Source organism: Macrosteles quadrilineatus, unplaced genomic scaffold (assembly GCF_028750875.1).
Source record: "Macrosteles quadrilineatus isolate MER2022 unplaced genomic scaffold, UCM_ALF_1.0 Scaffold_3__2_contigs__length_128488019, whole genome shotgun sequence".
NCBI classification, from domain to species: Eukaryota; Metazoa; Arthropoda; class Insecta; order Hemiptera; family Cicadellidae; genus Macrosteles; species Macrosteles quadrilineatus.
In genome coordinates, this window is record NW_026542596.1 from 44,208,235 (window position 1) to 44,352,413 (window position 144,179).

A 144,179-nucleotide genomic window follows, 5' to 3' on the forward strand; every position below is an offset into this window, starting at 1 on the left:
TTTCAATTAAACAAGTTGGTTCTTTTCTATGATGTTCAATAGCATTAAAGTTACAAGGATTTACCAACAGGGTGCAGCACTATTATTTCTTTTACATTTATGACAACAGCTAATTTGCAACCAAAAGGTGAGTGAGCGTAGCGAACGAACTTCAACCTGGAGGCGAGTTAGCGTAGCGAACGAGCTAACCTGAAGGCAAGTGAGCGTAGCGAACGAGCTAACGTCAAGGCAAGTGAGCGCAGCGAACGAGCTCCAACCTAAAGGTGAGTGAGCGTAGCGAACGAGCTCCAACCTAAAGGTGAGTGAGCGTAGCGAACGAACTTCAACCAGGACGTGATTGACCCATGCGAAAGAGATCATCTTGAAAATTAAGAAGTTAAACGGGGCAAAGCCCGCGGGTTACAGCTAGTAAATTTATATATGTATGTTTAATATTACGTACAGTTAGGTACTTCACATAATTCATCACAAATTAACGACTACCATATACTTATTTGTTATAAATCTAGCCTGACTATATATCATACATCAAATTCAAGATTATGTATACCAGAATTCAACCAGATTATGTTTTTTTTTTCATTTTATTTATCCTATATAACGATGATTACTTAATCGTCGCCGCTTATCTAGCTACATATCTACTAGTCCCTACTAGTAGTTATTTAACTAGTTTAGTTTTTGCTAGTCAGCATTTTTTCAGTAGGGTTCTTACATAGATGCGTTTGAAATAATCTATCCGTAAATGTTCATAATTTCATAATTAAATGACATTTTAATACCTTTAACATTGGTCTTATGGAAAACTAGGTAGTCAAGACAGCTTTACGAAAATGTAAATAAACGAATTGTTATAACATTATGCTTAATCATCTACTCAGTACAGTGGCAAATCATTAAACACGGTACAGAAAAAAAGTAATACACTTAAGGTGTGTTTTTAGGCAATGGAATAGTTAGGAATTTTCAACACAGTACAATATTTTACCGCAAAAGATCATAAACTACTGCTAAACTAAATACCCCCGCCGCAGCAAACCTGCAGACTAAGCGAATTTCCATTTGCCTGATTGGATTTACACTAAAATGTCTCCTTATAAATATTACATTTATTCCCTATTTAAATAGCATTAGTTTAACGAGTACTTAGGTTTGCTCCAACAGGGAGGGTGGTAAAAAAGTGTTTTTTTGTACAATGTTAATAGTTTAGTATGAAATGAATGCATTTTCCAAATTTGATCAAAATATGCTCATAAACAAGCAAACTACAACAGTTTACAATTTTCTCCATAAGAATAACCTGGGAATTTTAAATTTTCAATTTTTTTGAATTTTCTCCGTAGCCATTAGGCGCATAATAACGCTTCAATATATTAAATTATTTGTTTTTTTAAGCTCTACAAAATTGGAAAGAAGTTGCAAAATTCTATGTTTTTAGAGTCAAAAATGGGAAAACCAATTTTTACCCCATAAAACCCCCCATAAACCCCTCTTCCCATAGTCCGATCATGCTGGTTCGTGAACTCGTTCGAATAAACGTAGGTTTACACATTTGTACCAAATTTCATAAAAATCGGATGACTTTTGCTCGAGTTATCGCGCTAACGGACACATATATAAATATATATATATATATTTACTTTTATATATATATTTGAACGGATGGTGTTTTTGGCCTCTAGGGATCTCAAAACGAAAAAGTAAATTGTTCCCGGGTCCAGGTCTTACTATGAGTATTACGGTAATAGCTTATTCCCTATAGGGGAAATTCGCTAAAAGTATTGAGGAAACCCCAAGGACGTTCTGTAGTTTCCGACGATGCGCCACCGGAATGGGCGCGTTGTTTGACGATCTCACTGATTGTAAATTAGGAACTGTATGGATTATAAACAAACAAGTTACCCGAAAATAAACATGTTTATATTATTATTTCAATGCAACTGTAAGAAAACGTCCAAAACACATGTAGAGATTATAAGTATTATATTCCATCCAGTGACGTCATTCTTTATGTTTTTGATCCATACCGTTTCTGTTCTTACCCGTGAACGATCCCCTTGTTGCGACGTTCCGCGATCCAATGATAACATGTCGCAACCAGAGAACGCATAATATTCACAGCTCGCAACAATGCTCTTCAACGGCTGAAATATTATCAAGAATTTGTTATTGAACTTTACTGTGGATATTTTCAATATAGATTGTTCGTCTATGGAAATGATTGTTTATTAGATCAAGAATGAAGAGGGAACGTTTACCGAAGGGAAATTGGCTTTACAACTTAATTAAACGTGACAAAATTCAAAATGAAAATGATTTACACGTAAAAACAATAAGCTTTGTGTTTTAATAGGTTAACTAGGATCCCATATTAGTAGTTTAATTTTAACATCATTGTTTTATTTTGGCTTATTCTAAATGCAATTTAAAACTAGCCTCTTCACACTTGTATAAATATGCTCTAGACTCAAGAGCCTAAGTAAAGGCTATGACAGTTTTTGTTTCGCAAACCCTAAATTCAGCCTTTTATAGCGTGCATTATGCAACAACATACATGCGTAACAAACATTACAGAGATGTTATTATTTCAGCTATGAAATGTGTGTCTATGGTTTTTAATAAAAATGTTTGTCGTAAATTATAAAATGTTTGTTTACAATATTATTTTATTTTAACTTTTTAACCCAATAAACTACAACCTAGCAAGGCTCGGGCCCCCGGTACTAATCTTTAAAAGTTAAAAGGGCGTCGTATTATTTGTTTACCCTCAGTAAGAGGTATTAATTTCTATTTAAATGCTCAATTGGAGTTCGGGTCCCCTCGGCTCTTTTAAACTTCAACCTTATCCGGGTAAATACCCTCGCTCTCAAATAAATCGTGTTTGCGATCAATGTTTGATCTTAACAAGCCTCCGATTAAATCAAAGAGAGACTTTCTAGCACTGAGAGTTGAATTTAATTTATTAATATCTCCTGCAAATACAGTTGTATTTACTATCCTTTTAAAAGTCATGGCGGGGAATGGATGTATGTAATGCGCAAATGTTTTGATCTTTAGTACCAGCCGATTGTTTAAATAGTTGTACTGGTTGTATTTTAATTGGCGTTTACAGGATTCATTTCCCTATAAAATTTGTGTTTCCCTTAAAACAGTAAGTTTTAAAATAATTTTAAACACTTCAAAGATAAAGAACAATGGGGTTTAAGGACCTATAATAGCAATTGTCTATGAAAGCATAAACTTTATGGTCTATGACAACTGTTTTTTAAATAAATAATTAAATCAAACAAAAATCAGAGCATGTTTCATAAAAACCTCTTGATAAATGTTGTTTGTTTTTAATTTGTTCTTGGTATTTCTAACCTTTCTTGCTTTTAAATATTTATTTAAAGAATTACATGTCTTACTCTAAAATATTATTTATACTTAACATAAGGTAAGCCCTTGTTCACATCAAACATCACGATGTGAAAATGAGTAAAATGTAAATTAACCTTAGTTTTGTCTGAAAAATAATTTTATTTAATTTCAATTTTTCATTTAAACTAGAGGATAACATTAGGTCTTATTTTTGGCACATTCACAATAAAGTGCATTATTACCTGCGTGGTTTAAACAAAACCTTTTAGTCATAACGCATTTATTACAAGCAATTTATCGGTCGTTATTTATCAATCGCTATTGTAAAACGTTTATTAGATATAGAGTTTATGCGATATTTTAAGAAATTAGACTAGCGTGTATTACGTATATTAGTATACAAAAAAATCTTTACGTTACAGCACATATCTCCAAAACAATAAATTTTACATCTATTAATAAAAACTCTCAGGTCGGTAAAATCTGTAATTATCTAATTGCTGACAGAAGTTTTACATTTTTTTGCAATTCTGTACCGAAAAAAGTAACCGAGACTGGTAAGTCTGTACCGAGTTTTAGTAATCAAAGTAATCATTTTGAAAACTACTTTTTTTGGGTTCAGGGAAACCCAAAACGCATATTTCCACTAAAAACTCAATATCAAAACTTACGAAAACAAACTGTCTCCACTTACTAGGGATGAAGTCCAACAAACTTTAGTGTTACATGCTATTTTACGTTTCAATGGTGTGTTAGGAAACAGTGACAACCAACATAGTGCATTGAAACATTTCGTGTAAGGCTGTAAAGACCTAGTTTTTAAACTATATGCTCTTATAGGTTTCTGGCATTGCTGCCTTTGGCGACTGTCTGAAAATTAGATACCGTAAGTTACAACTTTAGAGTCAAAGGGTCAAAGGATCAAGGTACAAGGGACTAACATCTTTGTTACGATTTCCAATACTATTCTAGTGGACTTGGCTTAGACCTTGTGTGTTAAATAGTTGCCCGTGCTATATTCACAAGATCACCTTTTAGGAATACTCATATCCCTTTGGTGTCATTATATTCCAATATTAATTTAGCATTCGTTACTAAATTTGGGGCTTATCGTTATATTGTAAATACAGTAATGGAATTTCAGTTTATTGTGTAGTTAATGTCGCTTAAATTTGATGTATTTTTGTTATTAAATATATATATATATTTTTTTTTTTCAGAAAAAGTGTTAAAGTAACTACCTACATAATTTTGAAATATTTTTTTTATCCCCAAATATTTAATTTATTTAAAAGTATTATTTATTTTTTATATTCACCTAAATTACTATGTATTCTACATATTTAATTTCCAAAAAAACCATATGACTAAATAAACTTGTATCATGTGTAAGTATTTGTATACAAATTACCCATCTTTTATATTTTATTTCCGACTTCACGGATCTACTTCTGAAACGAAATTGAAACAATTAAGTTAGACCACATGAATTTACGACAAAGGATGAAATCCAGTGCATTTTACAATGACATTTTGTCATCATTTTACAAGGAGAAGGGGAACAATGATCAAAAAGTTTGTTTTTGGTCGGGAAAGAAGAGACAATTATTGACTGGAGGACATTCGAGAATGGAATGTGAAAACAGAAGAGAAATCACACAAGTTGGACCCGGTAGCTACAACGTTGAGAAATACACAGCGATCACTCAAACGGCAAAAAAATTAGGAAGCACAGCAGGATATGGAGGTCTTGCTAGTAAAACTCCCAGGTTTGTGTATCCAAAAGACAAGTCACCAAAGGTGCATAAACTTTCAAAAAAGAAACTAACTTTGAAGGAACTTTTTAGAAAACCTCCTCCACCATTTGGATCTGACGTCCCAAGGTTTGGCGTTTCGAAAAAGGTCGAAGAAACCCCAGGCTTCCACTACGACATATCCAGAGCGTTTCGCAAGAGAGAAATACAGTTTGACCACTGTTTCGGCGGTCGTCCTCGCTTGCGACCATGTGTCTTATGGAAGTGTTCTCCGGAGTTTGATGTTTGTGGCAAGTGTGATAAGACTCCTCCAGGGGACTATTACATCAGCGGTGCCAACGTTCTTTGTTTGCAGTGCTTTGACTCCGAGTGGAGTAAACCCAGTAGATACAGCCGTAGGGAATTGGGTGACTTCCAGACCATCCGCGACTGTCGCGACATCCACGATCACGGAGGTACGACAGCAGCTGTTCCTCTGGTCAGCAACAATATCATCAGGAAGCAGAGGTTCTTAGAGAGCTACTTCGCTAGTTTCGCCTCTCCTCGGAAAATTGTGCGGAAGTTGAAGAAGTCGGAAACCAAATGTCAGTTCGCGAAGAGCGATAAGAAACTAACTGTACTCTACGATAAAAATAGTGGTCTTAAAAATACATAATGTTTTTACGTTCGGTTTTAAATTTTGCCCGACTTAATTCTTCAAAGTTTTTCAAATATTTGTTTTAATATAATGTCCACTATTTCAAAAGAAAATTGTATTTGTTGCGAAATCTCTTGTGGGTACTGGTTTGTAACTTAATATGTTATCGACCTTAATGTTACAGTAGAACCTTGATAGCAAGATTCTCATGGGGATTTTTAAATAACACTTGTTATCAAGGTTGACTTCTTATCGAGGTTTGTAATAGCATGTGATTAGAGGTAAACATTTTCTTTAGGGGATTTAAAAAGGATACTTTTTATCAAAGGCGACTTGTTATCGAGGGTCTTCTTATCAAGGTTCTACTGTATTTTCAATAACCTTTTTAGCAAATTTAATAAGTTATACGGGTATGTATGTGTGTGTCTTTGTTTTAGAACTTATTTAGTTGTTGAATATGGATCTTTCCGAGTATGGTGTGTGAAATTTAAAATAATAATTGTAATCTTAGGTTAAAGTTTTTATGGTCAATTCATATCTGATATCAGTGTTGACAAAGAAGTAAGGTTACTTTTCTGCTACACCGAATACACCGGTTTAGTTTTTATTTTCCTATAACGCTAGTTTACAGACCCAGTATTGCTTTTCACATTACTTCAGGGTAGACCTAGGCGTTGCGGCATTATCACTTAGATAAAATCCATTGGTTTTTGGAGGGATTTGAACCCAGGACTTCAGGAACTGAAGTACCGCGCTCTATAACCACAAAACCAGCTCGCCCCCCACACCAGGTTAGGTTAGGCTTAGCAATCATTTCAATTGAAAGTAAATGTATTTTTATATACAACCTAGCCTGATTTGATTGATACAAAAGGAAATTATCGAATTAAATTACCTATAGTTAAAAAATACTGGATTAATTGATTGATAATTGTAAAATTTATTGCGAAAACGTTCTATTTTGATGATACCAAAGTCATTTTCATTTAATTGTTGCTTTACTGTCTCAATGTTATGAATGTTAAAACTGACCGATACAATACATCATTTTTAGCGAATTTCCCTATAGGGAAGTAGCTATTACCGTAGGTCTCATGGTAAGACTTAGGCCCGGGACCGATTTACTTTTTCATTTTAATGTCCCCAGAGGCCAAAAACACCATTCGTTCAAATTTTTATATATGTATATATATATATATATATAGGTATATAGATTTATATATATATATGTGTCCGTGAACACGATAACTTGAGTAATTTTTATCCGATTTTGATGAAATTTGGTTTGAAGGTGTAAGGCGGGATAAACTTGAATGAGTTCGCGATCCAGCATGATCGGACCATGGGAAAAGGGTTTTATGGGGGGTTTTATGGGGTAAAAATTGGTTTTTCTCACTTTTTACCCTCAAAACACAAAATTTCCCAATTTTTATATAAACCTTCTTAAAGAGCTTAAAAAAACAAACAATTCAGTATATCAAAGTGTTTTTGTACGGTTATTGGTTACGGATAAAACTAAAAAAATTGTAAATTTAAAATTCCCATGTTATTCTTATAGAGAATATTGTAAAATGTTGTAGTTTGCTTGTTTATGGATATATTTTGATCAAACTTGGCAAATTTATTTATTTTATAGTAAGCTATCAATATTTTACTAAAAACACACTACTTATTTATTAGTTTCATGTAGCAGCAAACCTAGGTACTCGTTAAACCTAATGTTATTTAAATAGATCAATTGAAAATCAATTCGGCCAAATGGAAATTCGCTTAGACGGCAGGTTTGCTGCGGCGGGGGTATTTTCCTTCCACCGTTGGATACATTATAGAGACTCTCTGTTTGGTCATATAAGAGCTGGATTTCATAAAATACATGTATAAAGTTATTTCATCGCATCGATTAAGGAAAGATCTTGATAGCAAACTTGTTAAGATTGGTGATTGCATTTTGGAAGCATGCGTGTGCAGAAAAATATACGTCCAGTCATAAACCATGCCTCAGTAGATTGAGATATGTTAGTTATTAACAACAGAAACTCTGTAATTGTGCGTGTCGACTGTGGCGAATAAATTTAGATTGTTTCTCGTGTTAAACTTACTTATATTGTATTCGTCATTATCTTTTAGTATGAAACATACAGAGGAAACAAATTAACTTATATCAGTAAAGATTGTAAATGTTACTCAAGAACGTACGTAATCATTGTACCCCAAGATAACAGAAATGTTTTCACTCAAAAATAACAACAGCCAACGTCCACAGGCTCCAGATGTGATGTTGCTAGAAAATTGGTCCCATTTCATTGCTAATGTCACACTTTTCCCGCTCCCAACACGCATTTGTCTTCTTTACGTACCTATTTGTATTTGACCTCTATCCTATCCTAAAGTTAAAATGGCAAATTTCAAATCATGAATAGTGTACGGGTTAGTTTTCATTTGACTCAATCTCTCCAGAAAAGCGAATTGGAAATAAAATTTGACAACCTTGGAAGGATTCTGATACTACCATTATACTATTACCAATTGAGATGGGGACGCCAATTTGACCCAAACATGAACGAAAAGTGAATGAAGTTAACTGCCTTGTGAACCTTTTGTACTGACTGAGACCAGCTGTTTCATTTATTAAGCTAGTAAAATCTATTAAAAGCGCAATGTTGGCATACTACTATTTACTTTAGAAACTTTTTACTGCAACGTCTATATAAATAAAATTAGAGTTTTGTCTGTACATTGCTTAGAATAATGAACTTTTTGGTTATTTTTACATTTCATAGGTCAGAGAAACCGAATCAAACCTTATCTCAATTTCTGTCTGTCTGTCTGTCTGTCTGTCTGTCTGTCTATCTGTCATTCTCTTGGTAACGCTAAAATACGCACTTTATTACAACTACTCCTCAATAACTATAGCACTGTCCCGCCTGAAACTTATTTTCCAAATACTATACATATATGAGATGGTTTTAGACGTATTTCATCGAATATGAGACAGTTAGATATTTAACAGTAAACCCTTGAAAATCAAGTTTTTGTCGATTTTTGACGTGGAATTTCTGGAAGCCCATGTTAACCTTATGAGAAATGAAATTATTGAATCTTAACAGCTGTTTCAATTAAACAAGTTGGTTCTGTTCTGTGATGTTCAATAGCATTAAAGTTACAAGGATTACCAACAGGGTGCAGCACTAGCACTATTATTTCTTTTACATTTATGACAACAGCTAATTTGCAACCTGGAGGCGAGTGAGCGTAGCGAACGAGCTAACCTGAAGGCAAGTGAGCGTAGCGAACGAGCTAACCTGAAGGAAAGTGAGCGCAGCGAACGAGCTCCAACATACAGGTGAGTGAGCGTAGCGAACGAACTTCAACCAGGACGTGATTGAGCCATGCAAACGAGATCAGATAGTAAAAATAAAAGTAAGCCTACCGTTATAGGATCGACCGGCAGACACAGAGGTAATTTAACCTTTTATTGATTGTCATACCGATCCGGAACAACAAAAAACAACATAAAATGAAGCTATGTATAATAGTTTGGCCAGCATATCTTAAAATATGCAAACCAACTGCTGTTCTTTATATAAGAAGGTTTCAACTGAATATTATAAGATCCCCGTGCGTAGAACGGGTACACAGCTAGTTATTACATAAAATGACTACATTTGATCTATAGCTATCGAAATTACTCTCCATTTTTATTTAGTTCTAGTTGCATTGAATAATAATAACCTATTCTGAGCTCATGTTCCGTTTAGTGAGACTTGGCATGAATGGGTAAAGCTACTAGTTGCTTTTTAATATGTATTTCATTTTTTAACAGTAGACTAAAAGCATACCCACACACTGTATGCATTACTTATTCTGTGTAGAACTTGGTTTTATATCAAATCAAGTTCAAGTAGAACTAAGGGAAGGTACGGATTTATGTTTTCCCTGAGGAATGAAACGAATGTTTTTGGCACACAACAGAGTCGTAGCAGGAAACACGTTCCATTTCCAGGTCTTTTGTCCATTACGTTGTATTATTTTATTCATACGCATCCCAAATGCACCCTGCAACACTCAGTGCTCCGGAGCGAGTTTAAAACCAGTTTTACTGTCGTTTTTCATTATTTAACGGTTGTACGAGGAACGTATCTATCCTAGGAACCGAATGGTGTTAAATTGTCAAAGGAAAAGGTAAAATTATTTTGATTTTTAATGGTGATCATCCCATAAAACACATAAAGTTACGGAGCGTACCTTCCCAAGAACGGTAAAATCAATTTTTATTAATATTTAGTATATTATGGTCCTTTTAACTTCATAGAAAATTGTACAATCCCTGAATGGTGTAAAAATTATGGAAAACGGTAAAATCTATTTTTATTAATATTTAGTATGTTATGGTCCGTTTTAACTTCAAACAAAATTGTACAACCCCTGAATAGGTAAAAATTACGGTCCAAAGATTGTTGCAGCTTATGAGATTTTCTCCATAGATTATCATAGTTGTTACTCTCTCCATTAGCCCATGGATTGTTGACAAGCTAATGGGAGAAAGTATATGTTAAATTGCTGATACCATTTATTATTAGAGTTTTAGACTAGTTTTTGATTAGGCTACCTTAAGGAGTTATTTTAAAATATCATGTGTGAACGATTAAACAATCTAAGAAGCTAATTCACTTCCAATAAAATATGAATACTTACTTACTCCCAGGGCCATCTATGTCGCAGGTGATAATTAGCCTCAAACAAATCCTCTCCGTTTCGACCTGTCCTCTGTACCCTGAGTTGTGACTCAAACTCTATGCATATCTGACTAGACCTGGTCCCACCATCTGTTTTTCGGTCTACCAAGAGGTCGTCTTCGTTCAGGATTATTTCTACTTAAAATCTTAAGTTGAGACGTTTCTTCCCTTCTCATCATAACATCTTAGTCTTCTACACTTTATCTTACTCACAATGGCTGCACTGTTATAACAGTCTCCAATTTCCCTATTGTGTTTCTTCGTCTACTCTCCTTGGTCATACGTGGGCCCATACATCTTCCACAAGACTTGTTTTCGATGACAAACATTTGTTCTTTCTTATTTAATAAAGAAAATACCCCCGCCGCAGCAAACCTGCAGACTAAGCGAATTTCCATTTGACTGATTGGATTTACACTGAAATGTCTACTTAAAAATATAACATTTATTCCCGATTTAAATAGAATTAGTTTAACAAGTACTTAGGTTTGCTGCATCAGGGAGGGTAAAACTGTTTTTTTTTTTTTTTTTTGTAAAATGTTAATAGTTAGTAAGAAATAAAAACATTTTCCAAATTTGATCAAAATATGTTTATAAACAAGCAAACTACAACAGTTTACTTATTCTCCATAAGAATAACATGGAAATTTTAAATTTACAATTTTTTGGAATTTTCTCCGTAACCATTAGGTGCATAATAACACTTCAATATACTAAATTATTTGTTTTTTTAAGCTCTACAAAATGGTTTGGAAAGAAATTGCTAAATTTTATGTTTTTTGGGTCAAAAATGGGAAAAACCTATTTTTACCCCATAAAACCCCCCATAAACCCCCGTTCCCATGGTTCGATCATGCTGGATCGCGAACTCGTTTGAATAAACGTAGGTTTACACGTTTGTACCAAATTTCATTAAAATCGGATCATTTTTGCTTGAGTTATTGTGCTAACGGACACATATATATATATATAAATATATATATATATATATATATATATATATATATATATATGAATTTGAACGGATGGTGTTTTTGGCCTCTAGGGATCTCAAAACAAAACAAAAAATTGGTCCCGCGTCCAGGTCTTACCATGAGTACTACGGTAATAGCTTATTCCCTATATGGTAAATTCGCTAAAAAATAAAGAAAATTTATTGTCAAATACAGATTGACAATATTTGCAAACACAAAACAAACAAAACCAATTTCAAACATGTTGTTTGTCAAACACTTTTGGGATAAACTCGATGTCAATCTCACCGTGTCGGAAGTATTAAGAATGTTTGTTCATATTGATGCGCTTAAATTTAATTTCAATATGACCAAATCTTTAAGTTATGTTGATAATATCCCCAACAAATATATTAGAAGAAACAGATTGCCTCAGGGACTTTTAGCTGGTGAGTCCTTCTACAAATCTTGGTGGGGGAGGGGTTGGGAAAAGCTAATTGGGTTTTAAGCTTAGGTTTAGGGTTTGTTCTTAATGGAGGGTAGAAATTCTTCCCGTCTTCCTTTTCTGTGCGTGTGTATTTAGGCATGAGTAGGGAACGCATTAAACATAATAAATTGGTACGAACCAGGGAAAACGTATTGTATACTACGAACAGCAGTGAGATGTGATTTGAAGAAACCATTAGTATGTGATCCGTACTAGTTTATTGTATTGTAGGCCTTATGTACACATAAAAAAGGTAAAATGCGTTTAATATTTGGTTTAAACTAGAATCCGTTAAATGTCTATACAATTTAAATATGATAATTTCTTATATAGACTTATGCATTGGCTTGTGATAGTATAACAACGACACATAAGCAGTATACGCCCAATTCTTGGATTTGCAAGTCAAATCAAATTCAAGTTTTGTCATAATGAACATTCAGATACCATTAGGTTCTATGAACAGTGATCCAACCCGAAAAAGTTCATCCTAGTGAAAACTGCGGCATTTATTACAAAGAATAGCAGTTTATCCTTGTTGAACAAGATGAAGCACGTAATTTTAAACCTCGACCGTTTTGGCCAGGATGGAACCCTTTGGTTTGCACAACTGTGTTTGCCCAATATAAAATAAAAGAGACCATTGATGCTGAGACATTGTAGGCCTTTCAACTCAATTTATTCTGTCATTTATGCTTCCTTCCGACCGGTTTAGTGTTATGGAAAAATCATATTTGAATCGAAAAGTAAATCTTAAGATATAGTTCTTATTTGCAATGCTTTGTTGCATTGTATGCACTTTTTCAAAAAATAAAATTCCGTTCACGGCATGTAGGAGGTGTACTAACTTATGTTATCTATATTAAGTCAATGATACCCTTGAATGCAAGATATCAAAAATTCATGTACAAAATTAAATTTCCCTCACATAAGCTAAATATTATATTTTCACAAGGTTACGCACGAACAATTATATACTAAACAACGCCAATTGGTTGGATATCATTTAAGTCAAAGTACAAAGCTGTGGCCAGCTTTACAATAAGACTTAACACAATGGGATTTAATTGCTCTCAAACTCCTACCAAACTGTGGTCGGTATCCGTTTGTGCGTGAAAACGTAATTTCTTGTTAACTTCCTTCGACTCTTCCTTCAATCATTTAATTTTGACTCATTCGACGTTAATTTTTTATAATCTTGAATAATTTAACAACAATTGATTTTTTTGTCATAATGTTTTAATTATACTGTACAACAAAAATTAAATATTGACACATCTTACAATATTTCCTTTATAAAAATGTTAAACGCTCTAGACAAGTATTTGTAATAAACCTATGAAACCAGCATACTTTATAAGTAGAGTAAAAGTGGATGTAACATACCCAAAAGTTCAGAGGTTTTAATGTAACCATTTTAGTAGTGTAAAACGACCATTGAACGCGAGCAATACATGACGTAGCCGTCGTTCTATCCAATTACCAAAATGTTCACATTCATAATAATACAAATTCAAAGAAGCGTGTATTTGGATTAAATAGAGGTCGCCCCATGGTCGAGAACTCGACTAAAAATATGTAATGTACTAACAGACCTCTCTATTTTCACCCCACACTATAGAAAATAAAACATGTGATTGGAATTTCTTCAATTTGTTTTGATTTTCTGTTGTTTTTGTTTATATTATGTCGTTATTTCGTCACCAACATGGCAACCCATAAGACCCATGTTAATTTTTAGAAATTTGATATTCATTTTTAGCGAATTTCCCTATAGGGAATAAGCTATTACCGTAGGTCTCATGGTAAGACTTAGTCCCGGGACCGATTTACTTTTTCATTTTGATGTCCCTAGAAGCCAAAAACACCATCCGTTCAAATTCATATATATATATATATATATATATTTATATATATATGTGTGTGTCCGTCAGCACGATAACTCAAGCAAAAATTATCCGATTTCGATGAAATTTGGTACAAACGTGTAAACCTACGTTTATTCGAACGAGTTCGCGAACCAGCATGATCGGACCATAGGAACGGGGTTTTATGGGGGGATGTATGGGGTGAAAATTGGTTTTTCTCATTTTTGACCCTCAAAACATAAAATTTCCCAAATTTCCTCTAAACCATTTTGAAGAGGTTAAAAAAAACAAATAATTCAGTATATTGAAGTGTTTTTGTATGGTTATTGGTTACGGAGAAAATTGTAAATTAAAAATTCCCATGTTATTAGCGAATTTCCCTATAGGGAATAAGCTATTACCGTAGGTCTCATGGTAAGACTTAGTCCCGGGACCGATTTACTTTTTCATTTTGATGTCCCTAGAAGCCAAAAACACCATCCGTTCAAATTCATATATATATATATATATATATATATGTGTGTGTGTCCGTCAGCACGATAACTCAAGCAAAAATTATCCGATTTCGATGAAATTTGGTACAAACGTGTAAACCTACGTTTATTCGAACGAGTTCGCGAACCAGCATGATCGGACCATGGGAACGGGATTTTATGGGGGGATGTATGGGGTAAAAATTGGGTTTTCTCATTTTTGACCCTCAAAACATAAAATTTACCAAATTTCCTCTAAACCATTTTGAAGAGGTTAAAAAAACAAATAATTCAGTATATTGAAGTGTTTTTGTATGGTTATTGGTTACGGAGAAAATTGTAAATTAAAAATTCCCATGTTATTCTTATGGAGAATAAGTAAACTGTTGTAGTTTGCTTGTTTATGCATATATTTGGATCAACTTGCCCAATCTATTTATTTTATACTAAGCTATTAATATTTTACTAAAAAACACACTTTATTACCCTGTAGGCAGCAAACCTAGGTGCTCGATAAACCTAATGTTATTTGAATAGATTTATTTGAAAATCAAATCAGGCAAACGGAAATTCGCTTAGTCTGCAGGTTTGCTGCGGCAGGGGTATTGTGCTTATTTTTGAGCCTATTTTAATTTATAAAGAGGTTCTGCACATCCACAGGATAAATATCTTTTTAACAGTATTCGTATATTTTCCCTGCGATGAACACGAGCTGAGATAAATGGTTTTTAAGAAACATGCTTGCTTATTAATTTAAAGATGTCAAAATAATTCTTGTATTTCAGAACGTGGACTAAAATTAAGAAATAAAGCTACTTATAAATTTTCATTCTTCCCTATAAACTACTATTTCAGTGTAAAAAATATACTACTGTAAAATGCAAAAATATGATTTGCGATACGTAAACTTGAACAATCACGCTGTTAAAACGTGGGCGGAAATATAGATACAGATTGTAAATTGCAGCGATATTTATATTTCTGCAGGCTTTATCATTATACCGAGGCTGACATGTGGTAAATAAACATTGAAACTAAGCTAGCAGCACTGCGGATGTTTATTAGAGATACAAAAAAGCTATGTAAATGTAAGCTCTGTATTTCATGTGTCTTATGTACAAAATTTGACATTCTGAGCAATGTTCTTGAAATTCAATTTAAGTTAATTTAATTCATGGTTGTTTCCTGCGAGTGTATAATTATTATTCCTACTCAAAATATTTATTGTTGTATTATTTGATAATTTGATTTGTTAGGTTAGTAATGTAAATTAAAAACGCTGAGGTTTGAGAACAAAGCTCAACAGTAAATAAAATAATATGAAGTCACATGCAGTTACTTAATTGCCACTGTTCCAATGCATTGGTCCATAATTTACTAGACAATCAACCATGCATAAGCCATTTTTAGGATAGGAATGCGGACATATTGTCTGATAGATGAAGGTGTATTGAAATTCCATAAGGCTTTATATTATATGAAGACATTATGATTATTTTAAACTGAGCGTTTATAGTAAACTAGCTATTCAGTTCAGTATTTTACATGTTTCATGCAAAATTAAATAAAGCTTAGTTAAAGATTTATACAATTAAAAACTTACAGCGGAGATTTACCGTTTTAAGCTATATAAAGGTTAAACTTTTAAAAACTACAAAATTAGTGTAACTGATTTTCAATTAATAACTTAATAACTAAGCTCATGAAGTTTTAAAGTGAAAAATATTAAGAAAGAGTGGGGAGGAATTATTGTGATTTGTACGTATTATTAACTGACAAGTTTCACAGCCTTCAGAGTGGACTGATAGATAGCTGATGGAAATTAACGAGGCTTTGATCAAGTTATGGTTTACAAACCCGTTCGATCATACAATTCTAAGACTGAATGACATTTTTTACGTTGTTCAGGGCTGTCTATTTTTATACAGATTTTAAGTAACGTAACCAGTACTATTAAAAGATACAATTTTAACGATTTTATATAATAATAAGCTATCAGTTCAGTGGTTTCCAACAATTGTCTTCCTTTTCGCATAATCCAAGCTTACATGTAGATATAGCCTAAACTGGGACTAACTTGCGTGGACAATATTCTATAAAGTTAGTAAACGCCACAAACACCTGGTATAGCCATTCCACCATGGTATAGCAATAACAACCACATCTACATAATAATTTTACATGCAGTGATATGTATATGATGGCTATCAATTAATCCAACAGACGCTACATATTCAACGCTCAAGTCATTCCATAGACATTTATTTCCTCATTTAAGTGAATCTCACGTATAGGGAATAATTACCGTGGGTTTCATGGCAAGACCCGGGACCGACTTACTTTATTGTTTTGATTTCCCCAGAGGCCAAAAACATCATCCACAACATATAATGCTTCCTACAGTTAGCCTACCTGACAAAGTGGGCTTCCTTGCACTGATTATAGTACACCAAATGCCAAGTAGCTAATTGATGCATTAACTTACTTTTGTCGCACTCATTTTACTTTTTTAGTGTATTGAAGTGTTCTTCATCGGTTATTGGTAGCGGGGAAAATTCAAAAAATTTTACATTAAAAATTGCCTTGTGATTCAAACGGAGAATAAATAAACTGTTATAGTTTGCTTGTTTATCGATGTATTGTGAACAAACTTGGCAAATTTATCTTATTTTTTACTAAGCTGGTAATATTTGACAAAAAAACTCACTTTATTACCCCAGAAGCAGCAAACCTAGGCTCTCATTAAGGCCAATGTTATTTAAATAGATTTAAGTGAAAATAAAATTGGGCAAATGGAAATTCACTTAGTCTGCAGGTTTGCAGCAGCAGGGGGTATAAAATTAATGTAAACATTTGAACGTATAAGTCTTTAAAATACTTCAATAATAAACAAACAAATATATTCTACATTTATCAAGGGTTCACATAGATTCACAGCTAAAGATACACGGCAAAAGTGTAGGATTTCCAATGTAAATAACCATCTCAGCAGTGTTGGGGAAGCTACTTTTAAAATGTAGCTAGCTACAACTACTGCTACATTTCCAAAAAAGTAGCTTAGCTACAGCTACAGCTACAGTTCCGAAAAAGTAGCTAGCTACAACTACAGCTACAATGAAATGTAGCTACAGCTACAATTTTAGCTACTTTTCCAAAGACGTTACTTTTTATTCCACGCACATTACATAGGTAAATGTAAAATTAATTGCAACTAAATTTTTATTGAACAAACAAAAAATGTCAGTAGGCTTATTGTATCTAACATTACTTGGAAAACAAATTATTCCTAGATTGTATTTAATTTGTTGGCATTATAAACCTAACATTACAACAACAGAACCAAATACTGTAGTTGGGTGTCGCATCATATTTAGTACTTATTTTTAAATATTGCATTATTTTTAAGCATCTTAATTGTAAATTTCATTAAGTTCAAAGGACATACAACCAAACTATATTTTAAAAGCTCATTTTATTTCTTTAATATAGATTCATTTATAGATGTCTTATATCAACAATAATTAAGACCAATAAAACTGTAAAACGATTATTTAAAAATACTTTTTTGTGTTACAGAGCCTAGCCTACTGAAATTGGAGTTTATTGCCTTTCTTTACTTTGAATGTTAAAAACGATCATTGCTATAACTTTTAAAGTGATAAGTTACTTGTTCTATGAATAACACTTTTCAATGTCAAGAAATCGTCCTTTATTGTCATTATGCATAAGTAGGGCAAATTGTGCTTCAACCTAGTTGGTACAGAAAACAGTATTCAGCAACTTATCCTGAAATCGGCTTTTAATTTAAACATGTTGAAATTTGTAAAGTAAAAATAACATGTAGGCCTACTTAGCTATGTAACAAGTTGGCTATAGTAGGCTTGTTCTTGCAAGGACTAAACAGATATATTCCTAGTAATTGAACTTGGAACTTGGTATTTGTCTTAAACCATAGCATAGCCTAGGAATAGTCCTATACAAGAGCTGTTAGCAGGAGCAAACTATGCTATTTTTTCAATGTAAGTTTCATGTTATATGAGATTTTTTCGTTACAATTATCATTTAGTCTAGGCATATCTTAAATCACATCAGGTCCTATTTGTTAATTTAGTAAACCTTTGAAAAATCTTCGTAATCTAACCAAGGAAGGGCTTGTGATGATGAACCACAATCAACAGCTGAAGCAAAGGTTGATAGACCAGCTTTCTCATTATTTTAAGGTTTAGTGTTGGTGTCCATTAAAACCCAAGTTGAAACACTATCGATATAATAAAGAAACTAAATTGATTACTAATTTCCCTGTCAATCACTTGCAAGCATTCAATAGCTTCTCTTGTCACCGGTAACGTTTAAACGTTGTCTGCATCTAGCGATTTTATTTTATCTGACAGTAATCATAGAGTAGTAAATAAAGGAAATGAGAGCCAAAAATGTGGATAACACTCATGTAATGGCCTCCATGTCCACACAACATTGTAATAGGGAATGGAACGGCTGCAACCAGCTGTATGAAGCCAAGAAAGTAGGCCTAATTTTTTTGAAAATCTCAGTTTGAAAGAGGTTGTTTCACGTAAGGTTGAGGTTATGATAAAAATCACTATCTGAAACAATGTTGATGTAGCGAGAAAAGTAGCTAAAGTTCCGCTACAGCTACTTTAAAAATGTAGCTAGCTACAGCTAAAGCTACAAAATCTTAAAAGTAGCGTAGCTACAGCTAACGCTACAAAAAAAGTAGCGTGCTACTGTAGCGTCGCTACTTGTAGCGCGCTACTTCCCAACACTGCATCTCAGCGACGGAATATCAAATAATCAGATGTAGAAACAGCTTCACTCGAGATATTTGTGGTTTAAGTCAGCTTGTGTTCACTGCTGCATGTATAACTGTGTGCTTGAGCCACTTTTCATTCAAACTGCACCAAATAAATAAATAACAAAGATAAAATTTAATTTGAAATAAAATGTGTAAAGCCGTGTAACCGTTGATAATACCAAAAAAAATTTCATCTAACCTTGCTTGTATCATCATGATGTAGGCAGTACACCGGTTTAAATAAAATATTTTTACAAAATATCTTGCTTCAAAACTCTTTTTAAAATAGTTTTCATGATAAATGACATCCGTCTAAAATACAATGCATTGATTTAAGTATCACTGTTATGACTGCCAACAACGTTGTTAAGCTAATTGTTGTTGATGTACAGAAAATTACATAAAGTTTATGTTGTAATGACAAATTTGAGATGCCCTTTATACAACGAAAGTACAGTTGTATTTTGAAATACATATATGCTTGCGCGATCTTGTAATCTTGTTAGTGACTAAGGCCGATATATTCCTTAGACATATCACGACATATTGTAGACACAGCTGTTAATTATAGCCCATACAGCTAATAAGGGACCTACAGTTTATAGTAAAATCCGGACCACATTTTTGCCTTGGTATGTACGAATTGGTCTAATTATCAGGATAGTACTGTGGATAGTCGTAATAATCACTCGCGCGAACGATAATCCACACCAGCGAGTATCGCATCCACAGTGTATGCCTATAAATATCCACAATTCGTGACCTCCTAGTAGCTGGATTACAGGACGACGCCACCCGTCCCAGTCGATGGATAAATGGATAATTTTAACAGGGATCGATTGTAATTTTTATTACTATATATTTATTTAACTATATTTTTATAACTATGTTTATTAACTACATGTTGTTAACTTTACATGAATGTAACATTGTTCCTGACGGTCCTGCCATGTAATAATTCAGGGCCAGAACAGTTTCCCTCCTTTGACAAGGCCCCCTTGTTGTTGGGTAAATTATTCACAATGTTACTTTTGTGTTTCATGTTTTCTTTTGTAACCCAAACTGCTTACCAAGTCTGCATTATGTTAATATTTCCAAGGGTACTTAAAATTAAAGTAGTACAGTATATTATCTTAACTGAAAAGTATAATATATATATAAATAATTATTGATTCGCAAACACGTTTTGTAAAATATTATTGATTCTAAGCATTGACAGACCTAAGAAAACAATAAAGTTCATGCTAAAAATATTTGGTAGGTAGACATTTTGTATATTTTCTATTAACAGGAAAAAATATTGTCTTCATAGTTGTGCAAATAACAACAATAAGCATGGCACTGGTTGTCGTGTGTTTTTTCCAACTAACATCTTACAATAAACTATTAAATACTACGGATTTTCTGAAATAAGAATAAGATAAATTACATTGTGAGTAGAACAGACAGTAAAGGTATGTGTGAATTATTTAGCTTATCTAAATAATAATAACCTTTTTCTACACTTTCAAGAAACATATATATTTAAGTTTGTGGCAATGTTTCTGTTTCTACAAATCCAATAAATGGATGATGATATTAATATAATCTTTGCAGTAATCCCGATACTGTAACCATCTGTTAAGACAATTTCAATTTATGAAACGTTCCAATGATTAATAATATTGTGACAAACCTTTAATATATATTCACAAAAACGCAGGGGAACCGGTAGTGAAATATTGTAATTTATTGTATTATTATTGTAATTGTAAACACTGTCTCAAACTGTACATTTTTCATATTTATGTTGTAAATACAAAAACGTTTATTGTGTTTATTTTACAACCCCTATTTTATATAGAAAAATATTTTAAAATTGTTATTTATAAATTTGATTCATTTATTTGAGTTTAACTGGACCATAAAGTTTAGCTCTGCGGTGAACCTACACCAAACTACCAAAACCAAAACACCCTTCATTTTCAGGATTAATTCCATTTCTGGAAGGTTTAGTATTGTTTTGCTTAGCAGGAACCACAAACACAACTAATCCCATAATTATAGAAATTGCCTTATTAGTGTACTACAGGATGTTAGTGTTTTATAATAAAGGCCGAAAGTGAAATAATATGAGTTTGCTAGCGAGAATTGATGGATGGAAAGAGCTATTTTACTATTGTGTAGTTTTTATCTATGGTAGTATATAGTAGTGTGTAGTACAGGATGTTGGTGTTTTATATAAATGCCGAGAGTGAAATCATAGCTGTACCATACCGAAGCAAATAAACATGACCTAAATGATATTTGATATTTACAACTAAAAATTTGATTTATCCAACTAAAAAGTTAATCAGTATGTAATGTTAAGTTAATTATGGTGGTAGGAGAAATCTTGTATTCTTGTGTGTATTACGAGCTCAAATAGTCATTGCCGTTCTCTATGTACTTAGCTTAAAGCTTTGTGCGGTCACATTTCTTGAGTGGCAATCACGTACTTTGCGCTCTATCTTAATATACAAATATATATTTCAGCCGTTAAATGTACTGCCCATGTGAGTAATCATTATTATGAGTAAATGCAATTTTAAAATTTTAGAGGCCCGTAGAAAAATTAATAATAAACACATACAAGTTATTAAGTTTATTTAAATAGATAAATTACATTATTTATTAAATTTAATCATTACAGCATTTAAAAGGAAAGTATGTTTTAGTTAAAGGACAAAAATTAGCTTAACAGAAGGAAGTGCAGATTAGTTTGAGTTGTTGCGATGATTGCAATGGGTCTCTAGTTCAATTGATTGAACCTATGAAACATCGCACGAATCGTCCAACGTAAAATATGAAAGACACTTAGCACCATCCACAGCTGTGCCTCTTAAGAGGTCCCTTTGGAGTTCCAGAATTGACTGCCTCCAATTCATAATAATTTTAATAGCTGGTCTTCAAACTTGTACGTTTGTATGTACCAATAATTAATTTTAATAGATCATACCCAAATTCTTTATTGTACAATGTAAAACTAAACGCTTATTGTAAGGTAAAAATATAGAATTTTATAGAATCTCTAACAGTTGAATGTGCCCAACTAAATATCAACAAACCCAGCAAGGATACACAAGTCAATTAGTTAGCTTTTTTGACTACGACGTATTATAGGCCTACCGCAGGATATTTGTTTTATCTTTGACTATCGATACAACTATACATTCTATCCCAAGTATAGGGGGATGGTATTAGCACAACCTCAGAGTAATTACTCTGAGGCACAACTAACCAGCACAAGTAGACTTCTCACCCCATTGTAAATTTTGAAGCTTGATTTTTGTGTCTCGTTCATGTTAGTGTATAATAACTTATGTTTCTATTAGTTAGGGTTATTTTCATGAGTTATGTTTTACTGTTTGGTTAGACAACAAGAAGACCAATTATTGTTTATGGTTAGAACGCTTTTTTTTTGTTTGTTTTTTTTTGTCAAACAAAGGTTTAAATTACTGAAATAACAAGAAACAAATTCTAAACAAAACACAACCTCTACAGTGCACCGGACAGAACTAAAAATATAATTGGCTCCAGCTATTCAATAAGGATGAGAAATCTACTAAGGAAAGGGCGTGTGTTTTATCTATGACTAGCTGGCCCGACAGACGTCGTCCTGTCCTAATGTGGTTTTATGTCAAATGCTCGTTCATTTTCAAGATGAGCTCGTTCTCATGGCTCAATCACGTACTGGTTGAAGTTCGTTCGCTACGCTCACTCACCTTTAGTTTGGAGCTCGTTCGCTGCGCTCACTTGCCTTCAGCTTAGCTCCTTCATTACGCTAACTCGCCTCCAGGTTGAAGTTTGTTCGCTACGCTGACTCACCGTTTGGTTGCAAATGAGCTGTTCTCATAAATTACAACAAATAATAGTGCTGCACCCTGTTAGTAAGCCTATTAACTTTTTAATGCTATTGAACATTGCAGAATCAAATTGTTTATTTGAACCAGCTGTTAAGATTCTTTAATTTCACTTAAATATGAGTACCGTACTCATAAGGTTAACATGGGAAACTACAGAGCCACTGGGGCGGAGCCCTTTTGAAGGATCTGCACCAAACTTCACACAAACCATCCTTGAATAATGCTTAATAATGCCTGAAAGTTTCATTACAATCTGTTGAGCAGTTTCGGAGTCCATAAAGGACGAACAAACAAACATTGGATTTTAGCGGTCTCATGGTAAGACCTAGGCCCAGGACCGATTTATTTTTTCATTTTGATGTCCCCAGAGGCCAAAAACGACATTCGTTCAAATTTTTAATATATCTATATATAGAGATATATATATATGTGTGTCCATCCGCACGATAACTCTTATGGAGAACAAGCAAACTTGTAGTTTGCTTGTTTATGATCATTTTTTTATCAAATTTAGAAAATGTTTTTATTTCTTACTATTAATATTTTACAAAAAAAAACTGTTTTGCCCTCCCTGATGCAGCAAACCTAAGTACTTGTTAAACTAATTCTATTTAAATAGGAAATAAATTTTATATTTTTAAGTAGACATTTTAGTGTAAATCCAATCAGGCAAATGGAAATTCGCTTAGTCTGCAGGTTTGCTGCGGCGGGGGTATTATATATATATATATATATAGATTAGTTAAATGTATGTTACAACTATACATTCTATACCGAGTCAAACTGATGGAATGACTCATTGTGCCGTAGCAGCCGTTATGACTCATCAACTACGGTATGTCAGCACTAAAAAACTATGTAAATAGAATTTTAGACACTAGCACATTCTGTGACTATCTCACACAAATATATTTTTTGTTAATTGAAAATTTGTGACTGCTGGTCCATACAGAAGGGATGTCTATTTCAGTATCCAATAGCCAATCTATATATGTATATAAAAGGCAAAGCCCTCACTGACTGACTCACTCATCACTAATTCTCCCACTTCCCATTTACCTAGGAGGCTGAAATTTGGTACACTGATTCTTTAGGCATTAAATAGGAAAACTAAGTTGTTTTTATTCAGATCGGACTCTCGGGCTCCGCCCCAGTGGCTCTGGAGTTTCCCATGTTAACCTTATGAGAAATGGAATTAATGAATCTTAACAGCTGTTTCATTAAACAAGTTGGTTCTGTTCTATGATGTTCAATAGCATTAAAGTTACAAGGATTACCAACAGGATGCAGCACTATTATTTCTTTTACATTTATGACAACAGCTAATTTGCAACCAAAAGGTGAGTGAGCATAGCGAACGAACTTCAACCTGGAGGCGAGTTAGCATAAACGGGCTAACCTGAAGGCAAGTGAGCGTAGCGAACGAGCCAACCCGAAGGCAAGTGAGCGCAGCGAACGAGCTCCAACCTAAAGGTGAGTGAGCGTAGCGAACGAACTTCAACCAGGACGTGATTGAGCCATGCGAAAGAGATCATCTTGAAAATTAAGAAGTTAAACGAGGCAAAGCCCGCGGGTTACAGCTAGTAAATTTATATATGTATGTTTAATATTATGTACAATTAGGTACTTCACATAATTCATCACAAATTAACGACTTCCATATACTTATTTGTTATAAATCTAGCCTGACTATATATCATACATCAAATTCCAGATTATGTATACCAGAATTCAACCAGATTATGTTTTTTTTTTTCATTTTATTTATCTATACTATTATAAAAAAGAGGTAGTTGCTGTATGTGTGTATGTGAGTATGGGAAAAGTAAACGAACTTCAACCAGGACGTGAAAAATTGAGCCATGCGAACGAGATCATCTTGAAAATTAAGAAGTTAAACAGGGCAAAGCCCGCGGGTTACAGCTAGTGCTTTTATAAAACTCAAAAACTCCCCTGGTATATACTATGCATATGTTTTAGCGAATTTCCCATTTAGGGAATAAGCTATTACCGTAGGTCTCATGGTAAGACCTAGACACAGAACCGATTTACTTTTTTGTTTTGAGGTCCCCTGAGGCCAAAAATACTATCCGATTAAATTCATATATATATATATATATATGTGTGTGTGTGTGTGTGTGTGTGTGTCCGTTAGCGCCATAACTCAAGCAAAAATTATTCGATTTTGATGACATTTTGTATAAACGTGTAAACCTACGTTTATTCGAGCGAGTTTGCGGGCCAGCATAATCGGACCATGGGATCAGGGTTTTACTCAATCATTTGTATTAGTTTAATGATGTTAAGAATAAACCCACCTACTTGGTTTCTGTTGTAATCTAATGTGATCAATGGAAATCGTATGTTATTTTTATGGAGAAAATTAAAACTGTTGTAGTTTACTTGTTTATGGATACATGTTGATAAAATTTGGCAATGATTTTCTTAAACTATGCATAGAAAAGTTAAGAGATGATCAAATCAAATGGAAAGATCGTAAGACACCGAGATCAGTTCTTCAATAGTAACAATTCACTCCTTAGAAAAATTGGTATTCATTAGACAAAATTAATACACTTTCTTTTTATGACAGTTCAATGATTTCTTCATAAAATTTTAGATTGGAATCTTTAAATCCGCCTATATAAAATCTTATTACCTTCTCAAAAACGTTATGATAAGAGGGTTGTTAGAAATGATTGTTACAGATTTATGGACATAGTTTATATAGATTCTTCATAGAGGTTCAATTTTTAAAATTATATTGTGATTGAAATGTTAAGTCATTTTCAGTTACAAGTTTTGAAGACTAATTTATATACTGTATTTATAAAGCTTTATTCTGTATGACCAAAATTCTAAAAATTTAAAGATACAGTTTACAGGGCATTACAATAATATTAAATACATAAAAATTAATCAGTCTTATAGCTGTTATAAATAATCCTTCAATATTTTAATTGTATATGTTTTCTGTGTCATTGGTAACTTAATTTTTTAAGACGGGCATGTTTATTTTAATTAATAAATTATTTTCTCTGTTGGAAATATAATTTGGTACTTTCTGTTAAAGGGAACATTCATTATTATCGACGATTATCAATCGATATATCGATATTAAAATTGAAACCTATCAGCTGACAACTACAAACTACGATAAATAAATATTGTTTCTGTATAAAAAAACATTTAAATGAAACTGTTCCAAACCAACCTAACAAAACTAACCATACTTGCTGTAACATTTAAAAATTCCGTTTAGTATTCCCCACCTGCCTTTTCTGTAATCAAACGGAATTTTTAAAATGGTACAGCAAGTTTGGTTGGTTATGTTAGGTTAGCTTAGAACAGTTCTAAACCATAATACACTTGATTTCAGCCTAAACAAGATAGTTGTCAATTTGTAATGGATCGTAAAGGGAAAGAAAAATATTGATATATCGATTAAAAATCATCGATAATAATGAATGTTCCCTTTAACAGGAAAGTACCTATAATTTTCATTTGTTGCTACATTTGTCATTAACATTATTTTCCTCATCATACATTCCCTTGAAAAGGAAAGTTCCACAGGGCAAAAACAGTTTAATATATTTCCATTATTAAATTTTGATATGAATGATTTATTCTCTCTACCTACACACATTTGACTTATCTAACTAATTATACAACTTATTACACTTAAATTGAATCACCAAATATATAATAGTATATTTTTGCACAATAATACTGATTGCAACATCAAACCAGTGAACGTCCCTCAGCAGATAAACAGTTATGATTGTGGGATCTACATGCTGATTTTCACAGAAATCCTCATTCAGGCTATCCAGCAGGAGTTACTTGATTCACTCCATAGTCTCTTTCCACCTCTGTTGGAAAGTACTCTGATTCTTAAGCGTTCTCAACTAGCTATAATGTATTATAATCCTATGCTTAAGGTGGATGAAAATAATATTTTTAAGATGATGGTGAAAAAAACAGTTACAAAAGAAGAAAAAAGTGAAAGAGTGCAGTCTAAACCTGATGTCATACTTCCTGGATCATTATGGGAGATAAAACAGTCAAAGAAAAATGAAAAGCCTTCACTTCAACATACAATCAAAAATACTCAAGAAAATCCATTTGTCACTTCAAATCGATTTAATGTTTTGACTGATCAAGAAGCAACACTTACAACACAACAACCTTCATTTGTCATTAGGAAGCCATATCTTAAAAACAAGACTGAAAATATTAAGAAAAAAGTGGGAGAGATATTTAATAAGAAAATTAAGCTTTCGGTTTACTCGGACAGTCAAGGAAGGGGTGTACAGCAGTTTATTGAAAATGCTGGGCAGGGTGAAATTGAAGCAAGTGGAACCGTTCTCCCCAATGCACCATTACTAAGTGTTGTAGAAGCAGCACAGGGTTCGTTGGATGACATTATTATCCTCATGGGTGGTACCAATGACTCTTTCTGTGGTAACTTTGAGTCAGTTTACAGAGACCTGGAGAAAAAGCTTATCGAGATTAGTAGCAAAAAAACTGTGATTTTGACTACAGTTCCTCAGAGGTTCGATGCTGATATCATGGATCCAGTTCAAAATAAAATAAATCTCCTTAATGCTTATATTGGAGAGCTAACTGAGAGAATGCAAAATGTTCATCTTGTTGACCTAGACAGCAATAAATTTCAACGGTTTCATTTTGGACGGCAAGGACTCCATTTCAACATAAGAGGCAAGAAAAAATTAGCGTTTGCGATAAGGGATATGTTGTTGCGGATATACTCAGCTGATGTAAACTTAAGTAAATCAGGAGCTAAGAAGAAGGTAGCTAAAATGACAGAGCCTTATAATGATGCCATGCCTATAAAGTTAGTTGAAACTCACATCGGTAATATTTTTCAACAACATAAAAAAAAACAAGAAAATTGGTTTTGCACACAGCATCTCTGCCAATTTCTCTGATCCAGGCCACATGACTGCTGGGGTAGCGGTAGTGTTCAGGTCTTATTTCGGAAAGCCTAAACCATCACAGCGCTTAACCAGTCACTTGGCTATACAAAATCACCATAATGGAGCAGCCGTGTATAGTCTAATAACAAAAGCAAGATATTTTGAAAAACCTTACAAAAGTGATTATGATACTGCCTTTAAAGACCTAACCGACAGTTTTAGGAGGAAGAAGCTAGAACACCTCATCTGCTCCCCAATTGGTTGTGTTCGGGACAAGATAGATTTAAATCACTTTATAAACAACATCTTTAAGTTCCAACAAATTACTAAGGCTAAAGTCACAATAGTCTCATACGGTCACAATCCTGGTCAGACTTTAAAGAATGGCTTATCCCACAAAGACTTTGTCTGTCAACTGAAAGACTTTATCAACAAAAAACAGGGACACCTTTCACCACCTCAACTGGACACAGCTAAAGCTGGAGACATCACTGCCAATGTAACACCTAATGAGGCTGCAACTACTCCAGTGTCCACGACGGAGACAAGAGCAGCTGATCAACTCACGGAGCAGACATCAACTCAAACAGAGCAAGTTATTGTGGCACCTGGCGACCTATCATACAGTGAAGTGTTAAAGCAGAGTAATGGTGATGGAAGTGGGGTCAGTGCTGGGTTGGATACAGTTATGCATAACTGTGGGGCGGCGCAGTCATCTTTCTCAGCTTTAAACTCAATTCTACAAACCACCACACCAATCAAATAAAATCGCAACATAATTTTATCAAAATTTTTCACCAGAACATTCAACACCTCCCTTCTAGATTAAATTCACTACAGGCAATTTTAGATGAAGTAAATCCCCATATAGTTGTTTTATCAGAACACGATACGAAAGAAGAGGAAATAAAAAGGGTTAATTTAAATTCTTATTCAGTAAAATCTAGTTTTTCTAGAAAAGTAAAGTCTAAAGGAGGGGTTATTATTTTGGCAGAGAAGAGTTTTGAGCTGAGGAGGGTCTCGGTGCCGGATGCAATATGTAATGTTCTACTTGAAGAGTTGCAATTTGAATTTTGTGCCTGTAAATTTAGTATTAATAAGCACAAATATCTCATTATTGGTATTTACAGGTCACCTAGATCAGATGTAAATATTTTTCTGGACAGGTTAGATATTTTAATTGATTATTTTAATAAAAAATATGATAAAATTATTGTAGCAGGTGACCTGAATATTGATGTTTTAGTATTGGACAGCAGACATAGATTGTTACAACAGATGTTAGAAAGCAAAAATATGAGGTACCTTGTTAATTTCCCAACAAGAGTTACAGATAATTCGGAGACAGCAATAGACAACTTTTTGATAAAAAATATTAAATTATCTGACTTAAAGGTAGAAGGTCTGGTTACTTTCATATCTGACCATGATGGACAGCTATTAAAAGTAAAATGCCAACATTCTATGAAAACCGTAAATTTGCCGATTAAAAAAGAGTTGCGTAAATTTTCACCTGAAAACACTAATCTTTTTACACAATTACTTTCCAATGAATCTTGGCTCGATGTATATAATTCCAGGGTAGAAACAAAGTATGATGTCTTTTTTAAAATTTTTTCTTACTATTTTGATCAGGCTTTTCCAAAAATATTGGTTACAAAGAGAAATAAAAAACGTACATGGATAACTAAAGAATTAAAGATGAAACAACAGCATATTATTCAACTGACTAAGGAATATCGTAGTAATAAAAGTAATAGTCTAAAAGATTTTTTACATCAGGAAAAGGCTACTTATAAAAGAGAACTAAATAAGGCTAAACACAGATATTTCCAACAAAAAATTGGAAATTCCCAAAACATTCAGAAAACCGTCTGGAATATAATCAACTCTGAAGTTGGGGAAAATGACAAGAAACCATTAGAAAATATAATTTTAAAACAAAATTCAGAAACAATTTTAGACCCTGGTAAAATTGCAAATATGTTTAATGGTTATTTTAGCAACATGGTTACAGATTTAGATTTAAATTTAAATTGTAACAATCAGAATGTGACGGCTGATGTGAAAGCTGATTTTATCGATGACTTGTTTGTAAAGCCAAAATTTGAACTGAAACCGATCACTGAAAGGGAGGTGGAAAAAATAATTCAATCCTTAAAAAATAAACACTCCAGTGGGCATGACGAAATTCCTGTAACAATAATAAAGGCTGCAAAAACCTACATCAGCAAAATTGTTTGTCATCTGATCAATTCTTCGTTTGTTTCAGGCATTTTTCCTAACATATTAAAGCAGGCAAAAATAATTCCTTTACACAAAAAAAAATACCCTGAAATTATATCCAATTATCGCCCAGTGTCTGTTCTTCCTTCAATTTCTAAAGTGTATGAAAAAGCCGTATACTTACAATTATCAGAGTTCTTGGAAAAATTTAATATTTTGGATGATAATCAGCATGGATTTCGGAATGGAAGATCAGTTGTGAGCGCAGCTGTTTCTTTTATCGAATCAGTCATTGAATCAGTAGACAAAGGACATTATACAATTGGCATATTTATGGACCTTTCTAAAGCGTTTGATAGTGTAAAACATAGTAAATTACTAGAAAAACTTAAAATAATTGGAATATCAAAAAGAGCTCTTAATTGGTTTTCTTCCTATTTGACAAATAGATCTCAATTCGTGGAAATTACCCATTTGACAAATCATAATAGAATTATCAAATCATCATCAACTTATCAACCAATTAAATTTGGGGTGCCACAAGGTTCAATTTTGGGGCCTTTGCTATTTTTGTGTTACCTTAAGGGCATGGAAGATACTTTAACCTACAAGCAAAATTCTAAATTATGTCTTTACGCCGATGATTCTAATTTGATTGTATCATCTAACTCTCCAGAAGAAGCTGAAATTCTTACATATGTAAAATTAGAGAATATTGGGAACTATTTCTACAATCATAACTTATTATTAAATTCACAAAAAACTAAATTTATAAATTTCAGAACAGCACAGAACAGAATTACAAAAGAGCCAACAATAACTTACAACTCAAATAACATTCAAAAGGAACATCAAATCAATTTTCTGGGATTAACAATAGATGAAAATTTGAATTGGGATAAGCACACACAGAAAGTTTTAACCAAAACTAACTCTGGAATGTTCGCATTATCAAAAATGTCCTTTTATTGTAATTTGAAAACCCTAAAAAGTATATATTTTGCACACATTCACTCCCATATTTCATTCGGTTTAGCATTATATGGGTCAACAAAAATATTAAATATGGATAGTATTCTGAAGCGACAAAAAGAAGCTATCAGAATTATGCTTAATCTTAAACGAGATGATTCGGCAAAAGAACATTTTAAGAAATTACAAATTTTTACAGTTTATGGGCAATATATTTATGAAACAATTCTTATCGCAAAAAAAAATGAATCTGAGCAAGTAATAAATTCAGTGCATTCTTATAATTTTAGGAGGAGAAGGGAGTTTGTCCAGCCTCACAAATTAAAATTTTTTGAAAAAAACCCTCATATGCTGGTAATGATTTTCTAAAATTTGTCCCTGAATTCATAAAAAAAGAAACAAACCTATCTAAATTCAAGAAAATTCTAAAGGAGCATTTAATAAATCTAGCAATATATTCTTTTGATGAATTTTCCACCTCCCATAAATAGAAATAGTATTTTATTTTAAGTATTCTGACACTATTCACTGTACCACCAATGTACATGATTTACGAATAAAGATGTTTGAATATGAATATGAATATGAATATTTCATCTCTAGGGCATAAAGTGAGTCTTTTGAATCTGAGCTCAAGTTTTACGATAGAGGTGAAGTCGATGCATTAAAGTATCATCATCATATCATATATTATATACTTGTAGTATCCTAGGTCAATGATAAAATCGTGATTAATCTATGTCCATCTGTTTATCTTGTATAAAACATGTAAAATAATTTGCATAGGCTTTTCTTTGAAAACTCGGGGGCAGAGCCTCGATTTGTATACGGCAATGGTCTTACCTATCTCTGTGGTCTACTTATCTCTACTATTCTTACTTATTTCCTATAATCAATGACTAAATAAAACAACCTCATAGTTCTATAGAATATTTTCATATCCATCCAGCTGTTAGTTCAATCATATTATATTGTTCTAAAAATAAATTAGATTATCAAGAATTTTAAAATGTATATTTAATTAATCTGTCATCCCCTTGACAAATAAATGAATGAATCAATTATTATAACATTACACATACAGTAGTATAAATAAGTCAACCCTACGTATGTCATTTCATTTCTATCCAAATGCTGAAATTTGTGTCACAAACTCTGAATGTTTACAGCTGTTACAGTTTACAGCTGTTACAGCAAATGGTTTTATACCAAAAGCTAATCTAGAATGTTAGCATTGTCGGCTGCTTGACTTTTTAAAAATCAAATCTTAATTTTAAAAAAAAACTGAAACCCTAATCTAAAATTATGGCTTTGACATTCCCTAGTTCTCAAATTTATCTTTTTTTAACACAAAAACCATAAAAATCCATCGAGTCGTTGATTTAGAATCGTGAAATAAAAAAAACCCTGTCACGTTTTAATATATATGAGCTGTTGCGTCCTACGTATGGAAATTTAGTGTTCAACTAAAACTGAAGTTATATCAATATTTCCATTTCTAATCCAAGCAAAGTTCAAGCGGTTAAACATTTACTGTAAACAAAAAGCTGCCAAGATGAATTAAAAAAGTAAACATTGTTTTTTCCCATTCTTTCCTTAAACAGTCGAACAGAAAAATAATTTGCATAAGCTTTCCTTCGAAAACTCTCAGAAAATAAAGGAAGTAAGCGTATCATATTCACAAAATATATACATAATGAATACATTAATGACAGGATAAATGAAAAAATAAGAGGTGCATCCTTTCCTAGATTGATGGGTGTAAATTATTATTAATTCTATTGTTGGTAGTAACTGCATAGCCCACGTAATCCAAAGGCAATTTTAAATAAAGAGAAGTACACACTGTACCCCAAATAATAGATATATTTTCACTTATTTCACTGGTTTGTACAAGCTAAAACCTAAATGTAACATTTAACAATATTAATACAAAAATATATTAAAATATTTTGTTTGTAAATAGAACTTCAAACAAATAGAGTTTAAGACAAAACATACACCAAAACTGTTTAATTAGGTAATAGAACAATCTGAAAGGAATTAAGCTCTATTTTACAGCTATTTTTAACTATTTCTTTCTATTTTTAGTCCTTCCCAGACTGCCTATAATATGTATACAGACAGCAAAATTAATTTTTTCTGTCATACTGCAGCAAAAACAGCCATTGTTGCAGTGTTGCAGGTCTAAAGTAGCTTTTTACTCTTTAGGGAGTAAAAATCATTTTTAGTCTCTAGGGAGTAAAAATCTGCTGTTGTAAACAGTTGAAAATTTTGATTGTGGCAATCTTATCGATCAAAATTATTTATCGATTGATTTATTAGGTAAGGTTTTAGCCTATTGTTGTCGATCACTCAACATATCGATGGTATAATGTACTGTAGAGGTCGTGAGGAACGAGCTGAGCCTTGGACCTTGTACGGAGAACCGGCTAAAACTGGTTTTGGAGTGGTGGGGGACGGGTGGTCGCCAGTCGAATGCTTTCTCCCGCTGAGTTCACATCGTGATTACGCGCCTTTCTAAAAACATTTTTCGACCAATTTACTCGATTTAGTTTAGCGTTTAGTGTGTTAGTTTAGTGTAGTTAAAATGTGTGATAATAGACACAACAAAGTAGGTGGTAAGATTTTGCATAGCCAAGCTAGGGAAATTATTTCTAACGTGTACAGTTTTATGAAAAGAGAAGCAGAGCAAGGACCTTTGTTATTGAAGCAAGTGCAACAGCGTGTAGCGGAAGCAACGGGAGTGTCCAAGGCGTCAGTGAAGAGGATTTTGAAGGAACAGAGAACCGCACCGGCGACAGGTCCCAAATTTTCTACACCAAGGAAAACGTGGCGAAAAAGAAATAAAAAGACTACTTTTGACGACTTTGATAAGACCGTAATAAGACGAACAATCCATGAATTTCATAAGGTTAGTGGTCAACGTCCTACCCTAAAAACCTTGCTACCAGTTTTGAGAGAGAAGATTGAGTTTAGAGGAGGTATATGGGCGCTGCGGCAAGTAATTAAGGAGCTTAACTTTAAGTGGAGAAAATCTGCCGATAATAGGAAGCTGTTGACTGAAAAACATGAAATAAGAGAGCAAAGGGTTAGTTTTATTCGACAAGTTAAACGTTATAGAGAAGAGGGTCGGCCCATCATTTACACAGATGAAACATATGTGCATGCTTCCCATACAAAACCTCAGTCATGGTCGGATGGAAGCAACAAAGGTCTTTTTACCCCTATTTCAAAGGGGCAATACGCAATAATTGTCCATGCAGGGAATGAAAATGGGTTTGTAAATGATTCATTGTTGATTTTTAAATCAGGTCAAAAGTCTGGGGATTACCATGACTGTATGAATTTTAAAAATTACAAAACATGGCTGACAGAAAAACTGATCCCGAATCTACCTCCAAATTCAGTGCTCGTCATAGACAACGCATCATACCATAATAAACAAGTAAATCCTGCTCCAACTAGCAATTCCAAAAAAGCAGACATAGTGCAGTGGCTAGTTAACCACAAAATTCCGTTCCATGACAGCATGCTTAAAACAGAATTATACCAACTTGTTAAACTTAATAAGAACCCTCACAAAACATTCGAAATTGACGCTCTACTAGCTGAACATGGCCACTCTGTCTTGCGCCTTCCTCCCTATCATCCCGACCTCAACCCAATAGAGATGATATGGGCCCTGATAAAAAACCACGTTGCACTAAAGAACGTAAGCTTCAAACTTAACGATTGTATTCAACTTGTACGAGAAAAAGTTCAAGATATTACACAAGACGAGTGGGCAAAGAGATGCGAGCACGTTCGAAACGTTGAAGATAAATACATGGAGTATGAAGTATCCCTTGAAGACATCACGGAAAGATTCATCATAGACATTGGAAGGGACAGTAGTGATGACGAAAGTAGTGATAGTGAAGAGTCCAGCCATAGTGATGGGGACATGAGTGGCATCGAAGAACTTTAACACAGACTACTGTCAGAAGAATGTAGGAAGTAAGTTGACAGCATTTATTACTTTAATTACTATGTTCCAATTCGTAGTAGGTGTAAACCAGTTAAAGATATTTATCAATATATTGAATTGCATATACAATTTATTGGCAGTATTATATTTTAAAACTTCATAATTAAGATATTATTTTCGTTCTCTCAAGAATAAAAAAAAAAAAAAAAAAAACTTTTAGTAAGCAAATAGAAATACATCCTAACACTCAGAGTTAAACAATAATAATAATAAAACTGTATATTTTAGACGTACATCACTAATTATTTATTAGTAGGCGTTTGAACTTGAACGCAAATTGTTTTTGTCGAGAGGTAGGGCCTACGCTAATGTGCACCGTCAGGGTAGTACATCGCTGCGCCTCGCCGCCGCCGCATCGCGCATTTCCCCTTCGCCGGCAGCCACTCCCACCCTAGCCTACCGCTCCCCCAACTCAGGGCTCATCTCGTTCCTCACGACCTCTAACACAATCGTAATGGACGAAATGATTGAATCACTTACTAAACAGCTGCTTAGTTGCATTAGTAGAATTGAAAACAAGCTGTAAGTAGTTTTGAGAGGTTATCTTTACTTACAAATTATTTTTTTTTTAGCTTTGTTTGTTAATTAATTATGCAAAAAGACGAAAAATATAGTTCAACACACAGCAAAAAGTGACTTTTTAACCTCGGGTCAAAATGAGGCACTTTAGGCCCTAGTGATGAAATATACTATTTTACATCTGTAATTTATAGAATGTTGTAAATAATTTACCTTTGCAGAACTTTAGTCCAAAATATATTTTTAGTCAATTTTTTTATTCTTTTTAAAAAACATTCTTAGTAGTTAAAGATTTAAATGAATAAAAGACCGTTTTTACAAAAATTAATGTCCTAATAATCGGCGGATATATCCGCCTACCGTGCATGGAGCCAAAATAGGTAGGCCGATAAATCCGCCTACCGTCCGTTTTTAGTACACCAGTTAATAATATTTGGCAATGAGTGGTATAAACAAAAACATTATACCCTCTCTTAGAGGTTATAAGTAGTGATTGTTAAGTCCTTAAGTCAGTGGTAATGGTAATATGTAGTAACCGATTTGTGAATTTTTTTTTTAGGTAAGTTTAGAGTAGTATGGAAAAAACTATTGTACGTCATTCTCCATAATGTGTTAACAGTACTCGTATGGTAATCCCAACCATACTCGTCTGGTAAACACCTGTTTTCTGGACTAGTAACGTAATTTACTAATATGATGATTTTACCTAAATGGTTATAATTATATTATTTTACCTTTTGATTATATACTGGTGAAAATTTTAAAGTCTACAAGTTGAGAAAAACTTAAATATCATTGTTGATAAATTATAATAACCTATGTTTAACAAGTTTCACGAAGATTTGATCATAAAGCCTCTCTATGTGTAGCAACTAAAGAATTCAACAAATTTTTAGAGAGCTTACAGATTATAATTACACTGAAATCATTTATTGTGCACTATCAGTCATACTGATTGAGCTCAAGTCTTCCCCTATTCCCCTGTACTCCCACCTCTTGAGAGAATGGACTCAGATGGACTTTGATGTATTATACCTTTGATCGGTAACTTAATTTCTCCTTGACACAACTGGCTGAACAAACGATTCTATTTGTTTCTAATTTTGACAACGTTCTTACAAGGTTGGTGTCAATTTCTGTCGTGTTGATATTTATGTTATTCATCAACGACAAATCAGTGAAATATTCATGTATAAAAATTTTCAAAAAACAATTTATGTTCAAAGATAATCTAATCTAATCAAATGATAGTTTTTTTTTTGTTATGGACAAATTTTTGAAATCAAAATGTAGCTCAAGTCTATATGAGATCTATTTGTTTTTCAAGTTAACAACACAATCTTTTACAGTTATGAAATGCTGTTTTGTACAAAATTAAAAAAGAAGCCTTAAAAGTTAAAATTTTCTGTTTTTAATCATTCAAAAAATCACAAAACAAAACTCGTCACCCCAAATTATTACCCTTAATTTCTACTGATGGGTCGATAAGAATTTTTGTAAAGGGATAGTGTTCAGCTTGTTTTAGACAATTATAGTCCAGTGGGTAATAGATACATAATCAAATGTAAAAATAAAAAACAATGTGTGTTTTGTCCCTATCTATACAGTATGTTAGAAAAGCCCTAGACCTGTTTAATATATGTTTAACTATTAAACAGTGTCTTTTTTATCTCATTAGGGGTCGCCCCATGAGAAGTGGAAAATCTTAAAGGTAAGCATAGGTGGATATGGTCATCAAATTAGAGGTTTTAATTAGTAGAAAATGATGTTGCAATCCCGATCACAAAAGGTTGACTCCAAATGGCGGTGTTTTAATGTTTCTCTTAAGTTATTTATAACCAGGATAAAACTGCTGATACCGTTGGAGGAAATACAGAACTACAGACAATATAAGAGAAATTGCAAAACGCTGTCATTTCGAATGGAGTAGACCTTTTGAGGTCATGGTTTCGGCATCATTTTCCATCAATGATTTGTAAAATTTTATTATGTATAAATTATATAATGGACAAACTAGCTGAGCTCTTTTTTTCTGAAAATTGTCACTTTTGGATTTCCTTTGACGTATAGCATGATGGATCATCGAGTTACTGATTGGATGTCAAAGACTTGTGCTTCAGTTGAGGAGTGGGGGAAGGACTGGGAGAAGGGGAATCAACTTCTGTGCTGCTGCCGAGCCCTTTCTCTTTCTCCCTCTCAAAACGCTGCTTGCTGAATCTCCCCATTCCTGGGCGATAGATCTCCAAACTAGGACGATCCTGAAGAGAAAAGTAGGTTTATATTTTTAGTTTTAAAAATATCAGTAGTAGTTTTGTCTTAAAGATAAATATGAATTAAATCTGGAACTGATATTAACTTTCCCTCCTAGAATATGAGATTGTTAAAATATAAAAATGAACAAAATGTTATTGATTTTTTTTTGTAACTACAGTCTAATCTTGATATGATATAACAAACCATTATATAACAAATTCCTTGATATGACAAATTTTTTTAAATGCCCTAGAACACTCCATAAGACTCTATGTATATTTTACCTTTGCATATCGAACGACCCATATCAACAACCTTGATTTAACGAGTTTTTGACGACCCCAGCTAAAATGAGACACCTCAATATAGCAAATTTATCATTGTCAGAACCTCTACATAGCAAATTTAATCCCTATTTAACAAATTGTCTGCATCTTTACCTAGGTATAATAAACGCCCCCCACATTAATGTTTTTGAAAAATAACAGGTTCTTGATGAATATAAAATGGTAAGATGACGTCAGCGCTTGCGCAACATGGACAGTAACAATCCCAGTTTAGATTTAGCCTACTAAAGCATGAATCTATAAAGGTTACGCTGCACCTCAAAAAAAGTTAAATCGGTCACAATCTTACTTTGATTACAAATTAACTTACTTTAAATTGAATGGAAATGCTTTTTTACTTGAAGCGACAAATAACTTCAGAACAAATGTAAAACTAAAGTCAAATATTTTTAAGATATTGAATACATCCATTACAGTGTAGTTAACCATGTTAATTATAAAAGTAAACTATGTTTAAAGCTGTATTCCTAAAGTAACCGAGGGAAAAAGGTTTGAATGATATGTACCTTATTTCTTATTTTCCTTTCTGTTCTTGGATCACGTGAATTTATAGTCCTCTTATTTTCATCTTTGGATTTATCTTCTTTCCCTTCTTTAAATGAAACTACTTGGTTTTTGTCTTCAGAACCAAGTGAGTTTCTTCTTGGAGACACCACTTCAGGTTCCTGACCTCCTGTAGAATTCCTTCTTTTAGGTATCTTCCTCTGTTCATCTTCAAATTCTTTCCTGAATTCTCTATCTCTGGCAGATTTTTCACTTCCAGGCATTGATGACTCTATCTTAGTTGTGTCTTGTTCCGAAAATTTAATGGCTGAGCCAGTTTTATCATTTTCAATTGCAGGATCTCTATTATTTTTTGGAGCGACATTTTCTTCATTTTCAGTATTATTTTTACTAGATCCCATTGAGTGTCTCCTTTTCTTCTCAGAAAACCTTTCTTTGCTATAGGACTTTGAATATGAGGAAGAAGATTTGGTTTTGTCATAATCTACCGACTTCCTACGAGTAGGTTTAGACCCTACATCTAATGGATCTTCCTTTGAAGTTCCCACAGGATCTTTGTTAGATTCAGAATTTTTAGTTATATCATTATCAGCCTTGTTTATATTTTCTGAATCCTTTGTCTCAGAATTCTTGTGTAGTGGTTTATCAGAGCCTTCTTTTTCAGTTGTTGTTTTCTTATCCATTTCTGGCACAGAATCATTCTTCTTTTGGATATAGCCTTTATTCTTTTCTTTATCTTTGTATCTATCTTTTTGAGATGATTCATGTCCTCTTCTGGTCTCAGAATACCTTTTCCTTCCTCCGTCTTCAGATCGTTCATCATCCCTTTTACCACCTTGGTAACTTCTCTCATTTCCTCTCCTCGGCCTTCTTGAATCGTCATCTCTGTCTCTTTTGTTATCGTACTTTTCATATTTATAAGAACTCCGTCTTTCTTCCCGTTTGAATACTCGGTCAGGTTTCTTGTAATCTGACTCCTTTCCTTTACTCTCAGTTGCTGATGCTGTCACATCCTCACTGGTTTTATCATCCACTGCAGCTGAGCTCCCACCTTCATCCGGAGTTGAAGATGACTTTCCACTTGTTGAACTACTTTTTTGGCCTTGTTTTTTACGTTCTTCTCTGCGCTCTGCTAATCGCTGTCTTTCTTCCAAATAACTTTTACCTGTTCTTTTCGCCTCTTTTGATCTGAAACAGGGTATTTGTTAAAAACAATGCAAAAATATTAAATGTTTACATAATTGTACGTAGAATATCAGTCATCAATAAAATTGCAAATAAATTTAAACTTAGTATTTTACTATTTTTTCCCCGAGTGAGAATAAAATAAGAAGTTGTTGGGAGTTTACAGCGACATATTCTTTATTCACAGCACTTAGAAATAGCTTAAATATCTTTTGTCTATTATATACCTATTATCTATGATCTATTATGCACAGATAAAGCATCTTTGGTGAAAGTGTGACGAGTAGTCTTGATTTGTATCATCCGATTTTGTATGCATTAAATACCTTATACTTACCAAGCTGTAATACAAATATATTTCACAGGAGATATATGTGAAGGAAATTTGCCAAAAATGTATATTCTGTAAGAACACGCCGATCGAGAATTGCAAAAACTTACCTTGATTCAACAGTAACTTTTTCTTTGGCAGTAGCTTTTCCATCATCAGGTTTCTTCTTAACAAAACTTGGTTTCACCTCCTTTTCTTTGGGTCTCTCTTTATTCATGGTTTGACTGTTGTTGAGAACCTAGAAGTGCAAAATAGAAAAGAAATCGACTTTGTGAGATACAAAAAATCTTTTTTTAATAAATTATATAGCTGTGTTTTTTTATTTTATTTTGCTGTTCATTCAAATTTTCTACCTTGTAGCTGTGTTAGTATCTACAAGCATTAACTATACATGGATGGCAGTCTCCGATAGAAAAATAGTTAAAACAAACACAAAAAATATAGGCTAGCCTATTCTTTAATTTTCTGGTAGCCCAAATTTTGTAGGGTCCCTTAAGAGCAATTTGTCTTGTCTGGTTTGTAGACACAATAAAAAATTCAATCGAATTGGTCAAAACAATAAAAAACCATCTTAACATGTAATGTCAGAACTGTTTGGGTGAACAACCGAAATTTTGCATTTATTGAATGCCTATAAAACCTAAATAATTACAAATGCTTTTGTCATACGATAATATTCAGTTCAATCCAATTCAATTGGTTTTTATGACTTAAACCAGTTTACAATATTGTATTTCCCACCAAAATTAATATTTGTGAGTTCTCAAAGAAAAATAATTTTAATAGGTCGCTAAAAAATTTTTTTAGTCAAAAAATAAAACTAATCAATACCTAAACTATGTAGCAAAATATATAGTACTAAAAATATTTTAAATATGATCATTGACTATTGATAGTCAAAGATATGATCTCAGTTATGTTTGATTTGTTGTAAATAAATCTTGTTTTTCGTGGGTGCATTTTTACTTACTCAACTACAATATTCTTGCATATATCTTCAAATTATATACCTCAAGGATGCAGAAACCAGCCATAACTCACTTTCTGTAATTTTTTATATTATCTATTTTTCACAATTCACGCAAAGTCAAGACAACTTAACAATGATTTTTTACCTGTTTTCTACAAAACTAAGAAGATTTTATGCTATTTTAAACAGGTCTTTGTCCTTTTGTGGAAAATTAATGGTATTTGAAAATCTTGTCTTCTGCAGCTGTGGACATGTTTTGTTAGTAATTAATGAAAAAGGGTTTTTATTGATTTCAAACCCAAGCTTCAAGATAGAGGGCTTCTCGATATATTTAACATGTGTCCATCAACTGAGTGCAAAATGCTGGACCTCACGCTAACATGCCTCTGTCTCAGAACTAGAAAAACAATTTGTGTACCCTATATACCACTGTCAAAAGAAGACAAGCAAAGGGAATTTGGCTAAGAAACAAACAAGATATAGATCGAGATAGATACCAAGAGCAAAGCAAGGAAACAGTTAAACTAATAATAAAGAAAAAACTAGAATGGATCAATAATATTCTGGAAAAAGCAGAACAAGATCGAACAGCAAACAACTCAAGAGAATTTTATCGTGCATTAAGATTTTTTTAAAAAGGATACACACCTTCACCTGTGGGGATCAAAAATAAAATGGGACAAGTTGTAATCCAAAAGGGAGACGGACTGAGAGTTTGGCGAGAATATTTTAAAGAGCTACTAAATGGTGACCTGCAGCAGGAAGAGGAAGAACAGGAAGAAGTCTATCAGACCATACATCCCTGGATTCCAGAACCACCCATACAAGAAATAGAAGAAGCAATCAAGAGCTTAAAAAATAATAAAGCCCAGGAGAGGATGGTATAACTGCAGAGATTTTAAAAGCAGGTGGCTTTTGTCTAGCAGAAAGAATCCACAAACTAATACTCAAGGTCTGGGGAGAAGAAACAATACCCAAGGAATGGAAGGAAGCCCTAGTTGTACCAATTCACAAAAAAGGAGACAAAAAAGACTGCAATAACTACAGAGGCATATCTCTCCTAAATGTCACCTACAAAATACTTTCCAAAATAGTTCAGAGAAGACTAGAGGAATACACAACAGATATTGTTGGAGAGCATCAAGCAGGATCAACGACGGATCAAATCTACATTCTTAAAGAGTCAATAGCAAAGTATTATGAATTCAACAAATCATTCTGTTGCCTCTTCATTGATTTTTCAAAGGCTTATGACTCCATAAATAGAAAGAAGTTGTGGATAAACATGGAGCATCTAGGTATACCAAAAACACTTATAGAACTAGCAAAATTGAGTGTTTTAGGTTCTAAGTGCAAAGTTAGAGTAAATGGAGACGTATCGGAAGACTTTGAGGTGAACACGGGTGTGAGGCAGGGAGACGGGGTATCTCCATTGCTGTTCAATTTAGCCATAGAAACAGCCCTTCAGGAGATAAGAAAGACAGAAGTAGGGATTAAGATAGGAACAAACATAAACTTGCTAGCTTTTGCAGATGACATAGTATTAATTACACATAATATAGAAGAAATGAAAGATGTAACAAAAATGCTTATTGAACATACAAGAAAAATGGGGCTATACATAAATGAAGAGAAAACCAAGTTTATGACATGTGGAAGAAAACAAGATGATGACCAACCAAGATACCAAAATAACAACTACATTGAAATTGAAGAGTATAAATTTAAGATAGTAACATATTTCAAGTATTTGGGAGTCATCCTCACTAGCGATAATGATGAAGAGCTAGAAATACAAAATAGATTAAACCTAGCACAAAAAAGTTTTTCGGCCTGTCACAAGATACTAACTTCAAAAATAATATCCTACACCACCAAACTCAGGATTTATAAGACAATCATCAGACCAGTTCTCCTGTATGGTTCAGAAAATTGGATCTTAAGCAAGAAATCAGAAACGAAAGCTATTGTATTTGAGAACAAGATTTTGAGGAAAGTGTACGGACCGATTTTTGAGGATGGACAATGGAGATCGAGACATAATTGGGAACTAAGAGAATTATTTAAGGATCCAGATATTGTCGCTGAGGTACGGAGCAGAAGACTGAGATGGGCAGGGCATATTCTGAGAAAAGATGACAACTCCCTAACAAAGAACATCTTGAGGAATAACCCAGAAGGTAGAAGACCCCTTGGAAGACCGAAACTTAGATGGTTCGACCAAGTGGAGAAAGACCTGAGGAAGCTAGGGAGAAGGATGGAAGATGCAAGAAGCAGAGACCTATGGAGGCAGTGTGTTGGGGAGGCCAAGTACCATCTAGGGTACCAGTGGCCACAGCAGTAAACAGTATATACCACTGTCGGTGTCGGCGATGACTTCTTGAGTACCAAATCTCAGTGCGCTCACAAAGTTTTATCGTTTTCCCTGAGGAGGCATCTTCTGCTTGTCCCAATTGTGTTGTGGCTTGGTTATGTTTCATGTTTCAACTATGACTATAGTCTGTTTACAAAATTTTGGAGGTTTGAGGGAAAGGTTTCCTCAGTTCCCCCACAACTTCTTAGCTTAATGTATACCACAACTGATTAGTTGTTGTCTGATTTTCAAATTTAGGGTAAGGTGGAGGGGATAGAATTGCTTCCCCTCAAACCGCCAGAATTTTGTGAACAGACCATAAATACATGTAAGCCTATACATGTTTAATTTATGACCAAAGTAATGCCTTAATCCAGCAGATTTTTACATTGCTACCTTTTAACTTTTTAAGGAATCTGTTTTAAAACTCTGTGAAGGTTATGTTTGGTAAACACAAAAATATTTATTATCTTGGTTAACATAAGTATCCAACCTTCTTAAATGATGTGTTCTGCTTTTTTTACTTACTTGGCTTCTGTATTTAAGACGTCTTTTGAAACTCTTTTTTTAAATTTTTAGCACAATCAGCAGCTATTTTTAATAATAAGTCATTTTTAAATATGTTTAATCATAGACAAAAAGAATGAAATATAGACTGTCAGCCGTGCTGTAGTTGCCATGGTTACCATAGGTTCCGGCGCACACCGCTGTAGTTTACGTAGCGCGTACGCCGTAACTACCGGGGTGCTCCAAGGGGTGTGCGCCAGAACCTATGGTAACCGCAGCACAGCTGACGGTCTATATTTCATTCTTTTTGTCTATGGTTTAATACACAAACGACATTAATGACATTTATGTACTGTAGTAAAAACTAACAAATACTAAAAAGTATTAAATTAAGAATTAAAAGTACTAAATAGTAAAAACTAACATAGCATTATTTGATCTATATGAATAAAAATTTCTTAAACTGACAAAAAACCTCCGTGGTGCATGTTACATTTTAAGCTTTTCACGTAGAGCAAATATTTTTCCTGAATTGCATGCAGACGTTGTGTTTTAGGATACTTTTTTTTTCATTTCAATATTTAGAACCGTATTGTATAGAAATTCAGTACACTCTCGATTAACCGAGGTTGTTGGAACCGAGTATCACGGATAACTTGGAGGTCTCTTAGAATTTGAGGTTAGGGGTTGCAGTACCATATTAGGAAATCAAATACTTGTGAAAAACACAATAAGTTTGAACAGTACATAGCGGATGAAAAAAATTTTTATTTTTATAAGGTATCAAAGTTTTATTAAGGAAAACAATAACTCAAACATCATGATTAACAACTCTTAAATCGTTAAAACAACTTTAAATACAGTATTATTAAAATTACACGAAGACAACACACTATAATCTATATCTATATAAATAAAATTACAGTTTTGTCTGTACATTGCTTAGAATCATGCATTTTTTTGTTATTTTTACGTTTCATAGCCTAAAAAAGCCGAAACGAGTCTTATCTCAATTTCTGTCTGTATGTCTGTTTGTCTGTCCATTCTGTGACTGCGTCTGTAACGCCAAAATGTCATTTTACGCGGCCTACTCCTAGAAAACTAGAGTACCGATCAAGGTTCTAATCATTTTTCTGTATTTACTGGATTGGTGAGAGTGTCTTTGGCTATAAAAACATGGTCTCGCTTCTTTGAAAACAAAATAACAAACCACCAAAAACCCAATTTTGATAGATTTTTTCAAATTGTCTCCCAATGTTTACTATTACATTTTATGAAATAACGATCAGCTGTTTGGATTAGTTCTCACTTCTAGCTGTTACTGATATGTTTACATTCAAAGTTGTTTACAAATACCGCAACCATTTCCGATCAAGTTTTGTCAGCACATCCAAACCAAGTGAGATTAACGTTGTGCCTTACTTATCAGCTTTAATTAATCGCAAGTGCAACGATTGTTCTTGAGTTTTGATAACCGGGGAAAATACTGTGAATCAGTGTTGTATTAGTGCAAGGAAACTTACATTTTTTTAATCATCTTCACCAATACCGTAGCTTACAAAGGTTTCCACTCATTGACGGCGCTTCAAGGACAGTTGTGTTAAGTGCAAAGTAAAAAATCACAACTGCAGTCAGTGGGTGATCGTGGATGTTGCTGCGATCTTGGAAGATCTTTCTGATTTCGCTGTGATCGTACCGTAACAGAGGTTTAACTTAACAGATGTAGCTAAACTCGCTTTTCCAATGTGTCACTTTTGGTTTCTACTTACTTAAATTTCGACAACGATATCGGTACTTTTCCTACTTAGGAAATAAAACTACAAACGTAAAAACCCCAGATTTGTGCGTTTTTCTTCACATTTCCTCCGAATGTTTGCTAGATATATGTACCGATTATTGTTTAGAGATTACGTAATCTTTTAAATAAGAAACCTTTGTTCGGATAAAGGCGGTTTCTTCAAACTGTCATTAATATGTTAACATTAAAAGCTGCTTACAAATAATGCTATTAATGGAAAATAACTTTGATTTTCGAAAACTAAAAAAAAAAAAAATTAAAACCAAAGGAGATTAATAACTTTGGTACTGCACCACATCAAGTGAACGTTTTTTTTAGCAAACCATAGTGATTTTTCAAAGCTTTACGTTGTTAACGTTACATGTTACATGTTTTGTGGCCTGGGTATTTATTTATATATTTGCAAACAGATTAACACCTATAATACAGTTTGATTAGAAGGACAGTTTAAATTAGTCGTAAGTACTACAGTTATTTTCTCAAATGTAAACGTTGGTAGCAGTAAGAATCATTTTTACATACAAACACATCACTATTTTCACTATTTATTTATAAACACTGCACCTTATTGCTTATTAAATTTAATTGATGTCTTACTGTATAATTTTTAGCGTTTTCTGTCTGGACTCCAAAATGTTGTGTGGACTCAATTCTGTATTTGTGTGTGTATGTCTATTATTGGTAACGCATTAATGTCCTTATTTTTCGTGGAAAAGACGAGAGCACCATTGTTAATAGAAATTTCAACCCGAATAAAGTGTGCAGTAGTGAGGTTGAGGTAGTGTTTTAACTACTTTTAACCTGTGTGAAAAGTAACTTTCAATTACAGGCCTACCTTAGGGCTATGCCTCATAGATCTATACTGTAAAGCAATTCCTTTCATCATTAGATATCAAATATGGACTAACACGATCGGGTGACATTTAATTGCGAAGCATTCGTTTTGGCTTTGAAACTGTCAGATATTGTATTTGAGAAGGTTTACCTATATGTATTCCTAAACAATTATAGTTTTGCCATCATATTGGAAAGATGCACACTAAATATTCAAACCAACTCCTGTTCTGAATATAAGTACATTCATATGTTAAAATAATGTAATAATTATTAATGCAAGAATGAACAAAGTATTAATTTGATCAAATCATAATCTACTTGCTATTTCCCCTTTATTTTTAAAAGAAATATCTGTTCAAATGCAATTATTGTTTTCCAACCGTAATTGAAAATGTGCCTATATAATCAGGCCTATAACGGCCTCGGATAACAGAGGTTCGGATAACCAGGATTCGGATAACCAGGATTCGGATAACCAGGGCTCGGATAACCGGGGCTCGGATAACCGGGGCTCGGATAACCGGGGCTCGGATAACCGGGGCTCGGATAATCGAGAGTGTGTACATTTATATTTTTATTTTTATAAAATGTTATCGCACAATCCACTTTTGAAATGATTGAACTCGCGTTTAAGTATGGAAATGAACTCGCATAAAATATAACAAAGAATGTTCCAGGATTCCATAGAATTTAAAACATGTAGTTATACAATATTTGTGGCCAATTCAATAAAATCTTTATTGACATAAAAATGTACATTTAAAAACCAATGAAATTAATGTGATCAAACTTCTTTAGTTAGATTTAAATAGAATGTTTCCATTAAGCAACAATTATTTGCATCAAGTCTGTCAATAAAAGATCCACAGCTGTCTCAGTATTTGTTTGTTAGTTTATCCATAGAATATTTTTATACCTCTAAGCTAACAAACTGACAGTTCAATTTAAGAACAAAAATATATATTTTCCTGGAACCGTAACAAATAGCCACTACACATTCACTGCTAACCAACATGAGTGAATTACAAACAGGTATGAACTTAACTGATATCTAGTAATTTGAAATGTTAATGCGTGATTCAACAAAAAATATATGAATTCAAACATCATAATTGTATCAATTTGGTCAATTGAGCGTTCAAAATTAAAAACATCAATTTAACTATTTTTTGTTTCCAACTATTGAAACCACTGCTGGAGAGCCAGAAGGTCTTTTAAGGACAAATGTTTGCGGAGATTTTCTCACACTCTCTTCAGAACCCCCAACTCTGCTAACAGTTTCAGGTTTATCAATGTCTCCATCAGATTTAGACAAATACAAAGATTTCTTAGAAAAAGGTGGCAGTGACTTCTTTCCTGGTGTTTTTCCAGCAAAAGAAGATAAAGGTCTAGCCGTGTTACTTTTATCCTTAGCGTTGTTGTCAACCATACCAAACCCATAAGCTCTAGGCGGAAGATAATAGTTCGGAGTGTTATAACCTCTCCCACGACATACGTCTCCGATCCCAGAATATCGTCTAACAAAAGTTTTTGGTTTATCTATCTCTTTCGGACTACTCACTTTTGTATTGTCTAAAACATTTGCAACAACCTTTTCCAAATTCTTCTTCAACATCTCTGATTTCTCTGCAAACGTTTTGGCTTCCAAGTCTTTTGTAGAGTTTTCCTTAGAACGTTCACTGAATTTAGCATTTTGAACATGAGAGTGTTCTATATCATTATTCCTTGATTTCTGATTGGAGGTAGTATTTTGATATGATTCATTTCTACTGTTCTGATTTGTGGGAACACCCATCAAAAGAGGGGTTCTTACTTCAAATGGTTTCCCTACAGAGGGTTTGTAGTTTCCTGGAATCAAAGGTATGTTTATTCTGATTGGCCTAACATGTCTAACAACTTGACATTCAGAGGGGCCATCATTCCTCATTCTCACTGATCTCGTAGGTCTTATGATCTCACATTCTCTAACAAATCCCTGACAATCTGGCGGACCCACTTTGTTCACCCTGACAGGTGTCATTACAACATCACTGTGATTGCGAGTGAACATCACTTTTCTCGGCACATTCATCTGTAATCTCCCTCGAGACTCACAAACAGCTGGCCTATTACTCATTTTCGTAAACTTTAATTTAGACGGTGAAGTTGCTTGTTGCAAAAACACTGTTGATTCTCTTGATTCATAAGTCTTCTTTTCACGGTTTTTCAACATTTCACTTTCAATATCTTCATGTTTTCTGAAACTAGGCAAATTTCCGATATTGTTAGGCTTAGATGTATCCTTATTCGTTCCACTGATGGCTTCGTAAAAATTTTCCATTATTTTTGTAACCTTTTTATCAACTTGTTCAAAGTGTTTTTCTTTAGATGGCTCAGTTGTTTCAGTAACAGCTGTTGAGTTCGGGTTCTCTGCTTTGACACAGGATGGAGATTCACTTTTTTCCTTATCATCTAGTGAAGCTTCTTTGGTTTTAGGATTTGGATTGACAGGAGTTGATGGAAGGGTCTGTGAAAAGAGGAAAGCATTAGACAACTTTCCCTGATTTGTATAGGATTATTTAGATTCCTAAAGGTGTTTATAATAGAAGGAATTATTTTGGGTATTGTTCCAAGTTTATTCATATCAAATACGACTATTAACTGATTTAAATGAACTTAGATACACAGAGACGCCTTTGGAAGGAGAGGAATTCTATACCTCAAATCAGCTGTCTGCCACCTAAGTCTAGATTTTAGAACGTATTATACTAAACCGTTTGATTATATTCCAGACAGAGGTCCAAGCTATTAAAAGATATCAAACTAAATCTAAGAATGGGTTTCAACAGGTAACAAAAACACTGGACTCCCCAATGGTGTAAGAAGCTATGGTATCTACGAAAGCTTTCAATGAATCTTACACAATTGTTTAAAGAAAATTTGTACTCCTTCATAGCTTCATATAATTTTTAATATTTGATCTTTCGAGATACCTGTACACTCAAATGATCAGCTATGTTTTATGCTTTATCCATCACAGGTTATGACATGGTCTGATGCCTCTGATATGATAAGGTAGTACATTTAGGATTGTTTTTAAGTTATTTATTTTCTGTTCAATTTACTTCAGTTGTCCAATTCATTCTTTTGAGTGAATATAAGTTTAATTTTGTGTAACATTATACTTAAGTTAGTCTAATAATGACATAGTCCAGCGGTTCACAAGGTAGGCCTACGTGCAGGAGTAACTTTGGTGGGTCGAATGGTTGAATTGCAGGAAGGAATCAAACGTAAACACAGGACGTTAACTCGATCCCAAAAATTGTGTTTTTTACCTTCTCCCTCTATACATAGTAGCCTATTATGGAGAAAGATTTTTTTTTTTCAAACAAATTTTTGAGTGTGAGTTTTGAGTGGATATATCCGTTTTGGGTCCCCCTGAACCCAAAAAAGTGGTTTTCAAAGTTATGTCTGTATGTGTGGATGTGTATAGAGCTACAGACTACACCTGTTGTCCTATTTTGATGAAATTTTTTATGTAGGTACTAATCCATGGCATCTGCAGGCATTTTCTTTGTTTTTATCTATAATGGTTATTTTCCCATAGAAACCCATAAAATAATGCAAAAACCAAATTGTCTTGAAAATGGCCTGAACAATTTTTATAAAGATTTAGTATGTTGTAACCCTTTAAATTCTGTACAAAATTGTAGAACTTCCATTCCTTTAAAATTTTTGGTTCAAAAGTTATTGTACGGTAACATATTATTTATTTTCACATAAAAACCCAAGAAAAACGGAAAATGTATTTTTTTTAAACCGGTTCTGATTGAAATTTGCCTGTTATGGTCCTTATAATTCTTAACAAAACAGTGTAACCCTAAATACTTCATACCTGTAAAAAAACGGTTCAAAAGTTATGGCAACTTTTGTGATTTTACCTTTTAGATATCATAGTTAAGCTACGCGCGCACTACAGCGGCACGGCACGGACGGCATTTTTAAGAGGGGGTGCGCGCACTAGGGCGGCACGGCACGGACGGACGGGATGGGACATCCGCATATCCGCAATTAAGGACAGCTGACAGTCTGCGATCTAAAAATTGTGAGTAAAGATGGATGTAGATAAAGTGGTGATAGTAGGTTTAATTATAGCAAAGGAAGAGGAGACAAGAAGGTGCAAGCAAAAATTTTAGATACACCACATAAACAGGAAAAGGCTAAGTTTTGGAGAGTTCCACTCCACACCTTGTTTCCTGATCTTGTAGAAGGATTATGTGTAAAACTTACCATAATAGATAATATTTCTGCCCATATATCGTCACGCCGGATGTTATTAAAATATTCCGGATGTCGCATGCTGTACAGCTTCGGGTATATTCTCAACAAGAAAAATCAACTTACTAACATCTATGTTTACAACACACGAAAACACTGCTATTTTGACAGAGATCAGTTGAGAATGGCGGATGTCCGGTGCCGCCCGCCCGGTCGGTGTGCAGTGCTCCCGGTCGGTACGGGCGGTACGGGCGTCACGGCAGCTCGGAAATGTCCTGGAGTTCTGTCTCCCGGACTTTTTAACAAACGGCGGAAGCTGCCGAACGTCCGTTGCCGGCCGTACCACCGTAGTGGGCGCACTCATATGACATTCAATGTTATTAACTTTTAAAAATTGCCGTGCCGCCGTAGTGCGCGCGCAGCTATACTCTCATTGCATACCCATGATAAAGGTTTTTGATAAGCTAATGAGAGAAAGTATGTGTCAGATTGCTGATAGTGTTTATTTACTATCCTGGTGGGCGGGTGAGCACCAGTAACCACCAAGTTAGACGAAATGGGCCACAGATTCAAATATAAATGTGTTTTATATCTACAAATTAGGTATGTCTATGTTCAAAACTAAAATATTTAATAAATCATTGTCCCTAAATTTCTGAAAAGTTTTAATAGAATATTTTTTGAGTCAGTAATCTCATTCTACTATTGCCTTTCAAGAAACTGTCTGCAAAGTTTTGGGATTGAAAATTCACAATCGGCAACAGGCCAATCTAGGCCATTTTTGTTTTGGCAAATTGTAACAATAAAGATATATAATCATGATCACTGGGGATGGTCATGGACGTGAACGACGTCGAGATCAATGGAAATGATCACAATAGAGCTGTGCTTACAGATTATTTTGCCTGGGTGGCTTTGAGGTAATAGATCTATGCACAATGTATGGAAATAAAAAACAAAAAAACTTGTTTCAATTCGGTAGTCTACAAAGATCTAATAAGATTTACAACATTTTAAATAAGTGAGATAGGGTCCTCCTTTTTCGTGTACTTAAAAAATAAATATGTAAATTGGATTATGGGTAAAAAAGCTGCCATTTGACAACATTAAATTAAGATATAGGCCCTATATTGTCTTGTACACAGTTAACTTTAGCTTTACAAGGCTCAATGGTTTATATTTCTGAAATCAATGGGAAGGGGGGCTAATGCGGAAGATGTTTAATGATCGCGGGAGGTCCGGAGATGATGATGATGATGATTAAATGGCTGCGGGAAATGTTAAAAGACATTGATAATTTTTCCATGACCACGTTATTTGTCCTGGATTTTTCTGTGATCACGGATGATGACGATGATTACTTAACCGCGGCGGGAGATGTTCATGGTTCTGTACAATCACAGAAGGCAATGATAATGTTTCCATGACCAAGGGATTGTTCAAGGATTTTTCCATGATAGGAGGAGACAATGATAATAAATAATAATAATATTAAATTCTTCCGTTCATTTGGAACGGAAGGTAATATTATTATTATTTATTAATAACTAACGTTCCAGTATTAGGAAATGAATTCTAATGACAATGATAAATTTATCATATTTAAGGATCACTTTTTAAGTACAGTAAGTTACATAACTCACATTTTTTGCTAAAGATTATTTCATAATTTTATATGTGGCCTATTCATTGTTACTTTAACCCTTACAGTGTCGAGACGCACTATTGTCGTAGTTTGAGTGTCAGACGTTAGATATTGCGCGAGAAATGCCGGTGTCTTGGAGCGAGACGCTCAGAAAATCACTTCATACAGTATCACATTTCAATAAAGCTGGCTGCTAATCACACCAAATGTGACAGAAGGAGGTTGGCAACAACTATTTTGCTCTTTTACTGTACAATGGAGCTGAAAAATGTGGTCAACCAATCAAAATCCATTACGCAATAGTAGACGGCTTTACCCAGCTGGTTCGTGTGTTGTTGTTTAGACTGTTTACGTTCTAGTAAATGTTGTTTACGAGTTGTTTTCGTTATAGAATTGTAGGTTATGGTCCTAGAATCCAAAATCTTTCGAGACCTCTTTGTAATAGATGTTGCATATATTTTGTATATAGCCTATATATAATAAATATATTTTTCCCACAGCCACCAGACAAAGTTGGCTACCTTGCACTGATTATATAGGGTGTCCCACAAAGGGGTTTAAACGTTTGATTTTATATTACACGCCTATTCATGCACCGAACTTTTTGAAACTTTACACAGTTTACAAAGTAGGTTCAAAAATATTCTGGAAAAATTTCAACTCACTAACCTTAGTAGAAACAAAATGGCGGCATATTGAAAAACGTTACTTTAAAAACACTAAAAAAGGTATTTTTGGTTTTATAAAATATTTGTATTGTTACTTTCCAGGGCAATATGATTTTTAAATAAAAAAACTAGAACATAGCCTAATGAAAAACTAAAAATAAATCAAATAACTAATAAATAAATAACTAATAATAAATCATGAAAGTAGTTTTTATAGAAAGCACATTGGTAAATTTGTCAATATGCCACCATTTTGTTTCTACTAAGGTTAGGGAGTTGAAATTATTCCAGAATATTTTTAGAACCTACTTTGTAAACTGTGTAAAGTTTAAAAAAGTTCGGAGCATGAATGGGCACGTAATATAAAATCAAACGTTTCAACCCCTTCGTGGTACACCCGGTAGTACAGAAAGCTGCTAACTGCTGCATTTACTTACTTTGTCGCACAGTTTATACTTTGTCGCACGGTTTATACTTTGGCTGACAACACAAAATAGTGTGGTTTTGCACGTAATCCTTGTACACTTGGAATAGGTTGGCAACACTTAAAGATACTGCTACTATGATCAGCTGATTGACTATTGATACTACGATTTAACCTGTAATTTGGTGTTTATATTCTATTTTCGTTCTCAACGCTTGGGTTCAACTGTTTAACCTAACGTGTTATATAGCGTTTGAAAGACTAATTATTTATATGCTTTATAGTGACTGTAGTCAAAATATAATGTGTAACACGAGCACAAACGGCCTTTGCTGCACTCGAGCAAAATTCCGCAATTAGCCTGCGGCTCGTGCGTGAACATTTATCTCGTGTGCAGCAAAGTGCCACTTTGCTCACTAGTTACACAAATAAATATTGTTATACATGATTTCTCTTAGTTTTTAATGCTCTATAAAACGAATGTAAAATTTAATGTCACTGAATAATTTTAAATTATGTTATTTTAATTCTAATATTGAAAATGAGAATTAACTGCACTATATTTCTGTCTTGTCCATGAAAATATTTTATTTTAACTCATGAAACCAAAACTAAAATTAGTATTTTACAATGCACAATCTAATAATCCACAAAACAAAACAAATTTAGGCCAAAAATGTTAATAAATAAGTATTTTATGACGATTTTCCTAAACACCTACATTTAAATGTAAATGTGTTTTTTTTACCACCTACAAGTAAATGTGGAGAAATGGCTGGCATTCCTAGAAGCAAATACCACATGCAGGCCTGGCAAACCTCAAATAAAAATTGTTTCACCCGAGGCACTCAAAGGGTTAAAAATATTTTTTTATTTTTTTTTTGCACCTCCCAATACACAATCCATTGCCCGTTCTAACCATGACTTGGTCCTGTCATAGTCGAATATGAGGAAACAGAGGGAAAAGTATTCCTGCTGAAAAATCAGCAGGACCTTCCCTTCCATTGAGATACTAGGGAATCGGAAGACATTGAGAAAGCAGACAGAATCAACAAATTTTTACAGAGTAATGCATTTAGTTATTGAATCTACCAAGCAAAATAAACCATTGGCTTGCAACTAAATTTAAAATCATAAATTAACAATTAGGCATTGATTAAGTTACACTTACTTTGACAACAGATGGCTCGTCCTCCTTCTTTACCTTCCTCTGCTCGTCTTTGGCCTTCCTCCTTTCTATGTCTTTTTTCCTCTTTTCCTCCCGCTTCTCATCCCTGATCCTCTGTCTTTCAGCTCTCTTGTTCCTTATGAAGTCCAGCAGGGGAGTATTGCTCACCTCTTCTTTTTTCTCTAGAGCTAAAAAAATGAAACATCCAAGTAAAAAAATAAATAAACTGGTAAATAGACTAGGCCTATCTTTATGGAAGAGATGGCTAAAAATAGTTTTTTAATAAAACTTGTTTTAATACACTACTAGGCCACAAACAAAAGAGTCAAGTTGCCACATCATATTAAAATTGTAAACGTATATTCTGATTAAACATAATGTGACATATTTATAATAACCAGGTCTAGAAAATATATTTAAAACCCAGCTAGATAATAATTGTTGAGAAACCCTTTTATATCCAACAATATGTAAATTGAAACATTTACGCCAAGGCCTACTTATTTTTCTTAAACCAAACATTTTAAAAATTGGAAAATACATTATAACAACCAAAGGAATCACCATTGCAGGAATAGCATTACAAATTATAGTAGAAAACAGAAAAAACCGTTTCAGCTAAATAATTAAATACCCCCGCCGCAGCGAACCTGCCGTCTAAGCGAATTTCCATTTGGCCGAATTGATTTTCAATTGATCTATTTAAATAACATTAGGTTTAACGAGTACCTAGGTTTGCTGCTACAAGGAAACTAATAAAGTAGTGTGTTTTTAGTAAAATATTGATAGCTTACTATAAAATAAATAAATTTGCCAAGTTTGATCAAAATATATCCATAAACAAGCAAACTACAACATTTTACAATATTCTCCATAAGAATAACATGGGAATTTTACATTTACCATTTTTTTAGTTTTCTCCGTAACCAATAATCGTACAAAAACACTTTGATATACTGAATTGTTTGTTTTTTTAAGCTCTTTAAGAAGGTTTGGAGAAAAATTGGGAAATTTTGTGTTTTGAGGGTAAGAAGTGAGAAAAACCAATTTTTACCCCATAAAACCCCCCATAAAACCCTGTTCCCATGGTCCAATCATGCTGGATCGCGAACTCATTCAAGTTTATCCCGCCTTACACCTACAAACCAAATTTCATCAAAAACGGATAAAAATTACTCAAGTTATCGTGTTCACGGACACATATATATATAAATCTATATATATACCTATATATATATATATATATATATATACATATATAAAAATTTGAACGAATGGTGTTTTTGGCCTCTGGGGACATTAAAATAAAAAAGTAAATCGGTCCCGGGCCTAAGTCTTACCATGAGACCTACGGTAATAGCTACTTCCCTATAGGGAAATTCGCTAAAATATAAATGGCTAAAAGCAACTATGAGACTTTTTTATGGTTTAGAAAATTTGTGGCAAATAATTAACTAGGTAAGAAGTAAATGCTTGACTAATTAAGGAACGGATATTCGTAAAGCGATAGGCCTATGTTATATTTTACTACATTTTGCATGAATTGCAATAAAAACTACTTTTTTATCTAGGCCTAATTCAGATTGAAATATCCATCCAACACCATTTCAAGTTTAACACAAGAAGTATTTTTCATTTTTACACAAACTTACTCGATGTTTCAAAGAAATGTTGTTTTGAGACATTGTTTGCAGTTTTGTTCTCTAAGTTTTCTGTTTCCAGCCTCTCTTTGAAAGCAATGTAAACGGGATCAGCTTCGATTGTGCCCACCTTCGAGTCTTTCTTCCGAGTAGGTCGGTTTTTTGGTATACGTTGAAACGGAGCAAACTCAACAACAGCTGGGAATTCACCACCTGAAATTTAAATTTACCACTGATGAATAATTAAGCGACTAATAACTATTAAATATCATCAAGAGAGATATAAGCAGTGAAAACCAGCCTAGTGTGTTGTCTAATTCTCAGACAAAGTCTAAATTACATTTGTTAACAGAAAGAAGACAATAAATGTGTAAATATTTAATCTTAACTTTCTGGGTAGCCGAGTGGTTATAGTACCCGCCTCAAAATCTGAAGGTCGCTGGTTTAGTTCAAAGCGAGATTGTTACCCGAACCAGATACCATTTATCAGGCTATCAATTAATTATAATTAATTATACTTTCTAGCAACAGGTCGACGTTAGATTGCAACAAGCCCTGGGTTTGAACTGTTCCTTTAAATATGTAAACAAATGCTACTGGCGTGGCAGGCACAATAAATAACAAATATAAAAAAAAAACATGACAAAATTGACACTCCTTAGATATGCAACCAGATCAGTCCACTAAACCTTAAAATTTTATAAAATAATCAAACATAAAAAATGAGTTATTCTCCTACGAACATTTTACAGCTACTACATCTACAACTCCAAGTTATTCATGGATCTAAATGTATATTGGTGTACAGTAGATTCTCTATAATCCGGCAATGCCCTACTACAGTAATCCGGTGTCTTTTGGCGGGTAAGGTGGGGAATTCAAGGAAACATGTTATTGTGTAACAGTTTAATTCACAGTGTCTAGTGTGACTGTACAGTCCCGGCCACGTAAAGAGAGAAAATGTCCAGGTAGACCCGGTCAGGCCTAATCCGCTGTTGTCAAAACATAGCTATTGTTTTGAAACCGAAGGGGCGCGCTACCCCATCCCAGCGGTCATTGCTACCTCAGCGGTCATTGCCTGCTGCTTCTCAACATCGACTAGCCAATCAACGAAGCGACGTAGAATTGCGATTCAAATTTTGTGATATTCGTCTTCACTTTGTGAATAAAATGACCTGTCACTTAATTATAGGCGATCACCCGTTCAATTTATAGAATTTGTACTGGCCCGAGTTATTTCTAAGAATTAAAGGGAGGCAGTAGCAATGACCGCTGGGATGGGGTAGCGCGCCCCCTCGGTTTCAAAACAATAGCTATGTTTTGACATCAGCGGATTAGGCCTGACCGGGTCTACCTGGACATTTTCTCTCTTTACGTGGCCGGGACTGTATTTAGGAGCTTTGCGGTAACAGAAACATCATTGTCTTCTGCAATCGCGGCAAAATTCTGATTACCTCCTGTAGCTGTGTATACATCTTATCGACTCCCTTAGCCACGGAAACGTCATCATCATCTTGTACGATTGTGGCAAAATCATGAACATCTCCCGCAGTAACTCTTTTGCGATCGCGGCAAATTTAGATCATCCCTCGCAGCCGTGTATATATTAGCATTGTCTCCCACAGTCATCATCGTCATACGCTATTGCGGCAATAGCGGTTTCCGACTGCGCAAACTTCTTACACGTGTCGGGTGTATTGGTATCGTATCGACTTTTGACGATCGATTCTGGTTACCAATATCCAAGTGTCGGTGGTATTGAGAATCGACACATTACTACTTACAGGTGTACCTGTTGCTCGAATTCGAGCAATTGCTAAGTATTACAGGCGTTATTTTAAAACAAATAATGGTCATAATTTCTGATGACTTTAACAGATTCGACTCAAAGATTATGGATACTCGAGATGTACATAACAGATCGATATAATCAGCATTTCTTGAAAATATCTTATAATTTTTCAAAAGCTGATCTTGTTTTTTAGTGTTTTCTACAAATAGCCTTACTTATAGCTGCATTAGGTTGTCCATAATAACGATTATTTCTATTTCTTCTCCTTGGTGGTGTTCTATGACTTTCCTATGTTTCCATAGTTTGCAAATCGGCTCCTTCAATGATTACTAAGAAATGCAGCACAGTGTTAATTCAGTTTTCTTTTTAGTATATCAATTTATCAAGGTCTTTTGCTTTTTTCTATTGTAATATTTACGCCAATCTAAATTCAAATAGTAAATATTTAATTTCAACCAAGTCAGTGTTTGTAGCGAACTGTTAAATTAGCAAACTTATTGACTGTTTACAATTAACATAAGTTCTTCTTCTCATTTTTAATTTCTGAAAACAGCTGGAGTTTTATAACAATGTTTGTTTCTCATGTTAATCTTATGGAGAAATACGAAACCTTAAAGGGCCCCAGGGCCTCACTCTCTAATTATTTCCCTAAAAGGAAAGTTTCCTGCACATCTTCATGTTACGCTCTTTCCAATGACACCAAAAACATGACAATCGGTTCAGTAGTTTCGGAGGAATAATTGTCACAAAATATCTGCTTGCGTATTAAATTAGTACTTATGATAATTGTTTTGGTACAATAAAACACTTGTTTTGTGCATTCAAGTGTTATTATTGATGACATTTCAGTAATTCTGCATTTTCAATAATCCGTCAGTTTCACGGCTCTATACATCAGGATTACTGAGAGTCTACTATATTGCCGTTAGAATGATTAATATATAAAGACTCCCAAATGGCCGTTGTCTCATTGAGTAAGTCTACACTGCAGATTGTGGTTTACCTTTTTTTTCATAAATTTGTTAAAAGGTGACATATTTAAAAGAATTTTGATGTGTTAGGGAATTTTTATCAACCTAAATTAACTTGAATTTTGAACAACCCAAACAAAACAAAAGCCAATTTTTTTTACAGAAACACAGTCTTCCCATATTTAAAATAATAATAAAAATTTAATATAAGTCTACATGTCAAACATTACAACTTCAGTACTGTAACTTACTACAGTAAGATAACATTAAAAAATTAACTTTAAGCTAATAAACAATAAAATAAAACAAAATACAGTCCAACCTCAGTATAACGAATCGGAAGGGACCGAACTGAATATTCGTTATATCAAGGATTTCGTTAAAATGAGGTTCGTTATATATAGAGGTTAGGTTTGCAGGAATTTCGCTAAGTTGAGGTTCAGAACCAGCGTCGGTCAATATAGGCCGGTATTTGACCTCATTAAAACACAATTAAAGTAGCATAGGCTACAATACTTTACAGTACAGTGTTCATTGTACAGTAGAACCTTCTGTATCCAATAGTCAATGGTATAACCTAAATTATCCGGCATAATAAAGGTGAGGGATCTTGAATATTGCGCAATCATGACAATGGCATTGACCTTGGTACAGGCATAGACTAATGTTTTATCTATGGTACAGGTTAAAAACTGTAAGTTTAAAATCACAGCTTGTTCTAACCCTCCTAAAACCTAGCCAAACACTACATTGCGTAGTCATAAACTATGTAAAAAAAACAAAACAAAACAGTAGAAAGTTTTGTAAGATACTGACTGCTCCGTGGTAGGCCGGTAGGCTACTTACAGTACAGTACTGATTTATCACAACAGAGCAATGTCAATAATAATCATTAACTATAGCATTGATGTTGCTATTTAAAACAAATTGTGTTGAAAACAATATATTATTAGATAATTCATTATAAAGTGCATATTCATAGCCGACTTAAAGATAATAAAAACACTCGTAAATTAAGGAATGTTAAAATAACGATTTTGCTATTCTTTCTCTTTGCTTTTGTTTTTATATTCTTTCTTAGATTTCTCTATATCCAAAAATTGTACAATTCACCATATTTACTTATCACCCAATCACAGCTTACTACAGATTGCGTCGTCATCAGTCCTCAGTGAATGAAATCAGTTCTCAGTTGCAACATTGCGTGCGCAGCAACAGCAGACAGAGAGATGCGTAAAACGGAGCAGACGAATGTTAGAGCAGCGATGACGTCATCTTTCCATTTCATTTGATAAAGAAACAGATTTTCCAAAAACAATACTGGGGTGGGGGATTTGTTATATCAAGGGAAATACGTAGACAATTCGTTATGCAGAGGTTAAATTCGCAATGTAGAGGTTCTGACAATGATAAATTCGTTATATTGAGGTGTCTTATTTAAGCCGAAATCACAAAAAATTCGTTAAATCAAGGTCGTTGCTATGGTTTGTTCGTTATGTAGAGGTAAAATATACATAGTCTCTTATGGAGAGTTCTAGGGGATTAAAAAAAATTCGTTATATCAAGGAATTCGTTACATTGAGGTTCGTTATATCAAGGTTAGACTGTAGAATCGGTTCCTACGACACTGAAATATTTTATAGAATGGCTGCATATATTTTAATATGAATGTTACGAGTGTTGAATGACTGAGATGATACCATAAATAATACATCACCTAAATAAATCATAATCATATCATAATAAATCATAATAAGTCGCCTCACCTTTGTTATCGAGAAAGACATATCCGTCAAACTTCTCAGTGAATATGAACAGATCATTTTGATCAATAAAGTTGATATAAGCTCGAGAGAATGCATTAGGCATCAGTGACATATCTGCAGCCACAAAGTAGAAGTAATCATGATCAGGCATTGGCGATACTTGTTCCTTAAACTGCTCTTCCGTCATAGAGGGGGGCAGTCTGCGAACTATGACCTGAGCAAAAAGGGGGAGCATACTGAACATAAATATTTGAATTAGAACCATTAAATAACTAATTACTAGTGCAACTTTATACTTTTCACAATTAGCCATCTGCATTATATATTGTGAAACATCATTAGGCTACATTATTTAATATTTAAAACAACAAATTAGTCACAAGTTTGTTTTGCCATTGACAATTGGATACTGAAGTAGAAATATCCCATCTATGTGTACTAGCTTTTAGTGTAGCCTATTCACATGACCCAAACAAAAATCCAGCTCTTCGGGCAGAGAAAACTCTGTTACCGAATTTCCCTATAGGGAAGTTGCTATTACCTGTAATTAGTGTAATGAAAAATCACATTTTGTCCCGCAAAAATCTTGTAAAAAATCTCTATCCATCCCGAGTGTTCTTTTTGAGGTATCATGATAAAATAGCCCTTTAAACCTTGCTCTAGTACTAGACTGCAATTATTCAAATAATTGAGAATAGCTTTCATCTAAAAATCAGTAAAAAAGAAAAATATAGGCAGGGCTAAAAATCCTGTTTGAATCCCGCTCATGGTCTAAAAATTCTGTTTTCTGGATGAAAATCCATCATATGGAAACACTGCAGCTGTCGCTAATTATTTCTTAAAAAGAACATAACTGTGTGAGCCGATTACAGAATGTTATGACTAAACACAATGTGCTAGTGTAGGCTAATGTGCTAGTGTCCAAAATAAATTCAATTTTCTACCTTTTTTTGGTGCCAACAAAGCTATAGGTCATTAACAGTTGCTAACTCATAGCTCACAATAAGTCATTGCATCAGTTAGACTCAATATTGATCAAAGGTTTATTGCGGACATTTTCCATCACGATGGTAAAAAACAATACACATCGTTTCGGGGTCTGGAATCTGAAACGTTGTGTAGGTATTGTTTTTTATCATCGTGATGGAAAATGTCCACAATAAACCTTTGAACAACATTAACTCACCATCACCAACAATGAACTTCAAACAAGGCATCTCAATATGTCGGTGACTCACATCAATTACGATAATTTTGATTGAAAACTGGCGACAACTTTAACATTGAGATGAAATATCTAGTTGTATCAATCAGCAGTCAAACATAGTGCACATCAAAAGATTACTGAGCAAGTTTCACAAACCTTCGTAGGGGGTTTTTCTTCTTTTGTTTTCTTCCTTGCTGTGTTTTCAACTGGTTCATTCTCCTTGCCAGCATGAGTTTTAACTGCTGTTTTAGCTGAAGCAAACGTAGTCATAAGTCAAAACAAAATCTATAGGCCTATAAGCTTTTGTAATCTATAAGATAATCTATAAAACTTTGATATCGACTCTATCGTATCGTGTATTGTTACAATGAAAATGGAAAGTATGGGTTTTGGTTGGTTTAAGTCTGATTATCCAATATAGATATTAGGTACTTCTAATGTTCAATAATCTAATTGAGTATGATATCAAAAGTTTTACAAACATAGATATCACAATCTCTTACATTAGGTCTACCTGGGCTTTACTATTAAAGCTGAAACTACAAGCGAATGATAATTAACTTATTGGATCTTAGTGTTTCACAGAAATAACTAAAACCAAAATAAAATAATATTTTAAAATTTCTTTGCCCAAAACTAGGCTATTTCAAATAGATTTTAAATTTATGGTCATTGAGAAGAATGGAGTGAGATGACTTGTTTGGCTGTTTTATTTTTTAATGAGGAGCTGTTGGAAAAGTACAGGATGTGAGTTCTGCAGATAACCTAGGCTACGTTATTTAATAGACCTGTCTCTGTTCCACATCAGTAGTCACCACCATAAACCAATAGCAACTCTCCAACAAACCAAGCGACACGGTTGTACCACAACAACCAATGTTGAGGTTGGTATTGATTAAGTTAATTTCCCTAATTATACCCATTCCTCCCAACTAATTATTTCCAGGAAATTACCTGTCTAACTAAGTCAGTCTTTTCTCCAAATGATTAAACACTTTTGATGTCTTCCTCACCCAAAACCCCGATTTCCCTCTGGTCCCCTAGCGAGTTGGGGATATTGCTTATTACTTAAGTTATTTAATTAGTAATAAGAGGAGTGCTCAACGACAAAAAAATTCATTTAAGAAAGGTGTAGACTAACTTAATGTATCTATAGAATAATTTTAAAATGATTTTAGAACGTTCAAGTTGAGTCTTGGTCCTAAAAAGGCCTCAGCACCACGTAAACAGTAATATATTGTGAGACAATATATTTATCTGCTGAAATTCTGGAAATGAGGACTTTTGTAGCTTTTTGGTATACTGTAGTAGAATCTAAGACCTTCCTACTAACCTTTGGAAACAAAAGAGAAAATGTATCTGAAAGTTTTACTAGCAGTTGAGTGTACTTAACACCTAGGTATAGTTATTGACCAACGACTCTCTTGGCAAGACCACCTGTGTCGACAGCTTAGTAGCGCTCTATATGCTCTGAGAATTAAGAGCGTCTGCACTCAAGGGGCTGTGCTTGTGACGTGTCACGCACTAGGCCTATTTGAAAGCCATCTACGATAGGGAATAGCAGTTTGGGTTCTGCGTCTCATAAGTCTCTTGGAAAGTGTAGGTATTGATTCTGCAGAAAAAAAGCTCTAACAATCATGTATGATGCAGACTGGCTGGAAAGTTGTAGAGGCTTCTTCAAAGATAATGAGCTACCGGTACTTAACTTACTGCCAAAACAATACTTTCTGTTATGAAGACTGATTAACATAGTTTTGGCGCTGACAAGGAATCCCAAGCGGCATGAAGAATTAGGTACATACTTAGCTATGCAACAAGAAATAGAATGAACTACAACCTCCTTGCTAATTTCCTTGGACTCTTGAAACGTAAGCCTACCTAGGCCTAAGTTATACCGGGTCAAGATTCTTCAGCCAAAAGAGCTGAAAGATGAAAACCCTAAAACTTTGAAAGCTTGCCTCGCTCGTTGGTTCTACAAGGTGCCATTCTAAAAAAAACAATTCGATCAACTTCTCCCAGGATAAACCGGTTGAAGGAATCCGGACTCTCAGTGCACTTCATAATAGGGCTGGCCTTACTAGTCCTGTTAACCAAATCCCAAGCTGCCTTACATTGGTTTGGAGCCTGTTGGATTTTCTGGATGTTAGCCTGCCTTTTGGTAAGGTCAACTTGCTGCCTGTAAAATTTCTTGGCTCTTAGGTATGCAGAGTACAGTCCATCTCTTGTTACACCTACAGCAGACTTGTACCATTAGTTGAAAGTAATGACAATCTGAACTTTGGAGAGGCCTTTAATATAAATAGTCAGTTCACCAGATGGAGACATGTTAGCCCAACTCATGTATTGAAGGTTATCAAATCCTTCAAGAACTCACATAGTCCGGATGTATATGGCATGAATGTAATTGTACTCAAGTATATTGCTGATGTGATAGCCTACCCACTTTCAGTTGTAATTAATGCCTGTTTTGAACAAGGGGTGTTCCCTCGTGCCCTCAAGACTGCACAAACTGTACCAATATTTAAGAAGGGAGACCCTCATCTAATGTCAAGCTACAGACCTATCTCTATTATTTCAGCACTGGCCAAAGTGTTTGAGACTATTATGAAGGACCAGTTGGTGTCCCACTTTGAGAGGAACAAGCTATTCGCAGAAGCACAACATGGATTCAGGGAGAAGAAATCAACATTGACTGCCGTGTTAAAACTGGTCTCTAATATTTTGGACACATTTGAGGAAAGAGGTTCAGTATCCCTTATTCTTGCCGATTTAAGTAAGGCATTTGAATGTGTTCCTCACAAAGTTCTATTACAAAAATTGGAGAAATATGGTGTCCAAGGTCCAGTCCTACATCTGTTGTACTCCTATCTCCAAGACCGTCAGCAGATAGTCTCAATACGAGGAGCCTCATCTTCCCCCCTTCCAGTGAGTCATGGTGTCCCACAGGGCTCTGTCATGGGTCCAGTGCTCTTTATCATTGCGATAAATGACTTAAGTTTGCTAGGTGATATACTGCTCTTTGCAGATGACACCACCATATGCTCAAGGGGTAAGACACCAGAAGATGCAAGTCTGAGGGCAAATGAAATTTTCAACAAGGCAAAGGCCTGGTTTGAAGTTAATAGGCTAAGCCTCAATGCTGAAAAAACCCAAACTATGACATGCAGCCTCAGCCAGGGTTGCCAGCCTGAGACGGTGAAACTATTGGGCTTCCAACTCGACTCAAGACTAATGTGGAACGAGCATACAGAAAATGTCTGCAAGAAGCTGTCAAGAGTTGTGCACCTGCTGCGTAGGCTTAAGCCACTTTTGTTAAAGGAACATCTAACCATAATCTATCATGGGCTCTTTCATAGCCATCTTAGCTATGGCCTGCAGCTGTGGGGCCATGTGTCTAGTTGTGATGCCATCCTCCTTCTCCAGAAAAAAGCTGTTAGGGTAGTGTCGTCGGCCGACTATCTAGACCACTGCAGGCCAATTTTTCGGCAACTGGGAATCCTCACTGTGTACAGCAACTATATTTTCGTAAGCCTACTAAACGTTAAGGTAAACATAAACACCTTTTGTACAAGAGCGGAGATCCATGGCCTGAATCTTCAACATGGCATCAGATTAAACCTCCCGTACTGCAGACTCACAAAAAAAAGGACTGTTTCCCCCTCCTGGCCCACAAGATGTTCAATAGGCTGCCAGCAGGAGTTAAATGCCTGGATGACAATAGTTTCAAGACCAAAATTAAGTCCTGGCTCATTGGTAGAGCATATTATCAAAGATGAAGACTTCAAGTATAAAGTATCAAGTAAGTAAGTATCAAGTATCTACAATATAGAAAAAAATATGGACTGGCAGAATTTTCATTGTAAGGGCCTATTTGACATTTTACCTTATTGTAACTTATATGCTAGGCCTAATATTGTATTCGCCTTTCAAATTTCTAAGATTTTGAATAGAGATTTTCTGTCTCTGTCTCTAAACATTTAATTCGTTTATATGATAGGTTCTCTGTGGAACTGGATCCAAAGGGTACTTGTAACACAGATGAAGGTTGAAAAATCATGTAGGCCTAGTTTATTTACCTTTGCATGGTTTGCTGTTTGGACTTGCAGTTTTGTTTGGTTTGTTGCCTTTTTATATTTACCTAGTTTTAATGCATTTATAGCCTATTGTACTTTGACGAAGCCTATTGTACAAACTTAGTGGCCTAAGTTAATAAAATCTTTGAATTTTTGAATCTGATAATTAACATGGTATACTAAGTTAGGCCTATCTAACTTATTTATAATGATGTTCTTTGGCCCAGGATCACTTCTTGAACATTAAAATAGTGTCATCATCCAAGTTTCATGTTGACTCTCATTACTAATGTTTATATTAATCGTCCCTAAATCTGTGTTCCGGTAACTCAGTGTTTATTTAGGCTATTTAAATGTTTAATGTCTTAGTGTGTTTTTCAAAACTCAACAAGCTCGCAAGATGAATACCAAGAGCCTGAAGATGAGGTTATAACCTCGAAACTGGTAGCCGCTCACTGCAAAATTTAGGGGGTAGACTTCCATATCTGTTGGCACAAACAACCGAATGAAAATATTGGTTATTCGATTGTTTCATTTGATAAGTTATATCGTTTGGTTGGTTAGGTTAAGGTTAACCTTAAGTAGAAGAACTAACCAAACGATATATCGAATAATCGATATCAATCAATATTTTCATTCCGTTCTTTGTGCCAACAGATATGGTAATCTACCCAATTTAGGATCATAGATGGAATCTGGTGATTTCATACCCTTTTAATTAACTTATTTAAAGGCTCTATACCAAAATAGGGGCAATTAGGCCTAATTACACAGATTAAACAAATTGTCGAACCACAGAAGAGAGTTCAGCCTTTTTAGCCAAGAACATTTGGGGATTTGGACGTTTACTTTAGATCTGCAACTATATTGGACCGATGCTTCTAAGTGGTGGGAATCACCGAATGAAAATAACCGAATCAATCGGTTATTGATGCTGAATAGACTAATTCGGTTATTTTATCCTGGTTCGGTTAAATTAGTCTTACCGAGCGATTCGGTGATTTAGTTATTTTAGTTGATTTAGTTTGTCACATCGTCAGGAAACTAAAATTGATTTGGCGATTCGTTCGACTAAAAATCACCGATTGACGCTAGGCCTAAAAGACTAAATGCCATGCAGTTTCCCATAAGATTAAAATTAGTTGTGTTTTGTGACAGTGAATAATGACTAAAATTGATTTGGTGATTCATTTAACTAAAAATAACCGATTGACGCAAAAAATAACTGATTGATTATTTGGTCATGGAAACCATTCGGTTATCCCATCACTACCATTAGGTTATTCCATCACTAGCCTATCTAAACTTAAGTGTGAATTGAGACTTGGCATCACCTGAGTATAAAATATAAATGTACTCCTAACTTATAAACAACCTTCAATCATTAAGATAAGAACACTAAACTAGGCTCTACTCATACATTACCTTCCTTCATTTTCATACAAATGTATTAAACTGTTATTGTTGAAAGAAATTGCTTGAAACTACAACACTCACTACCTAGGCCCTACATAATAATTCTTAATAAATTAAGACAGTTTACAGCAGGAGTAGATGTCAGCTAAGTAGTCAGTAATCACTATCAAAGTCAATAATCACTCACTAGTCACTATAATGGTAATCAATCACTAATCAGTATCTTTTATCTTAAATTTCTCAATAATATCAATTCCGGCCCTGGAGTTGGATTGGATGATGTTTTTTGGCTCGTTTCGTTGAGTCATTTTAATTTAGTTTGTTAATTTTACTTCCATCATACATCGTCTGTTTAGTTTTACTACCCTACCAGTTCCAAGACAAGAGTTCCAAGTTCCAGTTCCACCCACTAATCTACTGACTGACGGCGACGGCATGATGTTTTCAAGTTTAACTTACCAGCTGTTTTTATTTGCAGTAAGAAGTATGCAATGGCAAAACATACTATGAAGCTTTTACATGATGACAGAAATTATGGTAATGTTCTTTTCTTGTTTTGCAAGTACCATTGAACAACATTGAACAAGGCCCCACTCATGGTGGGAGGGCCCCACTATTTTTTCTAGTGGGGCCTTGCATAGAATCAAGAATCAATATTTCATTCCAGTAGACACATATACATTCATATGGGCACGTCAAAAAGTGGATTACATGCTGCAAAAACACAAGTCATAGATAAATACAGTACATAAAAACTCAGGCGGCATTAATAAAAAATATCAAATAAGTTACAAAGGTAATTTAGATGCCAGCATGACACAGTGAGGACTACCATGGTGGAAGGAAGGAAAATACGTGGGTGTGCGATTCCCGTCATAAGATCACGCCACTCATCCTACACTCATCTCCATTCATACTTGGCTTAAAATACCTACATAGTATGGTGGCCATTTCATAAGAAAGTATAAAAGTATAAAAAGTATGCTGACGTCACCCAGATTTCAATCAAAAAAATCACCTGATTGTATTTCCATATACTTATTTATTTGTTTTGATTTGATTGGTATCTTACTAATATTATAAATCTGAAAGTTTGTGAGTTTGTGTGTATGTTTGTGTGTGTGTTGCTCAATCACGCATAAACTACTGGACGGATTGGGCTGAAATTTGGCATGCTGATAGCTCACATTCCCGATTAACATTAAAGCATATTCTTATCTCAAAAACCCTTTCGGGCTCCGCCCCAGTGGCTCTGTAGTTCCCCATGTTAATCTTATGAGTTTTCATATTTAAAAGGAATTTATGAATCTTAACAGCTGTCTCAATTAAACAAGTTGGTTCTGTTCTATGATGTTCAACAGCATAAAAGTTACAAGGATTACCAACAGGGTGCAGCACTATTAATTTCTTTTTTTATTTATGACAACAGCTAATTTCCAACCTTGAGGCGAGTTAGCGTAGCGAACGAGCTAACCTGAAGGCAAGTGAGCGCAGCGAACGAGCTCCAACCTAAAGGTGAGTGAGCGTAGCGAACGAACTTCAACCAGGACGTGAATGAGCCATGCGAATACTTATGAAGTTAAACGGGGCGAAGCCCGCGGGTACAGCTAGTTCGTTATATAACTTTGTCTAAATGGTGAAATGTCGTTTGCAATCTGGGTGACGTCAGCATATGTCAGGAATAGCACATCTATGTATTTCCCTTCCACCATTGAGGACTACGGTGTATAACTTACGGAAAATACACACATGATATAATATTGTGAAAAAGATACTAAATAGATGGATCACAGTAAGTTCATACCAGGGGCCTATTTCATAATAAAGTACTTAAACTAATATTATTAGTAAAACAGAGATCTGCAGTAAAACTACTCCCTTGTAAATTCATCAGTTCTATTTTTCCCGTACTATAAGATACGCGTTACGATTTGTACTTTATACTTTCTGGTTATTATATGAGAGGACAAGGGATATATTTTGCAATGATATGTGATGTGGAAAGCGAATGGGATCTCTTGTAGGGAATTTTCTATTTTGAGCTATATATTTAAATTCCTTATTAAATTCCGAATCACTAGATTCAAGTCCCATGCATCTACGATTTTTTATTATTATTATTATTTTTTCTTTGTTAAAGTTAGGACTTTGAAATTTTGTTATGGAAAAAGGTCATTTCGATAAAAAATATTTTCAAAATTTCAAATACGCATAAAAACTGGTTTTTCGTGGTTAAAAAACAATTGTGATGTATCAAACGGAAAGCTTATAATGTTCTCTTTTGGAGGCAGCATACCAATTAAAATTTTAATGGACAAATACCAATTTTACCAGGCAATACCAATTTTTGTGTTGACTCACGGTAGTTTTAATTTAAATAATTGTTTTATCAAAGCTTGTCGTAAAAATCGAATCTCAGAAAAGAGACCTCTTGTCGGTCCTATGTTATTTACCCATAAGATAAGAAAAGGTACCTCTTGTCGGGACTAAAAATTTGTGAGATATTTTGTTTTCCGCAAACTGAACTTTGTTGTAGTTTTCTAAATTACCACTAGAATGTATAAGAATTCATTTTTTGGACTAAAGTCTGTTTATAAATTGAATATTAGAAATGGTACCTCTTTTGTCGTTATGGCGATATAACATTGAGCGACAAGAGGTACTTTTTCTCAGACCGTTCAGAGGCTAACATAATGATTTATTTCGACCTTTACATCTTCAATTCGATATTTTAACCGATGACCTGTTCTATGTTAAATGATGTGTAACAATCGATAAAATCCCGAATTTCGATATTTGTTACCTCATTTACTTATATTGGCCGTACTGAAAATTTTGCATCGACGACAAGAGGTCTCTTTTCGCTTTCCACATCACATTTCCTATATTGAGCATTTAGTTGGAAATTCGGTTTAATAATGAATGAGATACCACAATGAACGAACAAACCATACAGAAATAACCTAGAATGAAAAATCTAGACAAACACTCTCATGATAGTTGGTTAGTTTAATTATTGAACTAAAAACTAAGTTACCTTAAGCTTAAGTTGGTTAGTGTTTTGTAACCAATAGTCTGGATTTAGTTATGTTTACAGTTTATAGTTTACTCTATGTCTTACTGTGCTGTATGCCAAGGCCGCCTTCAACTACAGGCCGCGGCCTGGTAGAATTGGCAACGTCGCACGCAAGTGGTGTTGTCTAGCGCCAGACGTCTTATAAGATAACATGGCAGACATGTGACACCAGCTCATTATTTCATGTATTATTCATTTAAATTACAATTTATGAACATAAATTTATTGAAAGATTGAAAATAAAACATATAGAATTGAAAACAAAAACAATATTTAAATATAAAATTAATTTTTGTACTTTTAAAGTGGATTCAATATTGTCATAGTCCAGTAACCAAGATTTCTTAAATACACAAACACCATTAGCTGCTGCCAAACTAAACAGCTGTTACAACACCACTTGCGACCATGGTGGAAGCAAAAAACATAGGTGTGCTATTCCCACATATTCTAACGTCACTCGGATTGCAAACAAAAGATCACCATTGTAACTGTCTAATTAGTATATGTATTTGTTTTGATTTGGTTGTTATTGTTTTTATTATTATAAAAACAATAACAATCAAATCAAAACAAATACATACTAATTGTTATGGTTTTTCCTTCCACCATGACTTGCGACGTTGCCACTTCAAAGGCCGGAGTTTAAGGCGGCCGGTTTGCGCACAAACAAGCTCGTCAACCGTCAAGTTCCTTCCAACGATATAAACAACTCAGTTCTTTACCACTGAGCTATAGTGATATAGCTCAGTGTTCTTTACATCGTTGGTTCCTTCTAGTTCTAGGATAGCGCTGGGTTCACAACGATATGGTAGGCATACGGTTAAGTATCGATCGTCGTAGTATGAAAACAGCTACTATCGAATATCGTAAATCGATTGGCTTCCATAGCGCCAACCAACCAACCAAAACGTAAACAAACCAGTTTAGCTGCTAACTCATGTTTTCCAATTTTTATTTTATTAATAAAAATGTCATCGTATTTAATTATTAATTGTTTAATGTAAAACAGATTGTAAATAAACTTTGTTAAAAAAAAAACCAAACCAACCAACACCGACAGACAGAAGAGAGAAGACAAGAGATTACAAAAACTACTAGCACTAGCCTAAAAGGAGAGGAAAATATTTGATATAATTTATTCCAACATTGTTCCTTTTGATCAGTTTCATGGTGCATAGTGCATTATTATGGAGGAAATATGCAAAGGTCATCTAAACGCTTTTAAAAGTAAGGGCGTAAAGGGGTGGTAATTTATCTGGCGTTAATTGCGCAAGTTACTGGAATATTAATTTTAAAATTCCTCCGTAATTTAAGTTCTTATATATTTATCATGCTGGTTATCAGCCTTACTGTAATTGGATAATAAACATTTTCATTGGCAAATTTTATGCCAGGTTCAGATATTATGTTGTACTTATTTATTTGCATTCACTCTCACTGTAATATTGTGAATAAAATTATGGCCTTCCGTCGTCAAGGCCACATTATGACGTTTGACGACAGACATAGGAGCTATAGGAGCAGCTGCAGCAGAAGGCACCAAGGCAATAGTTTACTATTCCACAATGAGTATGAGACAGCCGGTGCGGTGAGCCAGAGAGCCGATGCCGATACTAAAAGTCGATGTCTGTCATCCGGTAGAAAACAAGCTCGATATTTAACCGAATGCCTACCATATCGTTGTGAACCCAGCGCTATCCCTAGTTCTAGTTCCTAGTTCCTCGTTTCGTTGTCCAATGTCCGCTGCCCGCTAGTCCGGAAGTCCGCTCCGCAGCTGTTACTGCTGTTAGTTTATAGTAGTGAGTACTGACTGAGTGAGTAGTGGCGTAGCTTAGCGTATCATCAAAGTTAGTTTTGTTTTTGTGTTCGTGCTGGACTGCTAGTGCTGTGCTGAGTTCCAGGGCTAGCCTGGAAGCTGGCTGAGTTCTGAGTTTGTATTTATTTGTGTATGTCAATGTGAATGTATTTTGTTTTGAGTTTGTGATTTGTGATTGACACTGACAGTTTTACTCAGCAACTTATGATGTCTGGTTCTTGTCGTCAATTTAATGCTAGTTGAATCCCTCGTGCTTAAGAATGTCAGGATTTCCATTAAATTTAGATTTGTCTGAATATTTTAGCGATTTAAGGGAATACTCATGTGTTTACGTCAATCAGTCTAAAAACAAAACTGTCGGAGATGTTCTGAACCACATTAAATCGGTGTTCGGTTTGGAAGATAATATATGCCTTGTTCATAAAAAGGTTTTAATACCAAAGAGTGAGAGCTTACAAATTTTACAACTTTATGATATTTACAAGTAAGTACAGTTCATAACCAAAGCCCAATTAATAAACCATTATTTATATGTTAAAACCTAATCCAAGAGTGTAAACTTGGGCCTAGGCCTAGGCCAAACTTTTACGATAAGCTTCCCTTTAGGGCTTCCCGATAGGCCTCGTGAGTACTAGTGATGTGCGATACGTATCGTATCGTATCGGAATATCGCGATACGCGAGGGACGATACGATATTTGAAAAACGATATGTATCGTATCGCCTAAAACGATATTTGTATTTATATCGGCACATAGAGCGATACGATTCATGTCAAAACGATAGTTTTAAGCTTTTTTTGCGCAGGCCCCCGCAGGCTCGAGCAAACTGCAAAATCTGTACTCTGTGGATGTGTAGTTTGAAATAGGAGTTTTTGACGTCTGTATTTTTGGTTTTTACTTGATAATGTACCAGTCCCATCCCAGTCCAGTCCATTATTTCCACTAACGTGCTATCTAGCACTAGATCTGCCTGCAATCCTAAAATGCTATCGGAAGGATAGGGAAACAGGTCCAAGACGTAGGGAGTTGTGAAGGAAGTAGTAAAGATGAGCAGTGTGGAGTGTGGAAATGGATTAATGTATCTGCAATACTAAGACTGTTTTCAGAGTAAGAAACTAATGATTTTCCCCGAGCAAAGCTTGGTCCCCAAGTACTTATATAAATTTGCCGTTTCTAGGTTAGGTAGGGGAGGGGGGAAACGATACGATACGTATCGTTTTTTGATATTTTTGACGATACGATTCGCGTATCGCGATACAGACGCCCGATTCGATACGGCGATACGATATTTTTTTCCGATACGTATCGTATCGCTGTATCGCGATACGCGTCCGTATCGCCCATCACTAGCGAGTACAGATTCTTAACTGGGCTACGCAAGTTATTGATTGAAAACATCGTATATTTAACCAATAACATATTTTAACTAGGCTTAGGCTAACTTACATCAATAATTATAAAATGAAACCATCTTAACCTAACTTAACTAAAGTAATCAAACTTGCTGATCGGTGCAGTACAATTCAATTCATTTATTTCCACGGTAACTTAGCACCATTTTACAAAAATGTAGGCCTAACTTAGTATAACTTAGTAGGCCTAGGTAAACTATCAAACTAAAATTAATTAACAACAAATAAAGGCTATGATTGAATAAATAGCAATTATAAGAAAAACAAATCAACAATAAAGATAGAAACCATTATAAATTTTGTGAAAAAACAATAATAATAATGATAAACCAACACACTAGTCCTACATTATTCAAAACAAAACCCTAAGGTTTTTCTAGTTTAAAATGTGTAAAATTACATTTTGTTCAAATTTGACCTCATCTATAACTTGACACAATCACGTCTACATCAATATGAGTTAATGAATGAAGGAGACTGACTGACACTGCTACTGTTTATGTTCTGCGGACGGCTCATCCAGTCCAATTAGTTTGCCATCGGTAGCTAGCCAACCTAGTACCGTGCGATTTTAATTTTTAAGGTTTTTGCGGTTCATTCTAATGTTTTAATAATACTTTGTTGTTATTCCAAGTAGGCTACTGTATTTGTTTCAATAAATCACAAATTAATTGTTATTATTACGTTCCTTTAACCCTCTATCTGGCGCTGGTCGATTATAGACCAAGATGACATGGGTCGGGGTTTTCTATTATTAAAATATGAAAACAGTTTTAAAATGCAATAAATCTTATACCATTAGAAAGATGAGATTCTGAGGATTCATTTTCATGCATAAAACATTATTGAGTGAGTATTATGTAGCGAGAAACATAGTTTAAAAAACTAGAGAGTTCAAAATAGATTTTGGCGGTGGAAAGTTTAGGTCACCTGACTACAAAAACAGCTGTTTTTGGTGATTTTCAATTAAATTGTATACAATATTAGTACATGTTCTGAAACTACAATAAATTCCCTACAATTCCTTGTGAATCTAACTTATAAAGTTGATTGTAAAAATTGTAGGCTATTTGTTTTTAAAAAATGTCATAAATAGGCCTATTATGTTTTTGTAAAAAAAAAATTTACATTCCGACGTAAATTTCTCCGACATTTTAGAATTCAACTAAATATAACTAGATATTTTCAGAAAGATCTTTATATTACCAAGTAGTCTATAGTATCATTTCATTTTTTGTTGATGCATTCTATTATTTCCTACGTGACAAAAAGAAATTTGGTAGTTTTTCAAAAAAGAAAATATGTAAGTTAGGCTATGTAGAATTTATTTTTTTTATAATTTTATTTTTATGAGTATTTAAAAAACATTGATATTTCTACGTAGGGAATCATATTTCACACAAACTTTACATTTAGATAAAATGTGTAAAAAAATTATTTTGTGGTTTTCTTGGTGGGTTGCTTTTGAAATTCCTAATTTGCATAATCCAAAAATTTGTAAACCTTTTGCTACTACGCCTAAACGCATTTCTAGGAAAAGAATATTTTTATATTACATTCTAAATTTATCACTGAAATAGAAAATATACATATGTGTGTACTTATATTCACAAATAAATGTTCTGTGTCAAAATATATGATACCACTACAATAGTACCAAAATATACCCGCCACTGGTGAATAAAATGACCGCCAGATCAAGGGTTTTAATAGATGAGTGAACGAAGTGAACGAATCTATGTATCGTGTATAGCGGAGTCGGAGAAAAGTTGTCCGCTGGAGTATGTGTGTGTGTGTGTTCGCACCTAAAACTCAAGAACCGTTGCACTTATAGCGTTCAAATTTTGCACAAATAGTTATGACACCAGTGTAAAGACACCATTAAAATTCTAGACGATTCCGCTCAGTAGTAATTATAAAATACTTAAAAAACATTTTTAAATTTGTCCCATAAGAATAACATTAGGAGCTACCTTCTTCTTCTTTTTATTTGTTTACGTTTTGCGACCAACAATTTTGTTGTCTACTTAAGACAGAGAGAACGACTTTTACTCTAAGCTCTTTCATTCATGGAGTAAACAGTTTGGCGTCTATGAATATATATCATTATAATTTCACAGCTTTCAGAATAATGTTATTTAAGCTAATTAAATCTCACAACTTTCATAATAATAAATTGAACTTAACAATATTAGTCGGCAGTTATATACCGTTTATGTTCAGTATTAAAATTTCGCCTTTTAATTAAAAGTATATAAGTATGTATGTATTTAGAACAAAGCAGCTTTTTACATTATTCAATTTAATGTTGGCATTGAATATTAAATATTCAAAAATGTTGGTATATTTTTATACTAAAATGCTATGCGAAGGGGGGGGGGAACAGGTCCCCGACGTAGAGAGTAGTAAAGCGGAAAGGTGAGCAGTGAAAAGAAAGGAGTACGGAAACCCTTTATGACTGTTAAATTAACGTATCTGTAATACTTAAATGCTATGGAAAGATAGGGAAACAGGTCTAAGATGTAGGAAGTAGTGAAGGAAATAGTGAAGGAAGTAGTCAAGGCGAGCGCTGCGGAGTGTGGGGGGCCTTTATGACAGTTAGAATAATGTATCTGCAATTCTAAAAATGCTATGGGAAGGGAGAGAAACAGGTCAACGATGTAGGAAGTGGTGAAGGAAGTAGTCAAAGTGAGCAGTCCGGAGTGTGGGAAGCCTTTGTGACAATTAGAATAATGTATCTGCAATTCTAAAAATGCTATGGGAAGGGAGGGAAACAGGTTCACGACACTTAGGAAGTGGTGAAGGAAGTAGTCAAGGCGAGCATTCCGGAGTGTGGGAACCCTTTGTGGCAGTTAGATTAATGTATCTGCCATAATAAAATGCTATAGGAAGGGAGGGAAACAGGTCCACGACGTAAGAAGCGGTAAAGGAAGTAGTCAAGGCGAGCAGTCCGGAGTGTAGAAACCCTTTGTGGCAGTTCGATTAATATACCTGCAATACTAAAATGCTATAGGAAGGGAAGGAAACAGGTCCACGACGTCGGAAGCGGTAATGGAAGTAGTCAAGGCGAGCAGTCCGGAGTGTAGAAACCCTTTGTGGCAGTTAGATTAGTGTAACTGCAATTCTAAAATGCTATGAGAAGGGAGGGAAACAGGTCCATGACGTAGGAAGCGGTGATGGAAGTAGTCAAGGCGAGCAGTTGGAGTGTAGAAACCCTTTGTGACAGTTAGATTAATATACCTGCAATACTAAAATGCTATAGGAAGGGAGGGAAACAGGTCCACGACGTAGGAAGTGGTGAAGGAAGTAGTCAATGTGAGCAGTCCGGAGTGTCGGAAGCCTTTGTGATAATTAGAATAATGTATCTGCAATTCTAAAAATGCTATGGGAAGGGAGGGAAACAGGTTCACGACACTTATGAAGTACTGAAGGAAGTAGTCAAGGCAAGCATTCCGGAGTGTGGGAACCCTTTGTGGCAGTTAGATTAATGTATCTGCCATAATGAAATGCTATAGGAAGGGAGGGAAACAGGTCCACGACGTAGGAAGCGGTAAAGGAAGTAGTCAAGGCGAGCAGTCCGGAGTGTAGAAACCATTTGTGGCAGTTAGATTAATATACCTGCAATACTAAAATGCTATAGGAAGGGAAGGAAACAGGTCCACGACGTAGGAAGTGGTGAAGGAAATAGTCGAGGCGAGCATTCCGGAGTGTAGAAACCTTTTGTGATAATTAGAATAATGTACAGTATCTGCAATTCTAAAAATGCTATGGGAAGGGAGGGAAACAGGTCCACGACGTAGGAAGTGGTAAAGGAAGTAGTCAAGGTGAACAGTCCAGAGTGTGGGAACTCTTTGTGACAGTTAGATTAACGTATCTGCAATAGTAAAATGCTATGAGAAGAGAGGGAAACAGGAAATACGTTACGTATATTACCAATGACTTTGGTTAATTAATGGACGAGAAGTTAGGATTGTTGTTGACTGAGATTTGGTTTTTTTTAAGAGGTTGGTCCAGCCTCTTTTAACCTCGCCCGTGCGTGGATCGTTTACAGCAAAGCAATTGGTGAGCCAGAACAGTACAAAGGTGAACTGTACTGATAAAATTTAGTGGCAGTGACCAGGATCCGAACTTACGACATCGCTGCCTTGGGCCCGAAGTTCGCGTGACGCTACCGACTTGAGTCACCGACTCACCATTATTTGCTCCGACTCATGGGTTGATTTGCCCATACAAATAACATTTTTTTGTACACCAGTGACACCGGTAAGTGGGCTAGGTGTGGGTAAACTCTTTCATTATTGCGCTCATGTTCACTCATCCTGTTACGCGCAGAATAAGCGTACTACTAGTGTATATAGAAATATACTATAGGCCTACCGGTACCAGTAAGTGATTAATGTTTTCCTACTGAAAATAAAAATATATATTCAGGCCAGAAACGACCTCGTTAACCCAAGGGCTCGGATAATCGGGAGTGTAGGCCTACTGTAACTTAGTTTCAATCAGTAACTTAGCGTAGCCCCTAGCCCAGTTAAGAAACTGGGTAATAAACTGACTGAACTTATACTAGGTACTAATGTTTATTTTATTCTTTTTTTGCCTTATCTAATTTGCCTATAGCCTAATAAGACTATTTTAAGCAGTTTTCACCTTTGGCATTTTTGGGGGAAACACCTATTTCACCCTGAAAATCGCGTTTTAAAATCAAGATAACTGCTAGAAATCAGCAATTAGGCCTCTAAGTGTTTGAAAAACCTTTTTTACTTTAATTAAAAATTATTTTTCTCATTTCCTAACCTAAGTTATTTACGCATTTCAAACACTTTTTCCTCTTCCACTGTTTTGGCAAACACCTAGGCTACCTACCATAACTTAATTTCAACCCAAAAAAACACAATTGAAAATCGTGAAAACAGCTACGGTACCTAACTTAGTTTAACATAACAATATTTTCTGTTTCTTCCTGAATCTAATGATAAACAATATACTTAGCTAGCCTAGTATAGGTAACTTTTTTTATAATATTTTTATTCATTTTTTTGTTTAATTATTTATGCAAACTGTTGCAAAATGTTCTGGCATTTTAATAAATCTAACCGGCAAGCATTCCAACCTTGACTCCTTTTATCCTTGTACATAGGTTTCTGTAGGCTATAAGTTATGTCCTTAATACTAAGAAGCAAAATAAAATGTTGAATAGCCTACCTAGTGTAATCATGATTATAAACCAATGTTTTGTAATATACCTAATATTAATGGTACTTTCTTTTTTCAGGGTTCAAAAATGTAACTTTTATGATGTGCAAATACACAAGACCAGAAAGGATGGTTCCAATTCAACTTGTGACCAAAAGGCCCTAAATCTCACACAGGCTGAAAAAACAATAGATCTGTCATGTAGACCAAAACAAAGATTAAAGACGAATGTGTGTGCAATTCCTGGTGCATGCGAGTCTCTGTCACTTAACGCTTACTGTAAGAAATCCACTAATTACCAAGTGTCTCAAAACCGTGATATTTTGATCAATGGAAATCAGACGGCAAAGGAAAAGTCAAAGCATAAAAAGAGAAGGCATTTGCAGGATAGTGAATCAGATGGTGAAGGAGATATTCTTGACATGAGTGTCAAGGATTCCAAGAGGAAGAAACATTCAAATTGTTTTTCTACTGATGATAGATCATTGTTGAGTGATTGTGTAAATGATGCTAACAGTGGAGATGTTTTGAAGGAACAGCACAAAAAACCTAAGAAAAAGAAAAAGCATACGGATGAAGCTGGTGAAGCCCCTCTGGAACTTACAGATGGTGGTAATGGATCAAGAAATGAGGACAAAAATAACAAAATTAAGCATAAAAAAGTGAAGGAAGACCAGTTCAATAGAAGTTCCATAGCTTGTGCAAACTATGTGTCACTAACAGATGTTCAAGAAGATTCAAATGATTATGAGAACCATATCCAAGAGGACGAACATTTGACCAGAAAAAAACACAGGCATAGCAAGAAAAACAGTGAATCAAAATGTACGGAGGAGTCTCAGAGAAACCAGTATTATTCAAGTACTCCTGTTTGTGACTTGAAAGATTCTATCCCTAACGATTCTATTTCAAAAACATCTCATGACATTTCAATGGAAGAAAAGAAAAATCTACTTGCGTCAAGGCTGCAATCACAAATTGATAGTATTATTTTAGGTATAAAGCAAAGTTCAGATTCAAAGCATGAAGGAAAATCTAATGGTATCTCCTATGAGCAGTCTACATCAGACAGTGTTGCTGGGGATGAAGAAGAAAACAATATTGCTGAAGGTGAATTTTCCTCAGATGTTTGTGTTAAGAAGCCGAAAAGAAAAAGAAAACATAATAAAAAGAAGAAAAAGGAAAAACGCTTGTTAACTGCTGTGGGACCAATCCTGAGCCAATTGAAAACTCAACCCATAGTTACCAAACAATCCGAGTCTTCTAAGCATATTTTCTTCTCGGAACAAGATGTTGAAGAAACAAATGTTCCTTCAACTTCACCTCAAAAATCACAAAAAGGTTAGTTTGTAAAAGAAGTAAAACATAACATTGATTATTAGTGTATCACACTCATTGTATAGGCCTAAGCAATTAGATTCAGGCTATACTAGTTGGTATGATAAGTTTCTACTTAAAGAGACCTAATTTTGTCTATCATTATATTTCAACATCAAGTCAAGTACTTTATTGTCACAATAACTACATTTCAAAAAGAATTTTCATCTTTGCCTATTTACAACCTATGCACCTTGAGTAAACCCGCTAAAAACATGATCGCTAAGATGGTAGGCCTAACTCAAGAAGTTTTTGTAATGGTAGCTGTGCTGCAAATATTAAAGTTTTTATATATATGTTTATACTAGCAGAGTACCCATCCTTCGTACGGGGTTGGGATATAAGTATAAGATGCTTATTGCAGTTATACTCGACTCAAGCTTTGCGTTTGCAATGGGGGGACACATTTTTGATAAAATTTGCTTCTTTAAATTAACAGTATACTATAGTATTACACATCCACCATAGCCATAATGTTCCACCACTTCACATAAACAATAGAGAAAAATAAATTATTAAAAGTTCACAAAATATCAAAAATTATTCTAGAAATTAAAAACATAAACATAACTGTAAGTAAACAATCCTACTTTTTACAGTTCTCATTGCATATCACAGTGTTATGTTGCTGCTTACTTAAAATTAGCTGTTTTCATAAATACAAAAAAAAACAGAGCTGCATCCTGTTGGTAAATCTTATAATTTTTAATGATTTTGCATATTACCTATAGAACCAACTTTTTCAATTAAAACAGCTGACTAAATTCTTTAATTCCCTTTAAATATGAATACTTATAAGGTTAACATGGGGAACTACAAAGCCACTGGGGCGGAGCTCAAAAGGATTTTTAAAATAAGAATATGCCTATATGTTAATTGGCAATGTGAGCTATCATCATGCCAAATTTCAGCCCAGTCCGTCTAGTAGTTTATGCGTGATAGAACTTCAAACAAACACACAGACTTTCACATCTAATATATAAAAGGCAAAGCCCTCACTGACTGACTCACTCACTCTCCCACTTATTAATTCTCCCACTTCCCATTTACCTAGGAGGTTGAAATTCGGTACACTGATTCTATGAACATTAAATAGGAAAACTAAGTAGTTTTTATTCTGATTGGGCTTTCGGGCTCCTCCCCTGTGGCTCTGGAGTTTCCCATGTTAACCTTATGATTTTTCATATTTAAAAGGAATTTCTTAACAGCTGTTTCAATTAAACAAGTTGGTTCTGTTCTATGATGTTCAATAGCATTCAAGTTACAAGGATTACCAACAGGGTGCAGCACTATTATTTTTTTTTTATTTATGACTACAGCCAATTTGCAACCAAAAGGTGAGTGAGCATAGCCAACGAACTTCAACCTGGAAGCGAGTTAGCGTAGTGAGCGAGCTAACCAGAAGGCAATTGAGCGGAGCAAACAAGCTCCAACCTAAAGGTGAGTGAGCGTAGCGAACGAACTTCAACCAGGAGCCATGCAAACGAGCTCCCTTGTGAAGTTAAACGGGGCAAAGCCCGTGGGTACAGCTAGTTTACAATATTAGTAAGATAATTGTGCAACATATTAACTCCAAGTTTGTCGTTTACTTTGTCCTCAGACTCATTGAACGTCAGTCAATCGTGTCAATCCAAAGAACAGCCATCTTCCTCTCCATCATGGAAGGACAACCTGTTGAGACTCGCAAGTTCTGGTGTGAAACCGATGGTATTTGTTAGGAAAACCAATGTCTCTGCAAGCAAGCAATCGGATTCTCAAGCACAAGATCACTCTGCTGTTCCTTGCACAGAGCACACTAATCCCAAAAACTCAGACAGCCACGAAACTCCTGAAGAGGATGTTCAGAGATGTAATGGAGAAGTAAATGGTGAAATAAATGGCTGCGCTGGGCCTTCAAATGAAGATGGTAGGAATGGGCTGCCAGACATTTGCAAACCTCCACTTAAGCCCAACAGCCTACAAGACATAAACCTCTCCAACTACCCAATCATTGACAAAGTAGTAACAGGAGATTATATATTATTTAAAGTACGTATAAGTCAAAATTTGTTTTAATTTGAGAGTGGTATAGTCTTCTTTCCATCTTTTCTTAAGCACAAAGCAATTTTTATGTGAAATAAAATCTAAAATAAGAAGTAGGTTTGCAAAGAGTAATAATAGGGGGAATATGGTTTCAATATTGCAAGAATATTTTTTTTAAATATGCCTTGTAAATTATGCACACACATATAACATTTCAACAAAACACTCAGTTATTTGTTCTATTCTTTTCCAATGTTAAGTTTATGTACCAACTCTGCTACTTAAAAAAAAAATCCAGGGATGTGTCAACATTATGCCGGTTAAACCGGATCCCACTGGTAATTGGTCTTTATTTTGAATATTACGTTTGTCGACTAAGTCTGAATGGCTAAGTCACAATATATTGTGCTGCCACCTAAAATCAATTTTTACTAATTTGAATCTTTGAAAATGAGCCTAAAGACGCGTTTACTCGAGGTCAGTAGGCTGGCAGGTTACCTGCACAAGTAAATTGAAATACATTAGAGGCGAGTAACCTGTCCCGTCACCTGCCTGCATATAGTGGCCTCGTGTAAACTTGCTTGAGAGAGGACATATTCTCAATCCAAGAAAAATATTCTAGTTGATATTTAATTTTTCAGGTTTGGAAATTTAATGACAACGGCGAGGCAGAACTATCAAAACCTATTTTGGCAAAGGTTGAAGAAACAAAATTTCTTCCTGACAAAATTTCATTGCTTGTTATGGGTAAGTATCTTCTATATATATATATTACGCTCAGCCGATTTTTGTAAACAGAACTCCTCCCTCATTTTTGGACCGATTTTGATGATTAAGGTGTCAAAAAATGGCCCTGATCTGTGTTTTTCATTTTTTTAAATCTTTATTAGTTTGGGCAGGATCGTCCATCAAAGTTGGGTTTTCTCCCATAAGATTAAAACGGGGAATCTAAATATTTAATTGGAAACTTTGTCTCCATTAATTTGAGGGAACGGCTGGGCGTAGATACTTGGTAGAGGTGTCTAAAGAAAGGTCTCTGTCTGAAAAATTTTATTAGGTAAATTAAGAATGAGTAAATGTCTACTGAAAACGAATTGACATAATTAATCGTAGCAAAACTAAAATTATTTGTAGGCTCATAGGTTTTATTTTTTTATCTCTTAAACAAATCAAACACCTCGAGCAATGCTTGGTCCCCTGGTACTATAGTAATACGCCAACACAAAATTTGTCCTTTTATTTTCTCTGGCCGCGTAATGGCAACAGGCTTGACTGTCCGTGTGGTGACATCACAAGGAGGGGGAAGCAGGGCCTTGTGACAAGTGTTACATAAAAGACCCTGTATTGCAAAGCCCCACAGTTATCTAGCATAGACTAACGTGCGCCTTGGAACGATGTGGACTTAGAGGTGGTCTACCTTTGAGTAAGCGAGTTGATTCAGAAGTCTTTGCATTCAAACGTGCAGAAATAGAGGAAATAGTAGGCCAGAGAAAAATATTTTCAGTTCTAATAGGCTACAGTTAACTATCTAAACTGCACTAACAAAAGTATTTAAAAAAGTATTAAAGCATATTGGTGTTTCCTTTTACAGAAGGCTCGGATGAATGTGTTAACTGTGCTCAGGTCAAGGAATCAGATGGATCCCTCACCATAGACCTACAATGGACTGACATCAATGAGCCAAGGCTCTTCTATCCATAACTCCTCTCACATCAGTTCCTTTTATTGCATGTTTTTATCCATGTCAGTACAGATTCTATTTTATAGCTGTGTTTTTGTTAAGTAAGAATTATCATTAAATTATTGTTCAATGTTTTTTGTCATTAGTAATTTTATCCCTTCTGTAAAATGATATACCTAATGTAAATAATTAAACATCTCTTTTACCTATTATATTGTGTTACCTACTAGCCGAAAATAGTTTAGCTGTCAGTTAAACCCAATAATATTACATTGAAACAAGCTCAAAAGTTAGTGTCAGCCAACAGACTTAAATAAACAGTATCAGCAATCTGACACATACTTTCTCCCATTAGCTTGTCAACAACTTGTATAAGCGATGAGAGAAACTATGATATTAATAGGTAAAATAACAAAATTTGCAATAACTTTTGAACTATAATTTTTACTGCAATGGTTGGTTGCACTCTTTTTAAAAGACCATAACCTACTAATTTTGATCAAAATCAGATTTTTTCAAAAACTAATTTTCTGTTTTTTATGGGAAAATAATATAAGTTACAATAACTTTTGAACCGTAATTTTTACAGCAATGGGAGTTATACCATGTTTAACACACTACAATTTGACTAGAATTGTTCGGGCAATTTTTGAGAAAATTCAAATTTTCTGGTTATTTATGGGCTTATTTGGGAAAATCAAATTTTAAAAAAATTAAAAAATGCCTGCCCATTAAACCTACCCACATACCAGATTTCATCAAAACCGGACCACATGTGTGGTCTGTAGCTCCGTACACATCCACACCTACAGACACACACATGCACAGACATCACTTCGAAAACCACTTTTTTATCCACTCAAAACCAATTATATAGGGGGAGAAAGTAATAAAAATTAATTAAATTTCTAAAAAACTAATACCCAAAATTAAAATTATGGCTTGGACAATCCCTTTCATGTAAAATTATCTTTCCTTCAAAAGAAGAATTTTATAAGCATCCGTCAAGTAGTCGATTCAGAATCTTAAGACAAAAAATTCTACTGAGATGAGTTATTAATACATCATAATCATGATGGGATCTTGTTTTTTCATAAATAATACACTTGAAAGTTGTAACAAACAAATATTTATTGAACAACAGTAGAAAAATAGTAAATATATAATATATAAACAGTCTTCAGTATTGATTATGTTAAAATATCACTTATTTTGATTAAGTAAAAGAATGTAAAATACAGCAGACGCTGCCTTAAAATACTTTTTTACAGCATAATGAATTATTGTAGAATAAAGAGGGATAGCACCTTCGCTTAATACAAGTCATAGAACACAAAGTACACAATATTTCACCAAATGAAGAGCCAATATTTTGTGAACTCTCTGTACTCTTAACAAAGTCATATCAATTTACCCTGTATAACATTAATTATATTTCAGTGCCCGGGGGGACCTGCACTAAATTGGTTACAGTCTGCCATGATCCACTACTAAATAGTAAGTTTTTTTTCTTTTAAATCATATACTAAAAGGCCTATTATTTAGTTTTTTACCTTTTTCTTTCTTAAGCTACTTAAAATACTACTGACTAAGACAGTAGTTTAATAACAGCATGTAAAATTATACAACCATTTTTTTAAATATCAATCTTATAAATCTAACAAACCACAGCCTAAAAAGCATCTAGATTTTGCCCGAGTATTTATTTGTTGGAACCAATTCAAATCCAAAATCAAACAAAATATAAATATGTGCTAATAGTATACTTTTTCAATAGCGCCTCAAGTGAATCATTTTGACATGATGCTTAAATTTAACTTGGTGTTTGAAAATGAGATACAAACTACAGTTCATTTTTTGTCACACATTCTTCAGTCAAATTATGATAAACATATGATTAACATAAGATTATGAATTATGATAAACTTATGCAAATAATTTGCATCAAGTTAGTTACAACTAGCAGCAAAACTCCACATTGCCCGGGTCAAAATAAAATCCACAATAATGGTAATGAAAATATGTTTTTTTTTCATATTTAGTAATACAGTATCTTTAACTTTAACTGGTTCAAAGATCAATATCTCAAATGAAAGCCTTTATTTCTAGGAGTATATTAAGACCAAGACATAAAATAACAAAAATTACATATCATTGATTGCAGACGAGTCCTAAAATAATTATGATTATTGTTGATTTGTGATTCAGCTTCGTGCTTTAGGTAAGTCCGATCTTAATGATCAATAGCTCAAATAAAAGCTGGTATTTCATTGAAGGTTCATAATAGATGAGATGTCAACTCCAAAAGTCAAAGATATTGACTAACTAGCTAACCATGATCAGTTGTCTATCTCTTAGTAGTTAGGCCTAAAGTAAATAAGGTACAAATGCATGACGTTCTTTGGGATAGTCTTTGAAGTGGGACAAATACCACCAGTGAGTCAACAGCGCAGTTTCCATCTGAAAAAAATGTAATTACAAAATGATAAAATAAAGGTTGGTGTAATTGTTTGCAAATCCTCATTTTCCTCAGTTCAATTCTGATTAGGTTCAAAAAGACGGTAAAAGTTACGAACATATATCTGTATATTTTGTGTAAAGAGTTGATTTAGCTAACCAGAATTGCAGCAATTTACCTCAGCAAATAACCTTAACTACAAGGGTTGGCTGTAATTTAAGGATTTTATAATTATTTAGAAGCAATTCCAAATCCGACAAAGGATTTAAATATGAGTTGCCCACCTTCCTAATCAGAAACCTAAGCACAGAACAGTGAATTTCAGTTCAGTTGGCGGGAGGGTCAATATTTCCCTCACATCACTATCAGCTACTATGACGAGATAACCATTGCATAGCAGGATAAATAACAGGGTTACCACGCGACGACAGTTGTCAGGCTAGTGTTGCGGCAAACTCCCTCTGTTATTAAAATAACGACTTTTGGTTGTGTTGTGGCAATGCTTCAGCAGAACCACCGAACACTGTTTTAAAAAAAAAACCAATAGTTCTGACAAAAACTTTGTATATGATAAGTTTGCAGGTATTAAAAATGTTTAGTAACGTCCAATTAATTTAAAATATATTGTGGGGACACAACGGCCATCGACAAGAGACTCTCACCAATGGACGCAACAAATTCACGGCAACTTTGCTGAAATGAAATAACAGGATGCGGTAACCTGTTGTTATTGGTGGACAAAAAACCGTTTTAGTAGAAAATGTAAAGAACACAGCAATGGTGAATTGATTTTGACACATCTCACTTGGCCGCGATTAGAGCTTTTAAGAGACTTCATTTGTATAACCCTCGTGATATTGTACAAATCGGTAATTGTTTTTTTATGGTAAACTAGGCGGGATAATGTAGGTACAAAAAGCTTTCATTTTTATACTTTATGACCTAGGACTTGCAATAAGAGGTCTTAGTAGACATTACTGAGAGTTGCGATAAAGCATTGTCACCTGGTTGGAGAGGACCCAGAAGAAGACGAATGGCCAGGTGTAGTTGCCTAGCAGGATGAGACTGACAGCTAGATACATGAGAGTCTCACACAGTAGATGAGGAGATGAGACCAGCTCAAACCAGTCTCCACTGGGAATGTTGTGCTTTAGGGTCACTACCTCACCTGCACACAACATTACATAGAGGTCAATGAGAGATAATGCTTGTAAGATGAGTAGAAAGTGGTGGGGACCAAAACAATGGTTGAGCCCGTAAGGGAACTTAATTAGCTTTTAACATAACTTGATCAATCACCACTTATTGCTTCTTAAGGTAGAATAGTATTTTACAACATGCAATTTCATTTCATTGAGAGAAAACTATGAAGCTTGTGACGCTTGCGTCACAGCGGCGACGCATCAGACGGTAAAGATCAGCTGACTGCTGGAGAACGGGGGAGGGGGTAGGAAGCGCAGAGACAGAGGACAGTCGTGTTCCATAGTCAAGAGGGTGTAGGCGCCATGGTCAAGGCTGGACTCCACCGCCGATTGATAAGTTTTCCTTAGTATAAGTAATATTAAAATATGTTCAAATTTTTTTTCTGGAAGGGGGGATTAAGAGGCTTGGGAACTATTAATTGTTTCAGCTTAATATGTAAATTCTACATTAGAGCACACTCGTACCCATAAGGTACGAGTGGAAGTTTTCACTGTTCTTTTCCTTATTATATTTAATTAGATGCATTAGAAATTATTAGATCATCAAAATGGCTGTGATATGGATGTGGTTTGGCTCAGTAATTAATTTTAGATATTTATTATTCAACTCGGAATATCCCTTGCAACACTAGATTGATTATATTGAGCCTTAACGATCCTATGAGTCCAGTACCGTTACTATAAACTATAGTAACACGCTTCAAGCTGGTTTGCCATTCACCTCAATTTCATGACTGGCTTATTAGCATACTTTGTAGCTCTTTGTTTTGTACCTCAACAAGTTGATTTGCAGTGAATCTGTTAAACATTTTAACACTATTTTTACTGTGTTGATTTTGTCAATTTTTTGTGGTTAAGACATTGATTGTGCATAATAAAATCAACACGCAACTTCAATGTCATCAAAGCCAAAACGGTGACATAAGTAAACCACAATTTTACGGAATGTGTGTGTTTCCAATAAAGTTTTTTAATCAAAAATGAAGTTCCATTCTCAAACTAAACTACCAGTATCTTTATTACTACTAAACTTATCTAAATGTAAATTTTTGATATGTTATAGTTTCTACTGAATGCTTGGTGTTTGGAATACTTAAGTTTAACAGTATCAATAGCAATTACACTATAACTACGATGGATTTGTTGTTAACATACCTTTCTTGTTTTTTCTGAGGTCAGACAATATGTTTGCAGCTCTGTATTGGTGCAACCACGCCCAGAGAAACAAAGCCGCACCCACAACATCTGTCCATCTTAATTCACTGAGGCTTACGACAGCTTTGTGCTCTGAAAAAATCACCAATAAATCATAATTGTGTATATGACGTCAAACATGAATTAAGTTAAATAATAGAGCTTGTATAGGATTTTTAATCCTTCTAATTATTATGAAAGGATACTAAGGTGCAGCGTATCTCCATAAAGTAAGCAATAAAAGCTAGATTTCAAATGTAAGATTTTATGTATAAAAGAAAGAAAACAATACTGTATTTAAAATGTCCATCACTGGACACATGTTGTGGGTTTGACAAGTGACAACAGAATGATATTTTTCTTAATAAGACCAAAATTAGGCCTCTAATGTGTAATAGTCCTTAAAGTGAAAGAAAAGAATAAGTACGTACATACCACCTTTTTCAAACATAACTAATTCACTACAGTAGACTCCCTCTAGTTCGGCCACCTCGGGACCGGACCACTGGCCGGACTACAAAACGGCCTGACTAACCGGCTGTAGTGCATTTTAAATAATCAAAATACAAATGATAGTATTGCACAATCGTGACATGTTAAGTCATAAACCTTGGTTAAGTAATAAAAACTGAAACGTTTAAAATCACACTTACTCAAGCAAAACAAAAATTACACAACACTGTACATACAGCAATAATTAAATCACGTAAGAATACAATATAAAGTATAGTACTGCAAGCTACTGCTACCGTAGTCAGCATAGGCTACTACTACATATTGTTTCAGAACTTAAAGTCTTAAAGATAATAACAACAGTCGTAAAATATGATAAAGATAACAATGGATGACGAAAAACACCGCTTATTCTTTCTTCTTTGTTCTTCTATTCTTTCTTTGGTTTCTCTTTATCCCCACATTCAACAATTTGCCATGGTTACTGTTATGTATTGTAAGTTTATATATTGAAATAAATAGTTAAATTAATGTAAGTTGAAAAATGAGCCTTATTTTGTCACTGGTTTATTTACATTGAATCACTTTTTTGAACTAACAGATGATTAAATTATTATTGTCGGGACCACGTAAGTTTGCAGTTGGTAGCAGCCAATCACAAGACAAGTTTAGTGCGACGTTGCCACATCGCCCATTGACAACACTTATTAAATATACAATGCAAAATTTTCAAATCAGCTGGTATTATTAGATTTGGCAACACCGCACGGTTCTTATTGGTTCATTCAAAACCATATGGTAAATAGGCTCCTCCCTCAACTGCAAACTTATGTGGCCCTGACAATAAATGCATAGCATTTGAAACATAGAGATACGACAGTTTTTTTTCCCACTAAATTTGATTCATAAGTCCAGTCTTTTTCGTTGCTTTCTCGTTCTGGCTGATTTGCGAGGAACATCTGTTGAAGCATTGTCATTATTATCTTCTCTCCGTTGAAGCCTGATTTCGATATTTTCCAGATCATTGTCATTGAATGTCACGTTCTGTTATTGCGAACTGGTATTTTCTTTAGGAGATGAGCTGGAAAGTGTATTGTCTGTTGTTTCTGGCACTTTTATTGTTTCTGGCACTGATGTTCTCTTCAAGTGATCGATGTGTCTCTTGCCAATGTAACCGTTGTCCAGTTTGACTTTGTAGTGCAGACCTCCAAGTTGAAAAATAACTTTTCCGAACTTCCAGCCGTCTAAGGAACGTACTAATATTCTCTCCCTCACTTTAAATGAGCGGCTTACTTGTTGAAAGCCTGGATGTAATGATGTGTTTTTCTTAGGTGGTTTGAGAGTTTTGTTCTGTTTTGTTGTTTGTGAAATGGTTCGTCGATCCTAGGAATCGGATAGTGTGAATCGTAGAGTGAGGGTTGACTGTGACTTTATAGTCTGCGCATAGCCTAGAGTACCATCAGGCTTAGGCACTACAACTAAGGGTGAACCCCAGTCGCATGATTTGATTTTAGTGATGATTTTGTCTTGTTCGAGTTTGTCAAGATCATGTCCCACTCTATCCCGGAGTGCATACGGTAAAGGTCTAGGTTTGAAAAATACTGGTTTGGATTGAGGTCTTAACTTTAGAGAGCAGGTGACATTAGGAATATGTCCCATTTCCGGTAAAAATATTTCTGGAAATTTTGATTCCACTGCAGTAACTAGTTTGTCTGTGTCACTGGAAACTAAGTTAACATAAGTACCGGTATCTTTTGGTCTCTGGGTGTCAAGATCGTTCAAATGAACTCCAAGTTGTCTTAAGTCCTACCTAGTATAGGGCTTTACATGTCAGGAACTACAAACAACTGCTGTGTAGATGAGCATCCATTGTATTCAACCTGAACATTAACTAAGCCTAAGGGTTGGAAAACCTCATTTGTGTAAGAACGAAACCTTATATTTGTATTCTGGATTGTGTTTTGAGGAAGATTAAGTCTATCAAATTGAGCCTTTGGTAGAAGGGTATGAGCTGCGCCTGAATCTACCTCAAACTTTTGTGGTTTCCCATTGATTAGAATAGTTGTGAAAAATGTTTCTGTGTCTGATGAATTGTAGTCAGGATACATTGAGAATTTGAAGTTGCCCTATTCCATAAAGTGAGTTTAAGTCCTGTGAATCATTTAGAGTAGTACTTATTGTATTAACTGTAGGCCTGGATTTCTTAGAGAGTAGAATTGATATACAGACCTTGGCTATGTGTCCATCCTTGTCACTGCTTTGGCAGTGAAGGCCTGATATGTTGGTTTTACATTCCCTGGATGTGTGATTTGCTTTACCACATCTTAAACACAGGTTTCCAATTCCAAGTGTTGCCAAATCAACCTTATTTCGTCTTGTGGAAGGGTGATTTAGTCTGTTGTCAGATCTGTTGTTGAGGTAGGCTGTCCTTCTTGGTGTATAATTCTGGTGTATTGGTCTTGTAAATAACTTGTTGACTTCTGCCTGTGACGATGTTTGAGGACTAGAAAAGTTGTTCAGAGTTGCACTGTCTATTTTCGAAGCTTCAATTGCCATTGCCTTTTCTACGGCAATGTCAAATGTTAAGTCCTTGGTCTGGATTACTTGTTCTCTGATTGAAGAGTCATGAATTCCCCTGATAAACTGTGATCTTAAGAATAAGTCAGAAACAGATGCTTCACATGATGTACAGGTAAGTTTGCAAGTTGCAATTTGTTTCCTAAGAGCTGTTACATAGTCTGTTATTGATTCATTTTGTGCCTGGATTCTGGATAAAAACTTATGTTGTTCTACAATTTCATTGGTTTTTGGAAAGTAATTGTCTAATAATTTTGTAATTTCATCATAGGTTTGCTCATTAATACTTTTTGGAGCTGAGAGTGAAGACAAAAGGTCATATGTTTTAGAACCTACACTATTGAGAAAAAGCTGGCCACAAATAGTTTTATCATCAAAAGCATTCTTTATCTTTAGGTAATTTTCAAATCTTTCTTTGTATAGTTGAAAAGTTTCTTTGTTTGAGTCAAACTGTTCGAAATTGGAAATTAATGTGATGTTGGATTGTTGAATCTTTGACATACCTTGAATAGATGAAGACAAGGTCTTGATTAATATTTCAAACTGTTCTTGGTTCATTTTGAAAATATATATATAAAATAAACTTTAAAAAAAATATAAAACACACGTTAGACTCTTCTTGTCGCCATTTCTGTTATGCATTGTAAGTTTATATATTGAAATAAATAGTTAAATTGAAAAATGAGCCTTATTTTGTCACTGGTTTATTTAAATTGAATCACATTTTTGAACTAACAGATGATTAAATTATTAAATGCATAGCATTTGAAACATAGAGATACAACAGTTACTAACCACCCAATCACAAACTGTTGTGAGAAAGCAAGCGCACAGCAGACATAGTTGTGTAAAGAGCAGATTATTGTCAGTATGTCAGTGCAAGCGGATAGCTTGACCTTGAAGCTAACGATGGCTATTTCTTTGTTTTGCTTATTTTATTTTTGTCAAATAAACCATGGTGTTTCAAAAACAATAATGGGGGAACCTACCACATAAAAAAATTGGTCCGAAATATTAATTAAACACTGCATTTCAACATATTAGACTGAAGAAAAACGATTTATATAATGTTGGTATTTTTGAGGTTATGTAACATAGATTTGCATAGGTATTATGCAACGATTCACCCATAGAAGCACCCTTCAACCAAGGGCGGGTCCAGGGCTAATTTTCGGAGGGGGCCATTCTATCGAGGGTGTGGGGTTATTCTAATTCTAGGTCAGCATGGCCACAACTCCGGAGGGCTTGGTATGGAATACCCCCCATTGTGGGCGGGGGTTCCGGGGGTCCTCCCCCGGAAATTTAGGAAAAGTTATACTTTACATTTTAAGCACTCTGACGAAGAAAAAGTTTAATCTCTTGTAATCTGAAAGGGAGAGTTTAAATGCAAAACTTCCTTACACCATTGATTAACCTTTTTCTGTTCTTACCGGCCCTGTAATTTCACCTATCTATTTTTAAATGTTTTGTTTCATAATGTCGACGCGCATTGTATTCCTTTAACAATGATTGTTTCAGAAAATAAAAAAGTTCCTCGCTTACTACATTTTTGGCGTTTTTAGTGCTGTTAAAAATCGACCATTAATCTTAATTAGTTAATTTGCCTAAATAAACTATAAAAAATATGTTAAGGTTGAAACTAACTACACAGTAATAAGCACTGTCTAAAACTATATAAATTTGAAATCTTAATGTTAAAAAATAAGTGTAGCAAAGGTATGTTTGTGTTAAAAGAGAGAGTTCCATACGACCCGCCGGTGGCGCCGGCCTCAGTATCCCACCATTTTGAATGGTGGGCACAGCCCGTTTTTCCACCACACAGCGCGACAGTATCCAGGGGAGTATTAGATTAAGCGTACTCCATATTAAGTTATAACATAAACGAGGTGTTAGCCCGTCCTACGTACGGGAATTCAGTAGTCAGTTTAAACAGTGTACAATTCAGATCAGCTAGTTTACACAAATAAAGGCAAAGTTTCTTGCAGTTTAATGTGAAAAATCATCTTGTAAACAAATGTTGTGTGACCAAATATTTTTTTATTCCATCATAGGCCTATACAATATGCTTTTTAAATCCGATAATTTTACAATAAAACAGCAATTCTGCAATTTTTACGATGTGAAAAGCGTTGAAGTGAGATTTGAAGCCGATTCGCACAGACGCACACTGATTATAAGTAGCCTACGGTAGAGAGAGTAATAGTCAATTGAGAAGTGTATAGACCTAGTCAACGATACCACCTTCCATAGCATACCTGCCTCTTCCATAATTATTATCACCAAAATATAACTACTATACACAATTTCCAGTAAGTCTGAATTGAAACGACCTAAAATAAAACGATAATATCCAATAAAATTCACAGTACACATAATTGGTGTCCTAACATCAAAAGTAATCGTCACACCTATCCTTTATATCAATTTCATTGCATTAATTGCTAACTAAATAAGTGTAAACACAGAAAAGTAAAAACAATAACAGTTTGTTTTGAAACAGCTGTTTGGTTCAAATAACAGTCATTTGAAAAAAGAACTGGTCACATGTAGCAGGAATATAAAAAGTAAACACGCTAGTAAAGCTAAAGACGTAATTGTCAATGTTTATTATCCATACCGTTATCAGTTCTATCCTTGATAATTACCCACCCTCATTGAATAAACGTACATCGTAATTTCCCATATTAGTTAATTTAAACTACAATATATTCATAGTTGAAATAAAAGTGATATTTTCACGTTTGGGGGCGCTGATATAGGCGCCCCTAAACGTAACCAAAACTGAACACGATTTCATAAAAGGATGGTTTACTAATTAATTGCAGTATCCTAGATCAATGTTTCGACGTTGTGTTCAATCTATGTCATCCATCTGTTTATCTTTGTATAAAACCCGGCTGAGGTTGTGGTGGTACTTTAAAATCGTGATTCCTGATTATTCTTGATCTTCTTTTTATGACATCAATATTTCCGGGCCTAATATACAAAGTTATTATACAAAGTTAAAGCAGACAAACATTAATTGTAAACAAAAAGCTACCATTAAGAATTAAAAGACATGTAAACATTGTTATTTTTCTAATCTTTCCTTGAAAAGTGGAGCAGTAAAATAATTTGCATTTATCCTTTTTTATTAAGACTCGTGTACAGAGCCTCGATTTGTACTGTGGTTTAATGAATTGTGGTTAAAACTGTGGTTTAAACTGAGGTCTAATTATCTCTACTAATCTTACTTATTTCCTATAATCAATGACAAAATAAGAGTAAATAAAATAACCTCATAGTTCCATAGTTTATATTTAACCAGCTGTTAGTTAAAACAAATTATATTTCTCTAAAACAAATCGAAGATTACAAAGATTGCTTTAAAAAAAAATTTGAACATCCTAGTATTTTACTACTTATATTTAATTAATCTGTCATCCTCTTACAGACAAATTGAACGTATCAATGATTAGCATTACACATAGTATAAATAGTCAACCCTAAGTATGTCTTTACATTTTTATCCAAATGCTGAATTTGTGGCACAAAAGCTGAATGTTTACAGCTGTTATGTTAAGCAAATTATTTTATGCCAAAAGCTAGTTTAGAATCTTAGCGTCGGCTGCTAGACTTTTTAAAAATTAAAACTTAATTTCTAAAAAACTGGGACCCTAAACTAAAATAATGGCTTCGACATTCCCTAGTTCTCAAAATTATCTTTCTTTCAACACAAAAATCATGAAAATCCGTCGAGTGGTCGATTCAGAATCGTGAAATAAAAAAACACTGTTTCGTTTTAATATTATAGATAGATGGTATCTGTACTACATTTCCTAGCCAGGCGGGTGAGCGTGCGACACTGCGACGTTGATTCTGTATACACTCGAACGCACATGTCTACGTGAGTGAACACTCTGTAGAAACGACAGTGTGTTACTAAAAAAAAAACCGTAACAAAACAAATACTCAACTGACTACTGAGTCGCATTTTTTTTTATAGTGGGTAGTAGTATATGTACTGTATGACTGACGCACTGACATGAGGAAGGCATAGGATGGTGGAAAACGGGGATGTGCGCGGCAATTTTTAAGTCAATTTTTCAAATTATAAAGCTTGAAAAAAAATAAAAAAAACCTGATTCTCGGGGGGGGCCATGGCCCCTATGGCCCCCTCTCTGGAACCACCACTGCCTTCAACTAAACTGACATGAATTGTTTACTTCTATGGCCGGAAACTAAACATTCAAGTTGAATCCTGTCGAAGGTCATTCGCCCACGACGATATGACTTGTCCCCCTGGAGACCAGGCCGGACCATCCGGCGGCCGATCCAACCGAAGCCGAACTAGAAGGAGTCTACTGTAATCGGTTTTACCATTTAGGTTCATTTATTATTTATTTTACAATGAATATTTAAGGCTGGCCTACTGGTAGAGCACAAGACTTCAGGTAGAGGTCCCAAGTTCAAATCTTGCCAATCATCAATGGATATTATCCAAATAATTATGTCATAACCCTCTAGGCGTAGCTTAACCGTAGCAGTGGCCAATGCTAGAAGTGGGGAAAGGCCAACCCATTTTGGCGATTTTGCAGACCTTTTTTGAAAATTTTTAAAAATTCAACCGTACAAGTAAACCTTGCCAACTTCATATTCATTTTGTTCGGAAAGAACAGGAGAATCTAGAAATAGTAATATCATAATGATTTAGACAGTGTATTTTATCGGTAAAGTGAAAAGAATAAAAAGATTTGAATTTTTTTTTTGAAATTTTGCGGCCTCGGTATTTTTTTTTCTACGGATTTTTTATGGGAAATTCATTATATACATTTTGCAGACAATCTAATTCCCTACATAGAAATATATAACATGTTAGGAAAATATATTGCGAAATATAATGACAAACGGAGAACCGAAAAATTTGAAAACCGTACAGTGTTAGTTTATGTTGTAAAAAGTTCTATAATATATGTGTATACTAAAAATGATATATACATGTTTGTAAAGCTAATGAAGTAAGGAATCAAAAAAAGTCATAAAGTTTATGGTAAAAATAATATTTTACCTATAAACATACGTATATAAAATAATGTTTTTATATTTTAGCGATTTCTCGAGAAAAAAATTCACAGTATTTAGTATACAACTTTTGTACCAAATTTTTTTTACTTCAAACCAACATAATAATCTTGTAGTGTACCTATTAAATTACTTACATGAAAATGTATATTAATGTGTATGTTAGAAATATTTTTTTTGTAGGTAAGTAATAGGGACATAATAATACAATAACCGCAAAACCGCAAATAAGTGTAAACTATAGCCTACAGTGTTTGTTTGTGTTGTGAAACATTATGCAGGCTGATGATATGTAGCCTACATATTTGTAAAGCTAATGAAGTAAGGAATCCAAAAAAGTCATAAGTATGATGGTAAAAAGTTATTTTCACCTATGATTATGTATCAATTTGAGAACGTTTTGAAGTTTTTGCGCATTTCGAGAAAATGGAGTGTACAGTATTTAGTAGCCTATATAATTTTTTTACCAAATTTCTTATACCCAAACCAATATAAACATGTTGTAGTGTATTCATTTACCTTTATAAAAATGTATAACACCTTGGGTAAATCATTATATAGCATAACATAATATATAGCACCTCTGAATGTCAGAATCGTCATTTTTGGACATGATGCTAACAAAATACAACCTTTTATGAACACTATTTCACACAATTCAGTAATATTTATGCATAAAGATTACTTTTATACACACACACAAACTTCACTAACACTAACACTACGAACTAATAACGTATTTAGTAATAAATCGCGGATAATACGAGAACGAATACTATTACCGGCAACAACACAAACAAACAATGGCGAATACAAGACAGCTGACAGACTGTAGCAGTAATGACTCACTTCCGTCGTCTACATGCGAGCATACAGAAATAACCCTGAGTGCAGGGCTGCCACTCTCTGAATCTATATTTTTTTCTTCCTCTTCAAAATGACATACTATATGACTAGTAATAATAAATTACACTGTATGTAATTCGTATTTTCCACATCGTCACCTAAAGACCATTGGCCATTTGTTAAAAATTTCAAAAACAGCTGTTTTCATAAAATCGTACCGGTTGTGCAATCAATATTTCGTTCTAAATATTACTACCACAATGAAGATAAAATCAATGGCTATTCAGTGGTACCACCCGCAACATCCCACGACGAAAATTACCCGAGCAGGGTAATGCCAAACAAGACGTGTTTTGCCAGTTCCCAAGTGTCGGCTGCAAAAGTCGTGCCGCGCCAAAAATTCATTTGATTTCTAATCGTAGTGACATTGTTATATACCTACAGGGTTTGTTTATGTAATAAAATGAAAGTTCAGAATGTGATCTTTCGAATGGTATATATATTATTCTCATCTGAGTTGATTATACGTGTTTTTTTTACCGCTAAAAAAATGTCAGCCCACATCGTCACCAGACGACTTTGGCCATTCTAAGCATCAACGTCAGATCGTCACCAGACGACGATCGGCCACTCTAGGGTTAAAGCAATTTGAAAACCGTTCCAGTCTAGAGCCTAGTGTCCAAGGTTATGAAGATGGGACAAAGCAAAAGAATACTAAACTATAAATATTGTAATTTTTTGCTTTAAGTAATATTTACCTATTGAAATAGGAGTGAGGCCAGGGGCTTCAACCAACACTGCCGCCATTGCACCAAAATAATGCAAGAACCCAATAATGTAGTGGGCCAAGTTGATGTTAGAATCGGAGAATATGCTGACGAAAAACGTCTCGTACAACCGTCTCCAAGACTGCAAGGTGAGTAGAGCAAGAGCAATAAATACTGATGTTGCACTCACTGCAAGAAAAGGGGTAACAAATTAGCTTGCAGCAAGTCAAAACATTAAATTAAATACATACAGAACACAGACATAACTATAAAATAATAGTGGTTAAGTTACCTTTACTTTCGTCCCAGTTTTAATAAAAAGTTGTAATATCTACAACCATGGTTTCGACGCTAGTTGCGTCATGGTCACGTAGTTAGCAAGTCGAGAAGTATCTTGTCATAGTCGGTCGCTTGGAGGTCATCATATTTACACAAACACGGAAAATAAATAAAAATGTTGAGTTTTGTTTTATGTATATGTTTAGTTGGATGTTTTGACATGTCAACTAAGCGTTTCAATTAAAATAGTACCTTGTTGATTTGGACTACAGACATTAGTAAAATTGCCTAACTTGTCACAAAAGTTGTCCAAGGGTCACAAAGTAATAACATTGTCAAAAAAGAGGTAATGTTTTGTAAGCACAATAATTACAAAAGCATCTTAAATTCTTGTTATTGACTACAAGTTCTACAAGGCAATGTCAAACCGGAATGGAAATTTCAATTAAAAATTGTTTCACCTCTAGGAATGTTTCTGAAACCATTTTGTATATTTCATTACTAAAGGCATTACCTGTATCTGTATGGTTTTCAATGTTAAAATCATACGTAATGTTTACGGTGTTACAATATCAATATCAATTATTTAACATTATAATGGTCTATATTATTTCTTTTGTTTGAATGTAAAAAAGTTAAATAAAAAAATTATAATATATTGGCTTTTTTTACTTTAAAATTTTGAATTGCATTACATTTTTTGTGTTGTCTGACCATTCCGCTTACCTTAGGAATCATTCTTGGCCAATTTTGGTAAGATAATTTAAGAGTGCTGTATTTGTTTTATTCTAACTAGAGTTCTATCATAGTTGTGTGAAACGTGTATTTAATTCTAACTTTAAATTAATAAAATAATCTAAAACTAATTTTAATCATAAAACAATCAATTATAACAGTGCTAATCTGATGGTAATTAAATAATCTATATTCAAATACCAGTATCCTCTCCAACTACCAGAAAAACAATTCAACTACTTGAGGCCTAAACAGATTAACAGAATCATATTATATACTGTAGTATCAAAAATATTTTAAGTATTGCGACCATTGCAACTGTCGGCTACTCTTTGACCACTTGAAAACACTCATAATCATCAAGCGCGGATAGCTCCGGAGGTAAGGTATGAGGCTCATAATGCGAAGGTACCAGGTTCGAGACCCGTCTGGGCCAAAAACTTTTTTCTAGTTTTTTTCTTCAAAATTTGTGTTTATTAACTATTTAATCAATTTACTCAACTGATAATTAAACTTTTCATACTAAATCTATATTATTTTGTGTTTTTTATGTTCAGGCCCAGACCACACTTTATCCCAGGGACATCCCATAGTAGTCCCATATGTCCTGAGAATGTCCTGAGGACTACCCTGGGATGACCTCGGATGTCCCACGGATATGCTGTGAGCTTATCCATAGGACATCCCCGGGCGGGGACATTACGCATTCCTGCGGATATCCTGGGATATCCCAAGTTGACCATAGGACTACTATGGGATTTCTTGCATATCCTGTCGCAATATCCGTGGGATGTCCTGAGGAGAAAGTGTGCTGTCTGGGTGACTGTGATGAGTTGAGCCTATTACGCGCCACTGTTCTGTAGATGCGGTCGTTATTACGATTACGCCTCCTTATGTTTCGTTGTCGTCGGCTCGGAGGCATTTAAAAGAAAAAATCTACAAATAAACAAATTATAGCCACACAGAACAACAATAAATGCGCAAATTTAAGTTACAATCATGCTAACACGATCCGTCATGGGGGCTATGTTTACACAAAAACTCAAATAGTAAATAAATGTACTCAATGCGTTTCATTGAATTGACAAATAAATAACAGCAATTAAATTATACAGCTGATCAAAATGTAAACAATTATGTTCTTCATAAGGACACAGAAAACGTACTACTATACCCAGAATGCCAACCGCATGGTAAAAAGCATTAAGCGGTTTGAGAGAGCTTTGCCTGTCAATCCGTAGGCAGCGCCACCAGCGTTGCCATGCAATAGCAAATCTACGTGACACGCTCTTTCCAATGAGACGTCAATGGATAAAATCGGTTAAGAAATGGTGGAGGAGTTTAACCGACAAAGTTTCATGTAGCATATTAATTATATAGATTCTTAACTAAATTACAACAAAATCTCTAGGATTCCATCGGTTGAAAACATGCCTTTAGATTAGTTTCTATACAAAACGACAATGGCTGATTGTTAACTATCTTAAATAGGTAAAACAGCCAATTCCAAGTTTAATCTTACACCAGGCCGAAGAAATAAAACCCACTAAAAAAAACAGAGGCAGGAAAAGAAATTTCGTAAAATAACAATGATAAAAACACTGATTTCTTATTCTATAATAGTAGTTTACGCAACAATCCCGTAAAGATAGTGTAAACAACAATCTAGAATAGAAAATTTAAGGTACGATCCTTGACAAGTATTTTAAAAACTTCTACGAATGTCGTTAAGAATATTTACGTGAGATTTATACACTACTTTGCCTACAACAGTTTTTAAATTGCTAACAATCACTACTCATACCATTTATAGTCTAAGACAAGCTATCTCCGTCACTGGCGAGGGTCGGGTCTGTTAATCCATCTATTGTCCACCCCCGAGGCGGCTCGACCCTCATTATTGCCGCTCAGCGTCACTCAATGGGAAACCCAATACCATAATTTTTTTTTTTTTATTAATAAAATTAATTGTTTTATTGAGATTCGCCTTTAAATTTCAATAAATTTTTATGTAGGCCTAAAGTTAGACGTAAATTTAGTAAAGTACATTGGTAATTAAATAAATGGTCAGTGAAATTGGCCGATTTACGACAAATTTTACATCAAATCTATGGAAATTTCAAGGTAAATCTAAAATTAAAAAAAAATAATTTATGGTATTGGGTTCCCCACTGAATATGGCTGAGCGGCAATAATAAGGGTCGAGCCACCTCGGGGGTGGACAATAGACGGATTAACAGACCCGACCCTCCCCAGTGGTCCGGAGAAAGCTTGTCGTAGACTTTAAAAGATATTATGTTTTTTTTTTTTACCTCTCATTGCCACTTACAGTGATGCAACGAATCATTGTACCAAGAGGATTGAACAATCCCGATCCAGAGAGTTAAAAAAGAATTGAGAAGGCCCATGGCAAACACTTGAAACATTTTTTACTGTCATTGCAAAAACCACAAGAATTAAACATTTTTTAAGTTCTATTAATAATATACTATACTTCTTTCAACTTATGGTAACTTATTTTCTATCAGCCTCGTCGTGGCAAATGGGCTCCTCACTAGTAGATAGTACAAGAGCTAAATGTCTGCTTGAGTCCAGACAGCGCTGTCACGTCACTACAGCTGAGCCGAATGGTGCGGCGCGGTGAGATCGGTGACTATCCTCGAGTACCGAGTGACTATAACTGTACCTAGGGGCTACCCTTAACTGTAATTCAATAAAAATAGGTTATTGTTTATTTAAAAAATTTTGGCAAGATTACGTTGCTGCGAAACAGTAAAACAAAAAAATTTCATAGTAAAACAAATTATGTTCACTTGATTTTATTGGCTTTTGGAGACCCCCTTGGGGCGGAGGCCCTTGGCAATCGCCACCCTGGCCAGACCAGGCCTTAATTGTACCAAAAACTAAAGCACCACTCAATAACAATCAAATTTGATCCAAACATGTGATTAGTTCACGTTTGAAGAATAATTTTACTTCTTCTCTCTCAATCCTTGACCCTCATTGGTCCATTGCCCGTGTTGTTAAGCAAAACAACGATGCTGTTGTTTGAATCTCAATTCTAAGAACTGAACTGTAACGGCTACTTTAAAAAACGGTCGTAGGTAAATAAATTTATCTCACTAAATGTGCTATCCAATATGTTTTGAATAGTGAAAAGGAAAAGTTACTCCTATTAAAATAAGTTAAAAAGTTTTTAGATATATACCTTAGGTAGGTTTATATACCTTAACCTACCTATATCTTTCAAACGACTATACACATCCAAATGATTTCACAAATACATTCTACTACTCTAAGCTTTTACTTCATTCTTACCGCTGGCTTTGCGATGAGAAGTTCCGAGCAGATCCAACCCATAGGTAACGATTTGTGGGACATTCCCTCCAAGGAAATAGATGTGTGCAGCAAGTCCCAAGCAGAGAGGAGACCAAATACCAGCAAACACATAGAAGTGTTTAAACCACCTTCACGGACAGTTCAAAAATGCATTAGTAATCATTCAAAAAGGGGCTTGCACTTTTGCTAATGACAGTCACTGGAACATAAAGTAAATTGCAGGGTTCTGATTAACTAAATAGTACGCTTTTTAAAGTAAAAAGTCAAATTCAAAGTCCTTTATTAAGCCAGATTAACGATTCGTATAATCAAATATCCTATATTTTTATAGGCAAGCATATTTCTTGAAATCATTTTTTCTCAGATTGTAATATTGTAGGGCAAATCTACGCATACTGTTAGAAAGATATTTTCCTGTAGATGAGCAGAATCCCTTTATAAATTAATATGGGCTCAAAATAAGCACAACAAATTAATTTAAAATATTTTAAAAATAGACATGTGCCTTATGGGTTGCCATGCTGGTGACGAAATAAAAACAGAAAATTAAAATACCCCCGCCGCAGCAAACCTGCAGACTAAGCGAATTTCAACTCGTCTGATTAAATTTTTACTAAAATATTTCCATAAATAAGACATATTATTCCCTATTTAAATAACATTAGATTTAAAGAGTGCTTAGGTTTGCTGCTACGGGGAAGGTAAAAAGTGTTTTTGACCATACGTCAATAGTATAGGATGAAATAAATAAATTTGCCAAATTTTATCAATATATACCCCTAAACAAGTAAACTACAACAATTTTCATCTTCTCCATAAGAATAACATGGGAATTTTTAATTACACTATTTTTGAATTTTCTCCGTGACCATTAGGCATACAACAGCGCTTCAATATACTAAATTATTTCTTTTTTTAAGCTCTACAAAACGGTTTAGAAAGAAATCGCAAATTTTTTTGTTTTTAGGATCAAAAATGGGAAAAACCCATTTTTACCCCATAAAACCCCCCATAAACCCCCGTTCCCATGGTCCGATTATGCTGGATCGCGAACTCGTTCGAATAAACATAGGTTTACACGTTTGTACCAAATTTCATCAAAATCGGATCATTTTTGCTCGAGTTATCGCGCTAACGTACACATATATATATATATATATAAATATAGGTCTATATATAAATATATATATAAATAAATATATATATATATATATATATATATATATGAATTTGAACGGATGGTGTTTTTGGCCTCTAGGGACCTCAAAATGAAAAATTAAATCGGTCTCGGGTCCAGGTCTTACTATGAGTACTACGGTAATAGCTTACTCCCTATATGGGAAATTCGCTAACAAAAGAAATTGAAGAAATTCCAATCACATGTTTTATTTACAGCGTGGGGTGATAGAGAAGTCTGTAGGCCTACATTTTTGGTCGAGTTATCGACCACTGAACAATTTCTAGTATATGTTATTGTCTTACCTTTTTGGAACTTCCAAGACAACTATAGATGATGGTTTTCCTTTATAAGCAAATTTTCCATAGCGAAATGTTTGCGCGAAGAAAGCAGGCAAGCACTTCTCAAAGTTGTTTATCAATCCACCAATGACAACAATAAACAGTGTCATCAATGTAAAACAAATCTTCAGCAAGTTAAACTCCATAAGGGCCTACTGTAAATTAGAATATTTCCTGAAAGATAATAAATATCATGAGTTAATGTCAGACGTAATTATCAATATATAATATAAAAGGGCCGTATTTAGAACCAATGTGGCCCCCATCCTAGGAGGATAAACATTAATGTTAAAGCTCCTAGGCCTCGGCAGGTCACACCTCCAGAGAGGGCCCTACCATTACCACTCATGACTTAGAGCTTTATTATATGCGGCCACTCTAGTGGACCGAGACTGCTCAAAGGTACTTGTGGACCCTCAGTACCGGTGGGGAGCCCGAGCAACTGTCTAAGCCACCAGCGGGCCATGTTCTAATTAATATGCTGCTTATTACACATCAGCCACAGTTGCGGGCCATTGCACACTCACTACTCCCTACCCTCGCCTCATGCATGAATATTGTGTCAAACAAATATTTAATTATGTAATTCTGAAAAGGCCTAACTTATATTTAAGTTATGTCAAAACTATTGCCATCTACTTTAAGGTAAAAGCTAGCTTCTTCTTGCCTGAAATAAAATTATTTACATTCTTCTGGGATATGGATAAGTAAGACACCTTCTATTTTTTCTCAAAAATCATCAAAATAACGTATTGACATCCGGAAATATCCTAAACTACTTATACACTTCTTGTCATCCTCTCTGTGATAATCATAAAAGTGTAAAAAATAACTTTTTTTTAAGGTCTTACTTAATTGGCAACGGATGGACTACAATACTTTTGTTTGGCCTACGTTTATGACACTTAAAAATAAAATTATAAGAAGTTGTTCCATCTTCTTCGAACTTGACAAAATCTACACATTCACACTGAGGAAGTAACAACATGCAAGTCTGTAAAATGCGACCTCACCACACCTTGTGGCTACCCTAGCGACGGAGCAGTCGCGCATAAGGCTCTTAATGCTAACAGACTGATGGCTAGCTTGTTACCTCATGCCCTTGGTTCTTAATTATAAAAAAGTATAGGCCTATACTATAATATATTTTCCTACTGGAAATTGTTTGGATTAGTAGGCTACCGTAGTTTTTTTAGGGTTTTACTTAGGCTAGATAGATCACAAAGGGAATTAATAATTAGGGCCTATTATCATTTGTGTCTTTTGTAAGCGATGACTTGAGATTTAACTTGCCTAATAAACTAGGCTTTTAATAAAATATAACTTAACTGGTGATAAATAGTTTGGTGAAATGTGAAAATCTAAGTTAAGTAGCCAATAACTTATGAGTACACTCAACTAGCCTAATTTTTTTATCAATTGTTAGGCCTATTAAACAGAAAAGATATTCAATAATTTTATGGTTGTTTTATGAAACTCAGTCCTAAGTTATTCCAAAACTCTAAAAGCATAATCAAATAAGCTTAAGTTTAGTAAAAGAATATTTTACTCACATGAACTAGAGAATTGAAGTAACGTCTAAGACTGAGAAACTGAGAGCTAAATGCAGTGATTGGAATAATAAGAGAAAGCAATGTGACTTTCTCTTTTACAATAATTGAGACTAACCCTAACCTAGTATTGAAGGTACACAACAAAACAGAGGTGCCTGTAGAAGTACAAACATTACTCTTTTCGCTAGTAACTGAAAATTCAACAGAGTGATTTACATAGTAAATTGTTTAGTTAACTTTGATTTAATTTTAACTCCATAGGTTTTATTTATTTGAATTGAGATGAATGAGAAGTGACATTACTGACTGACTAGTGGACATTTGCAATAATTGCAGATAGCAGCGCTCAGCAGCGAGCAGCGTTGCCAAGATAGCAGAATGCAGAGCAGACGACACATAAAATGAAAATGTGTCTCAAAAATAAGAAACAGCTGACTGAACATCCCTCTTTTTCCGAGTAGGAAACTGTAATTCCTTTCATCAAAGCCTGGCATTGGTTTTAGTATATTACGCATTTGATTAAGTATAATATCTATATATTTACGGTGTAAAAGCTCAATTAATTTACAATCTATTTTTTCCAAAGATCTAAGGATCTGTACATCCTTGGATGAACTGTTCTTGATTTATGTAAATGAACTGCCTTCAAGTGTTGTGGCTGGGTTGGTCTACCTTTTTGCGGATGATACGTCAGTAGCCACGGCCACCTTTAACTACAGACCGCGGCCTGGTAGAATTGGTAACGTTGCAAGTGGTGTTGTTTAGTTGTGACAGACGTCCCATAAGATAAACATGGTAGACATGTGACATCAGCTCATTGATTCATACTTTATTGATTCAAATCTAAAATTATGAACATAAATGTATTAAAATATTGAAAATAAAACATACAGAATTGAAAACCAAAACAATATGAATTAAAAATATGTATCTGGAGTCAATATTGTCATAGTTCAGTAACCAATCTTTCGTAAATACACAAATACCATTAGCTGCTTCCAAACAAAACAGCTGTTACAACACCACTTGCAACGTTGCCACTTCGAAGGCCGCGGCCGTGCTGCATCCTATGTCTAATATTAGACAAAAACCTCAAATTTCATTATGATGTCGACAATGTATAGGCTATGCATGAGAGTGGGGTCTGGCATCTTCCTTTTAAGGCGACTATCACATTTCTCCGATCAGAATGTCCTTCTGACAGCCTATTATGGTGTCATCTTCCATCCATTTTGTCTACACAGTACCGACATGGGGATGCGAGAATTATAGAACTAGATTTTTATTTCAACTCCAAAAGAGAGCAATATTTGAACTATCTTTAGAAACAGTCCAAGTCCAAGAACTTCTTGTAAAAATTTATTTTTGTATTCACGTAATTTAACTTTTCCTCGCTTGTACATTCTTGAAACACTCTTTTTTTTATCTATCTTTGCAACCCCCAGATCTTGCCCATATTCTCTGCGAAACAGCCTTAATCTCCAGATACCTAAGCATTCTACAACTTTTTAAAGAAACATCAATATTATAACGGAATCCTGCTCTTCAATGCTTTGCCGAATAATCAAAAATGTTGAGACAGACCCTGTCATTAAAAAAAAAAATCTCCGGAAATTACTAATATCTAAATGCTACTACCGTGTCCGTTAGTTTATTGCTGACAGTCATGGGCATAACGGGTGAATTTCCAAACAAAATGTTAAATGTAAACCAAAAATGTAAATAGCTTATGGCATGTATAGGATAAGGAATTTGGTATATATTTTAAGTATTACTGTAATTGACGTAACCAATGCATGTAACTTATGTAAATCTGGTAAAATAAATGATTTATGACTTATAAAACACACCAACATTTTTTATTGATAATTCCCTAATACACATCAATTAATATTGGTAAGACAAATTATATAAAATAATAAAATAAAGGCTCAATAGAGCAATGGGGGAATTGCGGCACCATCTTCAAACTGAATGCTTCGAATTTTATGTCTTGTTCCTCGAAGCCTAAGCGAAACTGCTCGAACGATGGAAAGCTGGCTTTATTTATCCTTAACCATCCAATAATTTGGGAGTATGATTTTCTCCATTTTACAGCCAGGGCCTCGCTTGTTCTCCTCTGAAACGCTTCATATTTTTTGTGGGGGACTCCTTCCGTGGAACATATTAATGGTGTGAAGCTTCCTCTGATGTCTTCGGCTGCTTTATCATATTTATTGTGCTTCTGAACGGCATGGTTCGAGATACTGTTCCCCATTCTTGGTTGGCGTAAGAGGGAGCATCAGCATTAACAATGCAATTACTGTATCAAAATCCCTCTCAGCCTCCCGAATACCATTAACTTTTAAGTTGTTTGCGGGATAAGCCACAGAAAACATACTACTATAACCCAGAATGCCAACCGCAAGGTAAAATGTATAAGTGTTTTGAGAGAGCTTTGCCTGCCAATGAGTGCCAATTCGTTGGCAGCGCCACCAGCGTTGCCATGCACTCAGTATAGGTGATATTTGCTATCGCAGCATAGTGGTCTCGATGTTGATCATGCCCATGATTGATCAATCCTACTTTTTTTACAATTTAAAGCATGGGTAAGATGCATAGGTAGATCACAACCATCACATGGTGCTGGTAAATTTCTTAGTGGTAAATTTAGTGTGCGGCCATAGCGAATTGACAAAGCATCTCCGAATTGATCCGGGGACAAATCCAAATGATCAGATGCACATGGTGTCACAGTTAACCATTGGCTAGTATTCCCTGCTAGAATTTTAATTGTTGGCTTCTTTTGAGTTTCAGGAAGTAATTGCATAATTCATTCATTATTTGCTTTAGCCAAAGTGTCTTTTTCTAGTTTTCTATTTTGCCTACAGATTATAGAGTTGATACATGATCATTAATCTTTAATGGTTATCCATTTTAATGGCTAATATTAATTTTTCTGTACTGTTTTGATGTTTCAAATGAAATACCCATCGTTCTTGGTCGGGTCCTGAATATTCAAGCCTCCAAGACGAGTAGGGAGAGTGAGCAAGTCATGTTCAAGTTCAGAAATCTCTTGTTCGAAACCTACGGTAATAGCTTATTCCCTATATAGGAAATTCGCTAATATTCCCTATGTGAAATCCAGTACAAACAGTAAACTGCTTCCTGGCATTTTTCCTTTTTTCATTGAACTTTCAAATTCATGCGGGAAATAGAGGTCTGTTACTTGACATTGTGGCAGTAGTTTGATAAAACTCTGGTAGGTAGCACCACCGTGCTGTCCTGGCACTTAGCAAGGGAGTAAGCTTTCAAATCACACACACATCTATATTGTTTTTTGTACTATTATTTTTATCGTGTTGTCGTCACGTAAACTATTTTAATTGTGATACTTTTGATTTTAAGTTCGTCATAAAGTACTTCTAGTACCCGGCAGTTTTGCCAACTATGTACCGTTGTACCTTTTTTTTTACTCGGTGACTTTCAGAAACATAGGTTTGGGGAATTTTGGTGATGCACCCCATTTGCTATCAGTTGGAATGACAAGATTGAACTACTGTATTTGTGCAGTTTATTAAGTCCAGATTCCGATAAAATATTTGAGTAAACGTTTACGTATGTATACTGAAAGGTAAGAAGATTCTTGGAACCAATAACGTTCATCGGATTCATTAGTAAAATCTTAGCCAAAGAATCAAATATTGTTTGACTTTCCTATGGCGGAATCAATCATACGAACTAGCGTTTAATTAAATCGACTGGTTAATATTTCATTCACATGTCAAAAAATAAACCTTAATCAACAGTACATTTATACTTACTAAATTTATAGAAATTTTGTTATTAAAAAACGTTAAGCCAATGGTGGATGCTGATAAAAAGTTAAAACATATGATCTAGTTAATATAAATTTTTAAAGTTAACAAATCAACCAATAATTTATAAATAAAAAACTTTTTTTAAAACAAAACGTTTTTAAACGCACTAAAAAGTAGAAAATAGTTTATAAATATGTTGAGAGTATAAATACTTGTAAGATTTAACGAAAAACGTGGGGTGCATGCAATAGATAATTTACAATTACCTTTACCTATTGAACTAATGTATTATTATCAATTAATTGCATGCACCCAACGTTTTTTGTCTTAAATCTTACAAGTATTTATACTCTCAACATATTTATAAATTATTTTCTACTTTTCAGTGCGTTTAAAAACGTTTTGTTTTAAAAAAGTTTTTTATTTATAAATTATTTTCAACTTTTTAGTCTTTAATGTCTAAATATGTTAAATATCTATATATATAATACGTGAAGCCGTTTTTTGTTAACGCAACTCCTATGGCCTGTTATATAACCTTTGACTATTAATACAACAAACCAAAACCTTATTATCTCTAATCATATGTTTTATCTTTAATTTAAAATGCTTGTTTTATATTTTTAGAATATATCTGGAGCAGAACCTGTACCTCTTAACCTCTGCTCTTCGAACTGTCAAATTTAAGTATTTACAGCTGACTTAAATTAATTGATATGTTTACATTCTTTCGAAATGTAAACATGGAAAATGTGGAAGCCCATGGGGCGTATCCCGTGGGAAATATGAAAATTCAATGATATAATATTGCATTGTCATCCATTTGTGAGCTATGTTTCAAGTTTCAAGTCTCTAGCTCATCGGTAAGTATCAAAATTTGCAAGAGAACGAGTTAATAAAACCAAGCCCATGGGGCGTAGCCCAAGGGAAATATGAAAATTAAATGGTATAATATTGCATTGTCATCCATTTGTGAGCTATGTTTCAAGTTTCAAGTCTCTGGCTCATCGGGAACTTAGTATAAAATCGATTGCAAAATTTGTACCGGACAAGAAAGCGAGCTAATAAAAACGTTTAGAAAAAGGTTTAACAGTATCTTCGCATTTTTGTGAGATTAAAACCAGTTCAATGTATCCAAATTAATTCTTTATACAATTGTTGAGAAACTATCAATTTTTAACAAATTTTAAAACGAAACAACATACAGCACTCTCTCTAGAAAGTACTTTGTTTCTTTACAGCATTAATTGTCCTGCTCTCTTAATTAAAAACTCAAAATAAGTGACGTTCGACTTTTTTCATCGTAAACCCTTTACAGAATGAATTGCCCTGCTCCTTCAATTAGATAAACACAGAATAAGTGACGTTCGACTTTTTTACCGTCAACGCTCTACTGAATAAATTGTTCTGCTCCCTCAATGAACACAGAATAAGTGACGCTTAACTTTTTTGCCGTCAACTTTACATAATGAATTGTACTGCTCCCTAAATTAAACAAACACAGAATAGGCTATGTGACGTTCGCCTTTTTTTCATCGTCACGTCAACCCTTTACAGAATGAATTGTCCTGCTCCTTCAATTAGTTAAACACAAAATAAGGGACGTCCGACTTTTTTCATCGTCAACCCTTTACAGAATGAATTACCCTGCTCCCTCAGTTAAATAAACACAAAATGTGACGTTCGACTTTTTTTCGTCAACACTTTACAGAATGAATAGTTCAGCTCAAATTAAACAATTTAAGTACGATTTGATACCGTCTACAGTTGTTCCGAATACTCTCAAACTAATTGTAGTTGTAGATTGCCAATAATTATCGAACCATCACATTATTGTGGTGCAGTTTTTATAGCTGGGTAAATCTTAATTGTTTGGCGATATTTATGTTATATACTTGTAATATTACTTACTATACTGAGTGCGGTGCTAATAATGTCTCTTTCAGCCTTATAAATTGCAAAAAATTATCATAGGCATACGTTTAACAAGAATAGATGAACATTATCTTTGACTACAGAACTAGGGCTTTAATTCCCTTGTGAGCTTATAGCCAGTTTTAGAATAAAAAAGAGCCCAAATGAAACTGGACGTGGAAGAACAACTCAACAACTAGGTTCTATTTGAATAAAATAATGTCTATCGCTGGTTCATGTCAAAGTAATCATCAATACAGTGAGTATCTTCAATATTCTTCTTCTCTCCTGCCACTGCCTACTGTATTTCGTGGTTGTTCCTTGCGACGTGGCTATGGCAGCGGGCGCGGCAGCTGATCGGGCATCGGCGGTTGTTTTTCGCGTTAACCGGAAATGACGTACTAGGAATGTCTCCCCTCCACATCCGCCCCCCTCTTCTTCACTGTCCGCTCATTCATCTATTCTCCAAGGACATTTGAGCATTGAGGTCCGGCGGACGTTCTGGTCACATTGATAATAACGATTACATAACCTCTCTCTTTTCCTATCAGCTTTCCTACTTTTACGATAGGTCAATTTGTTGCGCGATTGTGGGTGATTATTAACCTAATGCATTTCGGTAATGATTTGAGACTCAATAAATCGTAAAGGATATATAGTAAAATAAATACTGTGTGTGTGTGTGTGTCAAAAAACTAGTAGGTATAATAATAGCGTTCCGACAAGCAGTATGTCAAGTCGACCTTAAATTTGAATGATGTTGACCATCCAAGAAAATAAATACAATCGGAATTTTCATTACAATATGGTTACGCTTATAAACGAAATTCATTATAAAAGTTGGAATGTTAGACTTGACAATAACATACAGTATTGTAATAATTCAGCTTATTATTGCTCTTTTTGGCATAATATTGAAACATTCTCTTCGCTATTGCAACCCATGATACCCATGATAAAGGTTGTTCACAAGCTTATGGGAGAAAGTATGTGTCAGAATGCTGATACCGTTTATTTAAAAATGTTGTTAAGATCTATCACTATGGTGTACTTTTACGGAGTATTAATTTGGTTTGATCAAACTTTTGTGACATCGCATGTTACCTATTATTTTTATTTTAGTAGGCCTAATACTAAAAATCAGGCACTGGCTTGAGATCCCTTTTCATAAATCAAAACACCAAAAATGATAAACTACCGTAACCACAGACAATATAATACTTTAATGGGTATACAGGTTAAAGTATTATATTGTCTGTGCCGTAACTGTGCAATTTCCGTTTGAGAAGCTTAGGCCTACTTTTCGATACGAGAGCAGGTGAGTGTATGTACCAGTTTTTGGTATGTCAGCACTCCACTACTCCATGAACCTAAGTACATAATTGTTTTTGTCTTTGCTTATCACATTAAATCAACACATTAACTGCTTTATTTGGTCGATTGTATGATCTAGACTTCTCATCCCATTGTAAACTTTGAAGCTCGTTTTTTGTGTCTAGTTCATGTCCGGTGACACTGACCCATAGTGTCGACGAAATTTTGTTTCTATTATTTTGTTCCTATTTTTTGCTTTACTATTTGGTTATACGGTATAACTAGAGGACGAGTTATTGTTTATGATTAGATCACTATTTGGTTAAACGAGGTTTTAAATTACTGAAATAACAAAAATGATCACAGGACAGAACCAACAATAAAAATTGGCTTAAGCTTTTCCGGATAAGAATTCTAAGCAGGCAGTAGGCCTATGCTTTATCTATGGTATGAGTAGTGCAACTTGTACTATCAAAGTTCTTTGTATTTTATGTTTTCTCATGTTTACTTTTTGTATTCACTATATTTCTTATCTAAGAATTTGTCTTTATTAATCACACGTCCTTCAATTTGAAACAAATATTTTCAATCATAAATTTCGACAGATGCGGGTTTGCCAGCGAAATGACATTTAATATACCAACAATTTTGTTAGACACGAAATGAACAGTTACATGATGCGGTTTAAACTACAGTAGATAGAAAGAGAAGGGAACAATTAATTCAAGTGCTGTTGGCGAACGACTTTACTCACAACAAATTGACACCACAACTACACCAAAGGTCGTGTTACATCCTGGTCTTGTGAAAATAGACCTCGTGCTGTACTAGATGCACGGACGGTATGGTTATCTTGGGTGTGGGGGGTTCTTCCCGGAACCTCAATTGAGTCAAGGGTGTCGCCACCTCTGGTGGATAGGTTCATCCGGGTGGGTCCCACTTCTATACCTGCCTCCTTTTGGGAAACCCTGATGGCCTGGCAGTGATGTTGGGTCTGACGGGCAAACGAAGTAGATCGGGTGCTGGGTCCGAGCCCGCCAGGGGTATCTGGGGATCTATCGCTCTGGATATCTCTGGTTCCCAGCAATGGGTCAGGCCTCGATCGGGCAGCGGTGTAAATGGGAGGTTGGGGTTCCCCCCGTCAGCGTGCTGATGGTCCCCTTCCTCCTGGCTATTGATGGCGGGTTCTGCCTGTCAGGGATGAGATAGGTCCCGAGTGTTGCTTGCACTAAATGCGTCGGGGCGCTCTACTATGGACCTCTAGGTTCCGACCTAGTGGAACCCAGGTGGAGTGACGCTTAAACAAGCAGCCGGAATCCCTGGTTAGGATTGAGGGGCAACCCTCTTTCCGAAGGGTCTGCTTCGGCAGCCGGCGAGCCTGATGACCTTAAGTCATCCGCCCATGATGTGCTAAAGGTTGATGCGTAAGCTTCGGCCTACATCATGGGGCCCGGGTATGTCCTGAAGGATAGGTACCGGGTAAGCAGTCAGGGGGCTTCGGCTCTCATGACAACAAATCTAAATCTAATGTACTAGATGTCATATATCAGGTTCTAGGTTGTTTCATTGCTTGAAAAACTTGTTTAAATAGTTTATTTTTACTTTACACTTTATGAAAGTTACATCAGAACCTTGAATACAAATAATAAACTCTACCCATCGTCAAGAAGTTGAAGGTGGATCACTAACCAAAAGATAACTAACTAAAAATATTGGTATAATAAACTTCGTGCTACCGCTACGCTTGATTAAATACACGAATTATATACCAATGCCATAGAAGTTATTTATCTGGTTAAACGTTGTGTACTTAAATAATGTTTCGATTAAAATTAATTGTAAATCTTACTAAACAAATCAAATCGTTGAACAAACAAACTAAATTATGTTATCTATACAGTTTATATACAAGATGTTAAAATCTTGTCCTTAAATATTTTTAAATAGATATAACGTCAAAAATGAACTCAGCCTAAAAATTGTCTACTTGAAAAAAATAACGTATACAAATTCAACTTCATGTAATAATTAAATTTAAATAACGCACTTTTTATTCAAAGAGTGGATTTTCAATACATTGGCAGTTTATCGAAAACCAACAATATTTTGTAGATCAATGTCAACTCTTTAGCCCAATTTTCTCACGGCATTTGCCACTTTAGCTCGTTCGTAGCAGAAACATTAACCTAGTTCCGTTTATGCTGAGGTGTGAACGTGAGGCAACTTGACACAAATAGCATTGGAACTATAGTGGCACCCTGCAGTAGTACCAAATAAATATGGGAAAGTCACGTGACATATGTTTACATAACACAAAAATGCATAGTATCTTACTAATATCATTGATAAAAGGAGTATAGTCACTTCTATGTCTACTTCTTTTAATCTATGCTAATATTATAAATCTGAAAGTTTGTGAGTTTGTGTGTGTGGTTGTGTGTGTGTTGCTCAATCACGCATAAACTACTGGACGGATTGGGCTGAAATTTGGCATGATGATAGCTCACATTCCCGATTAACATTAAAGCATATTCTTATCTCAAAAATCCTTTCGGGCTCCGCCCCAGTGGCTCTGTAGTTCCACATGTTAACCTTATGATTTTTCATATTTAAAAGGAATTAATGAATCTTAACAGCTGTTTCAATTAAACAAGTTGGTTCTACAGTAATTATTTACCTTTTTTGCCTGAAGGTCTTGTAGTTAATACTCGATTAACACTCGATGCGCATTTCGCCGCTCAGTGCGGCATCTTCATGGAGTATCTTCTTAAACACTACTGTTATTATGTACATATTTACAATATATTTTCAGTCACTAACCGGTCACATTCGCGGTCGCGTTTGCCCGGCGGCGACACGAGCGGCGGGGTACATTTCGTTCCGCACTGTTGATGTGATGGACTTGTACTCTACAAGACCTTGTACTCTACAAGACCTTCAGGCAAAAAAGGTAAATAATTACTGTATAACACAGGTCTTGTCACTGGGTTAAAAAAAAACATTAAGTTGGTTCTGTTCTATGATGTTCAATAGCATCAAAGTTACAAGGATTACCAACAGGGTGCAGTACTATTTTTTTTTTAATTTATGACAACAGCTAATTTCCAACCAAAAGGTGAGTGAGCGTAGCGAACGAACTTCAACCTGGAGGCGAGTTACCGTAGCGAACAAGCTAACCTGAAGCACAGAAAACGTACTACTATAACCCAGAATGCCAACCGCATAGTAAAAAGCATTAAGCGGTTTGAGAGAGCTTTGCCTGTCAATCCGTAGGCAGTGCCACCGGCGCAAAGTTTCAGAAAAGTTTCAAAGTTTCAGTGGTTTTTTTTTTTTTTGCATGGCAACGCTGTTGGCGCTGCCTACGGATTGACAGGCAAAGCTCTCTCAAACCGCTTAATGCTTTTTACCATGCGGTTGGCATTCTGGGTTATAGTAGTACGTTTTCTGTGCCTGAAGGCAAGTGAGCGCAGCGAATGAGCTCCAACCTAAAGGTGAGTGAGCGTAGCGAACGAACTTCAACCAGGACGTGAATGAGCCATGCGAATACTTATGAAGTTAAATGGGCAAAGCCCGTGGGTACAGCTAGTTTAAAATATACCCAAGCTCTTGGAGCTAAGACAAGTTTATTATGAGCGTTCTACCAAGGAATTGGTCTTAGTTCAGAGATTTTATTGTAGTTTTGTACAGCTTATAGGCCTCTCCTCTGGTCCTATGTTCACTGATGAAACAAAACTTCCTAAATTCCTTCTCGGATGATGATTCAGCGCCATTAATACAGTCCTTTTCTGAGCTCATGTAGAACCTATTGTCACTAAGACTTTTCTCACCACATACTAACCTTTTTGTTATCTAAGTCAGTGTTATTATATATGAAATGATCACTAACAATTCAAGGGAAAGCGGCCCAAATACCGCAATTTCTTTGATAAGTAGGCCTATGGATCGAACCCGCACATCTCGCGCCGAAGGCAGACGCTTTGCGCTATATTTGAAGCACTCTTGCACACACTTCTAGTTCAGTTCTCTATCTTCCGTAGTATTTTTTTATAGTACCATACACCAGTCGGGGATGCGGAATACTACCCCCGAAAAACCACCCCCAGGTGAAACGTGACGTCACGAAATCTGCCAACTAACCAATATGGTAGCTCTGTCCGCGACTGGAATACTACCCCCCCCCCCTTTAGCAAAATGTGATCCTATGTAATTGTAATTTTAATTCGAGTAATTCCGTTTGATAACAGAAAAGGCATGCAGGGAATATCATACAGAATTTTGAAATGTTACAGCAAGTTTGGTTAGGTTAGGTTAGTTTAGAACAGTATGTCAACAACGAAGCTTTGAGTGTCCGCGACTGGAATACTACCCCCCCCCCCCCTTTAGCAAAATGTGATCCTATGTAATTGTAATTTTAATTCGAGTAATTCCGTTTGATAACAGAAAAGGCATGCAGGGAATATCATACAGAATTTTGAAATGTTACAGCAAGTTTGGTTAGGTTAGGTTAGTTTAGAACAGTATGTCAACAACGAAGCTTTGAGTGTCCGTGACTGGAAAACTACCCCCCCCCCCCGATCTCTGACGTCAACATGACGTAGGAACCTGCTTGGGGGGCAGTTTTCCGGCGACCCTACCAGTCCTTCTTCCAGTAGCCTTCTTATAGCCATCAGTTCACCTCATTTAATTGGATTCGCCGATTGATTATTATTCTGGGTTGCGAATTCATTCGAGTAGACGTAGTAAAAATTAGATCAAAAATCATTCATATACAGTACATGGTCATTTGAGATGGGGACGCCACCTTGAACTATGTGCGTATTTGAACCCAAATCTGAGTGAAGGATGAGTGTAGAATGGTGTGTGATGCCTGTAGCTTTGTTTCTGACTAAATCTGTTTCATTAGTCAGGAACATTTATTGAAAACTCCAATAATCAAGGACAGCTGGGTCCAGTTTCGAATCATTTAAAAGCTAGACACTTCTCTGGATCGAACCGGCAACCTTTTGGCAACTGCATTTGCTTTTGATTACTGTACTTGGCCAGCATTCGGAGCTACCCAGCATTGTTGAATCCGGAGTTGTTTTACTAAATTTCTAGTGCTTATGTAGGCTACATGCAAGCAAGCGCAAATTATAACCACATTGAAAATAAATTTAAACATATAACAATTCGAACAACTGGTGTTTTTTACATCTAAAACCCGAAATCAGAAAAAAATTATAATAGCACTGGGCCTTACCAATAAATATTACGGTAACTGATAATTACCCGTAAATAAATTAACTAAAAGATAATTTACATGTTTTTTTTTTTAACTGGACCATTTTATACGTGTCGAACCGAATTTGACACAACGTTTCATTCAAAGTAACTTTGTTCAGCTAAATTGTTATCTAGCTTCGTCGAGTGATCCTTTTTTAGTACAGTAGTTCACTACTATAGTTTTACCCAACGACCACAGTGGTTTTTTCCCAATTGTGTTTGCAGAAAAGTTGAAGTCTACTTGTCGCAGAACCGAGTGTACTCATTAACTTCACTCATCAAGACTCGCGAAGGCCTCAAATTGACCTGTTTGTTTACGGACAAACGAAATGCACTCGTTCCATTGTTACACTGATTCGACATTCCTCACATTTGGCAGCCAACTGGCCAACTTTGGTCCTTCCGCTGTGGCCTTGTACATTCCTCGATACGGAGGCATAGAGAAGTAAATCTTCAACTTGTATATTACTTCTCTATGTTGGAGGATTGTTTTTGCACAGGGCAAAACACGGAGCAAACATAATTTCCAAAATATTGCTACGATTTTAAAGCGAATTTCACATATTAAATCTCGGTCTTTTTCACTGTTTAACTTTACTATTCAGCTGATATGATATGCCACTAAATCAGCTGTTACTTTAAGCTTTAGATTCCTAGATTTACATTTATTTCAAGTCATACTTTACTGTAGGGTACTGAGGGTTTTTAACATTTATTTACCTAAAGCTGCGTTCCAACCGATTTAGTTAGCTTAAGAAATGTTGGCTGTACAGCTTTGTTATTTGACTCTATAAGTTGTAAACAAATTTAGCAGTATTTTTTTGGAAAACTTAAATTAATTATTTGGATTTTTTCTTGCTCCTTTGAGTTTCAATCAATTTATAGTCATGAAAGGTCTATACATTTGTCCATCCAGACCTATCGGAAGTAAAAATATTACGGATAGACTTTGTAATATAATGTGTATGTCTGGATGTGTACTACATCGTACTTACACATGGTGAACAGGTATCTCAATGATCAGTGGTGATAGAATTTAGAACGTCTCATTATTTTAATTCTTTTCATGTTTTCCTCACAAGCATAAAACTATACCAAATTTCCATAGGCAAGAGCAAATGATTATCTGTTCTATTGATCTCAGTACGAACTAAGGACGTTACTAAAATGATAAAAAATTAACATTTGGATTTGGAGACACTTTCAGCAAGAAATAAATCTAGAATCAGAAAAATGTTGAGACGTGTAGCGTTTCGAGAAAAATTTTACTAACTTATTATTTCTCGTCAAAAGTAAATTACTTAGAAAATAACACATTATAGCTTATGCTCCAGACCTGGGTTAAGGGTGTTCCTATTTTTTATTGCTTGATGTCTAGCGTCAAGAAAGACAAGTTATATATTTCACATAGGTTATCGGTTATCCTCAAATATATGTTGTGCTGGATATGTTTTAAAAGCTCTCTGACAAGTATTTTTAATGCTTCAGTGTTTTATTAACATTTACCGGTGGAAAATGAGCCTCAGCGATTGCAAAATTATTTGATTTTGGAGGGCAAATTATCACTTTCCCTAATTTGGTGTCAAACCAATTCATAGAGTCGTCAGGCAAATCAATGAATGACCAGAACAAACCAAGACGTTTTGAACATCCGCCAAAACCTTGTTTCTAGTCAAGAGACAAGAATCGCATCTCATTCTCATTCAACCTGAATCTCCTTACCGGAGGCGAGAATTAATTAGTACCAAGTAAAATCGTCAGGGCGTCCGGACAAGTGGGAGGGGAAGTGAGAATAAGAAGAAGGGAGGAAGTGGTGGGGAGAGATCGGCCTTGGGTGTCATATCCGGTGCATCGCTGTGAGACCGGAAGTCACTCATCTCCTTTTAAACCTACAAACGGAAGTGGGAACTCTAAAGATGGCAACATCCGCCCGACGGTTTCCGTCGGTCGCTTATAATAAAGGAGCGGTTACAAAAACCGCGAGCGTTTATTTTGGGCCGCGAATTGTTTACTGTTGCAACGATCGGCGTTGCAACAGCCGAGATTTGCCAGACGAGAAAACATCAACAGCAACGCCGTAATTACAAACTATCCGAACGGAAACTCGTTTATCTTGTGTTTGACCTCTTCTGAGATCTCTTGCAAATATTTGCTCTGCCTTTATCACTTGTGTTTGGTAATGAAAGTGTATTCTGGAAAAGTTTATCCCCTTCAAAGTAGTCTCATCACCCACTAACGCTTGGGCTCCGAGGAACGACCAAGTAGGATTTGGTTGGTTCACTAATTAATGTATGGTGTTAGATGCTTATGTAATTTACTTATTCAAGATACTTAAGGGTTTCACCCGTGGGTTTGATTTGGTCCGAGTAAAGATACTTAATTGTCAAGTACGATCGGAGATAGTAAAACAAATTTTAGTTAGTCATCTCGAACTTGTGAAACAATTATGTATCTATTCTATATCCTACTAATGATCGAACGTGGCCCTGTGAGGGTTATGTACAGTATATACGAGTAAATTGCCATAAATGTGTGAATAAAAACATATAGGCCCTATTTTGCCTTCGAGCCGATCAAGTAAACTACACGTTCTTCGTTATTTATTTTCACAATTTATTTCTTTTATAATAGAGCATTATATATGACACCGATGATGTGTTATCATTGAGATGAGTTCGCATAACCACCTTTTAACATGCCTTTAACCAGTTTAATTAGTCTGCAAACGAAGTAAACTACAAGATACTGTTAATCAAACTATTGCAACCCGAACTAATTCCTTGGTGAGGACCAGCAAACATTTACATTTTCGTTATAATACGTAAAGTCAAACAATTTCCAACACTGTTCATCTGTCCCCCAAGACTATTCCGGGTAGATAATGGTCTAACATTTTTATATCTACGCTACTGTCCTCAAAAATCGAACATGTCTTGATAGAACTCCAGAGATGATAGTCAAATATGACCACTCTAATACCGTCCAGATCTTTATTTAATTCCAGCATTACCATTTTGTAGCCCAAAACTATTCCCTGGAGATTATAGAACTTTGTTATATCCGTCCCGTGAAAAATTGCCCTGTCGTAACCCCATACTATCTCCTGGAGATGATGATCAAACATGATATCCGTCCTAAATGTCGTATTTTGAACATTGTCCTGTCGTAACCCAAGACTATTCCCTGGAGACGATGATCAAACATGATATCCGTCCTAAATGTCATATTTTGAACATTGTCCTGTCGTAACCCCAGACTATCCCCTGGAAATAATGATCAGCCATGATATCCGTCCTAAATGTCGTATTTTGAACATTTCCCTGTCGTAACCCCAGACTATCTCCTGGAGATGTAATCAAACAAGATATCCGTCCTAATTGTCATATTTTGAACATTGACCTGTCGTAACCCCAGACCATCCCCTGGAGATGATGATCAAACATGATATCCGTCCTAATTGTCATATTGTGAACATTGTCCTGTCGTAACCCCATACTATCCCCTGGAGATGTAATCAAACATGATATCCGTCCTAAATGTCGTATTGTGAACATTGCCCTGCCGTAACCCCCAGACTATCTCCTGGAGATGTAATCAAACATGACATCCGTCCTAATTGTCATATTGTGAACATTGCCCTGCCGTAACCCCCCCACTATCCCCTGGAGATGTAATCAAACATGACATCCGTCCTAAATGTCATATTTTAAACATTGCCCTGTCGTAACCCCAGACTATCCCCTGGAGATGATGATCAAACATGATATCCGTCCTAATTGTCATATTGTGAACATTGCCCTGTCGTAACCCCAGACTATCCCCTGGAGATGGAATCAAACATGACATCCGTCCTAAATGTCATATTTTGAACATTGTCCTGTCGTAACCCCATACTATCCCCTGGAAATAATGATCAAACATGATATCCGTCCTAAATGCCGTATTTTGAACATTGCCCTGTCGTAACCCCAGACTATCTCCTGGAGATGTAATCAAACAAGATATCCGTCCTAAATGTCGTATTTTGAACATTGCCCTGTCGTAACCCCAGACTATCCCCTGGAGATGATGATCAAACATGATATCCGTCCTAAATGTCGTATTTTGAACATTGTCCTGTCGTAACCCAAGACTATTCCCTGGAGATGATGATCAAACATGATATCCGTCCTAAATGTCGTATTTTGAACATTGTCCTGTCGTAACCCAAGAGTATTCCCTGGACACGATGATCAAACATGATATCCGTCCTAAATGTCATATTTTGAACATTGTCCTGTCGTAACCCCAGACTATCCCCTGGAAATAATGATCAAACATGATATCCGTCCTAAATGTCGTATTTTGAACATTGCCCTGTCGTAACCCCAGACTATCCCCTGGAGATGTAATCAAACATGACATCCGTCCTAAATGTCATATTTTGAACATTGCCCTGTCATAACCCCAGACTATCCCCTGGAAATAATGATCAGCCATGATATCCGTCCTAAATGTCGTATTTTGAACATTTCCCTGTCGTAACCCCAGACTATCTCCATGGAGATGTAATCAAACAAGATATCCGTCCTAATTGTCATATTTTGAACATTGCCCTGTCGTAACCCCAGACTATCCCCTGGAGATGATGATCAAACATGATATCCGTCCTAATTGTCATATTGTGAACATTGTCCTGTCGTAACCCCATACTATCCCCTGGAGATGTAATCAAACATGATATCCGTCCTAAATGTCATATTTTGAACATTGTCCTGTCGTAACCCCATACTATCCCCTGGAAATAATGGACAAACATGATATCCGTCCTAAATGCCGTATTTTGAACATTGCCCTGTCGTAACCCCAGACTATCCCCTGGAGATGTAATCAAACATGACATCCGTCCTAAATGTCATATTTTGAACATTGCCCTGTCGTAACCCCAGACTATCCCCTGGAAATAATGATCAGCCATGATATCCGTCCTAAATGTCGTATTTTGAACATTTCCCTGTCGTAACCCCAGACTATCTCCTGGAGATGTAATCAAACAAGATATCCGTCCTAATTGTCATATTTTGAACATTGCCCTGTCGTAACCCCAGACTATCCCCTGGAGATGATGATCAAACATGATATCCGTCCTAATTGTCATATTGTGAACATTGCCCTGTCGTAACCCCAGACTATCCCCTGGAGATGATGATCAAACATGATATCCGTCCTAATTGTCATATTTTGAACATTGCCCTGTCGTAACCCCAGACTATCCCCTGGAGATGATGATCAAACATGATATCCGTCCTAAATGTCATATTTTGAACATTGCCCTGTCGTAACCCCAGACTATCCCCCTGGAGATGATGATCAAACATGATATCCGTCCTAAATGTCATATTTTGAACATTGCCCTGTCGTAACCCCAGACTATCCCCCTGGAGATGATGATCAAACATGATATCCGTCCTAAATGTCATATTGTGAACATTGCCCTGTCGTAACCCCCAGACTATATCCTGGAGATGTAATCAAACATGACATCCGTCCTAATTGTCATATTTTGAACATTGCCCTGTCGTAACCCCAGACTATCCCCCTGGAGATGATGATCAAACATGATATCCGTCCTAAATGTCATATTGTGAACATTGCCCTGTCGTATCCCCAGACTATCCCCTGGAGATGTAATCAAACATGATATCCGTCCTAAATGTCGTATTGTGAACATTGCCCTGCCGTAACCCCCAGACTATCTCCTGGAGATGTAATCAAACATGACATCCGTCCTAATTGTCATATTGTGAACATTGCCCTGCCGTAACCCCCCCACTATCCCCTGGAGATGATGATCAAACATGATATCCGTCCTAAATGTCATATTGTGAACATTGCCCTGTCGTAAACCCAGACTATTCTCTAGAGATGGTGATCAAACGACCGACTTTTATGACGAAGACGCAAATGTGAGTCTGTTTTGAACCAGAGGAGACCGTGGTAAGGGGAGCGGGGAAGGCGCTCTATTTTCGTACTTTGAGTCAAGTTCCCGTGCTCTCTGCTCTTTCTAAATTTATTATTGTCATTTATTTGTTAAATCCAGATCAGCTTTAATCCTCAGCCCTGCGTCTGTGTTTACCAACATGTTGTTGCAATACTGAAGGATTTAATTACAATTTGAAAACGTTATAATAATATTGTGAACCTTTTACGATCGACCAAATACTTGGGCGTTACACACCAAAATCAAGCGAAATGTGAATAAGTTTGAATGGCTTATTGTTGGTCATAATAACAATTTCAATCTGCATCACTCTGTTTTAAACTAATTAACTCCACTGATTTTTAATACTAACTAGAGTAGTATCCCATCATGGTCCAGCAGTAGTTGAACGTCTTTCATAGTAAAAACTCGTTCAAGCCACTCACAGACTTTGCAACTGTCAAATTATAATTTCTCTCACGTGTTTTGTTACTGTAGCCTACTTTGATCATGTGATGTTAATAATACAACACCTTTTTACGGTTTGATAAAGTCCTTCATGTTTGGCTTGGTATAAAGTTCGGTATAGCAAAGCATATCAGCAATTGACAACAATGCACTGTGCACTCTGGGTGCCTCAATCGGTCTACGTACGTACGTACGTACACTATGAACTTGCATTTCCATTCAACAACTGGCTACTAACGTAGGAGTGGCTTGTCTAGTTCTACCCATATCCATCATATCGATTGGTAAGTATAATACTTACTCTTGAACTCTACGGAAAAATTACCAGTATTTCGTCAAAAATACTTACCAATAATTTATTCATGGAGTTAACAAATACATTGCATCCGGGAAGTTTGGCAACCCCGACGGAAGCTGTGGATGCGGTAAAATAGCCGGAAATCCAAGATCTAAGACATGGCCGGAAGTCGTGATGCAACTGATAGGAAATGATTCAATAATTGCATCATGGCGACATGGACATGACAGATAAGCAAAGCATTGTGCTTCGTTTATTAATGAAAGCATAAATCCTAGTCTGACCTAACAGACTATGATGAACATGATACAATGAACAATGATAGCTTGTGTTGAGAAAGTTGCTCTTGAACATGTAACAAATTGGAAAAGTCATTGCCCAACAGTCTTATACATTTTCCCTAGGATATTTTCTGTATTATTTTTTATAGGCCTACTAATAAACTACCCGGGTGACAAATTTAGTCATTTTCTGTGTAAATACACTGAAGTTTGTATTTCAGTGGAAAGGCATATTTGGCCTATCTTGTATGTTTTAGGATTCATTAGTGAAAGGAATATGTACATGAATCAGTCAATAGTCCATACTTTCCTTGAAACAAGTGGGTTTCTCTAACAATCGATACGCTAATCTTCAAAATTTCAAGAATTGTCCACGCTCAGAAACCAAGGAGAGGTACTTGCTAAAATCATAGACATATTTATTTCTTTGGAAACATACTGTATACTGTTCTTTGAATTTTTAAACCAGAACGGAGAAAACTGGAGGGAAATAGTAGGCCTACCTTACAATTTCAATTTTGGTAGTTTTAAAACAAACTTTGAGCAAATAACTTTATATTTAGTTACTAGCAGTACGAGTTTCGGGTTGGCATCACCGAGATTTAGCAAGCACCTTCCTCGCTGTTATCGTATTTATCAATAGTATATTAATTATTCACAACGTTATCGATTACTATTCAGCCCAGGCCATTCCAATGACTATATGTCACAAAATCATAGGTTCGAAAGCACATCACACAAGTTTCTTGTTTAGTCCTTTCCCGATTCCTTTCCCTGAGCCCTTTCTGGTTCTTGATTTAAAGAAGGTTTAGTTTCGTGATGTTTCAGTCCAGTCCAAGGAGCCTAAACCCCACCGGACTGAGGCTGTTCTATGACCATGCTATAGGACCATGTATGTATATATTATTTCAAAAGTATTCATCGTTAATTGTTCAAGCCACGGCGATAGTTCAAACTTTAAACATTGCAATTAGCATAAGCATAGCAGCGATTAGACTGATTAATCCTATCTGCATTCACCACAAATCAGAAACCCCAGTCACGTAAAGTAGGTTATAATTTAATTTTACTCCCACAGCTCGTACCAAATCTAAAATAAATTGTCTACAGCACAGCAGTTATCTTCCCCTTATCACTTAGTTTCGCCACAAACAGTCAACTATCGTAGATTGTTCAATCTTCGCTCCTTGTTTGAATATCACCGAGTCTGTGATCCCAAGAAGCCAAACCAGGCCAAAAATAAATTAAACTAGCCAAAAAGCCATTTATTTGCCTTATTATAGTTGTTAACTAGGCGATGGTTGATTCTAGAGTACTCTATAATTGTTATCGCCCTCCTTTATTTGGTCTCGAATACTGTAGTCTCTTGCTCTTCCCCGTTGACTTTTTAAATCTCTCTCGAGCCAACTCCCTTGTGGATTTTTCACACCTTTACTGACCTAGTCGTGATACGATTTGGAATGATATAGGAATTGTTCTTGGGTAGATATAAACTTTGATAGGCACATCACAGCGTGTGTCACGAGTGTTTAGTTTAGCCACCACCCCTGGCGTAGCTGTTGGGGTGATACAAGTTGTTGCCGTTGTTGGACTGTTTCAATATCGCGAATTTCACGGATCCCCAACAGTCACCTCGCCCGCTAATTGCTCCAATCGCGTGGCCGGGTTCCCACGAACACCGGAAGTGTCTGGAGGAATCTGACCTGGGCACATCCGCCCCCCACCCCCTCCTGCCCATCTTCCGGCGCCTAATCGCTGCAGCCTCAACTTCTGTAGCCCGTAGCCCGGCTGAGAACGTTCACACGACATGCGTTCGCCGAAACGGCATTAAATTATACAGCTAGCTTCTTTTCCTCCAATTACTTTGCTGCCAGGTTAGAATAATGAGAGCGAGGAACGCGAGGCGTTTACTTAGACCTTCGGTTTTGTAACTGCTTCTAGCTGAACCTAGCTAGCAAGGTAACTCTTGGTTAGAAGTATCATAGAGATGAGAGAGACTGAAGAGGGAGATTGAACCTGTATAGGTATAGGAATACAGTAATCATAGGGGTTTTAATTAGGTACTTGAAAATCCAAAACTATCTACGCAAACTTATAAATAATGACTAAGGATGCAATATAATCTTATACAAATATTTGGGTAACCTAAGTTCGTTTCCTTGCAGTTTCCTGCGTAACCCGTCACAAATTGCAAATTGAACGGGTGTGTTTTTGTTCACTCTTGATTTGTAAGATACAGGTACCTACTTATTTGTCAAAGACATTCATGAATGTTGTTGACTTTAATTACTGAAATAGTTTTAAGTCCTTTAATTTATTTTATCGTCAAAGAAATGTATATCTTGTTGAACAATTTAAACCCCACCCCGTTGTCTAAGACGACAGCGGTTGTCACAGCCAAGTTTCAAGTTTGCATATTGATGTCATCGGTTGGTAAAGCCATGTTCGAATTTTCATGTTGTTGGTCATCGCAGCCATGTTGTCGGTTGACACAGCCATGTTGCCATGTTGATGTTGTTGCCTGGCACAGCCATGTTGCCATTTTGATTTTGTTTCTTGGCACAGCCATGTTCCATTTTGATGTTGTCAGTTGGTACACTGCTATGTTGATGTTGTCCGTTTGTACAGCCATGCTTATATATTGCTGCTTGGCACAGCAATGTTGGCATGTTGATGTTGTTGTTGTTGCTTTACACAGCCATGTTGCCACGTTGTTGCTGTTATTTGGCGCAGCCATGTTGCCATTTTGATGTTGTCGGTTGGTACACCCATGTTGATGTTGTTGCCTCACATAGCAATGTTGTCATGTTGATGTTGCATGGTCCAGCAATGTTGCCACGTTGATGTTGCTTGGCACAGCAATGTTGCCATGTTCCAACAATGTTGCCATGTTGATGTTGTCGGTTGGCACAGACGCCGTGCGCGGATGTGACGCTCCGAGTGCTGACGTCATCGGTGGCCAATTTTATCTAGATACAGGAAGTCGCTGTAGTGTGGGTGCTTCCCTCGCCCACCCGCCAGCCGAGCTACATCCGCCGACACTCCTCACTCCAACTCCAACTCCACTGAGTTCTGATAGAAACTGTTAGTAATTAATAAGATCATTGTCACATGTTACATAATAAACGCGTTTACACGGCCATAGTGAATTCTCATAAGGATTCCGGTTTCCACTTAACCAGCTTAAAATATGAACATTCTTACAGTGCAGCTTTTGAATCGACATCAAACATTGTCTTAAATATTTACCTATGACGTTAAATATTCATTGTTTCTTTTTGATATGCAAGATTAACATAACCTAGTTTAATACCGGTAACTTTATTTTACTGTACATGAATCGATTGCTCTATTGATCAACCACATGAAAATAGCAACAGTACAAAGTGCTTGAACATTCGTATTTATTGGTTTCAGTTAGTTTATCCACTTGAGTTTCACGATGGGAGGTCAGTTTATCGATTCAAACTCAAGATCCTGAAGACTATCAAGCCAGACAAGACCAGAAACTACGAACTGTTTGACCAACCTCTTGGAGACACCAACAGTGGAAGCAAGCTACAGTCGTATTTGTTGGGCAGGGGTAATTCATCCCCTAGGTTTTAGTTGGGTAGGTGCTTTATTTATTTTGAAAATTTTCGAAATTATATTTTTTTTTACCTAAAATTTTTTTTTTTGAAAAAATTTTCCTTATGTTTTATATATAATATTGAAGCCCATGATTTTCCAAACAAAATGGTATATAGAACATTAGAATTAACATTGTTTTAAGCTTCTCAGATCCGTTTTAATAAAACCTTGCAAATGCGCCAAAAATAGGTGGACATTAAGGCCTAAACTATGGACACTTGGAGGGTTAATCCCAACCCTAGAACATGAGATCTTAAACATTATCAAGTTGTATACCAGAAACTACGAACTGTTTGACAACCTCTTGGAAACACCTTTAGAGGAAGCCATCAACATATTTTGGGTAGAGTTAATTTATCTATTTTTAATTTGGGAATTTTAATCTAATGTTCCGTGGGTATCCACGTCATCGCCGATGTATTATTGACTGCGGCGTGTTGACGGGCCAGTCATGGGTCAGCAGTTCAGGCCTTCGCCCCACACCTGCGTCCTTTACAAGGTCACGTGACAGCTGGTCAAATAACAACAGGCACCACGGTCCTGGAGTGTGGAGAAACTGAGACACGTTCATCAGGACTACGATACGAAGAGGACGAATAAAAGCTGCTCATAAGTATGCCATCAACTAAAAAAATCATCATCACGAGTAAAATCAGCATACCTTATGTATAAAAACACAAAATAGGCTACCTTAAGATGTTTGATTTGCTTACATTTATTAGCTTGAGGAAATTATTTCTACAATGTTGTCAATTCATAACAATTAAGAGGGTATACCATCACAAAAATAAATTATATCCTTCTCTTTGGAATTTAAATACTTCACCAATCCTATAGGCACAGACAGTTTATTCCATTGTCTGTGCTATAGGTATCAAACATCTTAAGGTAGCCTATTTTGTTTTTTTTTATACATAAGGTAGGCCTATGCTGATTTTACTCTATTTTCAAATGTATTGCTGGTGAAATAATCATATTTATAGGACATTATGAGCTTTTTGTGTGAATGTTTCCATACTTCCAATCCACATTTCATAGCTTCTTTTGTGATGGTTTATTTAGTATTTGCGAGATCGTAAGGTGAATAACAAGGTTCATATCAATGGTTTTGTTTGAGCTTCCATGTTTCCAATCCGAAGCCTCTTTCGCCAAAATTCCGACCCCAATACCGTTGATCCACGTCATTCCGGGATACCAAATCACATAGCAAAATAGCCAATTTCTTTACACCGAAACGCAATGAAGCTCGGAACGACGGGAACATTTCTGAGAATCCAAGCCCAAATCAAATCTCATTTCCTCTCCATCTGTCCTTCTCGCTCTCACTTCTCCAAACATGAATGAGTGGTTGGTAGTCAGAAAGATTCTCTTCTGGGATTTCAATCGGATAAATTTTCCATTACGAATGAGGAAATGTTCCCAGAAGGCGGCAATCAGGTTTGTTAGGGTCTGATGGACTCGACTCAGTGGATTTGGTCCTTTGCGCGGTTTGGCGAAAGAACCTAGAAGTCACGGATTTCAGAACGGAAACGGCATGGATGATAAACTAACAAATGACGTCACTGGTCAGAATGCCTTTACAATAGCTGTAACAGCTGGTTCGACAGAACGGAAACGGCATGGATGATAAACTAACAAATGACGTCACTGGTCAGAATGCCTTTACAATAGCTGTAACAGCTGGTTCGACAGAACGGAAACGGCATGGATGATAAACTAACAAATGACGTCACTGGTCAGAATGCCTTTACAATAGCTGTAACAGCTGGTTCGACAGAACGGAAACGGCATGGATGATAAACTAACAAATGACGTCACTGGTCAGAATGCCTTTACAATAGCTGTAACAGCTGGTTCGACAGTTCTATTGAAATAATAACAAAATCATGTTTATTTTCGGGCCAATGACATCATTTTGTTTATCATATCGCTTCTGTTATAATATTCGTGAAAGAAGTGTTACACAAACAGAAAAAGTTTAAAAAGCATAAGCAATCACGATGTGAACGTAATTTAACTATCCTTTAATAAGTCAAGTCTGCTCCAGTTAGGAATAATTTTTACTGGCTTTACGGCTGGCTTGTTCAAAATTGGCGACTCATGTGAAAATTCTCGTAGAACAGTGGTAGAAGAGCGCTCAACTAGATGCTGTTGAGATCCTTACCAAAATTGTACATCCTTATCCAGGAATGTTCCATAGTAATACTATCCCAGAAATAAGACATGACACATAAGGACAGTCTTCATTTGGAACACGTGTCTCCGATATTTACTTCTGCACAACTTTTTTCAAGATTGCATGATTTGTATTTTTTTTATGCATTGACAATAAGAAGTAATAAAACGATTAAGATGGAAAACGCTAATAGCTGCAGCCGTGGCGGACTGATAAGGTGACCATTGATAAGTTAATTGTTGAACCCACTTCCGGTGGCGGGCGGAAGTTGTGTCACGGCCTACACGATTAGCCGCCTCTCACTTATATACTTACCCGCATCATTCCACTAGCGGTGATTAAGTTTAAAAAGTGACACTTTTACAAGTCAATAAAAATGTCGTGGAAAGAATGTAGATTTTTAACAAGAAGTTGTCAATTCACGAATAAGTTGTCAATTACGTCATTTTGATTAATCATTAATATATATGCGGATGAATGATTTTTTGAATTGAAGGTTTGTTTCCCGAAATTCACATTATTCTGATTCCTTTATTTAAACTATCTTTTGTACTACAACTGTAATAGTTTAGAACGGCCGAATCAACTACATAAAACCTGAAGAAGGGCTTTCGATTTTATTAAAAATTGTCAGGAAAGCTCCATTATGTAAAAATATAGCATACTCTTACACTACATATAAAACCTAGTTTCGTACTGTATGTGCAAAAAGCAAAATCAATCTCCAAAATGAAACAGTGTAATCTGAATTGTTTATAAACCACCATATGTAAAAAGCCATATATCACATATTACAGTATTTATTTATAACGTAGTAAAACATTTTTGATTTCCTTCATTAATGTATGAATGTTTCATCCTAGGATGCTAGGCTCTACAGTCACGAACCCCCCCCCCACTTCTATAGGGTTGCGGCATTAAAACTTAGATCAAATCCATTAGCGATTGGCGGGATTTGGACCCGATACCTCAGGTACCGAAGCCCCGAGCTCACCAGACTAGCTCGCACCCCGAAGAGGCAGAAGGTACAACACGGCATTAACATGGGTTCAAGTTGAATTTATCAGAAGTGAAAGTCAAAATAAAACAAAACTACTTGAAACCTAGCAAGGGCAAAATGTAGGACCGGATATAGCCGGACTTCGGTCCAGTGGCGATATCTAGTGTAGGTTGTTGTGTACATAGCTGAGATAATATGTACTTAACCTGGGTCAACTTCGATAGCGGGAACAACTGACTAGCACCGGAAGCAGCCTACGAACCGCTCAGAGCAAATACCACAACGCAAACAACGCAGAACGTTTTAGTATCTGGAGAGGAAATCAATCAAAAACACAGTTCTCTTCCGACTCTCATGTTGTAGCGATGGGGTTGCGGAGACGCCAACGTAGAGGCGATGGCGATAGGCTATTTATTTTCCATCCGGCTCGAAGGACCAAAAAAACCAAGAACAGTTTTAATATCTGAGTGAAAATTTAGATCACAATACATTTTCGATTTGCTTGCCAATGTGATTAGGATATGATGATGTCAACGTTGGTAGGCTGTACATTCTCAATCAGGCTCGAAGGACCAAAGCAAACAGCGAAGAACAGTTTTAATATCTGAGATAAAATTTATCACGTATTCTCAAACTTCATGATGGTATAATGGGGGAAATAACCATGGCAACGTTTACAGTAAATATTTTCTATTCCGAATCGAAGGACATAAAAACGCGAGATGTTAACATATTGAACGTTTTTCTAATGAATATGAAACAAAAACTTTTATATGACGTTATAAAGGACCTGTTATAGATACTAAGGAGGACTGGTTTATTATATCGTTTATTTATTTTATTTAGCTCCTTAATTATTAAATACTTACTTAGGTCTACTCACTGGTAAGTGTAAATTCAAATCAGGAGCTCAACATTGACCTACAGTTAATTAGCCGTAAAGTTATGTGTAAATAAAGTCACTCCCTAATCCAATCATTAAGTTAACTTATTTCAGTCTGCAAAATTATGTTGCTTGTGAGCTTTGCAATCTTCAGGGGTGTATTTCACCCTCAAATATTACAACAGTTTATTTTATAGTGACCTAAGCAAAAACCTGTAAGCAACCTCAGTTTTTTCATCAGGGGTTTTCACCCTCAAATATTTGTAACAGTTTATTTTCTAGTGACTTAAGCAATAACCTGTAAGCAACCTCAGTTTTTTTCGGTGGAATAAATTATATGGAGATTGGAGAATTACGCTATAGAGGGTTACAATTTTCTTAATCAATAAAAAAATAACAAAAAAAAACATATTTTCCAATAAAATATAATCTCCTTAATATTTCTTCTATAACTCTTAGTCCAATATCTGTTCCATATACAACTCTTCGTCCGATATTTCTTCTGTATACACCTCTTCCATTTACCACTCCTCGTCCGACATTTCTTCTTTACACAACTCTTCGTCCAATATTTCTTCTGTATACATCTCTTCCATATACCACTCCTCGTCCGATATTTCTTCTTTACACAACTCTTCGTCCAATATTTCTTCTGAATACACCTCTTCCATATACCACTCCTTGTCCAATATTTCTTCTGTATACACCTCTTCCATATACCACTCCTCGTCCGACATTTCTTCTTTACACAACTCTTCGTCCAATATTTCTTCTGTATAAGTTACATCTCTAATCTCTTCCATATACCACTCCTCGTCCGATATTTCTTCTTTACACAACTCTTCGTCCAATATTTCTTCTGTATACACCTCTTCCATATACCACTCTTTGTTCAATATTTCTTCTGTATACACCTCTTCCATATACCACTCCTCGTCCGTCATTTCTTCTTTACACAACTCTTCGTCCAATATTTCTTCTGTATACATCTCTTCCATATACCACTCCTCGTCCGACATTTCTTCTTTACACAACTCTTCGTCCAATATTTCTTCTGTATACATCTCTTCCATATACCACTCCTCGTCCGATATTTCTTCTTTACACAACTCTTCGTCCAATATTTCTTCTGTATACACCTCTTCCATCTACCACTCCTCGTCCGACATTTCTTCTTTACACAACCTTTCGTCCAACATTTCTTCCGTATAAATCTATTCCATATACCACTCCTCGTCCAACATTTCTTCTTTACACAACTCTTCGTCCAATATTTCTTCTGTATACATCTCTTCCATATACCACTCTTCGTCCAATATTTCTTCTGTATACACCTCTTCCATATACCACTCTTTGTTTAATATTTCTTCTGTATACATCTCTTCCATATACCACTCCTCGTCCGATATTTCTTCTTTACACAACTCTTCGTCCAATATTTCTTCTGTATTCACCTCTTCCATATACCACTCTTTGTCCAATATTTCTTCTGAATACACCTCTTCCATATACCACTCCTCGTCCGACATTTTTTCTTTACACAACTCTTCGTCTAATATTTCTTCTGTATACATCTCTTCCATATACCACTCCTCGTCCGATATTTCTTCTTTACACAACTCTTCGTCCAACATGTCTTCTGTTTACACCTCTCCCATATACCACTCCTTGTCCGATATTTCTTCTTTACACAACTCTTCGTCCAATATTTCAACAAATTTTCGTCCGATATTCCTGCTTATACATTTTTTCTGTGGCGGTCCCAGGGGTGGGGGTTGGAAGGGATATATCTGCCCCGAAATATTTTATATTTTTTTAGCTAACATAAATACTAATAGCCTATTTTACAGCTCAAATACTTATAAAAATACGTTTTTAGGTTTTAAATTCCATGTTTTCCATACCCACTTTTCGTACGATATTCCTACTTTTACATTTCTTCGTCCAATATTTCTTATACATGTGTGGACGACAGACGAGGGTGCGGCCAGAGGAGGCAGTGGAAGCAATAACGAGAACTAGGCGCTAGGGGACACCAACGCTCTTACCTACGCATATCGTTGAATTGGTCAAACATAGTGCTTATATTATAAAGCCAAGAATTAAAAAAAATATACCCTATAAAATGTGAATTACTCATATAGTGAGCTGACGTAAATTACTGATTTAAGTATAATACACATAAACAAATGTAATAAATGCAATCTGCAGCATCTATAGCACAGGTACATACTTCAACTATCACAGTAACCAAAACTACTGTAATAGTGAAAGTGGAAGAATTTATTACATCCACTGTAACACACACTCTACCAGTTGCTCGTCCATATTTTTTTGTTTAAAGATAGACAAGTTACATCAGAATTAGTCAAAAGACGATGGTTATACCGTTGTACCTAACCTGGAACAGTAGAATTTAACAAACTTGATTAATGATATGTTTCACTTGTGGCAAATACAGTACTCAATGTGAATAGTTCTAGGGAGTTTAACATATACAACAGGTCATAGCCACAGATGTATTTATAAACTTACTAGCTGACCCGGCGAACTTCGTATCGCCTAAGTTATAGGTTTCCCCTAAGACAGACCGATGGAAAGAAAGTACCGTTGCGTTTAATTTTCAAGATGATCTCGTTCGCATCGCTCAATCACGTCCTGGTTGAAGTTCGTTCGCTACGCTCACTCACCTTTGGGTTGGAGCTCGTTCGCTACGCTCACTCACCTTTAGGTTGGAGCTCGTTCGCTGCGCTCACTTGCCTTCAGGTTAGCTCGTTCGCTACGCTAACTCGCCTCCAGGTTGAAGTTCGTTCGCTACGCTCACTCACCTTTTGGTTGCAAATTAGCTGTTGTCATAAATGTAAAAGAAATAATAGTGCTGCACCCTGTTGGTAATCCTTGTAACTTTAATGCTATTGAACATCATAGAACAGAACCAACTTGTTTAATTGAAACAGCTGTTAAGATTCATTAACTCCATTTCTCATAAGGTTAACATGGGAAACTCCAGAGCCACTGGGGCGGAGCCCTTTTAAGAATTTCGAAACGGGAAATAGTTTACGTCCGATTCGCATACCTACAGAATTTACACACCAAATTTCATAACGATCGGTGAAGTCGTTCCGGAGGAGTTTGCAGACAAACACTGTGACACGAGAATTTTATATATTAGATTAATTTATATTGCCCTATAATGTAACGCATGATAATAACCCTATAGTAGACGTCGCAAACAAGAAATTTATCTGTTTTTAAGTGTTTGGATGTTTGAAGCCCACCACTGAAGCAGGTCTGCAGTTTCGGTTTGAACGTTGGTTTTCGCAATTCGATACATCGGCTGGCCGGATGGATTTCATCAGGAAATCCCTGATCTCGGCCACTATATCCCGCACCCTTGAGTTAATGTTGCCTGTCTCTCAGGGTGTTTTATGAAGTAGGGTGGCTGTAAATTAAACAAGATTGAGGTTAGGTTCTGTCTTGAGGTGAAGTTAAACACTAGTAGAATGTCTTTTGGAAGTACAGTAGAAGGAAAGTTAGAAAAATACAATTTTGAATTTTCCATGACAAGCTATATTGGCAGTGAGGGAGGTTATATTATTTTCAAACAAATCAAATCCATCAACGTTTAATCAGGTTAATATATCAACTGGGCCTTGAGTTACTCTATATTTGCTTTGAGAATTTGAGATGTAATTGACTGGTAACTGCAAAAGAGTATGTTTAATCTATGATTATATTTAATGTCTGTGACATTAATTGTGATGTAGGCCTACTGCATCATCTTTACAATTAATTTAGACTTGGTGATTGTTCATATTAGAACAGCAAGTTGTAGTTTGAAGCCCACCACTGAAGCAGGTCTGCAGTTTCGGTTTGAACGTTGGTTTTCGCAATTCGATACATCGGCTGGCCGGATGGATTTCATCAGGAAATCCCTGATCTCGGCCACTATATCCCGCACCCTTGAGTTAATGTTGCCTGTCTCTCAGGGTGTTTTATGAAGTAGGGTGGCTGTAAATTAAACAAGATTGAGGTTAGGTTCTGTCTTGAGGTGAAGTTAAACACTAGTAGAATGTCTTTTGGAAGTACAGTAGAAGGAAAGTTAGAAAAATACAATTTTGAATTTTCCATGACAAGCTATATTGGCAGTGAGGGAGGTTATATTATTTTCAAACAAATCAAATCCATCAACGTTTAATCAGGTTAATATATCAACTGGGCCTTGAGTTACTCTATATTTGCTTTGAGAATTTGAGATGTAATTGACTGGTAACTGCAAAAGAGTATGTTTAATCTATGATTATATTTAATGTCTGTGACATTAATTGTGATGTAGGCCTACTGCATCATCTTTACAATTAATTTAGACTTGGTGATTGTTCATATTAGAACAGCAAGTTGTAGAAATATTGAGCAAAGACCAGAAGTAAAGAATGATGGATGAAGTGTTTCGTAAAGAGTACGAATGTTCACTGTGCAACGTTGCAAAACTCATTGTAGGGGTATTGAATTAAACAGTAAGATGGTACTCCTATTTATTTAACTGTACGAGGCATTGTACAAGAATATAAAGAGAAAAGTAATTAGTTTAAAAAGAATGAAGACACTCCTTCATTCAACGCTTAAGCTTATTTATTCTCCCACTCTTACCTTTGATTCGCATTTAGATTTCTCCAAAACAAATGAAGTGGTTATTTCAAAATCAGATTAAAATCATAATAATTCCCCTCGTAGAATGAATTGCAGTTTCTCGCAAACAGAAATACATTGGCGAGGCTGGCGAAGATCGTCTGGTATTAATTTACGGAGAACTCTGAAAATAGAGATCTGAGATAAACGAAACTCCGATGGAACATTGAATTTGCGCAACTTATGAAAAAAACTTAGATGACGAATGATGGGTAAAACTGGGCACTTAGTAGACTCGGATTGAATGTCCAAAATATACATAAGAGAAAAATAAGACTAAGTAATGCATTCTCGGTTCAGGTACCTAATTGTATCTGACGAATAAGATTTGTTGGGAAATTGATTGTGAACAATTGTGATGACTAAACAATAATGTAAACAGTCGATATTGACAACTTCATATAGGTTTGAATATTCTTTAGTGGTAAGTAAACAAATAATTTTTATCGAATGCTAAAGTTACTTAAACTTATGCAATCTTGTTAACGTAATAGACAAAACATACTCCCTTAGTTGTGTACTCCTTGTTGGTTAGTCTATGGTAATATGCAGAAGACCAAAATTGCAAGGGTGTCTATTATCTTCGTTCTTCAGCAGTGATATCTTCTGCTGGGGCTGCTCTGCCAAGATTCACGACAAGCATGCAATTTTGATGACCACTCAGACAACTATATGCGTTTTAATTGTCTGAGTGGCCGTGAGGTTGAGTGCTTGCCTTCAAATCTGAAGATTACTAGTTCAATCCCGAGCACAGTCGACTTTTCTCATGGTGCCATTTGTAATCGGGCTATCAATTAATGATACTTTCTAGCAAAAGGACGAGATTCATAATAACAAGATCAGTGTTTGTACTTTGTACCATTCCCTTACAAAACACGTTAAAAATGCCAGTGGTACGGACAAGGAGAAAAACACAGACACTTTTCCAAGGTAGATTTTCACGGTGAGGTTATGGATATCCAAGACTGCATGAGGAGACGGTGTCATCAAGGTGGTGAGGAAATTGTGTCTTATAACTACTCAAGCTATAGAAGTATCTATCTATCCGTAGAATAGTTCCACTGTCAAATTTCCTTACCCTAGTGACACAAACCTTCCCAAGTTCATGAAGATCATCGTGGATGAAGATCATGGAGATAGATGGGTGACTGGCCACTCAACAAGTACAGTTGAACACTACACTTTTCCAAGGTAGATTTTTCACTGAGATGTTGTGTGTGTTCATATTCAAGCACGGGCTGCTCCCCACAGAAATAGGGAACGAGCTGATCTAGTGGTAGAGCAAAGAGCTTCGGTCCATGTGCTCCCAGGTTCAAGTCCCGCTAAACACCAATGTATTTAGCTGTGATAATGCCACGTTCCTCTTGGCCTAGTCTGTAGTAATTTGTAAAATGGTTCCATAATAGAGCATATCCTAGGACTTGGTGGTTTTCTCCGCACCATCCTCACTTGAATAAAACTGAACAAGTAATTTTGTGAAACCCAAGATACTTATCAAGATAAATTTTTAACTGCAAATGTTATTTATAAATTGCAGGCTTCTCTCAAGAATCATACCAAACAAGTTATCTTGCTAGACATGGATTTTTCCAAGACCGATTTTCCTTTTTGGCCACATATTTTTGTCCAAGGCCGATTACCCACCGAGGTTGTTGATGTCTACTGTGGCTGGTCGTGCCATACAGGTGGTGAGCCGATGAGCGGAGGTGCGACGTGCAGGTTTAGGCCGCGGCGAGCGAGTAGGCCTGTATTAGCATTGGCCTACGCGTCCGGCCGAGCCCGTGCTGGCTGACTGCGCCCCGACATTCCATCCTACACGCGGGCTGCTGCGCCTGCGTCTGCGCTCAGCACGCTGACGTACACGTATCTAGGGTGGTCTTCGATCAATTATGAGATGTGAGTGAAGAAGAAAATGACTGAATTTGTTGATGGTCTGAATATGCCTTGGAGACCATCAAAGGGTTCAAGGACGTAAGCAAGAAACTTGCGCTCAGCACACTGTCGTACCTAGGGTGGTCTTCAATCAATTATTAGATGTACGAAAAAAGTAAATGACTGCAGTTGTTGATGGTCTGATAATGCTCTGGAGAACATACATCGAAGGATTTAAAAACGCAAGTAAGAAACTCTCGCTCACACGCTTTCGTACCTGGGGTGATCAATTATGAGATACAGTATAAGCGAAGAAGTGGATGGCTGAAGTTGTTGATGGTCCGAAAATGCTTTCGGGACTTTTAACATCAACGGATTTAAGGAAGTAAGCAAAAAACTTGCACTCATTGCGCTGACGTAGACGTTACGGTGGTCTTCGATCAATTATGAGATGAGATGTAAGTGAAGAAGTGAATGGCTGAAGTCTTTGATGGTCTGAATATGCGGTGGAGACCATGAACGTTAAAGCTAGTGGGACCTGGAAATTTGGGTGAACAAAGGTTTTTTGACTGGTTCTAACTCAGTTTTTTGCGCTGATTACGAATATGCCGGGTGCCACCTTGGCACCCTTGGCCAAACGCCGCCATATTGAAAAATGGCGGCCAAAACTGGGTTTTCGATAAATACTCGAAAACGGTTAGTTTTAGAGATATTTATGTAGATACATAAAATGTAGAGCGTAAAAAACTACACGGAAATGATACAAACACTTTTTTTGGTAAACCTCACGGTTTTAGCACAATTTTGTGAAATTGAAGTTATTATTAACACAATAAAGTTGTAATTTAGTGCCAATACCTATGACATATTACATTCATTCTTCTAGATTAAGGGCGAAGAAGTGAAGGACTGCAGTTGTTGATGGTCTGAAAACGCGTTAAGACCATTAAGATCAGTGGATTTAAGGAGGCAAGCGAGAAACTTGCGCTTACGATGACATACCACCTAGAGTGGTATTAACATCAGACACAACATGAGTATTTTAAGACGAAGACTAGAATGACTACAGAATCGAGAGTAAATCCAAAATAGAGAATGTAAAACCAAAACTAATTACGTTAGCAATACTTAATTTCATTCAAGCGAGGAAATTCACAAATAGTCACAAAAAAAGTGAAATTAACGTGACTTTTTTAAAATAAAGTAAACTCTACGTATATTTGGAACAATGTATACACTCGGATGACCAGTTGTGTGGGAGATGATGCCGGTCCCAAGTCCTAAACTCGGTACGAGACGATGTTGACGGTGAGTGGGTGGACTTTGATACTTCTGTCACCACATGCGGCGCTGGCTATCACACCTCCATCTTACCAGCCTTCTTCTTCTCACCGGATGTCGTCCATCGCGCACCGGATGAGTCCACTGCTGCATTGATTAGCCTCTAACAAATGTGATACGACTGCATCTATCAAGCAATGGACGTCTTCGGTTCACTTTGTGGTCTTTGGTTTTGGAGGATAGGATAAATTATTGAGTAGGAACAGTTTACAAAGGTTAAATGGTAATTAATCATTATAATATAATGTTAAGGAGGAAATAAGTGTTATATGTATAGCCTAATTACCAATTACGTTTGTGTACATGGATACGTTTTCCGTGCAGGTTATTTCGTATGATCCATTTTAAATCAATAGTGGTGTATTTGATTAATTTATTGATTGTAGTAAGCTTATGTCAACCGCAATATTACCGAATGTTTGTATTATTGTACTCAAAGAAACTATTACGACACAATGATTGGAGAAATCTAAAACACGTTGTCGGAAGTATAATCTAGACATGATAACATTAATCGACATTTATTTATTGAAAAAAATCTATAGGAGAATCTACCACAATTCTCCATCAGTAGTTGTGTTTAACAACAGTTAATTTCAGTACACAAAATTAAAAAGAAATCTGAAAATTGCTCAGGTAAACGATTTTAGTGATTCTTTCGGTTAAAACCCACAAGGCTGCACTGAAATCCATTAATAAAAACTAAAAATCAGCAACTGAACATTTAAACAAATGTAACTGATTCTTGGTCGATTAATTCTTGCTAAGCGTTCGCTGTTGTAAGATACCACATTACGGTATTAACAAAAATCATGCAATAATTTTTCCAGATTATAATCATACACATCATTTATCCAAACTCATTGTCCATTTACGCTTGACTTATGCTTTTGACAGGGGTTTGGGACAGTAGTTATAACACTGTTCAATTTAATTTCTCGCTCCATTCCGACTCCAGACTTTCTACCGTTGATGATTTAACGTTACAGCTTCTCCAACATGGATCCGCATCACGAATTTATTTTCGGTTAATGGTTATGGCCACGGATACACTGATTTGGAGATTGTAAAATTAATGATGAGAGCTATAAGGACGCGTGGGCCCTGACATGAGCGTTCCACCGTCCGAAAATATAGTTCCAATGAATGGGACCACCCGCCTTTACCGCAGGCTGCACCTACTTCATGGCGATATTGAGGGAGCTGTGATTTAAAATTGTATTGGCTCATCATTTAGTTTGTCATGTACATATTTTGGGCATAACCATTTACGGGTTAAACGGAGATTTTCATAACGCTTCTCTCCGGTATATTTAAAGAGTGATACTGATTTCTTACTATTTATGCTTTGCTTTGTTACCAGCCTGGGATCTGATCAGCCAGATGTTGAACCTTGATAACAAGACTCCCATGGAGATTATTAAATAAGACTTGTTATCAAGGATGACTTCTGATCGAGGTTTGCAATTACCTCAGATTCAATAGCTCTGTTATTAAGGGTAAAATAAATTCTAGAACTTTTTTTATCCGGGTTCCACTGTAAAACGACCCTTTATGTTATTACACACTTTTAAATCGGCTCGCAAAAAGAATACACATTTTGACAACATGAAAGAACATCAAAACATGCTTAAGAGATTACAATGAGATGATAAATCTACTTACGGTCTACAGTGAATTAATTGATCTGAGACCTTGAAACTTAAAATAATACTAGTGTCCCTGTTGCTCGAATTCGAGCAATTGCTAAGTATAAAAGGCGTTATTTTAAAACGAAAAACAGTCATAATTTCTGATGACTTTAAACGATTCAACTCAAAGATTTTGGAAATACTCATGATGTAGGTACATAACAGATCGATATAATCACAATTTCTTTTAAATATCTTATCATTGTTGTTAAAAGCTGATCTTGTTTTTTAGCGTTTTATACAAATAGCCTTACTCGTAGCCGCATTAGGTTACCCATAATAACATTATAAATTAAAAAACATTTCTATTTCTTCTCCTTGGTGGTGTTTTATGACTTTCCTATGGTTCCATAGTTTGCAAATGGGCTCTTTCAATGATTAATAAGAAATGCAGCACAGTGTTAATTCAGTTTTCTTTTTAAGATATCAATCTATCCAGGCTCTCTCACTTTTTTCCATTGTAATATTTACGCCAACCCAAATTCAAGTAGTAAACATTTCATTTCAACCAAGTCAGTAAATGTTTGTAGCAAAACTGTTAAATTAGTAAACTTATTAACGGTTTACAGCATAGGTTCTTCTTCTCACTTTTAATTTCTGACAACAGCTGGAGTTTCATAACAATTTTTGTTTCCCATGTTAATCTTATGGAGAAATACGAAACTTTAAAGGGCTCCAGGGCCTCACTCTCTAATTATTTCCCTAAAAAGAAAGTTTCCTGTACAACTTCACGTTACGCTCTTTCCAATGAGACCAAAAACATGTCAATCGGTTAAGTAGTTTCAGAGGAGTAATTGTCACAAAAATCCTGCTTGCGTATTAAATAAGTAACTAGTGTCCCTGTTGCTCGAAATCGAGCAATTGCTAAGTATTACGGGCGTTATTTTAAAACGAAAAACAGTCATATTTTTTATGACTGTAAAAGATACGACTCAAAGATTATGGAATACTCAAGATGTACATAACAGATCGATATAATCAACATTTCTGGTAAATATGTTATCATTTTTCGAAAGCTGATTTTGTTTTTTAGTGTTTATAACACACATTATTTCTATTTCTTCCCCTTGGTGGTGATGACTTTCCTATGTTTCCATAGTTTGCAAATCGTCTCTTTCAATGATTACTAAGAAATGCAGCACAGTGTTAATTCAGTTTTCTTTTTAGTATATCAATTTATCCAGGCTCTCTCGTTTTTTCCAATTGTAATAATTACGCCAACCCAAATTCAAATAGTAACTATTTCATTTCAACCGAGTAAGTAAATGTTTGTG

At 35.3% G+C, this 144,179-nt stretch overlaps 4 protein-coding genes across 5 annotated transcripts; 1 reads left to right on the plus strand and 3 right to left on the minus strand.

Annotated features, from left to right (window-relative positions):
• Positions 1–37,618: 37,618 nt before the first annotated feature.
• On the minus strand, positions 37,619–68,155 carry LOC128988770 (regulator of nonsense transcripts 3B). 2 transcript variants are annotated; one of them, XM_054410387.1, is made up of 8 exons: positions 67,771–68,140; positions 62,429–62,523; positions 61,066–61,279; positions 56,549–56,749; positions 54,900–55,084; positions 40,380–40,507; positions 38,756–39,941; positions 37,619–37,907 (listed from the first exon to the last, which is right to left on the minus strand). In XM_054410387.1, exons 1-8 carry the CDS (start codon positions 67,784–67,786, stop codon positions 37,737–37,739), a joined length of 2,196 nt encoding a protein of 731 aa, XP_054266362.1. In that variant the 5' UTR covers positions 67,787–68,140; the 3' UTR covers positions 37,619–37,736. The 2 variants fall into 2 exon arrangements, with proteins under 2 accessions (XP_054266362.1, XP_054266363.1); XM_054410388.1 differs by lacking the exons at positions 37,619–37,907; positions 38,756–39,941; positions 40,380–40,507 and adding an exon at positions 47,548–49,240 and having other exon boundaries at positions 67,771–68,155.
• A 4,631-nt stretch (positions 68,156–72,786) lies between these two features.
• On the plus strand, positions 72,787–84,479 carry LOC128990807 (uncharacterized). Its single transcript, XM_054413395.1, has 5 exons — positions 72,787–73,140; positions 79,345–80,606; positions 82,243–82,670; positions 83,306–83,411; positions 84,256–84,479. Exons 1-5 carry the CDS (start codon positions 72,917–72,919, stop codon positions 84,363–84,365), a joined length of 2,130 nt encoding a protein of 709 aa, XP_054269370.1. The 5' UTR covers positions 72,787–72,916; the 3' UTR covers positions 84,366–84,479.
• Positions 84,480–85,483: 1,004 nt separating this feature from the next.
• Positions 85,484–106,632, minus strand: LOC128990991 (polyprenol reductase). Its single transcript, XM_054413683.1, has 7 exons — positions 106,328–106,632; positions 104,739–104,948; positions 103,236–103,384; positions 98,895–99,092; positions 89,161–89,292; positions 87,808–87,971; positions 85,484–86,805 (listed from the first exon to the last, which is right to left on the minus strand). The coding sequence occupies exons 2-7, from the start codon at positions 104,918–104,920 to the stop codon at positions 86,713–86,715; spliced, it is 918 nt and encodes a 305-aa protein (XP_054269658.1). The 5' UTR covers positions 104,921–104,948; positions 106,328–106,632; the 3' UTR covers positions 85,484–86,712.
• Positions 106,633–133,833: 27,201 nt separating this feature from the next.
• On the minus strand, positions 133,834–134,460 carry LOC128989155 (cation channel sperm-associated protein 2-like). Its single transcript, XM_054411024.1, has one exon. The coding sequence runs from the start codon at positions 134,458–134,460 to the stop codon at positions 133,834–133,836; it is 627 nt and encodes a 208-aa protein (XP_054266999.1).
• Positions 134,461–144,179: the final 9,719 nt, after the last annotated feature.

What these genes read in the sequence shown, in the direction of transcription:
- LOC128988770 (XM_054410387.1), bottom strand. An exon ending in AAGAAAAACCCCCTACGAAG is followed by an intron (nt 61,280 to 62,428) that starts GTTTGTGAAACT and finishes CTTTTTGCTCAG; the next exon opens with GTCATAGTTCGCAGACTGCC. An exon ending in ACATTTCTTTGAAACATCGA is followed by an intron (nt 55,085 to 56,548) that starts GTAAGTTTGTGT and finishes TCATTTTTTTAG; the next exon opens with CTCTAGAGAAAAAAGAAGAG.
- LOC128990807 (XM_054413395.1), top strand. Translation starts at nt 72,917, where the DNA reads ATGTCAGGATTTCCATTAAATTTAGATTTGTCTGAATATTTTAGCGAT. An exon ending in GAGATTATATATTATTTAAA is followed by an intron (nt 82,671 to 83,305) that starts GTACGTATAAGT and finishes TTAATTTTTCAG; the next exon opens with GTTTGGAAATTTAATGACAA. An exon ending in AATTTCATTGCTTGTTATGG is followed by an intron (nt 83,412 to 84,255) that starts GTAAGTATCTTC and finishes TTCCTTTTACAG; the next exon opens with AAGGCTCGGATGAATGTGTT.
- LOC128990991 (XM_054413683.1), bottom strand. Translation starts at nt 104,920, where the DNA reads ATGGAGTTTAACTTGCTGAAGATTTGTTTTACATTGATGACACTGTTT. An exon ending in TTCTCATCGCAAAGCCAGCG is followed by an intron (nt 99,093 to 103,235) that starts GTAAGAATGAAG and finishes CTTTTCTTGCAG; the next exon opens with TGAGTGCAACATCAGTATTT. An exon ending in CCTCACTCCTATTTCAATAG is followed by an intron (nt 89,293 to 98,894) that starts GTAAATATTACT and finishes TGATTTTTTCAG; the next exon opens with AGCACAAAGCTGTCGTAAGC.
- LOC128989155 (XM_054411024.1), bottom strand. Translation starts at nt 134,460, where the DNA reads ATGGAAGAGGTGTATACAGAAGAAATATTGGACGAAGAGTTGTGTAAA.